The sequence below is a fragment of the Melozone crissalis genome, unplaced genomic scaffold (genome assembly GCF_028551555.1).
Source record: "Melozone crissalis strain CALT ecotype California unplaced genomic scaffold, PUWL_Pcris_2 ptg000042l_1, whole genome shotgun sequence".
Taxonomy (NCBI): Eukaryota; Metazoa; Chordata; class Aves; order Passeriformes; family Passerellidae; genus Melozone; species Melozone crissalis.
Window position 1 is genome coordinate 2,103,351 of NW_026535820.1, and position 103,034 is coordinate 2,206,384.

Genomic DNA, 103,034 nt, shown 5'->3' on the forward strand with positions numbered 1-103,034 from the left:
AGGCTGGAATCTTTGTCTCCCCAAAGTTGCAGCTCTGTAGAGAAGATATCTGGAGCAGCATGTTTCATATGGCTCAAGCATTAAGTTTCTGATCCAGGCTCCTGTGATTATCAAATCCAGTCTCCATACTGTAGGGTAGTCAGTTTGTACTGTGGTCTGAACTTTTTTCTCTGAAAATTCAAGAACACCTGCATAAGTTAATATTTCTGCTTTCAAATATGACGTGTGTACCGCAATATTACAGTATTGTGCAGTATTCAAGATGAGGGAAAGTAACCCAAATTGTACAATAGGAAAAATTGCAATTACAATTTTAAAAATGACAACAAATCTCCATTAAGATTAGTTGCGCTACTCCCTTTAACCTTCATTTAAATTTCAGTTTTAAAATGGCAATAAAATTATTGCAGTTATAAAACCATCTTCCTCCTCGCCAAAAAAAACCAGGAGGTTTTTTCCAAGGTTGGCTGTGACCTACCCTAAAAAGAGATTTTCACCATCAACCCCAGAGTGGACATTTGACTCCTACGAAAAGCTGGGAAAGTATAATCAGAGCAGCTTTGCTGGGCATAGGTGCAGGATGCCACACATCAGATGTTTACTCAGTTAATCTGCAGTGTGAAACTAGAAAGAGAGGGAGGAAGAGAGAGGAGCCATGACACAGCATTGTCAGCTCCCGTATCTGCAATCCCTTCCCTCTCTCATTCCCTCAGAAACTGAGACACCTAAGCCAACAACTTGCATGTGTGCAATCCTGCTTCAAATTAATTACTGGCTCAACCCAAAGTGATATAAGTCAGTCTTAAAACCTGCAGAAAGCTCTTCCTGTCTTAATTGACACATGATTACAGCATTACTTAAACAGCAAAAATATTTCAAGACCTCAATCCTGCTATCTCCAAAGGCAAAAAGCACAGGTGGGAGGGTTCAAAGAAGTTGGATGTACTAAGCCAGTGGACCTGGTACAGCAGATGTTTATTTATAGCACAGTAGTAGTGCACATGCATTCCCTGAAATACAAATCCAGCTTGCATGAAGCAGGCATGTTTCCAAAGGTCTTTGGGAGAACGACAGATATGCTGCAGTTGGAATTCAGCTGCTATTCAGCTATTTGTCCTTTTCCATAACATATTTCCTAGTTTCATATTCATTTTTTTCTTACTAACTAGCTTCCTACTTATTTGATATTATTTGGAAAGGGAGAGGGCCTGGGGGAAAAAGGTTTTCCTGGTGGCTAAAGGTTTGTGCAGAGTACACAACCATTTTCCCAGGATGATGAAAATAACTGTACAGTGTGAACCGGTACAGAGGTACTAGCATGGAAGCTGCTTTCCTTAATTAAGAATGTAGCAATGTAGATCAAATTTAAATTGGGGTAGGTGGCCTCAGACAGGCTGGCTTTGGCTTGCCAGTGTCAGCTGCTGCCTCCAGGCTGGGATCAGCCTGCATATTGCCCATGGCAGGAGGTCACAGCCCCTGCTGCAACCATGGCTGCTTTTCTGTCTGTGTCTCTTCTCTGTCTGTATCTCTTGTCTGCATATTGAGACATGGTTATACCCAATGGCACCGGCTCTGTGAGATACTGGAGCAGGACAAACAGTGTGAACGCCGTGCAAAACTGCAGCAGACTGTGGGTGGGTGCTAGCCAAGGAGTGAGGATGGCAAGGGTACAAGTTCCCAATGATTAGCTGTGTCATTTGGACACACAGGGAACTGGCTGCTGGTCCCACAGACCAAAGTTTATGTCCTAATTTTCCACCTGCCTTTTGTCTTCATCTGGGCTATTTATGTACTTGAGGCGGCAGACGCTGTCACCCTGCACCCCCAGCTCTCCCACACTGTCCCACAAACAAAGCTCTCAGAAGGATGGGTGATCTTGCCAAAAGCCTTGAAGCAGAAAACTGTGTGGGACAGCCCTGGAGATTTATACAGACCAGCAGGTGCCTAAAGAGAGCATGGCAGTGGCTGAAATCAGTGCTGGAAGGGTAGCAGGCACTTCCCTGCCACTGGGTCCTGCCAGCCCCAGACAAGGGATCATCAGTAACTCACCTGAAATCCATTTAGCATTTCCTTCCCTCGCCTTTTAGGAGGCAGACAGTGATTTCACAAGACATCATCTCAATAAATAATTTTCTGATTAATGCTTAGGCACCCTTTAGATGCAAAATAAAATGAATGTAAAAGATCAATGGGTGAATTATTGATCCTGTCAAAACTCTTTATAGCTAATTATAGCACTGAATGCTAACTGAAGTGGCTATTGGCTACCTACCAGTCAAAATAAGGTCACTAGTATGTTTACAAAAAACTCCCAAACAACTTTAAATCTGGCACTGTTATAGTATTCCACCTCATTTATTCCAAAGACAACTCACACCACCTGGATTGCTTGGGGCAAGACAATGATTAAATACAAGGTCCTGCACATGGGTTGGGAGGATCCCAAGCACAAGTACAAGCTGGGTGGAGAAAGGATTGAGAGCAGCCCTGAGAAGAACGATTTGGGAGTGTTGGTTGATGAGAAGCTCAACATGTCCCAACAATGTGTTCTGGCAGCCCAGAAAGCCAACCAAAAACAGAGTGGCCAGCAGGTCTAGAGAGGTTATTCTGCCTCTCTACTCTGCCCTCATGAGATCCCACCTGGAATGCTGCATCTGGGGTCCTCAATGAAAAAAGGATGTGGGCCTGCTGGAGGGAGTCCAGAGAAGGCCACAAAAATGATCAGAGGGCTGAGACACTTCTCCTATGAAGACAGACTGGGAAACTTGATGTTCATCAGCCTGGAGAGGACTCCAGGGAAATCTTACAGAAGCCTTCCATTACCAATGGGGGCCTACAAGAAAGCCAGAGAGGGGCTATGGACAAGGGCATATGGACAGGAGAAGGGGGAATGGATCCAAAATAAAAGAGAGTAGGTTTAGATTAGGAAGAAAGTCTTCCCTATGAGGTGGTGGGGCACTGGAACAGGCTGTCCAGAAAAGTTGTAGATGCCCCATCCCTGGAAGTGCTCAAGGCCAGGCTGGGTGGAACTCTGAGCAAAATGGTCCAGTATAAAGTGTCCCCACCGATGGAAGGGGTGTTGGAACCAGATGATCTTGAAGATCTCTTCCAACCCAAACCATTCTATGATTTTATGAATTACAAACTGTTGTTCCTGTCCTCCCTTGCAACAGAAAGCGTTGCCAGCATTTTTGTGCATCTCCAGCTAGGCAGGATCTCACTGCAAAGCACTGTGTGTGTTAGAAACAGAACATATTCCCACCATGAAAAACAAAAAAAGCTTTGAAATAATTTCAGAGTGTCTCCTTTACTTTTTCAAGGTAATTTATCTTACATTCAGTAAGAGTTTCTGAGAAATAACAGAGCAACATGGGTGTTCTGCAGCAAAAAAAAAAAAATCACAGTGGAAACTCTGATTTCACTTATAACTGAACCTATCTCAACCCTATAATAATTTTTACTAACTATCTGGATTTTTTTAAAGCAATTAGTTTATATAAGTCAAAGTTGAAACCCTACTATTTATCTCTCTTGCATTAACAAGCATGAAGGGCATGTAGATTTGTTAATCTCCTAACAAACCTCAGGAAGCCTTAGGAGACTTCTCCTGAGGTGTCCTGGAGAGGAACAGTTTTCTCTTTCATATTTTTACAGGGAACAGTTGTACTCATTTAAGCTACAAATTATGCAGACACCTCCCAAAGTTTTACATAAGACGTTTCCCTTTTCTACTCTCAATAGAGTGGATTCTTCTTGCATGGGAGAGCTAAATTCAGCCTCCAGATCTAACTAGAGGTCTCTCAGGACATGAACCAGGGCTATTCCTAGTAGCTGATCAAGCTCACTCTCTCTCTCAATATCACAAACCAAAAGGCTCCACTGGGAAAATTTCTTTGGAAACCACTATGCTCCCACTAATCCTTTTTACTTCTGTGAACTGTCATTTTCTAATAAAAAGCATTAATCCAAAAATCCCAATCAGCTGCTCTGTCATGCCATTTATCAACACCCAGTATGCTGAGATTTACTACAGAACTCACTTTGTGGCTGTTGGACACACTCAGTTTAGGAGGCTGCTGTACTGCTGGGTGCTATTCAAAGGGTATTCTGCTGTCTGCACCTGCAGGTAGGATGAGAGAAAAAATTAAGAAAATATGATGGTACTTTGGGGAAAAGGAGGAATTTCAGTAGAAAACTGAGAATCTGTCACAGACAACATAAAAAGAAAAGCTGAGAATGCAGGATTTGGATGCCTTGTGGCCATCCAGACTACCTGAGCTAACCTTTATAAAATGATGTGTACTTTCATGCTGGGATTCATTTCCCCTAACTTTACGGTAGATGTCTAAAGGCATCTCTACTGCCAAAAGAAGGAAGATGGCAGTCCTCAGGCACAAATCACCTTTGATTGCATGGATATCCAAAACACTTCAGTTGTGTAGTTGTTTGTTTTTCTGCATTGATTATTGCAGGGTGGGCTGAGAGATAGCTCAGATGAAGACATTGCAGAAATCTGCAGTTTCACAAGAGGAACCTCATTCTGCTTGTGGCTGAATCACACACCATGTACCCATGAAAGAGTCTTTCAAATATAGGACAATCCAGACAGCTCTATTTCAAAGATACTTCATGAGTGAATATGATTTTGGCTTCCTTACACGTTCTCTCCACTGAATTGGTCAGCAATCCAAAAGAGGACAAAAAAGTACTTCTGAAGAATCAGAGCCTTGATATGAAAAGCAAGCATTCTGGAAGGACACAGAGTGCCTAATATTAATGAACTGCTTTTTTTCCCCCCCTTTTTATTTAAAGAGATTTCCTTGTAACTTGCTCAGATGGCATGCTCAATGCCTCAGGCAAGACTGTGCAGCTGCCTCTACAGCTTGCTAAGGACTTGGCTACATTACAAGTGTCATATTTTCTCACAGATAAATTGTTCTTGAATAACATTGCCTAAGTAATAGGGTTTCCATCAGTATCGGCTTTGCACACCTCCTTCCTTCTTTTCACCCTACTTTTATCATACAGACATGTTAACTGTGACCACTGCAAAGAAGCTGTTTTTATGCTTTAGTTCCCCCTGAGTCCCTTTTGCCATCTCCAAGGGAATGGATGGCATATGGGATCATGTTCCACATGCCACCCTGGTGCCTTCTTTTTAGCACCTGCTTTAAAAACCCAGGGCCATGGTGCAATGGACAAAGTTTAGTTAGAGCCCAGAGCAGTTGTTATACAGTAGGTTAGTGACTGAAAGGAGCTGTCCTCACCCAGCTTTGCCACTTCCAGGAGCCATTCTTGCAGCTCCCAGGTCTTGTGAGGACTCGCTGAAAGCAAGGGGGTGGATTTTGCGCATGTGTGAGTTAGAGGAGTGTGGGTTTGCAGATTCTAGGAAAGGAACTGATTTCAATGTACCAACAGAAATGCACCTGTTTTTGTTTATCTAAAATTTCTTACTTCACATTAAATATTTAATTTATATCCTCTCTTTTGCAGCGTTGAGAAGAGACGATATACACCCATTTTTGTCCTGAAGGAATTCTGTTCTCCTAATTAAACATATTTCCTCTGTCCAAACAATTCCCCTGATGACACAAATTGCACAGGTCGTGAATGGCAGGAGATCAGACTGTGCAACCTCTGAAGGCCATGGGAGTGGCACAGATCCACAGGGTAGGTGGGTGCATGGTCTGTAAGTGCAGTAACAGGTTGTTACTCCCCTTACTGACCATGCTTCTTGTCCCTGAAACTGGCTAAACAAAAGATTTCAAACTGGCATTACGTACAAGGACTTAAAATCCACCACATCCTTGTCCCCAGGTTGGCAGCCCCTCTCTGGCTCTGCAGCTGTTCCTCACCCCACGTGCACCCAGGCTGAGCTACCCTGCTCAGAGCTGGGCCAGCAAAAGCTGCAGCTTCTGTGAAACCAGAAACATGACAGTCTTCCTCACTGGCTCTAAAAATCAAGCACCGAAAATCCTAAGGAACCCAGACACTGTGTTTGATCTCTTTTTAAAGTTAAATTTTGAATAAATGGAGTTGTCTGCTGCTGAATGGTAGCAGAAGGGTTTGTTGTCTTACCCACCCCTACAAAAAAAAATTAACCAAATCTTTGCTAGAAGAACGAACAGGGAGAACATCACAAGCATAGGCTAATATTTACAGTATTTGCAGCACCATGCCATCCAGCTGAAGACAGCAAGACGACAGAGTGGATAAAATGCCAGCATTTTCTGCAGATTTTTCTGTGTTACTGCCCTTAACATTGCTCCCACTGATGGGGGATAAAGTGAGGGCAACAAGCAGGGGAAATTTTAGCCAATGTTTAGTAACATGGCTGCAGCCCAAGTCACCATGCAGAATGTAATTCCACTCCTCTGAAGACTCAGCAGTGCTCATTGCAGCAGATAAACAAGTCGCTCTGTTACCCTGAGGCGTGACAAGCGCTGCTGTGGAGCTGCCTGGGTGGAGAAGAAGGGATCCAGTGCAAGATCCAAGCCCACATTCCTACCTGGGAAGGCTGAAGAAAGAAAAACTATCTCAGCTTTCTGCTAGATGCTGTCTTGTCACAGGCAGAGCACATCTCCCATATCTGACCCCTGGGCCCAAGGCAGGACTTGAAACTGAGTTCACTGTCACCAGTGATGTCTTTCTCTCTTCTTGCCTAGGCAGAATATGTTGAGGGTGCAAGAGGGGTGCTTTGGTGTCACTTCTCTGCAGTGCCATGGAAATTTTAGACAAATCATTTTGGGTATGTCTGTATTAAGAGGGTTGGGAAAACACCAACGCTCTTCACTTTCTCTGGGGCCCCTCAAGGCCAGGAAGGAAAATCAACAGAGAAGCAAAGCAAATACTATCTGCCCTGCTAAAGTCCACAAGCAGATATCCTTTGGACAAAACAACTCTGCACAGTTCTGCATCAATACTTTTGTATTTTTTCTAGCCCCAGGCTGTTATAAGTCATATACCTGCAGCACCATTCAAATTTTACTATTTGGAAAAAAAAACACCAAACCACATAAACAAACAAACAAGCAAACAAACAAACAAACAAACCCACATCCAGGCTTGTTAGAAGAAATAAACCTTTTGAAGTGCTTTAGGTGTTTTGGCAGGAAAGAATATTAAACCCCCAGAGAAATATCTTGTATGGCATAATAACCAGTGAACTTTGCCCAGGCCTGTGACCTTTGCCTCCCCTTAATGCTTTTAAAAAATCAATTAAACTTGTCCTCCTTAGCAACTTAAGATTTTTATTTTTTTCCACAAAGTAGAGAGACAAAACCCCCAAATAGTATCAGCAGCAACCCAGCACAGAAGAAATGTAATTTGTCAGACCACAGCATTGTGAAATACTTCACAGCTAAAACTATATGGACTTGACAGAAACTGCAGTCCAGTTAATGCCTCATGTTGGAATTTTACTCAAGAATAATTAATTGGCAGGATGTCCTTAGCCCAAAAAAAGCATATTTAACATTTCCTGAACCATCATAAATTTCACCATCTGCCATCCTGCCCTAACATGCTCCCTGCATCTTGAGAAGGCACAAAACCATGAGTGAAGATTTGAGTGTCTCTCTGACTACCAGAGTTCAAAGCATCTGTCAGCTACACCATGTACCAGAACACAGCACACATGGGCAACTAGAAATCATACACTCAGTAGTCAATGCTTCTCTCAGACTATAATTCCATCTCTTGGAGAAAGAAAACAACATGTAAATTAATGCAGGGTCAGATTCCAGCACAGAAATTCTTTGTCATGCCCCTAGTTTCGTCCTAAGTTAAGGCCCTACTTGATTAAAAGTGAAAAACATATAATGTAGAGAAAGCTGCATGTTACTTGTTAAAAGCTCATGAGCTGAAGAAGCAGCTAAATTCACAGCAAATCTCAACCTGTGTGAATCATTCATTCAGAATTAGAAGAATTTTAATGTCCATTAAATGTTCTCCTCAAACAGTTACTTGCTGAAAAATCAAGCCTGAATATTCAGTAAAGATACATTTAATTCATGTTTGTGGGCTTCTGTGCAGACTTTGATCAGCCAATTGGCCTCAGTGAGTGCTTTGTGGAGAAGATACTAAAGCTCACACCCAAATGTTTTCTCTCCTTACCAAGACCATCACAACAGGACCTGTGTGTCCTGAAGTCTGCTCCTGCCCAGGGTAAACACCACATGCACATGCACAGCACGTCCATCACCTCTGGGATGAAGGGACCTGCTGCCTCAGGACTGCTCACAGTCACACATGTCTGGGGAGCTCTAGCTGTGAAGTGGGAAGCAATACTCAATGACCTGTCCAGGATTTCTGTGTGTAAAACAGCCCAGGTGTAGTTACTCTTACAGGAGCTCTGAGCACACCAATGGAAATCTGGTCCTCCTGAGCTCTGGGATTGCCTCAAAATGATACTCTCTCTCTCCTGAGGATAATGAATTTCACTTTTGTACTTCCCACTTGCTCACTGATGATTATTATGCAAACAATTTGTGACACAAGCAACAGGACAAAACCCAAACCCCAAACCCCAAAAGTATTGTCACTTAAACCTGTGACAAACCACAGCCACAGTTCTGAACAGCCTCAGGTCACCCCAGCCCACAGGGAAGGCTGTGCAGGGATGACTTGCAGCAACACAAACCAGATGTCAGAACAGATATCCCCCACACTTTTTGTTCTTCCTTGTTGAGATCACAAGGAGTACTTCCCTTTTCTTCTCTGCAAGCAACTGAGAGCTCTTGCATCCACATATTCCTTTTCCATTGTCAGGCTGCTAATTGAAACTTAAAAACCTTCATTTGCCACTTCCCATGGACCTGCATACGGATTCATGCCATACAGCAAGGACATTGACTAATGAAACCTGACAAGTGTCCCTGAGAAATCCTACAGGAATTCTGAGCCCAGCAGCTTGCTCTGTCAGAGATGACCATCCCATGGCAGAGTCAACAAAAAGATGTGCTTCAGCTCTGCCGAGCTGTCAGGCCTCAGACAGACAGATCTTTAAGACCTCCACACAGCAAGAATATTCCTTTGCCACCTCTTTGCAGAATTCCTTTTTCATCTCTCTTGCTTTTACTTCTTTATGTATTTGTTTGCTCATAAAATTGCCATTTTCTCACTGGACTGTGTATTGCTGCTTCTTTTTTACGCTACTTGCTGATGGGCAAGCAAACAAAATATAATGGCCAACTTTCAGTTTATTGGTCTGGTTTTGCTACCAGGCTATCTGCCAAATGATTACTGAATTTCTAAAGGAACAGGCAATAAAACGTACAAGGAAAATGCAGGTGAATTCCATAATCACTTTCCCTCAACAGTGATGCTATTATGAGCGAGATAAAGGTGTCAGACACAGAAGTGTGGGCTCAACATGCCTTTGAATTAAACCTGCAGTCTTGTGTAACAGGGCTACTAATCCCTTTTGCAATTTAGGCTCCCTGAGTTCCCCCTCTCACCACACTTTAACACATTTTTGAGGCAGTTGTCACATAAACCCAGGCACGCTGGGGATGGAGTACATCCCAACACACTGAATTCCCAGAATTCCCAGAATGACTAGAATGGAAGAGACCTTCAAGATCATTAAGTCCAACCCAGCCCTAACACCTCTACTAAACCATGGCATCAAGTGCCATATCCAGTCTTTTTCAAAACACATCCAGGGATGGTGACTCCATCACCTCCCCAGGCAGGCCATTCATTTCAGAACTTTATCACTCTTTTCATAAAAAACTTTTTCCTAATATCCAACTGATATTTTCCTTGGTGCAGCTTGAGACTGTGCCCTCTGGTTCTGTCAGTTGGTGCTTGGAGAAAGAGACCAACCCCCACCAGGCTACAGCCGCCTTTCAGGGAGTTCTAGAGAGGGATAAGGTCACCCCTGAGTCTCCTTTTCTCCAGGCTGAACACCCCCAGCTCCCTCAGTCATTCCTCACAGGGTTTGTGTTCCCAGCCCCTCACCAGCCTCGTTGCCTCCTCTGGATGCTCTCAAGTGTCTCAATGTCCTTCCCAAACTGAGGGTCCAGAGCTGGACGCAGCACTCTGCAATACACAGTACACTGAAGTGAACCACTCTTCTTCTCCAGGAGTGCACTTGGCCCCACACACAGAGACAAGAGGCTGTCACAGCCAGATGCAATGTTTGGGTAATTGCTGTTTTTCCCTGGTGCATCAGGTGAAGGGAAGCATTTGTCGCTCCTTGGAGCAATCCCCAGCAATCAAAGGCGCTGACTGACAGCGCTCCAGGGACTGCGGCAGTCGCTGCTCGCCGGTGACTCCTACTAATGAGCAAGCACTGCCTGTGAGACTGCTGGGAAGCAGCTTCTCCAGACTTTCAGACAGTCTGCTTTCTTACCAAACACCAAATAATTGTAGAGCTTCTTTTTAAGAAAGGAAAGGAGGCTTTCCACTGAAATTTGCCAAGCGGCTTTAGAATTCGCGCATTGGCTCAGTAACTAGCTAGTGGTGTATCCTTTTCCTTTGAAAACCCAGCCCCTTTCATCCTCCCTTTTGCTCATATAAAGCAGGCAAAGTCAGGCAAGGCAGCCAGGACTCATGTTGTGATTGGTAATCGTAGGACTGAGAATCTATTTTCATTGACTGGACAACAGACAGCAATGGTGACTCTGCAGCTGACTCCCAGGACAGCATGTGAGATATGCATGGCATGCTGTAAGCTTTGTAGTCTCCTTTGCAGAGGAAAATTCCCTAGATAAGGACAATGGCAGGGAAGCAAAGGAGGACAGACTGACGAATTTTACAGCAGCACAAGTCCTCAGAGAACACTAAGATCTCTTTTATGGATAGAAATAATTTTCATAAGCTGAAAGAAGAAAAAGAGCAAATGTTTAAACATCTGAACTTGAATAATTTGTTTTAAGTAAACCCTCACAAAGCACAAATGCAAACAACCTTACTTCACCTCAGTCTTTCTGGATCAAGACATGTCTCAAAGTAGATCTCCTAACACCTACAGAAATAGTGACAGACAAAGAAATGGGAGAAACTTTAACTCTTACCTAGCTTAGGTGCCTTGGCAAAGATTTTTCTTATCCTCAAAGGCCAGAACAGAGATGCCTTCCTTTAAAAAGAAATATTTTACTAAACTGTTTACAGTGATTTACAGGTAACTTATGATGCATTGATCTCATATCTAAACTGAATAATCCTTAGTAATCAGAGAGACTCATAAGTTGAAGGAAAGAATAGGACAGTTTTCCTTTTCCAGTTTTTTATTTCTACCACATACCAAAATGTCATGTACTGTTTGGATATCTCAGTTTACATGATGACATAATCAACAAGTTAAACTTTATATCAGGACCTCATTAAATATAAAAGATAAATAAATGGGGCTCAATGCTCTTTATTCAGAAAACATGAATTCTCTAATTCGTCACTTTATTAATTCACAAATTCTCCAGCTCACAAACTCTCCAACTTACATGCTGCTCTCTCTGTGCCTCAGTGATGTCACACCACATGTTGGGGTGTGACATCAGCTGTACTCAAAGCCAGAGTAGAATGGACATTCACCCTTGCTTCTTGCCAAACACCTCTGAGAAAAAACAGAGCCTAGGTGAGGGGTAGAGCTGTTAGTCCTCTTGCCTTGCTCAGGGAAAGATTTGGGCCCTCACTTAAGCTCAAATCAGGTAACAACTGGTGATTCATTTTTCCAACAGGGAGATATGTGATAAACATAGACATAAAAATATATTACCAGCAAAACCAATAAAATGCAGCACAATAGTACAACAATCATAGGATGTAATATAAGATGCAATTTGCCATTTGCAGATGCTGCATATCTCATAAAAGCACCATACCAATGATGTTCAGAAGTTTGTTCTATTTCTGTTGCAATTCTGACAATGCAGCCAGTATCATGTTTGATAGCAGTGGTCACCTGTTTTGGACAAATAATAGCCATTTCACATTTGGTGATTAAAGTTTTCAGCTCATCAGTTTGAGAGCACACTGTGTCCTGTGCTGGCCCTAAGGGACCAGTGGGGCCCATGTTGTGTAGGCCAGTCTGACACCAGCACTGGGGGGAAGTTTGCATTATGGTGTCTGTTAAGCTGTCTGTGGGCTTTAATGACATGAGGTGCTTTAGGCTTAAATTTTTACCTCTCATTACCCAACTCCAATTCAATTGCCAGTGAATTAAATTAATTTTGCCCAAGTTGTCTGTTTCACCCATGTTTGTGATTGCTAAGTGATCTCCCCCTGTCCTTTTCTCAGCCCATGAGCATTTCATTATATTTTCTCTAGCTGAGGAGGGCAGTGATAAGAGTGCCTTTGGTGGACACTTTTGTCCAGCCAGGGTCAACCCACACAGCTGCATAGCAAGGAAATAATTTAATTCTGACACAGGATGGAACCAACCCTGGATGTGGTGTGTGTAGGGTAAGCATTACCCAAATTGTTCACTATTTCAACCCAAATCACAGGAAATTTGCCATGGGTTTAACAGAGTATGCTTTCTAAGTAGCACAAAGAACATTTCTTTCCCTAAGATCTCCTTGAATATGAACAATGCAGTCCTTTATTCTATCACAAATTCTGTGGGAGACCACTCTGTGTACTACTCCATGACAAATAAAGTCCTTAGAAAACCAATGATATTTCCTGCAGAAGAGGTAGTTTGGTGTCTCCTGAGTGAGCTGAAAAACTGTTCTAGCAGGTAATGTCTGGGCAGGGAAATCTGGATTTGAGTTTACCCTCAGGCTGTAAATTTCACTTCATTCTCCCTTTTCCTTAAGCTTTCCTTAGTCATCAAATACCCAACTAAAGTGAAAAATCTTCTCTCATCTGTGTATAAAACAAAACAAATGGTTTTATCCATATGTGATGACAGAATATTATTGTGCAGAACTTCATTCTTCAGGTTAGACTTAAATTCACATTTCATGGAGTGGCCAGAAAACAGCAAAACATTTCAGTAAAACATTTCAGTACAACATTTCAGTAAGATATAAAATCAGGAGTGTCATCACTGTCCGCTATAAAATAGATAGGACAATGTTATGTAAATGAAGTGCTAACCTGGTAAATCTAATAAACCACCTCTTTGTTTTATTTTGCTGGTATCAATACCTCCATCCTTAAACCCTTAAATTTTTGTCACTGATACCACTGTACCGTATATTCTGAACACAGTGCAAAAGCAGCTTTACATTTTGTAGACTATGGATTTCCTATTTGCTGAACAGTCTACAAATTTGAAGACACATACAACCCACAAACATAGAATTCTTTATTTCCTGGCACATAAGTTAGACTAAATATTGCACTCAGTATTTACACTGACCCATGGAGAGGTAAAAACTCTGTTAAAAGAAAGCTGCTCAGGGTTTCCTTTGGAGAAGACACACATGCAGAAGTCTGCTGAAGTTTCTACATTTAAATAAACAGCCAGTTCTGTTTGGTTACCTCACAGTCTGCTCTCATGAGGAGACTCAACCACACATCCTTTTATCTAATTATTCAGGGGCAGAATTCAGTTTCTGTGCCTGGTCCAGCATGCTCTCCCAGCTTTCTGGTCTGCCAACAATCCTTGAGGTTGGTGTCTCCCCAGTTCAGCCACCTGGGCAATGAAATTGGGATCTCCAGGCTCAGCATCTCTCTCCACAATGTAGCCAGATTTCCAGTGAAACCCCTTTCAGGACAACATGACTGGAGACTCAGCAGCATAATTCTGCATTAATGGACACTTCAGCTCCAGCAAGGGCATCACACTTCTGTTTTCCTGCCACCTCCTAAAGCAGGTTCACATGGGATAGCCCCGTTCCCCCAGCAGTGCAGGGTGCCTTTGTCTGCAAATCTGAGGGACCACTCACAGCCATGACTGACAGTAGCAGCAGAAAGTCATCACCCTTAGAAACCTGAAAATTACTGTTTGAGTCTCATGGATCTTCTTTTTTCAGATTCTTTGAATGAAAGTCTAGCTATTCTTGGAATTTAAGTGAAAATATGGGAATGGTTCCTTATCATTGCATGAAGAATAACAGACATTCTACAGCTGTAAATGGAATATCCTTGAGGTTGTCCTTGAGGTCTCACAAGTGCTCATTAACAATTACTTAGTTTATTAGAAAGCAGGTGAGTGTCACTTTTCAAAGCTAGGAAATGAAAAGTCTCAATGCCATGGAGCTGCTGTTGGAATAATTTCTTCAGAAACATAAATTTAGATTAATTTTCAATACTTATAAAAACCTGTCCAAACTGTATTTTGTCACACAGTTTCACCATAACCATTGCAAAGACTTTCTGGCAAAATTAATGTGTTTGTATCAACTTTCTCCATGTGAAATTTGTCCAGTAGTTGCAAAATAATACAAAAAGGTTTTCTTTCTTCAGTTTTGAACAGTCCATGACTGATAAAACCAGAAATAGGAGCCAATACTGAGAACATTGAGCACTTAGGTTTAAATGAACTGTCTCCTATTATCACTGGATTTTTCAGCGCTCTGAATGTTTTAATTCTGTAAGCTGTGGCTTCTTAACACCTCTTAAGTTGTTAAGAGGTAAGAGCTTGCAAGGTGGAGCTTGCAAGCAGAAACAACTTGGATAGATTTTCCACTGGTCATTTTGTTGGTCATTTGGTTTGTGTGTTTTTTATTTTTTTGTTAATTTATGGAAGGGTTTAGGGTCTGCTTTTTATGATGTTCAAAAAAGATTCAAATGACCATCTATCTTTATGGAGGAAATTTGTATCTGCACAGAAAGAACATGGAAAGACCTAATGAGGACCTTTAGCACAGAAATGGCTTCCACCCCCATAAACCAAACATATTCATGCTGCAACAGTACTTGCAGCCCTGACCCACATGGGGAGAGTGAAGGGAACACTCAGGCTAAGCAGGAGCTTGGACTGCATCAGCCAGTGCTAGAAGAAGCTCCAAACCCTTTGCTGTGTCTGCTGTATGATGGATGTACTCATACATACATTCATTATTTGTTTAATCCCCTATTATCTTTGTTTCTGTGGTTCATAATGAATAAACACTTTCAGCATCTACTGATTAAAAAAATGACTGTCATTTCGTGGCCATATGTATCATACAGAAAAGCTGCATGAAGAACAAGCTTAGTTTAGTAGTCAAATAATTTTTTTAAAATATATTTATATACAATAGCTGGAACTTGTCTTGAAAAGAAAACTGAAAGAATGCAGAAGAGCATGGGGCTGATATGGGGGTGGTAACTGAAGATAACAACAGAAGCAAGAAGAAACGGTTTTGAATTAATACCATGCCTGTAAAAAAGAATGGCCAAGCTGCATCTAAAAATAATATTCATGAACACGTCATATCATTGCAGGATGTAGTCACAGTAGTATTCTGGACTTCAACAACACTACCAGCAAAAAAAACCACAACACAATTAAAAAAAAAAAAAAAAAGAAAACGTGCAAAATACTTGTTTTCTGTTTTCACCAGAACAGTAGCTTTCTGCCAAACGCCAACATAGGAGTTACTTTGCACTATAAAATATATTTGTTGCAGCAGCCACCATACAACTTAATGAACTTGTTCACTTTGGCAAGACAGGCTTTGGATTGTTTTCTATTATCCCTTGCTATCCCACAGAGTAAGCACACTAGGCAGGTTCACAACATTAATCACAGTTTTTAATTTGGATCCCTATTAGTTTCTTTAATATTCAAAGCAGCCCTGCTAGAGACAAAAGCAATAGCTCCAAGGCAACGGCAGCTGTTCACTACTCTGGTTAATAATATTTCCCAGCCTCCCTTCCAGGCTGATGCTGGATTACAGAGGTGCTTGCTGGATCCAGGTGCCTCTCCATTGCTCTTCTTCCTCCCACAGGGACATGGGGACAAGGAGAGAGGTGAAGCCAAGGCTGGAGTTGGTGGCTGCAGGGACCCCAGCACAGGAGGTCTCTGGGCTGGCGCCAGGACACACCACTGCAGCCTGTCCTCCTCCAGGATGTCAGCCAAAATGACCATACAAACCAGGGAGCCCTCAGTGCACCAGGGATCCTTGACTGCACTCTGCTGCGCGCTTCCTCAGTGGCTCAGCATTTCTTACAGCTCTGCTTGAGTGATGTCAGTCACTCTCCAAGTTAATTAGTCTGATTTCAATTACTAGGATAATTAACACCTCATTTAAAGCAGAAAATAGTTCTCTTAATTTCAGTACTCTATGACTAAATTTGAGTTTGCCTCCAGCCCAACAGCTCCCAAAAGCCTTGACCTGATAGTGCTGATTGGGATGATTAGCCCAAACAAATTACAATATTACAAAGACTTTCCAGCTCTGTCTATTCCAACCTTTGCAGGATTTTTCAGGACTCTCAATGCGTATTTTCCTCAAAGAATACTCAGGGCATTGCAGAAGATTCCCTATAAAACCATACAGAGAAAAACTCTGCTGGCTGCATCAGTAGCAGTACAAGTGACCACCACACAAGAAATCATCTTCATTTAGTTAGTTTTTATTTTCACAGGGAGCATAGAAAGGTGCTGGTTCAGCCAGCAATCAACCCTTCAACAAAACCATCTTCAAAACTGAGCCTGTACTTGGAGAGGGGTGAACCTGAGCCACTTGCCTAGACAAAAGCCCTCTGTTTTGGGGAGATTTTTGTGCTCCAGGTGTAAGGGAGTAGGGAAAGTAACGGAGGTGGAGAAGTTTGCTGATATGTAGAGAGATCTGCAGGAAACAGAAGACCTTCAACAGCATAATTTCTTCAAGAAATCAAGGTAACAGAACCTGTCTTTTGGAGAGATTCTTAAGTTTAAAGCTGAACAGATTTTCTTGTGGAAAGGCTAAACGAGCATTTAGATCTCTTGCATTTAATTTGATGAAAGCAAACACCCCAGGAGGCAAAAGCTATTTAACCTACAACTAGCTTTTTATTTCTGATTATGTAAGGGATCCATTTTTCACGTAGTTAAAACAAGTATTTCTCCTTTCTGCTTTGGTGTTTTAATTCAATAGATTTTCAGGAAAGACATTTTCAATACGACTAAACTTTCATCATGACAGTGACTGTGATGTACAGTGTCATTCAAGTATGTGCTTACTTTTGAGTTCCTTCACTTAGACTGGGATAAGCTTACCCAGAAGCTCAGAAACTGAATAAAGATTTCTGTTCATCAAAGCAAAGATTTCTGCAGATTTGGGGGAAATGCCTGTCCCACACTGCTTGAAGGGTGCTATGTGATTGAATTATTAAAGATGGAATCACCATGCTGTAGCCGAAAGGGGGATGTTAAAAATGAATGACGGTCCTGCCTGAAATGAGAATACAACTACACATGCAGCCTTAATATTCTTCTAGCATTGCTTGGAGTTTTTTGCATAAAATTTCTTGCAGCAGGAACTTCTGGTTGCTTGACAGATTCAAACTGACAGTCTACAGGTGAAAATCTTTCTGCCACATTACAAGTTGTTTGAGTCATTCGGGACCATGGCGACAAGGGCACATTATGTGCAGGCACTCACCTTATCAGGGCCAAGCTGCAAAAATCCTCCTAAAAATGGCTTTGTTGGCTTAAAAAGTTTGTGCCATGCTTAAGAATGTGTAGAATTTGATTCTATGCAGAGGGCTCCCTTCCATGTTTGACTGCTCATTTTTTATTCAGCAGGAAAATATCCTGTCAGTTGTCAGCAAGGATCAGCTCTCCAGTGCTGTAATTCTGAGAGCAGTTGTTGATTTTACAAAAAGAGGAGCTAACTTGCAGCCAATCTCCTCCTTTTATTCTGGGCTTGATGCAACTTTGGAAGTGTTATTAAGAATTTAAATCGTAAACAGAGTGTATTCCATTTCTTTGCTGAAATTTTAGGTGTTTATCTTACCTGTTTGAAGTCACAGATTATCTTCCCCCCCCCACCAACAGAAATGAATATGGCAAAACTAATATAAAGCATGCAGGTAATATTGTGCAGTTTCCTTTTATGTGCATCAAGGAAAATCACCCAGGCCCAGCAAGAGACACCAGACAGAAAGATTTCCATCTGACTACAGTGCACACTAGGACAACGTACCTCAAAATATATTGCTTTTTTCTTAGGTTCTCGGCCTTCTGATAGAATCTAAAAATAGAGAATATCACTGAAAGACTCAGTGATTTGGTCTAAAGATTGCACCAATGTACTTCTTGTGTTAGGACCTTTTTGATAACACAGCCACATTCTTCATTATGGTGAAAAATGAGGTAGTTTAATTTGCCTATCGTCTTATATTTCCCAGAAATGTGATCATTGTGATATCCCTTAGAAACATGCTAGACCATTGCAAAAAAACAGCTGAATTTTATGGCAAACACACGTGGCATCAAATTAAACATCCAAACAAGGCATATGGTCAAGACCAATCAGAGTTAGGAATCTGGCTTTGTTTCTACCTCAGCAGTCCAGCAAAATCCTTAGGTTATGGCACATGCTCTGCTGTGTGCTTTTCGAACTGTTAATTCCTTAAAATACAAATTACAATGGAAATTGCATTGGAAAACAAGAATTGTTTCAGTCTGCCATGCTCTGCAGAAAGTTATCTTGCATGGCACAGAACCAGTCCCCCATTGTGCAGGATTTGTGGGCTGCTCTTCGGAGAGGCCAAACAATCTTCATTGCAGAATTAAGGGATTCCAGGTCACTCTCTTGGTGCTCTGGATCTGGCTATGATTCACATTTCAAAGAACCCTTAAATATTATTTTACTAATTTCATAAATATTTATATGGTATGCAGCAGGGAAGCAACAGTCCTGATTACAAGCTACTCACAGGAGGCACCACTGCAATCCAAGTGCTAAAAGACCAGATTGTTATAATTGTAATTGATTAGTACCTCGAGCTTATGGAGAATATTAGCACTTGTCACAGAATTATGGTGTCTTAGTCATCCTTGTATTGACAGAATATTTGAAACAAGTCATCTCCTTCAAATAAACCTAATATCAATGCTTGACTTATGGATATTGTGGTGTTTGTGGATCAATATTTCAAACACTTTGCATTTGAATGTATATTTTAGGTAACTGTTTATACCATGTATACTCTTTTCCTTATTTACTTATGTGTTTCCAACACTGAAATTATATTTATAATCTTATTCTGTATTTCCTCACAGAACATTGTGGGTTTTGGGTGAAGAACTAGGGCTATCACAGCAGCTGATGGTACCTGTTAAAGAAGAGACAGCAAGACAGTGAGCAGCCGTGATTCCACTCCCATCACAGCAGTGACAGTGGCTGTGGACTCTGCACAGGGCTGTCCCTCCAGCAGGCCAGGAGAAGACACTTCCTTCCGTGTTCCTCCCCATTCTGCTCCCAGACATCCCATCTTAGCATCTTGAACAAAGTAATTTTTGTATAAAATATTTGCTGTAGAACCAATCCCAATCTGGAAGGAAACACCACTTCTTTACTTTATCACAGACCTCTCACCTACACTTAAATAAAATAGTTTGCACTGTGACTGCACTAAGGTTGGGATATATAAAATGGTACCTTGCTGAATATGTCCAACTCGCAGCTTCAAGAAGATTGGAGATACTCAACACCTCCAGCAGAGTTTATCAGAAGTTGGCATATCAAGTCCAGAATGGCAGTAAAACATGCTTTAGCTTTGGATCCACACTTAAGTAGTCAGATAGTTGGATGAGGTGATCATTGAGGTCCTTTCCAACTGAAACATTTTATTTTAGTCAAATTTTGGTTACTCTATCCATATACTCCTAAAGGTGCCTATGGAGGAGGCATATCAGTCTGTCTAGTTCTTCTATTTTCTGGAGCATTTACTTTTTATAAAACCAGAAGTACTAAAAGAAAATTATAATTTACAAAGTCGAAATACATGGTTTGATCTACTCCCCCGACAACTTGCTTCCTGTTGTACTCTTTGCAAAATTGTAATGTTGCCATCAATTCCAGAAAAAGGCATATAAAGTCATTAGAAGTGGGGTGTACATCTGTGCCCGAAAGGACAACTCAGGCTGTCAAGTAGGTGCTAACATGAGTACAACCATCACAGCTCAAGTCCTGGCTTATCAGCAAAACCACAGTGATTTTGTGACACAATAATCTTTGCTTGAATAATAACTATTTGTCAAACAACAAAAGCAGAAAAATATTTCTTATTTGCTGAAGCATTTCAGATTTAAAGGAATTGAAACCTCCTTTTTTAAAAATTATTTGGTCAAAATAAATACACAACATTCTGCAGTAATTAAATTATTTCTTTCCTTCAACCACTTTTTTCCCCTACTATTCATCTGACAATACTGTTTCTTTGTTTTAATATTTTAGGTTGCTCTAGATAAAATATTACTTTAGTTGTTTTTTTTTTTTAGGATCTCTTTTCCTCCTTAATTAGAGTATCAAAATCACAAAAACTTTCACAGGTTAGAGAAACTGTACAATTAGCAGTCAGAATCACTGGAATGTAGCTTGGGGAATCAGAAAGGAATACTCCTGCTGACTGTGTGTTTTCTGACAGCCATCTGTGAAACTTTCATCAATGATGTTCATTGTTCTGTCTACATTACATCTGTGTCATAAAAGTGTCTTTAATACTTTAAAGATACTGGGAAAATTCCACTACATGCAATACCCACTGACATTGAGCACACCACTTCAGTGTGATACATTATTAGAAAAGATAACTACCAGTCTGTTCAGCTGATATTCAGACATGAAATGAAGTCATATCATTCTAAAACAGGGTCAAATGAATTCACAGTCATAGTGAACAATTGTTCACTCTCATATGCACGATGTTTTTTATTATTTCCTCCTTTAGGCATCTTGTAAATGAAGGACTGAAATTTCAACTCAATTGCTTTCAGAGGACTAAAGCTATTATTTTGTCTTTTGTGTTTATTTATTGTATGACATTTCTTTTGGGTTTTTGGTGGTTTTGGGGTTTTTTTTAGTTTATATTACTGAAATTGTAAAACTGCGCTGGTATGCCAAAAATATAAAAACTGTGGGCAATACAGTGAAAAGTCTAAATGGAATATGACTGAACAGAATGTATTTAAGAACTAAACCAACTTCATAATCAGCATGGAGGTACTTCAGTAATGATGCAAACTTCTCAGAGAACCAAACACTCAGTGGATGCATGCAGTTGGCAGAAGTTACAAGAAAAAAATACAATCTACTCTGTAGTTCCCAAAGGTTTTGTGCAGCATAGGGAAATGGACAGACAGAAATCTTTGTACTTAGTACAGAAATACTTAGTACAGTGACTGTTCCCTCCTGCGAGCAAACAGCCAGTCTCACTGTTAAAAGTTTTGCTTTTAGTTACGTGAGCAAGAAATTATTTTAGCAAGAACTTAGAATTTGAAAACACAATACTCATAGCTAAGACAGCCATTTAAGCTAAAGCTCGAGGAAAAAATATGTTGTGGGTTTTTGTTTTGTTTGTTTTTTCCCATACAGAATCTTTGGGAAGTTGTTATACCTGACCAAATATATGCATATATATATATATGTATATATATTAAATACATGTATTATATATATATATATATATATATATATCTTTTTGCTAGTAGTAAAATGTATCTTGAAGAAAAGAGGTTATGGACATACCCAACTACTGCAGCCAAGGGATCTACAGGGGTGCCTGGGATCCACAACACAAGTACGTGTGCACAGTACCTATTATCCAAGATTTCCAAAGTCCAGTAATTTCTACTGACATTCTACTGACAAAGAAGACTTTCCAAATTTCCTTTCTCCTGTCCTCTCTCCCCTAAGCTCTGCAGGCAGGAAGTCCCTCCCTTCCTCCCTCCTTTCTCTCTCTCCCCATTAGAAATGTCACTACCCCATCTGCTGCCCTGAACCCACTCGTGCTGGCAGGGACTCGCGGGCAGAACGAAGGAGCTGAAGTCATTCAGCAAAATGTGCTACACAGACCCTTCCAAGGCAATTGCTAGCACTTTCCACCAAGGAAAAATGTTGTGCAGAAGGGATTTATGCTGCTATGGTTCTCCTTTGATGCCTGTAAGACAGATCAAGACACATCTGTTGCATCATTAAATCCAACTCCTCCTTGCTGCAGGGACCATGTAGTTTATTTGTTCCAAGTGTCTGTGCTTTGTGTCATCCAAGTTAAGTGGTGACCTGCTTGCCTCCCGGAACACAAGAGATGCTGCTGAAATACCTGAATAACATGGAATTATCTTTGTGCATCTATCTCAAATGATGTTACAAATTCAGCCAGCAAATGTACATGTTATTGTGGTCAGCAGACTTTCATAATTTCATAAAGACTCACTTGAAATTATGAATACTTTATGGCTTTTATCAAATAAAACTGTAATAACACATCTCAAAATGTGCAGTCTTTTTGGAAGCCACATTGTACAGGAACTGCTTCTTCTCATAATTACATATTTGGCAACAGAGGGTGAGGGGGTGAAGAAAAGCTCTTTTCCCATCTGCAGAAAATCCTGACAGCCTCTTGAAAACAACAGTAATGAGGGAGAGAAAAAGAGGTATTTGTGAAGGCTTTAGATATTAATTTCACACAAATATGCCCAACACAAAACCTTCCTTGATTTACTTTTGTTTGCACGGGAGGAGGCTTTGCACATTTCACTGGAACTCCTGGCAAAATACAAGGATCTCAGGGCATGTAGTTCTCACAGAATATTTTGAGAAAGAAAATCTTAGTTGGTGTTTTATTTCACAGTATTCACACCATTCCAACTCTAGACAGAGGCAGAAAATGAAGAAGCAAAAAATGGATCTAAGTTTACTGGACCAATAAAGTGAAGAAAAGGGAAATATTCTGATTAGTCTTCATAGAGCCCAAGTGGCTCACTTCATCCTAAAGAAACTCCTCTTTGCCATGGAGCCCTGAATATGGGCTCAGGGAAGTTTGGAAAGGAAATAAGTGATAACTGTTGTCAGCTCTGGACAGCAGCAGAAGGAAGGAAAGAAAATCTTTTAAGAACTCTGTCCCAGGAACCAGACATGAAGAGCAAAGCTTTGCCTTCAGCTCAGCCCTTCACCCTACAGTATCACAGCAATTTCAGGGTAAGCTGTTTGCATGATCCGATGCTTTACAAAATCCGATCTTTACAAAATCTGTATCCTCTTGTCCAGGGGAGAATGTCGTGTGGCAGTCACCAGCATTGGAATAAGTGGAAATTTCCAGTCATAGAAGGAGAAAACTTGAGGCCTTTGAAAAGTCTTTGCTTTATAAAGTGTGGCTCCTGCACTCTGCCTTGCTGTCCTATCTGCCGTCATGTACAATTATAACCTTTCAGCTGAAGATCTACATTAAAAAAGTCTGCAAGGCAAGATACTGAGTGCCTATGCTTATCTGTAAAGATCTCTATTCAGAGACAGAATTTCTATTTATACCTTTACATGTACTGTAAATTTTCTGTAATATCCATAAAGCATTAGAACATGCTTATGTAAAATAGAGCACATGAATGTCTTTGATCTCCAGAAGTGTTAATCTCTCTTGTGTTACTTGCTGCTTAATAAATAAAATATTTCTTTTAACACCCCAAATAATTCAGGCCAAAAAAAACCTCAGGACACCTTGTCACTGAAGATGATTTTGAGACTTTTGGTTGCTGGATGCCATGAAATGTATACACAGGGACATGATAAGGTAAGACTGTTCCTTAGGTCAATACTTTGAAACAGACACTATTTGAAATAAAAGTAAGTATTGCTTGTCATGCTCTCAGGCTGTGTTTTGATTGGTATTTCAGGTTAGGAATAAATTGATCACAACTGTAGTAAATCAGCTCAAACACAAGCAGAACATGCTGCAATACTCCATCTTGGACTACTCCTGGAATGGTCTGTGGACCAAGTGAAAGCACAGATGCTTTGCCATCATCACTTATATGTAATCATGGCTTCTTATATTCTGTCATTATGCAGTTCTACTTCTGTTTTTATTGACTCTTAATCATTTTGCTTTATTTAGCCAAACTACCTATGATTAAAACCAAGTTTTAAATGGAATATCTACAAACTTGGGTGTGGAGTTTTTCCTTGAGTTTTCTGATACCAAGTTTGAAAAACATCTTTCTTTCTGCATAAAGTGAGATTAAAAGCTTCACTTCTTCTAATTTGCATGCTTGGTATTTAACAGTCTGAAAGAGGTTGGTTTGTTCTGGCTTTTAATTTTTTCCAGGCATTTGGAAGCGATCTGCTAGACAGCATGAACTGGTAGCCAGCACAATGTGCAGCTTCAACAGTGTCCAGCTAGTTGGGGAAAAGTCTGAACTCACTAAATTCACCAGCCCTGCTGTCTGGGGGCTGAGGATGGAAACAGAACAGCCCTTTTCCTAAGGACCAGATCTCATACTCCACCAAAGCCTGACTGAAGGTCTGGGGTGCAGAGGAGCAACAGAGAGGGCAGGGGGGTACTCAGTGTCAGCTGCCCAAGAGGTAAAAGCTACAGGAAAACTTTGGAAATACCTTAGAGGAATAACTGAGGAATAGATCAACCTGTTGTGTGACACCACCTCCTGCTTCTGAAGGACACAGTTTGTGTAGCCTCTGCCTCTTGGACTCTGAGCAAGAGCTAAAAACATTCTAAGGGATTGCAGCTGCAGCTCTGGATGACAAAATTCAGCTGTACCGTATCAGTGTAACTGGAAAAAAAATGGGTTCCACTTTGGATTTTATCCACATCAGCTACTACCACATAACAAATTATTACTCCTCTGTTTCAGCTTGGTGTAAACAGTGCAGAACAATATGAAACATCTGAAGAAACATCAGAAAATAACAGGAGAAAAAAAATCTCTTAAATTGATTGTACTAACAAGTTTTATTGTTACAAGAAAAGAAAAAAACTCAAACAAACCAAAAAAACATCCCCCACCACCTCACAGCAGGGTTCCCAAATTCAATTGCTGTGTTGTTTTAAATTGAATACTGATGAACTTTTGATTCTGGCACTTCAAAATTTCAAAACTTCTTGATTACTTTAGCTCAGCCTGAAGCACTCAACTTTATTGTAACTCAAGGCACAGCACCAAAATGCAGGACCAGCCTGCCATCCAGTCAGGGTAATTCCATGGATTAATCAGGATGCCTGATTCCCAGAAATTTTGGGCACATTGGCTGAGCAACTGATTATGACTGTGCTACAAATGAGAAAGACTATATTTTATAGCTTCCCAGACAGCACATGATGTGTTCTGCCTCAGGAAGTTCAGTGTGCATATTACTTCACAGCTTGGATCCCAGTCGCTCACAGAAGTGACCTCCATATTCTGGAATTATTTGAGAAGTTTGTTGCACTCAGAAAGCATCTTATTTCACTATCATGGTAAAATTCAAGCATATGAGCATATTATTCTCAGAATCATCAGAGAATCCTTGCACAACAATACTATAATCGCCCTAAAACAAGGAAGAAAAAAAAAAAAAGAAAATTAGTCCACAATACTGCCTGCTCTTGTCTAAGTGGCTTCTTGGAATGATTCTGGTGATTTCTGTTAGAACTGAAAAAGACACATTCCCATCAGGGACTGTCCTCATAGGTATAGTCAGGTAAATGAGTGCATAAAAATAAAACAGTGTTCACCTTCCTTCTCATGGCCAGCCTGCTCAGGAACAGCATTTCCTGGTCCAGCAGAGTCCCACCAGGAAGTGTCAGGTCTACCATGAGTTCCTCAAGGATAGGAGGAAGCTCATGGCAGAGGATGTTCCTGTCTGTTACAAGCTCTGGGGCTACAAGGTCTCTTGGACTGTTGAAGGCCCATGAGGTAAGGAGGATGGTGGAGATTTTGGACCAGTAGGAGTTCCCTAGTGACATAAACCTGAGGACTGGTGCTGCCCCTGGTTTAACAGTAGAGAGCTGCTTTTACTTTTTGGATACTGTTATCCCATTTCAAATCTTTGAAAATGGTTTCATGGAGTAAAAGAGCAGCATGTGAAGAAAATGTAAAATAAAGAATGAAACGGGGAGAAGGAATATGAATGAATTTACTCAAACAGGTAAAAGGAAAGAGAATAATTTACCAAACAAAATTAAGTCATTAAGGTGACATTAACTGATTACTTTGGTCTTTTCTTTTATAAAATAAAGGAAGAAAGAGGAATAATAACCTTAGAACATCTAGCATTTCAGAGATGCTACCATTTTATTGTCATCAATTCTATTATAAGAAAGTTTTCTGACATTTCCTCTTCTGTTTTCTACAGTTTGGCTGAACATCTTTCTTCAGAAAAAAGTATACCTGTAAGCATGTGATTTTACTATTATATAAAACATTGCAAAGTACCTTTGGAAATTCTAATCTTGAGCCTTTAATGTCAAATGCTGAGTCAAGTGTTTCTGAAAAACAGAGATAATTATAATACAAAGAGTTACTTAACCATAAAGCCATCAATCAGACAGCTTAAATAATTTCAAAGCAATATGGAATATCTCTGAGCAGCAGTTGCCAATGTCACTTACTTTTTCACTGATAAAGCCCTCATCTGGTTCTTCTCTCAGAGCTCTGACTTTTTGTTGAAACCACATCAGAAAATAGAAATTAACCACAGTGCTCCTGCAACATCTCCTCCAGACAAATCCTACTGTGATAACTCCAGTAATTTAACTTGTAATAGTAGTTCACTTGAATGGTAACTGAAGAGAGCTAATACTGATTCTTAAAGAAAGGAAAACAGACTCTATTTTGACATCCTTACAGGTCTTTTTGGCCTTTAGTCTGACATCCTGCCTGGATTCTCTGAATCTGAGCATGTATTGTGTTAATACTTGTTAGCCCCTACTGAAGGATTCACTCTTCTCTATTGGAAAAAAAAAAAATCATCATCCTACATAGGTGTATAAAATCTCTTAAAAAATCCATCCAAACACATATCTAAATAAACTTTGTTCTGGATATTAGTCGTGCCCACAGTGCCTGTCAAATTTCCTGTTCAGTCCAGTCAAATGCAATCTTTCCATGTCATTTTAGAGATGTTCAGAATAAGTGTCATCATCAGATGAAGGATATTAGTAATACTCATTTATGGAGATGGAAACTGCAGTACAAAGATGTTAAAATAAAGAATTTGGGTATTTCCTACTTCACTGGGATTCTGGCACTGGAGAATTGCCTGCTCTGAGGTCTGCTGCCTGCCAAGCAAGGTCTAGATTGTGGGGACAAAACTGTGTTTGCACGGGTTGATTGCACCATGTATTTTCACACCAACCTCCTTTCAGCGTTCCGCACAGTGAGTATTCATCGTCAGCTCCGCTGCAGAGGAGCTCCTTCCAGAGGAGTGCTTTGGCACCATCATACCAGACATTGAAGACAATCTTCAAAAAGTGAATGTCACTTCCTAATGAAAACATGGCAAGTAAGAAAATGGTAACTGATGGAGAGGAAAAGTGTATATGGAGACATGCTCTTTAGATAAAAACTAGATTTAGTCAAAATACTGTATTTTTGTAAGACTTCCCCAAAATTAAAAAGGTATGTGTCTTGAAAACTTCTACTTCCAGAAGAAAAAGGAAAAAATCTATTGTTGTTTTCAACAACAACAAAAAATTATTCTTAAAAAATATTTGGGAGAGAAATTTCAAAGTCTGTTTTAATTTCTTTAGTAAAGGAAGCAGAGTTCATTCAACTCCACAGCTACCCTAAACATGTGCTCAAATGAAGACCTTAGTTTTAAGCAGGTGTTGCAAATGTCACAGACATCTTTTCATTAAAATCCTTTTGTTAGGATTTTTCCTGCTGAAGCTGAGAGGTTTCAGCAACAAAGTGTAAACAACGGTTATCTGCTGCTGTGGAATGCAACAGGTGGATCCGTGACTGTCTCCTGTGGATGTTTGGATTTACTGACCACTCAAGGCAGAGCTGGGTCTCACTCTCTGCTGAGACACAGACCTTTGTTATTCATTCCTTTGCTATTCTTAGCTTAGCTAGCCTTCTGAGAACTTTTCCTTCTATTCCTTTTAGTATAGTCATAATGTTATGTATATATAATAAAATAATAAATCAAGCCTTCTGAACATGAGGTTAACATTCTCGCCTCTCTCTCACCCTGAAGACCCTTGTGACCACTGTCACATTGCAAAGAAACTATCATAAATGCATCATAAAAATGTCTTTCAAGGGAAGTAAACCTAATGCAGAAAGGGAAGTTTATGATACAACCAGATCCTAAACATTTCATTAGCTGAGCTTGCTGCCTTAAAGGTGGGTTTAAAGATCACAGTTAGGTTTGCACACAAAATGCAGTACCATTCCCAGCTTCTGGAACATACATATTCTTCATAGAAGTCCTGCCATATTTGGAGGGCCTGATGATACTCTCTCTCCTTTAAAAGACCTGGATCTTGTCCAGGCCACAAGACCAAAATACACATACACCTAAACTGCCACAGATTTGCATTTACAGTGACAGTCCTGCGTGCAGGGCTCTGGTAACTGCTCCAACTAAAACTCAAACACATTTCACAAATCATCATTTCTGTCCATCACTGTAGTTTATCTGTTCCATTTTTAACCCCAGAAATCAATTTCCTAAATCACATGGCATTTAGGATGAAGTGTCAGTCTTTCAGTTGTATTTCATTTTCAGCATTTCCAGAATATAATTGTCTGGTTAAGAGACACTCACTTGGAATCCAGGTAAGAGCAGCCTTCCAGACAGGTTTGTTCCTTGTGCTGCAAGGTGTCAGATTAAACTTGAAAGAATGAGCTGTAGAATCTACAGGGGAAAAAAAATCATTTCACATTGATAGTGCGAATAGGTTTCTCCATAAAATAATAAGAATATACAGTTATACAAAAACCACATACATATTTTTAAATGTATTTAAGTTATATGCCATAAAATTGCTCAATAGAATATGTGTGGTAAATATTAAACATGTTTTTAAAATTATGTTATTATTTTTTTTACATTTAAAGGGCAAAATCAGTATCATATTTCTTTAAGTAAAGAGAAGTAAATTTTTGGTTGATGATATTTTGCACACAAAAAAACAGAGACAAAAGTACCTTTACTTCTCTTTTGAAGATATAAAACCTCTTTATTAGCACTAAACCAGCATGGTCTTCTACTGAAAATATCCCTACTTATGCTAATCATGCTGACAAGAGCTAAAAATATTTTTAATGCATCAGCAAATTTTCCAGGTAATGTAAATGAACCTTTAAGTAGATTTGCTCTGTGACTTACCCACCTTGCATTTTTAAAACACACAAAATATCAGCCCATGACACAGACAGGGCAAGGAGGGACACACCATGCTGTCTCAGAACCTGATTGGTACTGCAGCCTGAGAGAATATGACATTCCCTCTTTTTTTTTTCACATACTTCAAGCTTTTCATTGTAACATACTGGTTAACTCAATAGGTATAATTTATACAACAGAGTACTTGCAAAACTAGTTTAAATCCATTATCTTCTAATATTTTCTGAACAAAAACATGCCTACTTGACTTGAGAATAAAATTCTCTCTCTCCTGGCTGCTGGAACCAGCCTTGTGGTAAGATTTGCCTATGCCTATGAAGTAAAATTCTTATAACAGAGGGATTAATAATAGAAATATACTTCTTGTTCTTTTTCTGTATTTCTCAAAGAAACAGAGAAAGAAAAGAAACAAATTTAAAAGAAAACTCACAATCCCTCAGACTACAGTAATTATTCCAGAAATTTAACAAAAGGATTACCTATTTTTTTACTTACCACAAAAAGTATACGACATTTCAAGATCTGATGATGTACAAATTAATTCACTGACTCCAGGGGTAAATAAAATGAAAAAGAGGAGTCCAAACATAGTTACTTTTTTTTGCTCAGTATTTGATGGTATAAAACTTCACTTGGGAGAAAGAGGAAGAAAATTCAGCACAGTCATCATCAGTCACATGTCTTCGGGGAAAGTTCTGCTATTTATCAAATTCTCTGCAACCTTTGTTAATTCTGCTGCAGCACTGTCATTTATCATCACAATAAATTTTGTTAAGAAAAAGAATTCCTGCTTTTGTTGTTACATTTTCCCCAGACAGTGCAGCTGAAACCAAGAGTGAAAAACTAAAGAGAAAACTGTGTGAAATGGGGAAGTGGAATGACATTATGACTACCAGAAGCACGTAATGAGCAAGTTTAGTTGAGTCATCAGGGGTAAGATTTTTAAAGGCATAATTTCAAACACAGAGTTTCCTGCACATATTAAAGAAGAGAAAAATCCACAGCTGATGAAAACCAAGTCCATTCTTTTATTTTTATGGTTAGCCAGTACCTCTCACTGGTTTTCATGTGAGCTTCTTACAAAGCTCACTATGCTTTAAGAATACACCAGACATCTGAAGGAATGTAATTAGATCAAATGGAGCTGAATGCAACCATCTGATGCTATGATGTGCACAAAAACCATGACTGATTGTGCCCAGAAATGGGGGAAATTCCTAGATTAATTAAGGAAAGGGGAAATTGAATTCAAGGTGCCTGAAAGTACCAAATAAGTAACTACTACATGAAATAATTTACAAAATAAGACAAAAATTTGAAAATTTAATGCAGCTAGAGAATTCCCTTCAGTATTTCCAAATCTTTCTATAGACCACAAGAAGAGTCCCACTGGCCTGACAGAGTCCAAAATTTTAAGAAATTCTCAGTATTTGGCTTTTAAGTGGGAATTCAAAATTATATCACTTTCCTGACAGGTCTCCAGAGTACATACATCACACACAGATTTTTGCTGTTGTTTAACAGGATGCTATAAAACATCCTTGTGATCATAGCAATAACACAGTTCTGTTTCAAGATGGACAAATTTTGCTTAAAAATAGTAAGACACACAGTGAAATTGAAATAAATCAGGAAGGCTGTAATAGTTGGGAAAAAGAAATGCAGTAGTGAGACAGTCACAAAGGAGCTGTGAAACAGCTACGAAAGAAGAGCTACCTTTTGCACATACAGCCAAAAAATATTCCTTTCAGCCACGAAGCCATGACCAGTGGTGTGAAGGAGTTTAACCTGTGAGAAGCCAAGCCAGGCTGTCTGCCGAGTCTTCATCAGTCCAACAGGTTTAGCACAAGTCCCAGGTCAGTCTGAAGTAGGCAGGGGGTGGCAGTGACCATATCCCACTGATACACAAGATTTCCCAGCTGAACTCGGGTCCCTCTGTGGCCAGACTTGGTCTGGCTTTGCTGCTCAATGCGTTGGGCGGCTGACGCACTCATGGGCAGAGTGGAAAGAGCACTGCAGATTGACAAGATTTTGCATAAAGCTCTCTTAATATGAAAGAAGACAAACTCTCTGCTGAATTGACTTTCTAGACCTGGTTCGGGCATGGGTGTTTCTTTCAGATACTTGCTGCAGAAAAGTTATAGATGAGGAATGAGTCCCCCCTGGTGGCTCAGACAGACAGACACATGCAGAAACCTCCTGCTCCTTCCTTATTGCACTTTTATTGCACAAGACTACTCAAATGCTTTAAAAAGCCAGTGTAAGAAAGCTCAGATTTAAAGTATCTGGCTGGCTAAATGGGAAAATAGGAACAATAAGTACTACTGGTATCATAGATAAAATATCCCTTATGACCATGATTATAAAGCCTACAACCTTGACCGCTGTGTTTGGTCAAACTGTCATTAAATCAAAATAACCTTAATTATTTTTAAATGCTTTCAGCAAATTCTGTTTTAGATGCTTGTGGCGTTTCATGCCAATATCAATGCTGTTCATAGAAGTGACAACTTGTGATGATTACTAAAGTCCCAAACCAGTGCACTAATAGTGTGAAGAGTCTGTTCTGTTCCTTTCAAGCCAGTATGAGGATCACTGCAGATTATAAAGTTCTATACACTTTAATTTTACTAAATCTTTTTTCTTTACTATAATCTTTTTCTTATGTATTCCAACCCAGAAAGAAGGCAAAAAGGAAGTGGAAAGAGCTACACAATAATGTTACTTCACTGAGGTTTTGTCAGTGAAATATTTCATTTATTTCGAAATCCTCTGCAAGTAAATTCTGTAGGAACCAGCTCTCATGTCCAATTAACAGTACATAAATTCAAGTCTAAAGAATTTAGAACTTCATACCTATGACTTTTAATTTTGCTACATCTGAGATATTGGGAACAGAAGTTTATTCCAAGGTTCCTCTCTGATTTGTGGTTAAAATCCTTAAAATAATTCATGATATTTTTATCTTCTTTCCCAATGCATCCAAGAAGTGCTTAACTTCCTTTATGATTGCTTTTCAAAATAATCACTTTGTATTTGGATTGTTGGCTGCAGATCAGTACATTGACCAGATGAGCACTTATAAGACATTAAAATTCCCTCTGGAAAGATTTATAATATGCATGATCGTAATATCCCATCACAGAAAAATAAATAATAGTACACCAATACACCAAGGGAAAGTACTCAATTTCAGAGTGTTAGACAGAATTAAAGATTATATCCTATCCTTTGCCATGTAACAAAATTTCACTTTAATGGAAAACTCTTTTAAGACATTAACCACATTTATTAAATAAAGAAAGAGGCAATAATAATTTTCTTTGTAGGACCATTTGTGAGTTTTTGAAGTAAATAGTTTTTCACCTGGAAGCAGACATTTATTCCTACTGATTCTAGGTTTAGGGTTGATGCTGGAGGCACCATAACGTAAAAGGGACCTATATAAGGCATAAGACTGCATTCACAAAATAAAAATACACTCAGCTATCAGCATGAAGAATAGAAAACTGTGGACTCTTCTCAAATCCCCTCACCCTATCTTTGACAATTTTTATAGTGAAAGTAGCAAGTCATACCCAGGGACACAATAAAGATGTAGAGGATTAATTTCCTCTACAGGCAACTAATTAAATGTTTGAGAGTGCCATAGGAGTCCAAACCAAGAACAGGGCACTGGAACATATCCAGTGGAGCATTGGTTGCATTTGAGTAAGAAACAAGAGTTTTTGAAATAGAGAAAAAGTGCTGTGCATTATGTTGAATAATGTTAAATGCTGTATGAACTTTGGCTTAGTGTTTTGATTTAAATATATCCCATTAAACCACTGGAGACTATTAAAATGTAGCAAACACATACCAGGTGGTATGGCTTTCCTGTGCAAACTATTATGTTGGAAATAACTCCCTGTCTCTTGCCAGTAGCCTTATGGTTTATTCTCTGCAGGCCAAGTTTAGGACTAAAACTTACAGTTGTACCCTGAAGTATTCATTAAACTATTAAAATTGCCAAAAAAGAAGAGAGATAAGAGGATGAAGGGATAAGAAAGGGAGATATCCTACCTGAGGCTCACAGTATGCACACCACAGCAACACTTTCCATCCTGGAATTCTAGAAAGGGAGACAGCTGGACATATTTTGCGGCTGTTTGCTCTTGTTCTCTGCTATTCCCTGCTTAAAATAGCTGCTTGCTGAGGTCTGTGTAGCTCTGGGATAATCTTATTATAGTGGATCCAACCCACAGCTACGCACACTTGTCCCATTTCTCATGCAGGCTGCAGCAGGCTATGCTCTACACTGGGGAATGAAGAAATCCATGGTATGAGACGTGAAGAAATCTGTGGTATGGCCACAGAACTCCAGAGCAACCAAATTACAGCAGTTTACCAAGTTTCCACCCTATTAAGTTATGTTGAGCAGTTGTAATAATTCATGTCTGCTCTTAATTTTTACAGCACAAAGAGACTTTCATGAAGTTTCCATCACCTAAATCAAACCCTCATGGTTCCATGAAAAAATTTACAGATTTTCTTCATCTTTCCCAATATGATGACTTTGGTATGTAATAAAGCAAGGTCCAGTCAAATTAGTTAACTTTTAATACTACAGTGTGGTTAAGAGCATGAAGTACTTTACAGCTTTAAACATTCAACATTAAACATTTAAACATTAAACTTTGAAGTACCAAAAAGGGATAATTTCCTCATCAAGAACTTTTACATTTGCACCAAAAAAAAAAAAAAAAGAGAGGGTTGTAGGATAATTTCATTTAAAAAATAACTTTAAAACATGAAAAGGAACTTTGTACTTTAGAATTAAGAAGGATAGGGACTAATGAATAATAATGTGAACAAGGCCAAAAATTTGAGAAAGGGAGAGGGCCACCAGCAACAAAATAGCATGTAGCAAAAGTCTGAAAAGAAAAATTTGCATATATCCTGACTATTATTCAAAGGCGGAAGATAAAAATGACCTTTGACCTTTTCTGGAAGCTTTTAAGGCTGGAAAGGGATAGGAAGAATGTGTCTAGAAAGGAGTCTCAAGTAATTTCATACCGAATAACAGAATTAGCTAGGTTGGAAAAGACCAGTGAAATCACAAAGTTCAACATATAGAGGGTGTTTCCTTGAACAACTCCTTTAGGAAAAGGAAAATAAATCTTACCATTTCAATGGGGATCAATTTTGGCAAGCTTTGGTCCAAGCCCTTGCACTTCATGGCATCCCATGCCTTTTGATGACTTTCACTTTGGCGAAATTTTTTTTTTCAGTATCCATGCCATGTCTCTCATATCTTCCCCTCAAAGTTCTGTCTTCCTCCTTGATTTTTTTTACCCTGCTTTTGCAGCATCTGTGAGGTTAGTTTTGGCATGTTTTGGTCCTTTGCACTGCACCTCATTAATCTCGGTCCATTTGCTTGTAGTCACAAAATGTCCCAATTTTCTGATTTTTTTGGTTTTACTTAGATTGCATTTCATTTGATCCTATCTCCTTTCCAAAGTGTTTGTAAGTCCTTTTTTTCTGTTTCTCAAGATTTTGTTTCCCTTCCCAAAAGGCAATGGAATTTCGGGAAGGGAAACGAAATTTTGCTAAACACAAAAGACTTACAAACACTTTGGAAAGGAGATAGGATCAAATGAAATGCAATTGAAGAAAAAAAAAGAAAGAAAATGGGGAGATTTAGTGACTACAAGAAAATTGTCTGGGATGAAGTGAGGTGCAGTGCAAAGGACCAAAACATGCCAAAATTAACCTCACAGATGGAGGTGTTCAAGGCAAGACTGGATATGGCACTCAGTGCCCTGGTGTAGCTGGCACAGTGGTGTTCAGTCAAAAGTTTGACCTATGACCTTGGCAGCCTTTTCCAAAGTCTAATCACCCTTTCTATGAAGAAATTTCACCTGATGTCCAACCTGAACCTCCCCTGGCACAGCTTGAGGACATTTCCTCTCATCCTGTTGCTGGTTGCCTGGGAGATCACTCCAGGCAACCAGCCCCATCTGGCCACAACCTCCTCTAAGAAAAGTTCCCCCCGAGCCTCCTTTTCTCCAGGCTAAACAATCACAGCTCTTTCAGCTGCTCCTCTCAGGACTTACCCTCTAGACCCTTCACCATCTTCATTGCTCTTCTCTGGACACACTCCAGCACCTTCATGTCCTCCCTGAATTAAGGGCCCCAAAACTGGACACAGTACATGAGGTGAGGCCTCACCAGTGCCGGGTAATGGGGGGCAATCACTACCCTAGTCCTGCTGGCCACACTATTGCTGATACACATTGATATATTCCTGCTCTTCATACCAGATTGAGTGAAACTGGGACCAGGGTAAGACATGTCCAGCTGCTATGCACAACTGATTGGTTGGTCCTGAAAAGGCTGCTGGAGCTGTCAGCATTCACGGTACGCATTTCCTTGCAAATAAAGAGTTTGTAAATCATTTATTTCAGAAAACTGGGCTCCTACATCAGTATTTCCTTCAGAACCTCCACACGTACAAGCATATTCTTTAGATCTCATAAATAGTTTCTTCCATATCATGTACAAGTTACCTATACCCAAAGAAATATCAACAACTTCCAGGGATGAAAATGTTAGCAGGCAGTAATAGTTCTGCACTTAGTACTGGTTTTCACCAAATGTGTGAAACTGAAGAAAAATACACTAGAAAAAATAGTCATTCACGTAATTAATAGGGTTGTTAAACAGACATGGAGCTAACAGACTTTGGGAATTACCTGGTAGTAATTTGTTTATGGAAACACTCACACCACAGTTGATTTCCTTGCACGATTTGTTAGTAGCAAAGGGGCCTGTTCTGATTTATGCACATTTTCTACCATAGAAAGACACAAAGCATTTCAGAGCTTCCCACCTGGAAATGCAGACAATGCACTAAAAAATATCTTAAGATGACTGCTCAGAACCCAGAGCAGAGAAGAAACACATCTTGGAAGTCTTTTTGGATTACAATCCCCTTCCTTTATTTTGATTCTAATGTGAATAACTGCTCTCAACAATATAAACCAGTCAAATATGTGCAAGTATACTCAAGTTCTGTGTTCATGTTTGGGCCCCTTACAACACAAAGGACATTGAGGTGTTGAGTGTGACCAGAGAAGGGCAGTGAAGCTGGTGAAGGGTCTGGAGCACAAGTCTTATGAAGAACAAAGAGATGGGGGAACTGGGGTTGTTCACTCTGGAGAAAAGGAGGCTCAGGAGTGATCTTATCAGTCTCTACAACCTGAAAGCAGGTTGTACCAAGGCAGGGATCTGTCTCTTCTCCCAAGAAACAAGCAATATAGGACAAGAGGAAACAGTCTCAAGCTGCACCAGGGGATGTTTAGCCAGGATATTAGGAAAGATTTCTTCACTGAAAGGGCTGTCAAGCACTGGCATGGCTCCCTGGGGAAGTGGTTGAGTCACCATGCCAGAAGGTATCCAAAAGATACATAAATGTGGTACTTAAGGATGTCGTTTAGTGGTGGAATTGGCAGTGCTGGTTGGAGTTAATGATCTTGGAGGTCCTTTCCAACCTAAATGGTCCTACAATTCCAATCTAAGTGTAGCAGCAAACAAAGCAAAAGCAAGTAGAATATTGAGTAGGTCTGGTCTTCTTTTTCCTAGTATAAAAGTACTACCCTATTATTTTCAAGTTGCACATTGGAAGTATTAAGTATTTTTTCTGAGACTACATCCCAGCCAGAATCATCACCTATCTTCTGGTAGAATTCTGGATTCATTAATATTATTTTTAATCATCTGTGTGTCAGAAAGCCACCTACTAGCTTCAGTAGCTTTTCACTACCAGAACATGAGCAGAATAATATTTATCTTCCATAGATAGAAATTTAGCCACTGGCATGGAGATGTCTTACTCTTGCTGCTTCATTCTGAATTGGCCAAATCTCAAATTTAGAAATGAAAACTTTTTGCAGTCAGAAGGAAAAGATGAGGATTTTGATATTGTTTATGGAGTACATATATATAATTTTGGGGCCTTTCCTTTACCTTCTCCAGCAAACTCTACTTCCTGTTCTCCCCATATTTGTCATTGGAAGATCAAGCCAATCTCATCTTTCAATGCAAGCACCAAAAGAAGTGAGTGAATGCATCAGACAAAGATTACTTTTAACTAAGTGTAAAACACCATTTCAATGAGGACAACTAGTACAACCAGGTGATCAGAATTGCTTGTTCAATATAACTTGAATCTCACATGTTCAATATTATTTTATGAAAATTTTATTTATATATTATTGCTACCCATGGAATGATACTAGCTTAACAAGACATTATCACCCTTTTAGAATTACAGTTGTGCCAACCCAAAAAAACTGCCTCAAAAATATTGGGATGGGACGATTTGCTTTTTAATTATTAAGCAAGTGCATTGAGGGCAGTCAGAAAAGCAACATTCAAAACCCTTGTTAATTATCATGTGTGGTGTCATCCTGCAAAAGGAAATTGAAATAATAGTATTGGAAGACATTTAGACTTTTAAATACAGTTTTTCAGCTACAACTTAGGAAACAGCTTGAAGGTTAGCTATAATTTTTTTATTTGCAGGATCAGGATGACTAGTAGCAAGTATCAGATTTTCTTATTACAAAGGGCACTGTTAATACAAAAGGATTAATTCTAATTTTGTTTTTTTTTCAATTCAGTAATTTTTATGTCTCAAAATATTAAGGCCCTTCATTCTTTGAAAACAAGTATCTGTCAGTTTATGTGCCTTCAGCTAAAAAATTTAAATCCAACTTCTACACACTCAAGGGAGAAGAACCAGTCTAAGACCAGATTCCCCTTTTTAAGTTGAGTAAAAGGTGGCTTTCTTCACCTGAAAATCAAGAGGTGTGTTCTTCAAAGGCACAATTGCTTCCCCACCTTACATAAATGCTGACAGAATGCATTTTAACCACTACTGCTAAATTTTCTTTGTTGATTCAAATACAGTACCTCTTGTCAGGGGGATGCTCACAGAGCCAATCTTATGTCACAGTGCTTTCCCATGCCCAAGAAGAGAAGCTTCTTGCTCTCCACCTTTGGGGACAGGGTTGCTTGGAGTGGGACTTTAGTTTACCAGAGTACCTTTGAGTAGCTAGAACTTACTGCTCTATACATACACAGCCATTGTCCCCATGCTCTTCTCTCCTCTGGCAGGGAGTTGTAGCAGGAATTCACAAGAATACCTGTTTGCTTTCCAGAGACTCCTCCTGGCTACCGATGGTCTCACAAAGGGAAAGCAAAGCCACGATCACTCCCTTTATACCACCATCAGCAGCAACAAAATGCCTGGTATTTTTAGATTAAGTACAATTAATGTTTAAAGCTTAACATCTAAACTACATACTTGATAGGAAATTAGTGTCTCCTGACACAGAGGTGGTGGGACTGCCACACAGCTCAAGCATTTTACAGTTCTCTGGAGAGCTAAAACCAACAATCAAACCAAGAATAAACAAGCAAAAGACAGGGCTAAGCATCTCCTTTTTTTACTGTATTTTATGTGTCATTAACTCTAAAGAAATCCTCACATTGTTTGCAATATTTTTTAATAAATGTCTCTCTTTATACATTCCAAAATGCATATGGAAAACTCCAGCTACCTGATACTTAAGCAAGTGTAATAGATTTTTACATTCTTTCACATATATACTACTGCATTATGGACAATAACACTGACATTATCTTCAAATTATTTCCTTTCATCAGCTTCCTTTACCGCCTCTAAATCCTCAAATTTAAAAATTGAGGATTTGTCATAGCCCATGAGATGGTTATAATCCTGAGGATTTGGGAAAAGCGTAGGATTAACAAGCATTGACTTCGTTTTAGCATAAAATGTTGTAAACATCTTGGAGATATCTGGAATCTTTACATCCTTCTGATGGAAAACAGTTGCTTTTTCTGCCAAGATGGCATTGTAGGTAATGGCTGTATAGGTGTCCACTTCATCTTTATAATAGAGCCGGATCACGTAACCTTTTGTAAGGAGATGCAAAGTAACTGGAGTTACAAACGTAAAAATCCCAATCAACCCATAAAAGGCACCTTGGACAAGCAAACTTTCCACTCCAATACCACTTTTGAGCATGATGTAGGGCATCATGAACAGGTTGAATATGCTGGTGGAGTAAGAGAAAAACTTCACACCTATATAAAAGAAATCAAAGAAAATAAAGGTTAACACTTGTGAGCAAAATTTTCCCTACAATTACCTGTATTTTCCTACCACATAACAAGGCCTTGAACTGATGAAGTTACTGAAAACCCCTTTCCCTATTTTTTTAAGCTTATGGAGAAATCATTGAAAGCCCAATCTGTCTCATTGCCACTCTTCTGATTTGTTTGCACCGTCATGCTGGGTTTATCAAAGCTAGCTCTATTTCTGTGATGCAGTCAGCTATTAGCTGTTATGCTCACATATGAAATTCTTTTCTGTCTTCACAGGCAGAAGAACTGATTTCTAATAAAACTCGACTCCAGAAGATCTGATTTCTAATGATACTTGACTTCTTTCATGGACACATCTAATAGTGCTCATTGAAGAGATGGCAGACAGGGAATTTCTCCCCTCATCAACAACTAATCTTGACATTCAGCGTATTACAAAAAAGCCAGCTTGGCTTATACTGCCATGCATAAACCCTGTGTTACTAAATATTAGCAAGTACTCCCCATCCATTTTCCATGTCTCTTGAAAGACAGTAACCAGTGCTGTGGACTACCCACAGTCCTTAAATCACCCTGAAAACCAGGAGCCCAAGATGCTGTGACAAATAAGTATGTCAGGACACATTTCAAAGATGTGTATCAGAAAACATCCAATGGCTTTGCCTTTCACTAGGTCTTTGCAACATTCACTGGCCAAAGAAAGATTTGCAGTCTCATTAGAGATGGAGCTCTTCATCATAATACCTGCCTGCCTGGGAAAGTGTTCCAGGAACACTTCCAAGCACACAGAATGTAAGCAACAGTTATAACTCATCTTTGTTGCTTACTGGGCTGGATAAGCCACCCCAAGGGCCTCAAAAGAAGCCAAAGAAGGCTACGGGGTTACAGAGATGAACAGAGCTCCCTGCACACACAAGCAGAGAAGCAGAAACCAAGCACCACCACCACCCTGTTTTGTACATATGATCCAGATTCTGGCAAACTTGGAAAGGAGAACACTCACTTTTAATGTTTCATTTTAAAGTTACTAAATATTGTTAAAATCACAAAAACGAAAAAGGCAATATAAACCACTTTGAGTCACATACCCAACACTGTCTTTGCCAAATTTCCTTTATAAACTAATCTTCCATGTTCTGGGTGATCATGAGGGGAGGATGTGCTGAGGCTGCGAACAGCCACTCCTTGAAAAGATGCAACCTGAAAGATGAAACCAGTACAGGGCTAAAAACATCAGTATTATACCTTATATCTACCTATCCATGCATATACACACATACATGTATGCACTCAGACAAAGTTTATCCTTGCCCTGAACCCAGCATTTCAGCCTCACCACTTCAAACTAAGGATTAAAGTTAGGTTACACTCCAAAGCATGCCCAAAAGCTCCAACTAATACGCTGCCTGATTGTTTTAATAACTTACATACAAATATCCCAAATTAGCATGAAATATTTGCAACTCCATTACTGGTAACTTTGGCAGCAATCGATTTACACACAGCTTTGCAGAGAGACATTCATGGCATCTGTGCTCATCATATCTTTGATCATAAAACAATACAATGGCCTGGGTTGAACTGGGCCTTAAAGATCATCCAGGTCCAACAGCCCTGGGACACCTTCCACTATACCAGTTTGCTCCAAGCTCCATCCAGGCCAGCCTTAAGCACCTTGAGGGTTGGGGCATCCACAGCTTCTCTAGGCAACCTATTCCAGTGCCTCACCGCCTTCACAGAAAAAGATTTTTTTTCCTAATATGTTAGATTAGCTAAACTTACTCTCAGTTTTAATTCATTTCCCATTGTCCTGGCACTTCATGCCCTTGTAAAAAGACCCTTTTCCCTACAGGACTTTCCTGTAGGCTCCCTTCAGGTACTGGAAGGACACAACTAGGTCATCCCGAAGGGGTCTCTTCCCCAGGCTGAACAAGCTCAATTGCCCCAATCATTCACCGTAGGAGAGGTGCTGCCTGCCCCCAGTCATTTTGGTGCCCTCCTCTGGACTCGCCTGCGCAGGTCAGTGGGGCGGCCCCAGAGCTGGACAAAGTACTGCAGGTGCGGTTTCACCTGAGCGTACGCCCCGAGGAGCACCTCGCTTTCCTCCTCAACATCCCCTAAGGGCAAAACCGCCAATCCCAGGGCCGCCCCCCCTTCCCCGGGGGGGCGGGAACGCTCCCCCCGCTCCCACATAGTCCCCACACAGAACCTGTTGGGACTTCGCAGCGGCAGCGGCCCGGTGGCGGCAGGCGGGGTGCGCGGCGCCCCGCAGCCATGCGGAGGCGATGGGGCGGCAGGCGGCGGGGGCGGCCCGGAGCAGCAGCAGCGGGAGCATGGCGGGGCCGCGGCCGCACCGGGGACACGGCGGGCGGTGCTACTCCCACAGCCCCCGGTGCGCCGCCGCCGCGCCGCGCTTTGGTTCCGGCAGGAGGAGGCTCCGGCCGGCTCCGGCTCCGCGGCGCCCCCGTCAGCATCTCCCGCCCAGCCGCGCAATGCCAGAATCGGCTGGGCCGGAAAACACTTCTGAGGACATCGAGTCCAACCATGTCAATTAGACCATGGCATTAACCGCCACATCAAATTATCCTTTAAACACCCCCGAGATGGTGACTCCACCACCTCTCTGGGCAGTTCATTCCAAGTCTAACATTCTTTCTGTGAAGAAATTCCTCCTGATGCCCAACCTGAACCTCCCCTGACACAGCTTGAGGCCATTGCTTTGTGTCCTCTCGCCAGCTGCCCGGGCTGACCCCACCTAAGAATCTCCTTTCAGAGAGCTGTAGAGAGCCATAAGGTTTTCACTGAGCCTTCTCTTCTCCAGGCTAAATTACTCCAGCTCTCTCAGGCGCTCCTCACAAGGCTCATGCGCCAGAACCTTTACCCAGCTTCGTTACCCTCCTCTGGACAGCGTCCAGCACCTCGATGCTGTGCATTAATTGAGAGGCCCAGAACTTAACACAGGACTCGAGGTGCGGCCTCATCAGCGCTGAGCGCATCACTGCCCTGTTTCTGCTGGCCACACCATTCTGCACACAAGCCAAGACGCCACTGGCCTTCCTGGCCAGCCGGGCACGCGTTCGCTCGTGTTCGGCTGCCGTCGGCCGACACCGCCAAACCCTGACATGGCGGGTCTGCAGATGACCCCGGGAACTACGCGCCCCAGCATGCACCGCTCGGCGCGCACAGCATGCCGGGAGCACGGGCGCCGCACGGGCTGGGCGCGGGGGAGCGGAAGCGGCCCGTGACCCGGGCGGAAGCGCTCGGAGGCAGCTGGGCCGACACCGCGGCCCTGCGAGCGGGGCGGAGGGAGCGGCGCCCACGGGTGAGGGGCGGCCGCGGGAGCGAGACCCCGCCGGGGACACCGCGGGGCCGGGGCGCCCCGTCGGGCGGGGAGCGGGCGGCCCCGGCAGCGGCCCCGCGGCGGGCAGCGGGCCTCGCCCCGCGCCCGGCGCGGGGGGGGGGGCAGAACGGGGGCGGGTGGAGGGGCCGGAGCGGCGCCGGAGCGGCGCCGGGGTGCGCGGGGCGCGGTGCCAGGCCGGGGTTCTCCCACCGAGGCGGTGGCCAAAGGCGCGTTCCTCCCCCAGAACGCTCTCTGTGGAACCCCGGCGCCGCCGGACAAGGGGCTCTGGGGCAGTGCCGGGTTTGAGCATCGCTCCCGAACTCCTGCCGTAAGCGACGCTCGCCCCTTCCCTACGCCAGGCCGTAGGGAGAGGGGAAAAGTTCAGGCCGAAAGAATTTCGGATGCGCCCCCAGGGGTTGTTTTGCCAAGGTGAGACGCGCTGGTTAAAGTGATTCGGCTGTCTGGTCGGCGGATGTAAGCAAAGAAAAGGGTGATACCCCTACTTGTATAGACAGAAACGAGCTTTTGAATGCCCTGTGTTCCTCAGAGGGAGGTTCTGCTTTAATACAAGGTAACCTGAGCATTGGTAAGTTATTGAGGGCTTCACATTTGTGTGTGAAAAGGTGCTGGTGCTGCTGGCAGTTCGCTTTGACAGTCAATTTGATCTTCCACCAGTTAACTTTTATGAATTATTTCTAATTGCGTTTGGTAAGTTAAGCTTTGCATTCTGAGGAGACCTAGATAGTCACAGGCCGTTTGTTTACTTGGCTTCGATGGTTTTTGGAAGCAAACCAGAAAAACATAGATAAACAGGCACGTCAGAGGTCTTTAGGGTAAGAACCACTTTGTGCACTTATTTCTGAGTAATCCCCTACATGCTCCCGATTTTCTCCCTTTGCTCTAGTAAGGGCCAAAATAATTGTTGGGGGAGGGATCATGTTCAGTTAACTGAAGAGTTACTTTGAACGGCAGTAGGTGTGAATTAGTTTTCCTGTAGTACATTGGCCACATCTTTGCACAGGTGGCACACACCTTATGCCTTGAGATCAGCCTTGTAATGAGCTTAAGTTATATCAGTAAAATGTTTACGTCAGGAAAGTTTTTGCTAATGCTTTCACTTGGAACGTTGAGATAATTTTTAGACAGTTCTAGCACTACAGCATTTATTTTTTCCTTGTTATGTCAGAGAAAAGCCATTTGAGATCTTCTCTTTTTTTTTTCCCCTGTGCCAGAGTGGGCAATGAACAGATTTAGATAGTTTCACATAGTCTTAATGTGAAGAATTTTAATATTGTTAGTTGTTCTAATATTGTTATTGAGAGACAAATGAGTATCACACTCAAGGATTCTCAGCCTCAAGTGGTGTACTGTGTTTTTACAATTCTCCTGTATGTTACAATAAATCCTCAAGTTATGCCATGAAGGTATGGGGTTTGTCAGATTATTTTAAGGAACTTCAATGTATTTTGACAAGTCCCGCAGCACCTAGAAAGGCTCAGGATTTAGTTGGCTTTGTTGTGGGGTAGTTTGCATAACAGCAGTTTTTGGTGAATGCCTATAACAAAAGGGCAGAAATCCATGCCCTGTAAAATTTTTCCTCTTTCCCCCCAATGGCAAGAGCTGTACGGTACAGCGTGGAAGTTTCTTTGGAAGAAAATAGTGACACTCCCTTGCCCATGTTTTTGAGGTTTTTTTTGCTTGAAGCTTTCTGGGGAATTACTGAAAAGGAAAGTTTCTTTAAACAGGAAGATAAATCTTAAGATCTTTTGTTGTCTGTACATGCAATCCTACCCCATCTCCTGTTTATCTCAGCTAGCCTTCAGGTGCAGTATGCCTTCCTCTCACACTCCTGTGTGTCCCAGGAAATTTGAATTTTGGAGTCTGAGAGTACTGGAGTAGTGAATCAGCTGATTTGGAAATCCTGCTCTCCCAGTTTCTCCTCATGTTTTTTCTAAATATGCTTCAATCCCTTAACTATTATTACCTGAATTATTTTTTGATGTGTGCTGAGCAGTGAATGCTAAACTGAAGAGCAGTGTATTTAAACAAGTTATTATACAGGATAGAGTAGAATTTAGGATTGAACAGTTGTAACATGCAGCAGCCTTTGGTAATTGATAAACTCTTACTGATATATCAATGACCCAAAAAATTGTCACATTTGGCTTTTAAACAAGCATAGGAGTTGGTGAAGGACAATTTGCCATGTTTTCCAGAAATGGATAGTGTAGGATAGAAATGTCAGCAGCTGAAGTGTACAAAAGTCATGTGTCTGTCGTGCAGCTAATGAGTTGGAAGCTATTTGAATTTCCTTAAACCAGAAGCTGAGTTTTTAAAGGATTTTCCTGTGGGATCAAAGAATCTGAATGCTTGAAATGTTTGCATAGATTCAATGTTCTTGTGCAAATGAGAACAGAGCAGTGAAGGTTGGAAGCTGTGCAGTGTTCCAGCGTGTTCAGCCTATGTCCTTCAGGTCTGTCCCACTCAATGGCTTACAAGGCATACAAAGAAATGATATTCTGGAAATTCTGGCAAGCTTGGGAGGCCAGCATGCAGCTTTGGGAGTGAGCTGGGATGATTGTGAACATCCCACTTTCAGTTTTGTTCTTGCATTTGGTGGTCAAGAGAAGCAGGAAGAAGATTAGAGTAAACAGACTAAAGTTCCTATTTCTTCTTAGGGGTGTAAGAAGATGTTGAGGTAGGGAAACAAGAACACTTGCCTTGTGTGGCTTAATTGCCATGGTTTAGGGGTTTGTGATATTTTACACTATTTTACCTTGTAGATGAAAATATTCTGGCAGCTTGTGGCAATTTTCAGTTCTCTAATATCCAGACAATTCTGTGTTTTCTGCAGCAGGAAGTAATTTTTAGACTGGTTGGAAAGTTTCTGTGCCAAATACACTGGGTTTAGTTGTTGTATGTGCTCCTTCTGATTAAAAAGTGGCATATCCCTTTTATGTAAACTTTCTCTTAATAAATGCAGGTTTTTGCCTTTTTTTTTTTTTTAAGGAGGCAAAGCAGGAGAACAGTAATATCTAATATATGTGGTTTTTTGACATTTAAGTCAGGGAGCTGAGCTACATTGTGGTAATGCCACATAAGCTTCTTGAAGGGCAAATGGAATTGTGAACATACTTCAACATAAATTAGTAGTTCTTTGCAGGAGTCTGAAATAGACAAGTCAATATATGTAAAAAGTGCACATTAACAAAACTTGTATTGTTCTTCTCCTGACTGCTGCATTGGTGTAGCCTTGTTGAAGTCAAACAGGGCAACTATAAAATGTGGGAAAGTAATTAAAATGTAGGTAGTTACCAAGCATGTTCAGAAATCTGTCTCTTTATTCCCATTGTCTTGTCATTTATGCTGCTTTCATTATACAGAAGGAAAATATAGTGATATGTTTTGTAATAAACAGTACACTGGAAATACAGTGAGAGAAAATAATTTCTTAGAAGACAACATACAAGGTTGCTTGACTTTCCTGGATCTATTATTTAAAACTTAAGGCCATGCCATTGTCAATTAAAAAAAAAGGTACAGAAAATTTCCTTCCATGTTCTTTTTGTACTCCCTGTATGCTGAAGTGAGAATTTGTGGGAGGTATTTCTATATTCTTTTGCTTTATTTTCTATGTGCACTTTTTTCTGCCTTTGAAAGTGTTCTGATCTTCATACAATATCATGACAGACTGAGCACTTCTTTATCCAGAAGAGCAAACATTACTGGTTATTTAGGTTTTTCAGAGTTCCTGAGTTTCTTGTTTTTCTTTTCTCCTCATTTGTTGCATTGGCTCTCTGATTTTTCAGAGAGCTGTTGGCTATTTTATCAGGAATAAATTTGTACTGCTAATGATGTTAATGATTTTTTTTAATGACACATCATTGCATCAGAATGGAAATTGAGTGAAACTCAGTGTGTCCCTTGCTAACATGTCAGATGCATCATATATTGGAAATATTATGTCTTTTTCTTGAAAGCAGGTTGGCTTTTCTTCGTCTTTTACTTTTGGCAGTTGAATGTTTGGAGTTTTCTGTATCCAGAACCAAACTTGGATTCTGGAACAGCGCTATAAATTGTACTTTTATTTTTGCTCATTTTCATTAGTTGAACTTAAACTGAGATATTATGTTGGCATCATTTTTCTGCCGATGTTTATCCTTTTAATGAATTTTTATATTTATCTCCATCCCAGTTTTGCTAAGCTGAATAAGGAGGATTAATTTTTCTTTTATAAACAGGCTTTTTAGTCATATCAGTAGGTTCCCTCTGTAGTTCTTCTAATTCAAACTTCTTTTACTTGAAAAAAGGAATTCAGAATTACGTGTGGTATTCCAGACAAGCTGTTGCTCATCTGCAACATTGCTCATATTCCCTATCTTTATTGAAAAGGAATCCTCAATGTGCATTTGCCTCTTTGTGCGTCACCCTTTTATTTTTCTTTTGCTCCCACAGACCTCCATCGGTTTGTAGTTTACCACAGAAAGACTATAGTCCCAAATAACATGCCCTGACTACATGAAAGAAGACTGTATTGGTCCCTTCATGCAGGAGTCTTGATTTCATATGACTTAATTTCATGTGGCTTCTTCAGGACTGGTCACTTGTCTGTGTTACATTTTGTCCCACTTTTGTGGCAATGCTTTCCACTTCTGTCTCATCCAAATCTGCCTATTCTTTTCTGGCAGCATTGCTTTAAAAAAATCAACATATTTCTTTGGGGGAACTAGTAGTTCTTTCCTATGTTTGCAACACCATACTGTGCTCTTGTATTCTTGTAGAAAGATTCTTTCTCATTTTAAGATTACCTCTCATCACATTTATTTAACCCCAGATGATATATGAAGATTGCATCTTGTTTGAGTTTCCTTTTTCCCAAAGAAAATGACTGATTAATTTTTTAGAAACTAGATTAGTTCAGCATGCCCTAGAACTATGAAGGCTTACTGCATTTTTATCCTGCTTTAGTACCATTGAATTCAGCCCACTGAGCCTGATAATTTTTTCTTCTTTGTTAATTACTGTGGTTTTTCCTCTCTAATCATATGATAGCGCATTTGATTTATTAAAATGCTCTTTGTGTATTTTTGCAACATCTGCTGTTTTTGTGTAGACTTTTTCAGTTCTCCATTTTCAATCTTTCAATGTATGTTTCCTCAACTTAGGCTTTTACCTTGCAAGGTGCTAATATGTCTGCATTTCCATTAACTAGCCTTTACTCCTGTGTTTAGTGGCATTATTTGTATTGTAAACCAAGGCATATTTTATCATCACCAACACTTCCAAAGAATGGTTTCACTTCCGTGTTGGTTTTCTTTTTTTTTTCCAAGTATTATTATTTATAAATCAAGGATGGTTTCACTACTCGTTTGCAATGTAGGAAATGGCTTTGTGGCTAGAAAAAAATGTAGTACAAGTGATCGTCTTTTGCAAAGTAGAAGTAGCAATGTGAGGTATTTCTTCAGTTCCTGAGCAACAGATACTCTCCAATAAGATGACTGATTTCCATTTGCAAAAAAATGTTGAAATAGGGTGCAAGATCCCATCAGTTTTGGGCCCTAGCTGTCCCAGCACCCAAATATAAGTTCCTTAGATGAGTTCCTAGAATTAGCTAAAGTGATGAGGGCATTTAACACACCATGTTAGGGAATTTCTATTATATCATACACAAATTAACTCTCAAAGAACATTCTTAAGTGTGCCTTATATTCAGGAACTTTTCCCATGCCAAGAGTACAGGTTAAAATGTTGCTTATATTAGTGGTAAAGAAAATATTTTTTAGAGATAGTTCTGTAAAGTCAGGATAACTTTCAAAGAAAGCAGCAGTGTAAGTGGAGGATTATTTTTGCTCATTTCCCTTCAGACAACTAAAAACTATTGGTTATGCGTGTGTAGTTTCATTAGGTGAGCATAACAAAGTGCCTTCTTATGAAAGCATGAGGAGACATTTGCACTACTTCATATTTGTAAAAAGACAGATAGAATAAAGCAGCATCAAAGTGACATTTTGAAAAAAGACAGATGGAATAAACCAGCATCAAAGTGCTGGGCAGAAGTGAAGTGTTCAACAATAGCAAAGAGGTGTCTGTAGTACTTCTTTCAAATTGTGCAGCTTCCTCAGCTTGCTTACATTTTTTTAATAAATGTTTACCAGAAACATAGGAGGGAGCAAATGTGGGATGTGGTCTCTATGCTGATCTCTTTACTGCCCTCAACCCTGCATATCAGCTGGGAGACCATCTGGAATCACTTGTGCTATTTTCCTAGATGTGTGGACATACAGCAGTGTCATTGATTTGTACTGGGCTAATGTTTGCGGAGTGGCTGTTGTTATGAAAGGAATTTTAGGACAGCAGGTGGGTGGGTAGAATTTCTCTTCCAAAGTTTTCTTTTAGACAGAAGAGATGCAGCTTGGGGTAAAGAAATAGAAGTTGTATGTGAAAATACCAGATTTGTTTTGCAAATAAGTACTTCCATTTCTCTAACTCTTTAATTTCCTTTCCATAGAGAAAAACACATGCAGCAAGCTGGATATCAGTATACCAGCTATGGGTGCTCCTGGTTAACTGTACCTACAATACATGTCTGAAGTAGATTATCTAGGTGATATTGATGGTGATATTGGGAACTGTCAATCTTCTGTGAAGGACAGGTTGAAGGCCAGGTATTTAGTGCATACTGATTAGACTGATCCCTGAGCCTTCTCTCCTCTGGCCTAAACAACCCTAGTTCTCTCAGCCTGTCCTTGTGTGACAAGTGCTTCAATCCCTCAGTCATCTTTGTGACCCTTTGCAGGACTCACTTCAGTCTGTCATACTGACCCCAGCACTCCAGATGTGTCCCAGCAGTGCCGAGTGGAGGGGCAGGATCACCTGCCTCAGCCTGCTGGGAATGCTCTTAAATAAAGTCCAGGGTGCTGTTGGCACCTGCAAGGGCACACTGCTGGCTCATGCCCAGCTTGTCCACCAGCACCCTCAGGGCCATTTGTGCAAAGCTGCTTTCCAGCAGGTCGGCCTCCACATAGTACTGGAGGTGCTGAGGTGCAGGGTTTGCATTTCCCATGGGTGAACTTCTTAGGTTTCCTGTTGTCAAAACATACTGCTCATCAACACTGCGTGTTGTCTGTCGTCATGTTCTCTTTGGAAGAGTGTTTATGGTAACATAAAGACTAGTAAGTAAAGGGGAATTTAAAAATTGTGCTGCTGACTCAAAATATTGCCACTTGTGTTTTTTCAGACGCTCCTATTGCAAAATCTGCAGTTGAAAAGAAACATTTTTTTATAAGAAGAGAATGGGTAAGTTCACAACTTCAAGAGTGTTTCTTGGTTTTGTATTATTTGAAGCATTTTCTCACGTCAGTAGAGGAGGTGGATTCTAATTCTTTAAATGTTGATCTTGTCACTTCTTGTAGCCTCAAACTTCCTATAGATGCTTTAAACAACTTCCCATAGATGTTTTGTAGGAGAATTTTCTCAAATGACTGTTTACTGGAAGATTTGTTCAGAGTGCATCTGTTCTAACAAAAAATTTCACTTGCCTAACATGCATAGTCCTGAAAATGTACATGCTAAAATAGGAATGCCTCTAGGCTTTTATAGCACTAAATGTTTATATAGTGGCCAAGAAAATTTCACTATGTACTTATTTTAAAATAATTCTTTGTTTCTTAACTAAAGTCAGCCTGTTGAATTCTGGCTCAGAGATCATAATACAGGCTGATTTCTGATAAATTACATTGTGTGTGAAATGACTACATTTCTGAAACTGTTGTTTCTGCCTTAACAAATGACTGGTTAATGAAACAGGATTGGATGGATTCTGGTTTTGTCTATACTTTCTCTGACTGTGTTATAGCATGTTTGGCACTTGTAGAACTTTATTAAACTTGGTAATAGCTACATAATGCAATTTTAACTCCAAGTTCACAAAGCAACTTGACTGGGGGAATGTTTTATTTGCTACACAGGCAACAGTAATTCAGCTTTTAAAAGTAGCACTGTCAGGATACAATAAAAGAAGGCACAAAAAGGGAAGAGGGATAAAGCCTTCAGAAGAAACAAAGTAGAGAGCAGGTATTCAGCAAAACAGAAGGGATAAGGGAAGCTGGAAACACTGTCCAACTGCTGTGGGGAGAATTTTTCAAATCTCCCTAGGTTTAGTGCTTTGGCACTTTCCATGCTTTCTGCCAAAGGCCACAGCACTGGTATGCACTGATGCTGTATGTTTCTGGGTCTGGTTGGGCAGTCAGGGAGAATGAGTCTTACTTCATATCATTTCTTCAGTGCAGGAATATTGACTGCTTTTGTTCTTATCAGTGCTTCAGAAGGCATTTTTTCCTTGCTGTCTGTATTTTTCAGTATCAAATATGTGTTTGGTTAATTTTTAGCAAGTATTAGTATGATAAACATGACTATAGATTTAATGGAGGGAAGCAGTAGCATGTTCAATTGACTTGAGAATGTCTAAAGGAAAATTTCATTCCTATGTAGATTTTTAAAAATCATGTCAGAATTTGATGATGGAGGGATGTTAATTAAAAAATTCCAAGTTTTGCAAAATTACTTTAAAACAGATTGCTAGTTACTTCAGAAAAATAATCTTCAAACATGTAAAATGCTTCTTTCTCATTTCTGGTTGTATTGGGCTCTTCAGTCTGCAAACATAGTCATAGAAAAAACTGCAACTTGCATTTTTAGTAATGTGAATCAGTATATTGTGTTCTGAAACCATTGTCTTTTTTTCCATTACAGATGGAGAAGAGAAGACATACGGTGGGTGTGAGGGCCCAGATGCTATGTATGTGAAGTTAATATCCTCTGATGGCCATGAGTTCATTGTAAAAAGAGAGCATGCATTAACATCAGGAACAATAAAAGCTATGTTGAGTGGACCAGGTAGGTACAGAAGACTTAGTACCTTTACCTTCTTTGTTTTCACTTTTGGACAGTTTGAATTTTTATCATGCTGTAAGTGAAAGTTAGAAAAAATGCTAACTTTTCCACATCCTGTCTAGTTTCCAGCAGAACAGTCCATTTCTGTTGGGGTATTGTGGTACCAGACTTAAAATTGACTCTGCTATTTGGACAGTTAGGAGTCTTACTCTGTCCTGCATTGCTACTAGTTTCCCATGGTATGACAACTTGAGGGTATTATATGAAACATGGAGCTGCCAAGTTCAGAATGAATGAAAGCGGGTAGTTCTTTATTTCCACATCCTTAGCAGAACTTCTGATATTCCATATGGAGTTAATTTTCTTCATAGCAGGTCACATGGTTCTGTGCTTTATATTTGTGACTAAAACAGAGCCAACAACACACCTGCTTTAGCTGTTACTGAAAGATACACACTGTTCAAGCCTCCTCTGTTTCTCACTCTTTCCCCACTCAATAACCAGACAGGAGGGTGTGCAAGAGGCTGGGAGGGAACACAGCCAACATGACCTGAGCAAACTACTGAAGGAGATATTATTCCATATGTCCTGCTCCAAAGTACAAAAGGGAGAGGTGTAAAAAAGGGAAGTGAGCCATCTTTTGCTTGAGAGCTGTCTGGTCATCAGTCTGCCCATGGGAGGTGGTGATAACCATTGCATCACTTGTTTTGTTTCCTTTCTCTTCTCTCAGCCTACAAGTTTTCTTACTTTTACTGTTCCTTTCCTCTTCCCTTGTCCACCCACAGCAGGGGTAAATGAGCAAGAGGCTGTGTGGTGCTTTGCTGCCTACTGGGGTTAAGGCCACATGTTAACTGCATCCTATGACAAAGAGTTCCTGAACTTAATGGTGAAAGTTAGCTTGAGGTGAGGGGAGATAAACTTACAGGAGGGAAGGACCTCACGTGTTGCTGAATATATGAGACTATATCTGGTTTAAGAAGTGTCTGAACTAATTTTTGAAGACCAAAAGGGTGGGGGAGAGAACAGGGAGAAATTAACACAAGTGCTTTCTCTCTTCTATACTTTCATCCTGTATGTTTTCCTTTGGCCACTTCGGTGGTGGGGCAGTAGGCTACATGAAGCTTGGAGCTGAATATGGTCTTTCTTATGTTCTCATTTAGATTCTGGTGAGACTGGAAAGACCTATTGGTTTAATATATTTTTTAATTACTTAGTAATACTTGGGCAAACTGAGCAATTAAAATTCTCAGTGTCATTTTAATAGTTGCATTTGAAAATATGTAATAAGTGTTTTGTGTCCATGTCAGCCTCCCAGACATCTAAGAGGAAGAATAGTTACAAGACTTGCTCTGAATTCATTCAGTGTGAAGGAATAAAAGACAAAGTCGCCTGCTTAGAGGGCTAGAAACTGATTCTATAGGTCTCAGCAGTCCAGAATATTTTATATAAGACTAACAAGACAAATGGGTCACAAGGAAAAGTACTGTTGCTGTCTAGTTCAGTAGGTCATAGTTTCACTGATGTGTAAGTCTTTTGTTTCAGTGCTGTAGCTTGGCCAATATGCTAACATTTCTTCTTTTGCTTCCAATTGTTCCTGTACTAAAATTCAAGCCATATTGGCTTCAGTGCATGCAGATATTTCTACACAAATCTGTGTAGACATTAGTAAATAGCTCTGCTTTGTAGCTAGAAGGAGATGCCCACAGAAATAGTGGGAACTAAGCATTGCTAGTCTCCCATAAACATGGAGTTAATGTTAGTATTTTTTTATTGCCTTCCAGTTTAATGAGTTGAAAGTCCAAGGATGTGAGAGGATGAGAGACAAAAATAATAGAAATCCTGTGTGATTTCTATTATAGGATCCTAACTTTTGTATCATCCAGGTTTCATGGTTATAGGCACTATAGAAAGCAAATTTCAAATGTACTTGTGTTTTGAGATTTGAATTCTGAATAAATTCTTTTGTATCTAATAGGGATAAAGTTGCACTGCATGTAAACTTCCCTCCAGTGCAACTAGAATTTCCCTGTCCCTGCTGTCTATCTGTTTTCGCTGTTTATCAAGTTAATGTATCTTTGAGGTCTCAACTCTCTTGTCAAATCTACCTGAAACTGAGGAATTCAAAGCTACTGGGTCATAGAAGAGACTACTGATATACACATATATGTGTGCAGATATGAAACATCTAGAAGCCTTTTTTTTTCCCTTTGATAAGACAGCCAGAAATTGGGATTGATGCCTTTTAGAGCTTAGCATACAGCTAAATACCTATCAGCTGTATTGGAGTAAATCTAAATTTCTGGTGTAGTTGTTCAGAATAATGTTGATAGGCTGCAGCCTAAATAAACATTTCATAATGCTGGGTGTCTTAATATTCCTGAGGGCTCTGAATGTGGCACATGCTGCTTTACAATGGAGAACCTAATACCTGGGAAGATGAGACTTAGGCAGGTCTATTTAGAATGCATTGTATTAATATGGTAAGTTGTTTCATTTTGCAGTGAATTGAGATTTTGACTTCTGGTTTGGTGTTCTTGTGTGTTGTTTTTTTCTTTCTACAGGTCAGTTTGCAGAAAATGAAACAAATGAGGTCAATTTTAGAGAGATCCCATCCCATGTCCTATCCAAAGTATGCATGTATTTCACCTACAAGGTCCGCTATACTAACAGCTCTACGGAGATTCCTGAATTCCCAATTGCACCTGAAATTGCACTGGAACTTCTGATGGCTGCAAACTTCTTAGATTGTTAAATAAAATAAATTATAATAAAAAATGTAAAACTTTTTTCAGTATTTAATACATGTAGTTCAGTTAGTAACTTTTTTCAGATAGCATGTTGCGTGTGTGCTGTTGAGAACTGTAAAGTTCACTGCAGAGGCAATTGCCTTCAGTTCTTTTGCATATAGCAATCATTCAGTTGGAGTTTGTTTTGCTGCTTACACAAATAAGGACCTTTTCACAAACTGAGACAAATAAACAAATATGCCAATTAGTAGATGGCTATGCCTTATCCTTTAGGTGTGGTAGAACTTTCTTTTAATACAATGGCTGTAGCAAATACTGGAGTTTAGTCTAATACTCTCTAAAAGATAATTATAGTTACATTTGAGTAGCTGTTAAAGGTTTCTAGCTTTCTCTTATTTTTAAAGTTTCTAAACATCTGAACTTAATCTCCTTTGTAAGATAGCTGTCCTGTAGCATAGTTACACTAACTAGATTAGAAGTGCCCTCTTTATATACTATCAGTGATATTCCATTTAGGTTTAAAGTGGAGTATGTAGGAGAATGCTTAAAGCTTTTAATTTAAGTCATAGTTTAGACATGTGCAAAGGTGTACTTGATAACATTTTGCTTCTATAACCTCAATTTACCCCATTAGTAATTTCAAATATTCCAGTTACTTGTCTGTACAGTAAGACTGTGATCCTACTGACAGTGACTTTTAAGGGGCAAAGTAACTCTTAAAATCTGTGTATATTATCTTCTATATAACATATGTGCTTTTTCTTAATATACTGTCACTTGACTTGATAAGGATTTTATATAGCTTCAGTTATGGTTTATTTCCATTGTTCTGATTGTTTATGTAAAGTCTGTATTTAATCTCTAGAGTAGTAGAGTCATTTAGTAGTCATTTAAATTTTGTAACATAACAACTGAAAAAATAGAAGTTGTCCTACCTTTTACCTCTTCCTCAACCTCTCCCTTGTAACCCATAGCAAAAGACCCTGAAATGTGGAGGTCTTTTATATTTGAAGGAAAGGACATTAAGCAGATGTTTTAGGAGCTGTTTTATAAATTTCATAGGTATTTCCAGTGTTTTTAAAAATGTTTTAGGGGAAAAAGATTGGCAAGCCACTGACATAATACTAGAGTGGAATATGTTATGTCTTGGTAGATCCTGCTGACAGTGGCCTGTAGTATCAGTTCTTTGTTCAAAACAAGTTTCCATAAAGAAAACAAACAACTTAAGACAAAAACTTGCTTATTGTTCAGCTGCAGCCTGAAGAACCCTTCTGCTAAAATCATCTGTAAATGAGAATGCAACCAATGCATCATGAGAAATGATGCAAGAACAATGTAATTAGAATTTCCATCAGCTGCCACTGCTTCAGCTTTGTTTTGATCAAGAAGTGATTGTGGTCTATCATGGAAAAATCCCATCAACTGATGGTGGAACCTCTTTCTAGATGTTTTAACTCACAGTTAATTTAGAGGGCTGAAACTCTCCTCTAAACCTGTTTGTCAACATGAATGCAACTTGGAAGAGATTTTCCTGGGTGAAAACTAGTAGCTTAGATAGACTATGCAGTCTGCCCATGGAGGAGGTCAGTTATGACAAGTGAAATTTTATTCTGGGCTTAAACAATGCTGACGTTTGTCAGTGTGTTGGTAGATTAGCTGACATTTATTCACGTCACATACTTTAGCACAATTTAATGTGTTTAATGTGGGGATGTTTGTGACTAGATTGGCTTTGCACGGTAAAGCTGAAGTGCATTGTAGGGTGATTGTCTGAAATTCCATGTGTAAGCACTCTGGTCAGTGCTGTTAGTAACTCATTTTCAAGAGCACTAGAATGATAAACCAGAGATACCCTGTTATGCTGCTTTTGTTAGAGCCGCTAGGAATACCCTAAAAGGTCAAGGAATACCAACATGGATATTTTAGTCACAACTACATATCAGTCTGAGTGAGTCTTAAGTTCACTAGCCATTTTTAACAGTCTTGAGGCTAATGACTTCAGGCTAAACATTATTTCGTTTTAAACTAAGGCAAAAAGGATGCCATTTTTTAAAACAGTGGGCTTTTTCTTCTTTTCTTTTTTCTCTTCCCCTTTTTAAGCATTCTAGAACAATTTCCTTGATTTTGTTAAAATACATTTGCATTTGAAGATTCTGTACTTTAGCAGTAAGGTAAAATAGCTGGTTTAGCTCTGAATAATAATTTTGTTGGTTTTCTTTAAGCTTAATGTATTATACAGTAGCTTTGAACACTCAGGAATTGCAGTAGTGTCCTAGAGTGCACTATTTGCAAAACCACCGGCTGTTAAAATGAACCAGATTTCTAAGGGGGAGGGGGGCAGGGAGAATTAGTGCAATTTCCATGGTAGTTAAATGGGTATGCTATTATCAGACAATTGGAAACTTACCACGCTTAACCCCTGAGTTCTAAATAAATTTCAAAGTTGAAAATTTTTAAACCTGTGTTTCTGTTGATTTATGACATCTTAGAGGAAGTGTTCATATGCAGAATCATCATTTTCCTGGCTCTACTGTATGGTGAGCAAAATGCTAATGTCATTAGTATTTGGATAATAGGTTGTGAAGCTGCATGTGAAAAATAAAAGGTGATGAGTTTTTTCATTGTTCTGAAGAGTTTCACAGAGTTGAAGTGTTAAGATATCTTTGTGCTGCTCTGAATTACAAGCATCCAGAACTCTCAGCACCAAGTACTAAAAAGGCATGGTATTCCTGAACAGGCTTGAAGAGGATACTTTCAAGGATACTTCAAGGATATCCTGCTGGGGATATTTTGAAATCTTCAACTGCCCTGGGTTTCCACATTGTGGTACTTCTTTTGTTTGAAAGATAGCCCTGCATTTGAGGTTCAGATTTTAAGCTGAACTGCTGATTTAGTCAGAAAAACTCTCAGATTCTTTGTAAACAATGAGAAGAGTCATGCTGGGTTTGTCATCATTTGAGTGCGTATAAGCTGCTGAAGAAGTCTCTGATGGTCTCCAACATGAAATAGTCTGTGCATCTAGAATGATCAGAACTCCCTCCCACAAGATAGGAAATTCCTGTTTGGTTTTGAACTCGAAGAAAGGAGGCTTCACCATCAGGATTCTCTGTGCCATTATATTCAACAGATGTTGAACACGGTATCCTAAAGGCATTTCTCAATTAATGGTAGGAAGTTTGGAAAATCAGTTGCTTCTGTCTGTGTTTTATTACTGTCTATTTTATTTCACAGGCCTAAATTGCAGTAGTGACTGTTTGGTTTTTTATCCCTTTCTTCTTTTTACTTTGCCCATTGAAAGGGTGCTCCCGAAACTTGCCTAAATCTGTTGGTTTGTGTGATGAAGTGGACAAGGAATGTTGTGGGGCAGGAAAGTTCACTTCTCAGTCCATGTTTTGTATTCCTAGTTTATTTTGCCAGGTCTCAAATATTGCAATGTAATTTAAGGGAGTAGTAGTTACTGCAGAGTAAACAAAAGCACAAGGAGAAGTAGCACTGTTCCTACCTAAAAACTAAGGCTGGAAGCTGTGGTATAAACTTAATTTCAACACCTGAGTAAGACAAAAAGAGCAGGAGTAAGAGAAAAATAGCAAGAACTTATTAAAGACTGAGTGGATTTGGAAAATAAACTATGATGCTTGTTTTTAAAGACAGACTAAAGCTTTAGGAAAAAAAAGGCTTTAGGGATTTTTTGCCATAGAAACGAGTTCAACTTTTGAAGGCTTTTGACAAATAATGAACTGCATTGGAGTTGAATTTGTTTTTAAATGTAGCTTATTAGATGGCAATTTTATGGGAAGATAACCAATGCTGTGAACTGCAGGTGCAGCTCAGTGTTTGGATGAGCTAGCAAAGAGGACAAAGTAGATTCTGTGATTATTATTAGTCACCTGTGAAACTTGAGTGTCATCACTAAGGCAGCACAGAGAAAAGAGGGAGTTTTTATCGAGTTTTAACAAGTGTTATGTGTCATGAAATAAAGCTTTGCATATGCTGCATCTGGAATGTAGGTTGTGCAATTTCTCCTGTATGGGAGAAAGGTCACTGAGATTTAAAAAAAAACCCTACAAAACAACAACCAAAAAATCTGTCTCTCTGTCATTACCATGTTACTGTTTTATGTTTACAGAATACAGGATTTTCTTCTCATGCTAAATGGGAGGAGATCAGAATTGCGAGATCATGATTGTTCTTTGACAAATGGAGTACTTCAACATTTTATCCTTTTGAACTTTTGTCATCAGTTTTCAAGATGTGAGTCATGTAATGTTTTGTTGTCTCACATATTGAGTGTAGAATTGGAAAGTTAAATTAAAAGTGCCCCTTAAATATGTACTGCCTTTTAGATCAGAGAAAGTAACCACATGAGAGCTTCTAAATAAATTAAAATTTACAGTTTAGTGATAAAGTTGCTAGTTTTCAGGATAGTTTTGTGGGATTAGTTTGTGAATACACGAATGGATTAATGCAATTCTGTATTTATTTGTAGTTAATTTCTTCAACCAGAAGTTACTTTGAAGTTAAAAAAACAAATAATTTTAATTCCATTGATTCATGTTGAAAACTGCCTTTTCAGGTGAGAATTCATAGCTAAGGCTTTTCTTCCCATGGAAAAAAATACTACTGGTATCCTATTTACACTAATAAAAATGTATCTACCAAATCACCACTGCACAAAACTATAAATAATACATAATCTGTATCTTATGTTGCTTTGAATTCTTATTACTCTGTCTAGCAAAACAATGGGATGCCTGTTATGCAGATTAAAAAGCTGTCAATTTTAGCTGGTATCACCAAGTTTAAAAAATATCTAGAATTTGAATGCATTTGGCACAAAGGATTTATTTTCTCTTTCTATACAGGGAAAAGCTTCCCGCATTACCATACTAAGCTGACATATAATGTTTTTCAGAAGTGACACTCCATTTGAGTCAGAATTATTTGTAGTTTGCTACAAATGAAACATGAAAATGATATATCAATATTTAACATTTAAGCTGCTTTCACAGTTGTCATAGATATTTGACTTGTAATAAACAACTGTGACTTAAGGAGAGAACATCTGAAAATACTCAGCTGAAATAGTCAACTGCTCACCCATTCTGTTTTTATATCATGGCTCTGGTTCATGGTAGTTGTATCCCATATGAAGTCTTGTCTTTCCCGAGGGACATTAAATAAACTGACAGGCTGGACCAGTGTCACCTTGGTGTACAGGCCTGAGAAATTAAATTCTTCAGGCTCTGTAAGTAGTGTGCAGGGTCCAGTAAGGACAGTATGCAGTCTGATGTACACAGTTTCTTCTCAGCCCTTGGGAGCTGTGGTGGTTTATCACACATCTGTATCTGTAGAGGTTACCCAAGATGCCTCTTCAGTAGTTTTACCTTGCTTCTAGGCTGGCAAAACCAAACAGCTCCTTCATTTTGAAAATTCTTTATCTTCTTTGTTGGTTATGAAGTCAGACTCACTTCTGTGCATTCCTAATAATAACACCACGAACAAGGTATTGATGTAACTCTTGGAGTCACCTGAGGAGCCTCCAGATCACAGGTTTTGGAGACAAAATAAAATTACTAAATTATAATTAGGTTCAAATCTTGGGGGTATTATCACTGAGCAGCTCCCGAACACTTGGATTTGACAGACACAGTAATCAACCTGCTCACATGGGCTATGGATGCTTTTGATGTGGAAGAACTTTTAATAATTACACAACATTACACTTTTAAATGCATTCATCTACCTAATTAAGTATATGTCCTACTCAGTCCTTATTAAATTTTTACAGCTTTGTGTCTTTATAAGTTTTTATCTTTACATTTAAAGATAAAAAGAGCATTTAAAAGAGTTAGAGGACTCCTGCTGCCTAAAAACATGGTTTGACAATTACTACAAGTTGGTAATTACAGCACATGGTGCCAAACAATAGGGCAAGAGGCAATGGGCAGAAACTGATGCACAGAAAGTTCCACCTGAATATGAGGAAGAACTTCTTTACAGGTGACTGAGCACTGGAACAGGCTGCCTGGAGAGGTTGTGGAGCCTCCCTCACTGGGGAGGATATTCAAGAACCTCCTGGATGTAACCCTGAGCATTGTGCTCTGGGATGCCCCTGCTTCAGCAGGGAGGTTGGACCAGGTGACCCACTGTGGTCCCTTCCAACCTGACTCATTCTGTGATTCTGCATATTACTAAAGCAGACAATTCCACCCCTTTCCCTAGCCCCATGTCCTCCTTCTTGCACTGCAGTAATTAAAACTGTAATTATAACTGTATCTCCACATAATATGAAATATTACAAATATCAGAAAATTCTTTTCTGATCTGATGGAAATCACATTGGTAGTTTAGTCTTCCTGGGGATAAGATGAAAGGCCCAGATCACCCAGTGGCTTCAAAATGGTCAAATCCTAAACAGGAGAAGAAATGGAGGTATATATCATCTTAGAATAACATTACCCTCTCCTACCCTTGTAGCAGATTAGGAATAAGGTGAGACTTTTCTTTTCTTCAGCATCTTTTCATCCCTTTGAAAGCCCTGGGATGGAAATGACATTTTGCCTGTTACTATTAAGAACTAAGATGAAAATTAAATACACTGTTGATGAAAAACCTACATAATCCCTAAGGAATAAATCAACAATAAAATCTCAACAACTCAAAGTTATCTTGCAATTTTAACTTAGTTTTAATAGGCTATTTTCATTTTTAGCTATATGTGCAATTTATTACTTTTATATTCTTGATATAATATTGCATTTCTTTGATTCTGCATCTTTAGTTGATGGTTTCTGCAGATGCACCAAGCTTGTTTATAAGATGATCTTCATTCCACAGAGCTTTTAAACTCAGTGTCCTTCCTAAATTGGCAGGTAGGAGCGGAAGAAGCAGTTGGCACAATTCCTCTGAGGGGCAGGGAGTCCTCCATGCTCAGGAGATGCAGTCTCCTGACACTGCAGATTACAGGTGTGATGCCACTCCAGTAATGAGGGGAGTTACATGAATGTACAATTGACTTCTGTGCAAGGAGACAAGATGAAAAGCTAAAAAGTGCAGCGGGCACAGGCAAAAGAAATTGAGCTCTTGTGTCATTTTAGCACCTGGAATCATAATAGTAGTAACAGTTCAGTGTGTAGAAAAATTATACAGAAAAAAAAAGGGTGAGAACAGAGGAAAAAATGTTTGGTGACGTTTGAAAACATGGACAAGATGGGAATAGAATGTAAAATTATAGGGATCATTATCAAGAATTATATTTTACCTTTGTGAAACTGTCTTGGTATATCAATTATCTAATAAATGCAGTTTGAACATTACTTGCATTTTTCCTGTAAGTATAAGGTTTTGCAAACTCTGAAGAAAAGTGGATTTTTAGGTCAACTTCAAGAATATTTACCAAAAAAAAAATTAGTAGGAGGTACAATTTCATTATTTGCTCCATATGTTTTCGATATGCGAGTCATAAACATGTAGTTGATCAGATCAGTGTAAGATAGCCTCTGAAATAATGAAGATAACAGATTAAATTAAATCTTACCTCATAAGCTTTGAATATTTGGGACCCAGGTCTCTGATCCTTGAAATCTCTGGCAGAACTTAGGTTGACTGGTGAAAGATCAGGCTGCATTAGCGAAATACTAAAGCAGTCATTTTAAGGAACCAGTTATTATGTCATCCCTCTTTATACCTGCAACAGATTAGGAAGGGTTAAATGCAGAAGTGTTTTCTTACATGTTTTGCATAGTAAAGGTCAAAACTGAAATGAAAACCAAATTACAATAACTTACTCCGAGTGAAATTTAACCTCTCTGGGAATTAGGGCCTTTCCTTAGTGGGATTACTGGATAACTTAAGAAGGTACTGATGTTCATATATTCTTTCTGGGAGTCTGATAATAGTGTTTATTTTCTTACTGTGCTTATGGGACTGATTCCCTAATCCCTATAGTGTTATGCACTGTACAAAAACATCTCTGCAAGCCAGGTTACCAAGAAATGAGGAAAGGAAAAAAAAAAACCAATAAAACACAGGGATAATTCTCCAGATTCCCCTATTCCCATGAGGACAAGGAGCTAAAAACATGTTTCACGTATATATTAGGCATTGCATAACACTTTAAAAAACAAGATGTGACAACAGTCATAAAAGACACCTTTGGTAGTCCTGCAAGAATAAACTCAAAGTGTATTCAGGAACGGGGGATTCTGCCCACGAGTTTCAGCTGTAGTGTAATGCTTTAATTACTTACATACCCAGTTAAGATTGAGTAGGTAGTAATTAACTCATGCTCTATTTATATGTAGGGCAAACTATCCCTTCCTTTTCATGCCTGCTATCCTCAGGAGTAGGATTTGCAGCATGGATGATGTTATCTCAGTAAACAATACTTCAGTTAAAAAACATAGTAGGTAACTTGTTTTTAATATTGAAAAGTTCTGTGTGATAGATAAAAAAGACTTATTGAGCATAAGGGCAGTTAAAAGCTATGATTTTTTTGCAAAAGTGACTTTTCATCCAGAGATAATTTTCCTTTATTACAGAGTAGAAGTCATATTTGTACTGAATACAATTTGCCTAAGACCACAAAGCTGATCTTTCTACGCAAAACCAGCTTGCAGTCTGTGAAGTGTTCTGGCATTCACAAGCTTATGCTGCTTTATATCTTCTGACCTTCAACAGGGTTTTCTGGAAGAGGTTTAAGAAACTGAGTATAATGGTTTGAAATCAGTTGTATCTCGCTGTGATTACATCAACACAGATAGTCAATATGTCCATGTTTATAACTGAACACATGTCCATTGCTTAAACTTGATGTTCTTGCTGTCTTTGTGGCATATGGCATTAAGAGATGCATTTTAGGATAAACATATGTTTGGATCATGCAAAACAACGACAACAAGTAAAACAGAAATGTTCCACTTAGTGCTGTAACAGCCTAAGTTCATTCTGAAGAGCTGCAGCAAAGAGAAATCTTTACCAGCTCTATGCATCTGCTCAATGCAACAAATCCTCTGCAACCTAAATGGTCTTGCAAAAATCATATAGTAATAAATACTGACTTCCAGGGAAAACGTGGTTGAGCAATGTCAGGTTGCATGGCATCAGGAGGCCATAGTCTGTGAATGAGAATTGAATTTAGAAGACAAATGTATAGGATGCAACTTACATGAGGATACTTTTCCCATCCTTACTTTTGGCAGGCTAATTTCCTTTCCTACACAAAAATCAACAAATATTGATTCTGTCTTCAGCAAACTCCTGCAAAGCCAAGAGGCTTGTTTACTTCTGCAGCTACCTCACAGGGCAAGGATACTCCTGCTGTCTTCTGCTTAAAGGGTTCTGCCTTTTAAGCAAACCCCAAGTTTGTGTGCTTGCTTTAACATCGATGGCAGTGTTGATACTGGATAAAAGTTGGAAACTGATGCTATGTTGTGCTGAGGTTTTGTGTTTCCTCCAGTTAACTGTTTTTAAACAGTTAAACATTGCTGTATATTAAAAACATACCAGAAGGTGAAACTTGTACATAAAGATAGTACTTGCATCACACTAAATAATATGGTCGAACTAGGTAGACAGGATTTTGGCTGCAGAACCCTTCTAGAGGTCTAAAAGTAAAGATTTCAAAGGTAATACAAACTGCAAACGATTATTCAATAATTTAGTTTTTGCTTATAAGGCCATCTCTGAAGAAAAAATCAGGGCTACCACTGGAGCAGAGGTGACAAGGATTTTTTAATATCATCAGAAAGGAGAGGGGTGAAGGGACAGAGGAAGGGGCTTCAGTGTTTTTGGAATGTGCAGCATAAACTGTGGGAAGATGAGGATTATAATGACCTATAAAATCAGTTCCTCTGTTAAATCCTTAGTTTTACATAACCACTGGGATTATAAATTTTATAGGTTGTCTTTGGATAAACATTTTGTAGATTTGTCTTGAGGATCCGTTAAGTCTGAAATACTACAGCAGAAATACCAGCTTTATGAAGCGTGTTTCCGCAAGTTGTTTAATTTATTGACCGCACACAGTCACTCTACCGAGTGCTGCCTGTTTATTTTCACCTACACAGATATGGCAAGATCATCTGGTGCAAAGGACAGGGATTAGTCCAGTCGGAAAGGAAAACGTAGAATCCAGAAATGCTCCGACTTAAAATACACCCACGTTCATTTGGACTCAGACACCGGTGCAGGAAAATCAGATGACCCGTGGCCGAGCAGCACCCAGGGACGGGGAGAGAAGGAGAAGGACAAGGACAGGGCGCACAGCAGGAGAGCCGCTCACCGGGAGGCCTGCGCTTCGGGCCTGGGCCCACCCGGCCCGGGCCGACCTGCGGCGGGATCTAGTGACAGAACGTGGAGTAATGGGACACACCGAGAGAAGAGGGATTTGGGTTAGATATCAGGAAGAAACTCTTTACTGTGAGGGTGGTGAGGCACTGGAGGAGGAGGTTTATGGATGCCTCATCCCTGGCACTGTTCGAAGCCAGGTTTGTGGGTGCCGCACCCCTGGCAGTGCTGGAAGCCAGGTTTGTGGATGCCGCACCCCTGGCAGTGCTGGAAGCCAGGTTTGTGGATGCCCCATCCCTGGCAGCGTTCGAAGCCAGGTTTGTGGATGCCGCACCCCTGGCAGTGCTGGAAGCCAGGTTTGTGGGTGCCGCACCCCTGGCAGTGCTGGAAGCCAGGTTTGTGGGTGCCGCACCCCTGGCAGTGCTGGAAGCCAGGTTGGAAGGGGCTCTGGGCCGCCTGGTCTGGTGGGAGATGTCCCTGCCCATGGCGGGGGTGTCGGATCTGGATGATCTTCAAAGTCCCTTCCCACTCCTTAACATTCTGTGGTTCTATGATTGTATGGAGTGAGGGGAGCCAGGAGAAACCCACAAACCGAAGGGGCGCAGTCCGCATTAACTGAGTCACTTAAACACTCTGCAGGTACAGCTCTAAAAACCTTCACAAGCTGAAGCCGGCAGGGGACCAACCCCATCCCGGGTAGCGGTGACGGACACCGCGCCGTTCCCGCCCGGCCCGCAGGGCGAGCAGGGTGCGGGCAGCGCCGGGGGAGCCTCCCTGGCCGCGAGGGCTGCGGCTCACACACAAACACCGCCCGCCCGCGCCGCCCGCGCTCCTCGGGCCCGCCCGCAGCGCCCTCGCCTCGCCCAAGCCCCGCGCACGCGCAGCCGCTCAACGGGCGGGCACGGGCACGTGACCGGGGAGCTCGCGGGGCGGGGCCGCCCCGGCGGCGGCGCAGAGGGGAGGGGGAGGAGGCGGATCCATCATGGCGTCGATGCAGGTGAGGCGTCTGCGGCGGAGCCCGGGGGGCAGCGCTGGGGCCGGGCGGCGGCGGCGGTGACGGCGGCGGTGACGGCGGCGGGGGGAGCCGGGGGGAGCCGGGAGCAGCCGTTCCTCCGGGCGCGTGCGTGCGTGGCGCGAAGAGCGGCTCGGAGGGAGGAACCGCCCGGGCAGAAGTTGAGGGCGTCGAGGTCCCGGGTGGCGGGGCTGGGGAGGGCAGGTGGCGGCAGGGAAGGTCCGGGATGGAGGTGAGACGCGCAGAGGTGTGAGGGGCGAGGCTGGGACCCGGACGGCGGCGGGCGGGGCGGGCGCGGGGGAAGAGGCGCCTCAGGGAGGCGTCTGGCAGCGATGCCGCCGCTTCCTGGGCAGACGAGGGAAGGGCGAAGGGATCCCTGCCCCCGGGAGCGGGGGGCCGCAGCCCCGCTGGGCGCCATGGCCGTGTGTCTGTGTATGTCAGTGTGTGTGTGTGTGTGTGTGTGTATGTATGTATGTGTCTGTGTGTCTCTATGTGTGTGTATGTATGTAGGTGTCTGTATCTGTGTGTCTGTGTGTGTCACACCGTGCGGGCAGCGGGACCCTCCCCGTGCCATCGCGGGGACCGTGACCAGAGCTCCCGTTCCCTGGGGTTCCGGCGCTGTAATTCCCCCGCACAAGGGGGACTGGGTCAGGCGTGTCCTGCTCCAAGCCGCGTGTTCCCCGTGGGGTTTTCTTTCTCTCCGTAAAACAAGGTTGCACTGCGGTGTCAGCTGTGTGGACAGGTAACGTCTGGCTTTCTGGGCCGGATGGTATTGCTGTAGGTAGAGTAGGATGGAACATCCCGCTGCCTGAAAGGTATTTCCAGCTGAATTATTCATTCATACCGACTCTGAAGGGGTTCTTAAATAGGGGCTGCAGAAATTGCTCTGGTGGAATGGATCACTTTCACTGTGTGCTGCTCTGAGTGGGTGGTGCTTTATTACGACTGGGGCAGGAGAAAAGAGCCCTAGGTTTTGTTGCAGTGGCCCCTGTCTCTTCTTATTTAACCAGCACCTTCTCTATTTTTCCTTGGATATTTATAGTTTTCCGTTTTGTTTTTATATTTGGATCATCTAGATCTCTCTCATTTTGGTCCAGTATAGCTTACATTTTTTCTCACTAGTAATAGAACAGCACAGAAAGAGTGTACAAAATGAGTGAAATTTGTTTAATTTTCCTAATAACCTGGATTTAGTATATCCAAAAAGAGTTAAAATGTTAAACTGAACTGTCTGGGATAAAAATTATTCTCCTGAAGTTTAGAAGCATAACTCCCCCTCCCCCCACCATTCCATAGTGTGTTTCAGAGTTAGTGAAATGAAACGAGATCAAGAAATTGAACACACTGTACAGAATGTTCTTCTAGCAGTAGCTTAGGCAGGTAGTCTGATGTGCCTTGGTTTTATTACCTCTATCTGGCAAATGCATTTTTGCAATGCTCTTCTTCTAATAGGCAGACTTTTACAAGCTCAGCTGCAAAGCAGAGGCTATAGTTTATTAAGTGTCTTTTATAAAACTGTGAAAAGTAGGGAAGTGGCAGGAGAGAGGCACTTTGTAAAAGGGCTTGGTAAAGCTGTACTGTGTCTCTGGCCTAGTAAATGACCTTCTGCAGCGTGCCTCACCCTAATTCCTGTTGCTCCTTCTGTAAAGGGGAAAAAATGGTTATATATTAAATGAGGCTGTTCAGGATACATGAATGACCAATGTTGCCTAAATGTCAGATGTGTGCAGGGTAATACTTGCTTCCTGAAATTACAGCCATGGTAAGCCTGATGTTGTAATTGCTTTCATTTTAGAAATACCAGCTGTAAGATGACCCTTTTTGTTTTCTTATGTGATGTTCTGTTGTCTTTTGATAAGAGATTCAAGGACATTTATGGAGGTTTTTTGTCTATATATGGCTAATTGCATGATGCTCTAATTACTCTTTCCTATGTTTAGTAAACTACTAATTTAATAATGTCGTTTAGCATGTTGGAAAGGACTTGTAAACAGGAAGCATAAATGAAAATTTAGTGAGTGAACTAGTAAGTTTATCATGGACATGCTCCCAGATGAGCAAGATTTCAAGCCTCTGAATTCTATCAATTAACATTTAAGTGTTCAGTGTGAAAAAATCTTTTACAAAGGAAATGGATATCTCTAATTTTAAGTGGGGTTTTTTTTTGGTTCAGAATAATATATTATAATTATTGCTCTCTTCTAAGTTGCCTGACACAACAAAAAGATGCCCTTTTTCTGATAAAGTATAGTGTTTTTAAACACACGTTGTTACACATTGAAATATTTGTGTAACTCATTGCCATCTCTGACTGTACCAGTGGTCTGACACTGTACCATTGTGACAATATTATGGATTTTATTGATAAAAATGGTACATTGCACAGAGTAAGTTCTAGTTACTTCTTAAACTGCTGTAATTTTATACAACAGTCTATGATGCACCAGGTTAATTGCATTTTATTTTTACAGATCCACTGAAAAGTCTCAGATTAAGTTACAAGAGTTATCTGATTAGCCTGTTCTTAGTCTACTGTGAAGTTTTGAAACCTGTAACAAATTGCCCCTTTTTGCTGATGGCTCTGAGCATCGACCTGGACAGTTACTGCAGTTCAGTGGATGCACAGTAACTTGTGACTTTGAGCCTTTGTGTGTATCATTGAAATTACAGTGATTTTTGTCTGTGTGGACAGTCTTTAATGGGAGTTCTCTGTAACCCTTTTTCTCTGTGATAATAGAAGCTAATGCTTATGAGATCTTGTGTTTATTTTCTAACCACAGTGTTGTTGCTAATTTGCCATTGCTGAACTTGTTTAAACCTGGTTTGCATAACTTTTTTGCAAATCATATTTTTTCTTAAAAAAAGCTAACATACCCCAGACAAGCCTTTGAAGGAAAGAGCACTTATTTTCAAGAATTTTCCCAGAAAAAGCCCAAGCTTGTGCAATGTTCTCCTGGATAAAAACACATAAATATTCTGAAAAGGTACAAGTAATGTAGAACAAGGGAAGAGGATGGATTTGCTTTAGAAAATTGTGATACAGCATCTTTAGTAGTCTGAAGCCTTTAAAGGCAAATACTGGAGAAACAGTAAACAGTTGTTCTCAGAACAGCTGGAAACACAGGACTTGCCTTATGAATGGAAGAGCAGGTAAAAATACAGTAAGGAAGTTCAGTTCAAAATGCACAGAAAATACATCATTGCTGTACCAAGTGTTAAATTATTAAAGCCTTTCCCTCAGTGTCCAGAGATTAACTATTTGCATCGTAAACTTGAAAGATTTGACTTTATTAATAATACTGACGTCTTAATTACTATGATTTACCCTTCAGTTCTTTTTAGTTTAAATACTACAAACCCTGGATTTATTTGTGAATCCGTGAGAATATTTAGAGAGATGGTTTTAGGTTTTTTTATCACCAGAGTAGCTTCTCATGTATTCTGCAAAGTTAGGCACATAAGATTTGTACTTGTAGGTATTTACATCTGATGGAATGCAGAGCTAATGCAATGAATGACACAAACAACTTCAGTAAAGGATGTTGGCTTCCACTGTGCTTCTCTGTCGTGCCTCAAAAACTGCTGTGGTGGGCTACCATCAAATTGCCTGCACACAACAACATAAAATGCTACTTGAAAATTCTTGTTCCATCAAAGGAATTTTTTTTAAAAGGTGTATCTAAGCAACTGTTTAATAAAATAACTGTGTGAGATGGTGATGCAGAATTCATGGCCAGTTTGAGATCCCAGTGAACTTGAATCACAGAATGCAAGCTAGTAACAACATGAAAACGTCCTGCAAGTTTCACCCCAATATTTTCAGTCAGTGGGGTGGGGGTTGAGGAAAATAGTTACAGGCCACTGAAATCTCCAGAAAAAAACACATACACTCTTAGTTACACTTCCTTCTATTCTTTACCTGTGCTTCTAGTGTTAGTGGAAGTTCTGTGTTTCCAGCTGTTCTCAGAACAATTACTTATTGCACAATCTTTGCTCAACCCTGGCAGTGTTTTTATTTAATGATTTGGCAATAATTTGTTCTTATTTAAAAGCTTTGTCCAGAAAAAAGTATTAAACTATTTTTAAAAAAGCCAAAGCCCCAACGCTAAATGAGGAAAGCTTTCGGTGAATTGGAACTTGGATGGTTGTGCACATTGGTTCTGTGCTGTTAAATGTCACAGTATGGGATGCTATTTGTGTTGTTTCGAAAAAGAAAATTAGTGGGTACTGTAGCTATATAATCAATTCTGGGATATAAACAGAATAAAATTATTGGTAGTTAATAAAGTATTTAGTGGTTCCATTGGGGAAATGCTGTTGAAGATAAAAATTTCAGTAATTATTTAAACTGAGAAATGTGAGTACCATAACTGAAACCGGAATGAGTAGACAGTAAAAATAATTTCCTCTGTCTGCTAAGAGATTGCCAGTCCTTTACATAACTTTTGGTAATCAGTCTGTACTGATGTGTGCTGTATCAGCTTTGGTATATAACCATGCTAGAGTGAAGTAAGATAAATACAAAATTCTTAGTAATTTTACCAAGATGAGTTAATTTAATCTTGGGAGTTTATTAATAAAATTTTGTCTTGAATATCAACTGAAAATTATTAAAATTAATAGTCTTCATTCAGTAAAGATAAATAAAATAGAAGTTATGGCTTTTGGCCCTAAGGAGTCACATTTGCTTGTTTTTATGTCTGCCTGTGTAAATAGAATTTTGGGAAATACTTTGTTGTGTAGCAGCTGCAGAATTTTTGAGCTAGGATGGAAGAATTCACTTCAGAGAAAGAAAGCAGTAATGGAAAAACTTATTGAAACAAGTGTCCCCTGAGTACTGTCAGCAGCTCTTCCTTACAAATAGACCAACTATACAGCTAAAATGTGAAAAACCATGGATGCTTTCAACCTTTCACGTTGAACACTTGTGAATATGTGTATGATTTCAATCAGGAAAATAGACAGGTGTTTGTTGTAAAGAAGAGTAATTCTGGTTGATTAAAATTATTTTTTTGCTCTGAGTTTTATAGTATCTTATGCTTGTGTTTAGACCTAGCTATTCAAGTTCTGAGAAGAGAAAAATATAACACAGTACATTTGCAAGAGCCAGGGAATGTTGTCTTGTTAAGCTGCTCCCTTGGAAGGCTCTGTGGGTTTGTCATTAATAAGCTAAAGCAGCTTAGCTCAAACAATGTGTGAAACTCAGTGCTCGAGTACTTTCTCTGATTGTTTGCTGCAGTCCTGCCAAGCGCAGTTTCAGACTAAAGCATGTTCACTGTGTTGTACAGGTCTGGGCCGTGCTGGCGGCTACGCCCAGAGGCTGAGGTTAAGCTGCCCCTGCTCACGTGGAGGAGAGAAGGCACAGCTGCCCCGAATTCACCCAGTCACAGCTCTGTGCAGCCAGCGCAAATGCCTTCACAGCATTAGATCCTGTCTCTCACAACTTGGTGTACAGCTGAGACATGAGCGTTCAAGCAGATTCCAGGCTAAAATTTCCACTAGGGCACAGGGGAAGAGGATGACGAAAGTTCTTGGAGCAGAAATTTTGTGTGTCTTGCATGGCTTTGAAGTAGTCAAGGACTGTGACAGAACTGTCAGCTGGATTTATAGTTTTTGTCTTTTGGAGGGAGGAAGAGCTAGTATTATCTATTCACTGAAACCTATTACAAGTTCATTTACTGAAAGCAAATGAAAATAAATAGGTTAAATGCTTTAAATAAAAAGAGCCAGTAGGCAGCATTTTGTGATCAATGAAGGTCACGTAACGTGCCTTCTGCCTGCCTTTGATAGTTGAAGGCTTTCAAAAGGTATTCTGGAATCTGATCGAGCCTCTGCGGTTGTTTGGCTTGTTTGTTTTGTTGGTTTTTTTTACTTTGCTTTGTTCAAAAATAGGTTCTGGAATCTGTGCAAGCCTTTGCAGTTCAGTTTTTTGTTTGCTTATTTTTCCTCAGGTGACCTTAATTACTGGTATGAAAAACAGGTATCAGTCAGGGATGGCAGGGAAAGAAGGGAGAAAACCTTATAATTTACCTTCCTGAAAGCAATATTAATGTGTTAATAAAGGAAAGACAGAAGTTAGTGGTGGTAAGTCAGGAATTGTGAGTTGCCTCATTTTTGCTAATTAATGATCTCATTGAGGATACCAGCTATTCATCCTTTCATACACAGTACTAAAAAATAATTGTTTCTCCTTGGGTGATTACAAATACAAAGTTGTTTGTAATCTTTTTTTATTCAACTTAATTAAAAGTACTGCTTAATCAGCTTCAAGAAGAAAATCTGTATATGTGTCAGTAAATAATGATAATAGTTTAGTAGAGCATAGCAAATATCATCCCTGAAAGTCTGCTGTAATAAAATGCTTCATAGAATTTGATGCTACTTGTTCATATTGATTTATTTATTTCTTCTTCATTAGGAATTGGTGGCCACTAATAAGAAACCTAAATCCAATCCGTTTCCTTGACCCTTCTTAAGTGAAAATCTCTCCCCCTGTCATATTTAGGGGTATGAATTGAATGAGTGTTTAAATCTTGTTGCTATTTGCTACTTCCAACATTTTACCTCTTTTTCTGTCTAAAATGCTTTTTGTCAGAATAGAACACTTTATCTTGGTTACCAACTATGTTTCTATAAGGTTGAGAAATTCCCTGGTAAACATATGGTTGACCTCATTGTGCCAGCCTTCACTGTTTTCTTAAATTAATTTTTGTAACTGAAGCAATTCAAGTAGTGCCAGACTCTTGTCTTTAAAAGATAAAATGATCTGCGGTTGACTTTTTATTACTGCGTGAGGCTTGTGCTGGGCGTTGGTACATTTAAAGGCTCCATTTACAAAGCAGGTGACTCGCTGTCAGTTTCATCTTATCCTGTAATAGTGGATTCCACTTAATTTTCTTTCAAATGACAGGTTCATTGTGAAAAATTTGATTATCTGGCAAAAAGCTTTTCAGACTGTGAAGTACAGAATGTTTCCTTTGTGTGTGTATAGTTACTGTGATTTATCTTTAATTATACTGTAGTTACGATTTCAGGTTGATCTTGTCTCTTAGTGAGTTTAGTCAAGTGCATTATTCTCTTTTAAAGAGGATTGTTGCTTTGACCTTTCAGTCAAATATTTTAGAATATCTTGGAGCATATGAAGATAATATTCTGTTATCAAACTGACAAATCAACAATCCTTCCTCCCATCACCTTTAATCCATAACTGGATTTTTGAAATTTTTGAATGCTCAGAAGAACAAAAGATGAGTGATAGGAACCTCAATAAACAAGGTTTATGCATTGCCATTTGGTTCCTTTAAAATGAGAGAAATGTGCAAAATGCTCGAGGTTCGGATCTTGAAGTCAGGATTGGTCTGAGGAAATAACATTAGAACTCAGTTGCCAGATGTTAACATGTTTTATTAGAAATGAGGAGCAGACTAATCTGCTTCTGCATTCTCAGTATAGATTGAAAACCTGCTATTCAGCCAAAAATAGATAAAACTGAAAAACAATTCTTTGAGCTAAAATCCCAGTGTTACTTTTTAACAAGGACAGAGTATTTTGTGGAGCTGTTTGGTTTTGCATCTTGCTGAAGCTTTAATTGACCACATCCAGACAATTATCGATCTTTCCTCCTCTATGCCTTGACTAAAGCTTACTAGAACAACTTTGACAGGAAGAGTTCAGGCAGGATTGTGATAATCAAGTATCTGGATGGTTTGTGTGTTTGAGAGTCTGGAGTGAATGATCTCACCTGAATTATGGGACATAATCTGCAAGGACTTTCTTGAATGACCTGGTTGACTGGGAAATAAAGGGGTTTTTATTTGAAGCAACTGTCATTCTCTAGATTTCTTTAGTAGTGAGATGGAGTGTAGCAGGTAACTTTTTCTTAAATGTCACCACTGTTAGTCTTTATGTTGTTTCTCTTCTGTTTGACAGCTTTTTGGTATTTTAATTAGAGAGTAATGTGCAATGAGTTTCTGGAATACTTCAATACTGTTTCAAATATGTTGGATTTTTTCTTCTGTAGATGAGTTTAGTTTGAAAAGCATAATTATCTACTTGGTGTTTAGAGCTTCATATTCTGGATTTAAGGCACTTTTCAGTAAGAAACATGTGAATGGAAGAATCTGAAATACTGAAAATAGAGTTCTAGTGGTCATATGCTCTCAGGCTGGTGGCTGGTACTAACAGTCAGGCTTTGCTTATGGATCAACATGGTGGTGTTGTACAACACTGTCATTGCAGCCTGCTTGCAGCTCCTCTTCTGCCACAAGCTTGCTGTTTGTCTCTGCACAGTGACTGTCTCCTGCATGTAAGAACTTCTCCAAAACAGAAAGGATGTTTTTTGTGAAACATTTCATAACTTGCATGTGGGAGGAGGTGACAGGCTGTAGCTCATAAGCAAAATGTAAATTCTTTGCCAGGATGTTATCATATTACTGTCAGTGTTTTGGTGCTAGCAGAGTTTGGGCCCATTTAAATTTTTGGATGTGGAAGAGTGTTTTTGTAGTTATGGAAGAAATAGTGTTAGGTCTCCCTAGGGTGCAGCAGCTTTACCTTAATATAAATATATATACACCAACATAGAAGAATGGAGCCCCTATGGGATTATTGTTTAGTTTCTAACTATTTATGAGTTAGTTTTCTTCCTCTTTGAGCCAGATTAAGATTTGAGTTTACAGTGCCCAGGAAGGCTTGGCCTTGGAAGATCACTCCTTTCTTGCATTCACAGTTTTTTACAACAAAGAGAAGGGAATTTGAGTGCATAGAAATAGAAGGTTTGTAACACAATTCAAGTGCAGATGTTTTGGTCCTGCATGCTTCCTAGTCTGTGAAGTTGCTATTCCATCATTGTTTCTTCATAACATCATGATACTACCTTACTGGATGTGGCTAGTTGAGTTTCTGCCAGTCCAGGTGAAATGGCCACCACATTTCAGTTCAATTGCCCACATCTTGTTTTAATGGTGAAATAAGGTGTGGCAATGAAACATTTCCTCCAGCAGAAGTGAAAGGAATCTGCTTGTCCATTTGCCACTTTTTGCTCTGCTTGTATGTTTCTGCTCTACTGATAGTTTTGCTTTTCCCCTAGCTATTTTCTACCAAATTCTTACCACTTCCTTTAATATGTCATGTCTTTCGGGAATCTGCTTTGGGCTCCTTCTTGCTTTTTTCTCTATGAAAAAGAAGATCACTGAAATAGGTTGTTTGTAGGTAAGGTATTAGACTAAGATAGCTCATAATTTAGTTTACTCATTTAAGGTATTGCTGATTTATTGCTGATTGCTGATTTAAATGCAACATTTTGTGTTGCATTTCTTGAAACATCAAAAAGTGAAGTATTCAAGAATTGCTATTTTATTTTCTTTGTATTATTTTTCTTCTCAAAGTTTGTAATTTCATCTCATAGGAAATAATAATGCAGGACTGTGGGCATACATTCAAACTTGATTGGATTAATGTGTTAATATTTTACTGCTAACCAGCAGCCAGTATACCTCTGTAAGTACACTTTTCCCACTGCAGTTATGAAGAATAAAATGTTACCTGAAGCAGCACTTACTGGTTGGCCTGGGTGCTGTCAGCTGTATGTACCTGAGTTGTACTTGGTAGTGACCCCTCTAACTTCACTGTACACACGTTTTTGTTTGCCCTTAGCTCTGTTAAAGTTTAACTCTCCGTGCTCCACTTTTCCAAGGGAGGGGCAAAGCTGTTGTAAGAGTTCTGGCAATGGGCTTAGGGCTGACATTGTGATACTCCTTTTTAAAGGCCTTGAGAAAGGTAATTTTCACATGCCTCCAAGAGCTAGGGAAGTTTTTGTGGTGGGTAAAGAAGATTTACCCACCATGAAAAAAAGAAGCTTTGCATTACTTCATTGTGAGGGATTGTGGTTAAACTCTGTTGTTCTGTCTGTCCTTGGGTGCCCCTTGTTTATGGTAGAATCAGAAAAAAAAAAACCCCTGTTTTTGAGCAATGTGATGGTGATGATTCCATGTATGCTTTAGGAATATAGGTTATTGACACTTGTGATAGCTAACAGGGACACAGAGACCAGTGAAATTATTTTGTATCTGTTAATAAGCATTTATGTGCTATAATATTCAGCTCAGTTGTACACAGTGAACAAACTACCTGCTTCTAGGGCTGATTTGGAAATAGTAATATTGAAAACCTCTAAATTTCTTCCTATCCTGTATTGCTGCCCCCTCTCTCTTTTCATGAGTTGCATCTTTTTTATGTGCAGGCCCTGCCTGCTTCTTTGTGTGACTCGCCAAGAATCAACTCAAGTGGGAATTCAGCTGTGGCATTTGAGATGTTACCTCTGCAGTTCCAGAGGTGACAAGTAAGATATGTGCCACTTTAGAGAAAGAGGAGTGTGTATTTTTGCTAGAAGCTGTTGGCTTCAGACATACATTTAACTTGAACCATGGCAGACAGTGGGTGCTGTCTATCAGGATAGAAATGATAGAGGTAGATGGGAGCTGTCTGGGGAGCTGTCAGGAGTTTTACTCCACTGGTGCCAGCTGATTTTGTGTTCTTTTTTCCATATGCTGTAAGAAGTCTTAAGAGTTTGATACCTTAGAAAATCTGTGGAGGATCACTGAAGGAGTTGCACAAATCCTGTTTGACAGAATTAGCAACAGGATACAAACCATTGCTATGTCAGTCATGTCTCAAGTACTTGAATAAACTTCTTTTGGAAGTGATGCTTGGATCAGTGTTAAGCTGTGTTCTTTGATTTCATCCCTGATTGATCCTTTCCTGTAGATATAGCTATAAGTAAGGAAAAAGTAATTTTGGTTTCAAAGACTTCCACTTGAAAATACTTCTATAAACTACTGGTTATGTCACTTCTTTGCATTTTGCATGTTATTATTCCTTTAGTAGAAGAACTGTGCTGTTAAGCAGTCTTGGGTTTCTGATATTCTTACTCAGCTGTTCTGTTTCCTTCTAGGTTGTGAAAGTTTTTATTAATTTAATACATTTTAGTTCTGGCTTACTTAAAAGTTGTATTACCAGAATGTTGAAGCATAAGATTCTCTATCAAAAATAAGGAAAATGTCAAAGTTAGATTGCTTGTGCATCCTTCATGTATTCCCCTATATGTCTGCAGCCTGCTTTCTTCCAGTCCCTCCTAATAGAAAGTGGACAAGCAGGAAGGTGCTTCTATATGAAATCCTTTGATGGGTTAGCAGCAACATTGAAGAGAGTGTCTTGTGATGTGAAAAGGACAGTAAAGCAAGCACAGCTCCCCAGAGAATATCAATGTATGGAAAACATCTGTTTGGGGGTTGTTTTAGGCATCAATAGCTGCATTAGCTTCTATTTTGACTTGAAGGAGCTGGTTGAGAGGCTGAAAGCAACTTGAGTGTGATTAAAAAAGTATTCCTCATTCATGGTAAGGAAGAAGCTGAAAGCAGTTGCACTATTGACTTTAGTTAGACATGTCTTAATATAGCTGGAGTGTTGAAGGGCTACAGGTTTTTAGACAAAAATACTAATGTCTGATATCAAGCTGTCTCAATATGGAAAAAATAAGAATAAGTAAAAGTCAATGTGACACCATGAGGGCCTGTTCAGTGACATCGAGATTGAGGAGCCTTTGTACAAAAAAGTGAAATGAAGTAATTCCTGTTAAAAGGATAAGCATATAAGGGTCAAATCTACTCACAATTCATTGTTTTGAATTGATGTGTTTGAAAAGCATTAAAAGATGTTCTTATCAATCATTAGAAAGATGAGGAGAGGGATGAGCCTGTAAATAGCAAAGGAAAGCAAAGCAAAGAATTGGTGACAAATACTTGAATTGATGACAAAGCATGCCAAACAAAAAGGGCAGATTCAATGTCTTTTAGACAATGGATATTATGTCAGTAATTAAAATGTAGCTATGTGAGTTGGTTTGCTTTTAAAAAGTGTTTAAGCAACTGAATCTTTGATTTTTTGACAATTCTTTTGAGTGAGTTTCCAGATGATAAATATCACTTTTGTTTTTCTACTATTATGTGAAAGTTTGACTTCTGGAAATCACTGGACCAAATAGTCTTTGATACCTATAGCAAACAGTCGACAATTAGCAAAGACTATTAGCCAAATGTATTTAAGAAAAAAAAAATCACATTGAATTAACATGATTTTCTCCTTGTATTGGGCTGTAACTGTTGTGAAGGAGGAGCAGTAGCTATATTTTGACTGTGCAAAAATTTTCCACATATGTTGATGTGGCATTTGAATAAGCACACAAGAAAAATGTTGTATCAATCATGTGGACTGTTTTTTCTGAAACCATAAAGACCATAAGTTATCAAAGTTGTAGTTGGTTGTTTAGACTGGGTGTCTGATTGAGGGGGGTGTTTGGTTCTGTGGAACAGAGCGAACCTGCCAAAGGGTATTTTGGGGGCAGTCTGCTGTGGCTTGGAAGTGTTTGCTTGAGTAAAGACTGGGAAAGGTGAGATGTGACTTGAAGTAAATAAAAGAAATTTTCACATCCATGAAGCCTAAGAGAAGTAATTTGACCCTAATTCGTTCAACCCACCTAGATCTCTTACTGTAAAGAAAATTCTTCCAGTTGTAAAGGCAAGAGATAAAGTAATGTGAAAAAATGTTAAAGGCTTTTAGCACAACTTCCTTTTATGTTAGGAAGATGGAGAGGTATCTTTAAATCCTAACTTTGTAAGATTCTACAAATGAGAGTTAAAATTGTCTTACAAGTGTTAATCTGTTATATTTTGTCCTCCTATGTGTATTGCTGCTACTAGAATGTTTGTGAGAACAAAAACAATAATTCTGCACTCATGGCTGTCAAATATAAGAAAGGCTTTCCCATTGCTGAAACATTTCTTTTCAAATGCTTGATTTGAGAACCTTGCAGTTGCAGTGTGTCTGTTGTAGCTATTGTGTATGGGCTTGATATACCAGAGTAACGTTTTTTTGAAGTACATTTGAGTCTTGAAGCTAACAGTGGGTGTTTAGACTGTGTTGCTGTAAGAAAATCATTGTCCTTTGTAACCTTTTTGGTCAGCAAATACTATTCAACGCTGAAGAGAAATTAATTTCAAGTTTTTAAATTCAAACTTTAGATGTTTTCTGAATTACTGTGGCAACGAGGAGCTCAGTTTCCTAATTAAACTGTATGAATCGTGGGTCTTTAAGGGCTTCATTTAAGAGGTTTTTTTATAACTAGATTAGTCTCCTGATAATTCAGTTTCTGTATTAATGAGACAGAGCAAAAGACAAATTATTTTAAGAAAGAGAGAAAGAAAAAAATAGTCCTTCATAATATATGTGGAAAACATCTTCAAGTTTTCTGACTATCCCTAGCTGCAGGTTAGGCTGGCTGTGCAAGCATGAAGCCAGCAGCTCGAGGAAGGTGATTCTTCTCCTCCCTCTGGTGCTTGAGAGCACATCTGGAGTGCTGTGTTCAGGGAGAGCACATCTGGAGTGCTGTGTTCAGGGAGAGCACATCTGGAGTGCTGTGTTCAGGGAGCTGCAGTGCAGGACAGGCTTTGGGCTTCTGGGGTGAATCCAGGACATGATGGGCTGGGGCAGAACTGTGTGACCTCCAAGGAGACTCGGTTTCTTCTGCTGTAAGAAGAGATGGCAAATGAGAGATCTTGCTGATGCCTGCAACAACATAATAGGAAGATATGGAGGGAAAACAGAGCTACTATGGGAAGCCAAAGGACAAGAGATACAAATTGGAACATGAGGTATTTTGGTAAGATACAAAAGAAACATTTTATACCATGGGTAGTGAAGCACTGGAATGCGTTGACCAGAGAAGGTGATTTTAAGATTATTTTCTAAATGTTACTTATTCTCTCTCTTAAATTTTATTTTTTTTCCTTACTGTTTAAATGAATTCTGGTTTGTGCAGAGGGTTTGTGCCCTCTGCAGTTTTGTTCCAGTGTCTATGGAGTGCTCTCATGTTCTGGAAGGGTCTATAGGCAGCTCTTTGTTATTCTGTACAGAAATAATTGAGTTGATGTTTGATTAAAAAAAACCCCAAATTTTGAAGATGTCTGGTGAAGGCCTTTTAAAGATACCCAGATATGTTCATCAGATTAGGAAAGATTAACTTCTATGGTGTGGAATAGTAGAGTGTTTTGAAATATAGAGTATATTTTATTATTACAGCTGGGGAAAAAAACCCCAACAAATAATGGGCTTAATCACATCTTAAATGTGTGTCTGTCGGTCCAATAGAAGTAATTATCTTCATGTATAAACTAACTTACTTCTGTCTCTAGTGGCAAGATTAATACTTAGGAAATCTTTAATAGCATTTTTTCCACTTGAATTTAACAGTTTGACGGTTTCAGACTTCCTGTCATTGAGGACTGTAGAAATCTAGGAGTTTATTACAAAATACTTCTCTTGGTCTTCAATATCACAGCAAATTATCCAGATAGTCAGTATAGCTGGAGATAAGAAAAATGAAGAAGTTCTCTGCCATTTCTAGTAGCAATTGTCGCTCTTCTGTTTTGAATAATTCTAGGGTGAGAGCTTCTTTATTTGGGAGGGAGCAGTGCTAAGATACATAAAATCCATCAAGGTATAGTATAATGGAATACAGTTCTTTAGGCAGACGTAGGGTTAGAGAGGTTCCTGCAAGGCAGAAGGAAATAATGCCTTTTGCTGAAACTTGCTTTTGTTTGGGATATTGCTCTGAATCAAGAACATTTCCAGAGGAGTTTTATGTTTCTTCACCTCTAAATCCCTTCCTTCCCTGTCCGGTGAGGAGCTGTGTCTAGGAATTTAACATTAATCAGAATTGCACTGGAGTTTCCTATGCTTAATAGATAATCATAGTCAGAGTTTTTTGTGGAGTCCCTTATTTAAATGTGATAAATTTATTTGCTATAAACTGTTTTCATTGTAACACTGAGAGTGTTAGTCTTGCTTTTCTGGGTTATTGAGTTTCTGTGACTTAATAGATAACACATTCATTTTCTACTGAACATGCTCTTTTCAGCTTTATATGGGAATGGTATAGATTTTTTTTTTTTCTTGTATTGATATTTCCACTGAGAGCTGCAAATAGAGGTCAGATGGAGCTGATTATAGAATGGTTTGGATTTGAAGGGACTGTAAAGATCATTTCATTGCAATGCCCCTGGATGTGACTCTTTAACAAGTTCCTTATCCACTGAACAGTCCACTCATCAAATCCATCTCTCTCCAACCTAGAGAGAAAGAGCTTGTAGGGGACCATGCCAAAGTGTTACCAGAGGTGCAGATAAATGGCCTCTGTAGCCCTTCCTTTGTCCACTGATGAATGACTCCATTGTAGAGGGTCACTAGGTTGGTCAGGCAGGACTTGGCCTCAGTGAAGCCGTGGTGGCTGTCCTGAATCCCTTCTGTCCTGCCTGTGTCATTGTACAGCAGGGTCTTCCCCTGACTGCCATGACTTTTCAAATATGGAAAGTGGCTTGGCAACTGAATCTCCCAATTCCTCTCAGGAGTCTGGGATGCAGCTTGTTGGGTCCCAGAGATTTGTTTATATTCAGGTTCCTGAAGTAGCCATGAACCTGACCTTTACTTAGCGTGGGAGGGACTTCATTCCCTCCTGCTGTCCATCCACTGGAGTGGTGTGGGAAGAGAGGTTGCCATTGGAGCCTGAGGCAAAAAACCCCACTCCTGTTGTTGAGTGCTGTGGCCTTCTGCTCATCAGCTTTTCCAGTTGTCCAGGATTTTTTATGGATGGGAGGAGTTATACCTTCTTTGACTTTCTTTTTCTGGCTTACGTTGGTACTTATTTGAATTGGCTAACTGGGAAATAGTAACCTCTTTAAAAATATCATTTATTTGATATGTTACATTTCACCCCAAGTGTAAATAGAGTTTCTTGCTATTTCTCTGGGATATGTTTTGTGAATTTTGTTTGAATTGCAAACAATGAGAAATAGCATGTTGTCTGTATTATTCATGCTGAATGGACAGGCCCTCATGCCAGTGTCAGCAAATATTTTAGGATCAGAGGAACAGAGCACTTCTGTGGTACTCTGTTGTTCAAGTATATATTTTAATTTTTTTTTTCTTTTTGCTACTGGCTTTTTTATTTAGAAAGGACCATAAACATAGTATGTGAGAACCAAAAACCTATGAAACAGAGGATATTTTTGTGCTAGTGATATGGACAAAAGCATGACTGAGTCTGTGTTAGACAGAAAAGGTGGTTGCTGGAGAAAGGGCCAAAGGTGCAAACTTGAAATTAGATAATATTTAAAGTGTTGGTAATTTGAAATTTTTTTTAGGATACAGACAGACAAAATTTTGTCTCTTCAAATTACTGTCAGACACTGATAGCTTAATGTTTCTGATTTTAATTAAAGTCTAAAATGTGTCTTAGGCTCCTTTTTATAAGACAAAGTTGTATAGTTGGTCTCCATGTAGAAGTAAATGGATCTACCGAATGATTTGCTGTTCTTATATGCATATGTTCTTTGCTATTTTGTAACCAATGTTTCCAAATCTCCTCTTTAGGGGAGTTTGAATTTCCATTGTCAAATGTTCTCATCTCTGAACTTTTACAATATTTCTCTAGGTGATAAAGTACACACAGGTTGATTGCATTTGAGGCTTGTTTGATGCTGGTCTGGGGAAGTGCCAGAAAAAGAATTGACTTCGAAACATCTCTGCCATTCAAATTAAGGATTTATAAAATGGTTTTGCAACTTTGCTCCTTTGCATTTTAATTCATAATAATGGTGTTGGAAACACTATTAGTGTTTTCTTAATCTGAGGAGAAAGGAAAAGGTAAACACCAGGATTCTAACCTGTTTTTTTAATGTGTGAGCAATGTAGACAGCTTATGAAAATGTTAGCATTGGATTTTCAGTTTGTATATGTTATATCTCAGTGCCAGGTAGGAACTTTCAATATAGAACCCCAAGGAAGTTTTTAGGGCTGCTTGATAGAGACAGAAAGTTATTTCATTACTTTCAGAATATAAGTTGTGAATGTATAAGGGCCTTTTCTTTGTGAGTTGTGTGATTGAATTTATTGTAGTCTGATTTAAAATATATTTGATGGGATACTGAATCATTTCTGTGTTGACAAATCAACACTTTATTTTCCCCTGGGAACTTTTTAAAGTTCTGCTAGGCACTAGAAGGCAGCTACAAGTGTGTGATAAACTTGTGTTTTAAAAAAATTTGGATATTGAATGGAAATGAGGTACTAAATCCCCAAACCATATATTTTTATTCCTTTGGAGTATAAAATAATTTTGACTTGTAGTGAGGCTGAAGTGAACTTGTAGATGGTAACCTTAAAATAGTTGGCAGGAAAAAAGGACAGTAGAAATGAGAAAGCCCTGAACTTTTTATCATCTAGATGGCTTGCAAATGACAAAACATATCGTGTAACTTTATATGGAGAAAATTGACTCTGAGAGCAGTGCCAGTGACAGCACAGAGGCTGCATTTCCCTTGCTCAGTAGATTGTAAGAAACGGTTCTGGTACTTGTTACAGAAACACCTTCTTGCAGTGACTGATTTCTCTCTGTCAGAATAGGCAAGAATTGCCTGAGCTGCTGCCATAACACTTTAGTAAGTGCTGTGACTCTGTAGGTTCTAAGATGCAGTTAGTGTAAAGTTTTTAGTTTGTGTTGTGCAATCCAAATAGTCTTGGTTTAGTTTTCTGTTCTGTCCTCTGGGATGACTTAGAACAAGGCAAAGGCTTGCACAGATGCCAAATGGAAATGTCTTAGGTTACTTAGAGGAGGGAGTTGTGCTGTTAAAGTCTTGTAGATTTAATTATAAATCTAATGATGTTGTGTAAATATGAAGTGTTTGCTGCTAGGGGTAGAGGTCTTACAGATGTTCTTGTTATACAACAAATTCATTTATATCTCCATGTATTTTGTAACAACAGCTCTTCCCTTTGCAGTGTTGCAAAGGTAAGTGCCACTGTATTTTACCCAAAAAGTAAGTTTAAAGCTTGTAACTTATTTTGCCTATGTCTTTTCAGTTGAATTTCTAGGAGCGAAGTCATCCTTCTTTCTCACCTTTCAATTTCACTTTGTTTTTAAATTGTCAAGTAAAACTCCTTTTACCTTTCAAACATTGAAATGTACTTAAGTGTGCATGCTTATTGTTGAACTTTAATTAGTATTTCAAATATTCCATACAATTTCTTTATAGAAACGATTACAAAAAGAACTATTGGCATTTCAAAATGATCCACCTCCGGGAATGACTCTAGATGAAAAGAGTGTACAAAATTCAATTACACAGTAAGTATATATGCTGTTTTATTTCTGCTATCATGCTGAAAAGACTAAATAATGAGCAGTTCTTTTCATACTTCCATGACTTACTCCAAGTAACATTGGAGTTGCTTTTAGTCTAGGCAATGAAACATTGTTCTCCTTAGTAAGCATATTGCCAGACTGTGTTGGACACCTTCAGGAAAATGGCAGTGAATTTACTAAATTTTATTAGGCATTTTCTGTCTAACAAACTGTCAATTAGTAAAAGCTTCTACGTATTTTATAATAAAATAATTTTATTATCTTTCATAGCTACTAACCTCCAAAACTCTTCTAGATTTATTGAAACAATGGAGTAGCTGTTTTACAGTTCTGTGACATTTGAATAGAATGTATGTCATAGCCTTTAATTTTCATTACCTTCTTTTTCTAAGGCAAGTGGAGAAAACTTCTTAAAAAGCAAAGTTGTCTGGGTTTGCACTTCTTAAAAAGCAAAGTTGTACTTGTTTGCACTTTTTTCCCTGGCTTTCTCGGTGATTTCTGAAATGGGAAGAGAAACATGGTAAAATATTCTGTGTCTGTTGAAATGGACAGGGGTTGTTCTTGGTATTAATCTATTTTTTTAATTGACAGAAATTCAAAAGTTTCAGGCTGTGTTGACATTTTTTTCTCATAACTTTCTTAGTTTCATTTTAGAGAAATGTTACATTGAGCCCATGTAAACATTGATGAGAGTATGATCTCAGACTACAAGTTCTGGACTATGCTATTGATTGATGGAGCAGCTTAAACATAGAGCTGAATGTTGATGTTTTCACATCTGCATTTTGGGAGGTGGCATTCAGACCATGTTACATGAGGCTTTTCTGAGACTCATGTATGCTGCTATATACATATAGCATGAGTTAAACACTCACTGCTTTTTAAATTATGCTGGCCTTTGTGATAATTCAGATGGATGTGACTAAAACTGAAAGAGCAGTTTTTAGCTTTCTGCAAAAATGAGTCAGTCTAATATTGTAAATGGTATCCACTTATTTCCACAAAAGAGTATTAAATCAATGTTTAGAGCAGATTGCAAAGGATGTCTCTGTTTCCAGAGTACTACCTTGTTATGATTTCTGCCCTGTACAACTTTTATACCTTTCAATGCCTTGCATTTAAAATCTTCCTATTTACTGTCATGCTAGATTTTGAAACTATCGCTGTTTTAGAAGCTTCTTGTCAAAAGTAAAATGATATTTTTTTCTCTTTGAGGGTTTTTGGTATCAGGTACCATATTTTGAGTTCATTAATCAAGTTACAGTTTGCATTGGTTGTGTTAAAAATTTGTGTAGCAATGCTTGCTTGGGTTTGAAAGATGTTGAATAAAATAATTGGATCCCATGATGTAACTGGGTCACTTAAAACATTGAGCAATCTTTTATTTTAAATATACCAAGGATTAGAAATTTGAGAAGGCTAAACTGTAAAGCACACAGGAAATATGGGTTCTTCTGATTCCTTGACCATAAAAGGAGCAATGTCTAGGCAAAGTTATCTTGTACTTAGTAAAGTAAACTATTTAAAAAACTTGAAAGTAGAAGTTCTGGATCACAAGAACCAATAAATCTAAAGAGTATTGCTGCACTGTGTGTATAAATGTAAAAGCAGAAAGCATAAGAAGAGATAAGTGATCTGGAGTGCAGATAGATTAAATCAAAGGCATCTTCACAAAGTTAAAATATGAAACCTACTTCATCAGCCTTCACTGTATTGCCACTGTGCTACTGTTGAAGATGCATTCCTCTTGAAAGGTGTGAGAGCTAGCAGTTTTTCTCAAAAAATGCCAAAACCCAAAGCACAACAACAGTAATAAAACCAGCAGAAAAAAAAGCCAAAGAGTGACAGAGGGGAAAATGAAAAATGTGCATGGCTTAAATACAGAGGGAGAGTGTCTTACAGGAGGATCATCAGAGCTGCCAGCTGGAGATGTCAACTTTTCTGAGTACACTGCTGTTCTGCAAAATGTCAGCTGCCTTCCTTGAGTTGATGTAAACCATATCTGAATATTTTTGTAGTCTCTTTACCTTATTGTGTTGCTTAGCTCTGTAAAACTCAATCAAAGGTAAAAAACCAAAAATGGGAAATAGCTGTTGCAAAGGATGGTATTAAGTGGTCAACAGAACTGCAAAATCATGGAAGTTAAATAGCAGAATGTTGCTGTATGTGTCAGACAATATGCAAAGCATCTGCTTTTAGCTGTACTAGAAAAATCACAATAGAAACCCAACAACAATAAAACCCCCACATGCAACATCACCAGCCTCTTCCCCAGCAACTCCAACTAACTCCAGTCAGTTACTTTAATGGTATTATGGTGGAAGGAGAAGAAGCAGAGGGAAAAGAATACTGGTATGTTGAGTTATCTTCATTACAGATTCAAATTACCCTGGTTTTGGACTTTGTTTTAATTTGCTAGGACCTTTTAATTCTTATACTATCAACTTTTCCATTTTTGGTTCCATTACCTGCAAGATACCATTTAATTTCTGAGTTTTTCACAAATATAAATACAAGATGAGCTTTGCCCTTTCCCCTTTGTTACAGATTTTATTTTAATAAACTGTATTGAATTTTCATTGACAGAGAAGTAAACCAACCCAAAAGAGAATGTATACTAATTTCTTTCCAAACCTTTTATAGTTTTCAAGTAGGGATTTTTTTTCAGCTTTGTTTTCTCACATTAGCAGCCATTTCTTGGGAACTGACAAGTCTGTGTATAGTTCAAGTCATAATTATATTTACAATTTGCATCACTGTCAGTGCCTGTATGCAAAACACCAAGCTTGTTTCTTGTAAATACAGGCTTGATGTATTATTCACCTTTGTGATTGTTGCAGTGTTAGAAGAGAAGTTAGATGGTCTGGCTGTGACTGATATTTGATTTGATTAGTCCAGTGCTCCAGGAGTACAAGTATTAATTTGTCAGTCCACAATGCTAACTGCTTTTTCCCCTGTTCCTTAGGTGGATTGTAGACATGGAAGGTGCTCCAGGAACACTCTATGAAGGGGAAAAATTTCAGCTTTTATTTAAGTTTAGTAGTCGGTATCCTTTTGATTCGCCTCAGGTAACTGCTGCCTTCTTTCTCCCTGCTACCTTCAGCTTACAGCTGTGTGACTTGTGCTGAGTACTGTATTATCCACATAGCCTAATGCCAGCTTTGCTTACTTTAATTTGTGTTAAACACATTGTGCAGGTGCCTTTTCTTTACACATGATTCTGCAGTGATGTATAGGAGTCTGATGTCTGCTTGAACAGATGAAATTAGTGTAACCTGAAGGCTTCTTTGGTGTTGATATTCATGTCTTGAAATACAGGGTAAAGTAGGAAGATCCCCTTTACTGTGATGCAGGAGCCAAGTAAACCATAAACTGCTGCTTCATCCCTTCTTACTTTGAACATATATTTTCTGGTTGATTTTTAAGACTCTTGCATCTTCTGTGCTGCCATTGTTAATAGAGCTGAAGAAATACTGTGCTTCTGATAGGGATTCTCGTAGATACATGACGTGCTTGAGACACCTGCAAATAGCGTTATAACTGAGGTACGTGATGCCGTGTTGCTTTCAAACAGCCTAGAGAGCTGAAGGAACAGCAGAACTTTAAAGACTGCCGAATGTGCTGTGTACCTCCATTACCTGAGGGAAACACTTCAAAATATGGCTGATAAGAGTAGTGGCCAGTTATCAGCCCTGCTTTTCTGAAAAAGGAAATAGAAAAGCAAGAGTGTCTTAGTTCTTGTATTGTCTGTTTCAGCTCAGAGTTCTAGAAATTATCTCTGCAACTTCTCTCCTTGGTGTTAAAACTGAAGCATGGAGCTGTGAGAGACACTTAAGCCATAAAAATTAACATATTTTTAGCTATCATGATAAACACTAGAATGCTGACTTTCAGTCTTTTACAGAATAAACTGGCTGTTGTACTTCTGCACCTCATCAGGTTTGCAAGGTACTAATTATAGGTGATCCACAAGAGATCACCAGTTTAATTTGGTTCCAGGTTGTTTGTCTTCATTACCCAACCTCTGTGTGTCTCTCTGTGCAATTTATTGTTAAGCAGCAAATTAGATCCATACATTTACACTGAGTTTTATCACAGAAAGCAATTAAAAATTTAAGTACTGGATTGTTTTAAATGGCTAGAATTTCAATTTTTCAAACGTTGCGGTGGAGTAGGGTCTGCACTACAATTTCTTGGTCATAATTACCTCTCTGCAAAGCTAGTTACTGTGAATTGACAGTTTTCATTTGTACTGCTTTAATCACTTGGATGTTTTCTGCCTTTAAATGTATGTTGTCTGTCATAGAGTGCATTCTTTTACTTACCTAGTCTGCCTAGTTCAGGTTGTCATTTAAAAAACAGGATATTAGTTACAAGTGAAATACATTACAGGATTATGAAGGTAAGCCCTTCAATGCTTAAGAAATACCAGTTTGAAGACCTCTGGAAGATCATTCTGCATCCAGTTTCTTTTATGCCTTAGAAACCTGTCTGCCATTTTGCAGATGAATTAAGCTCTCTAATTTCAGTTTCCTATATGATGATGGTGTTGCTTGTCATCAGTGAGGAGGTGGGTGTGTGTGTACATGTTTACATATTTTTATGCATACCTATATAGCTTGAGAAACTGCTGGGTATTATAGTTGTGAGTGGTAGAGATTTATGGTTTTATTGCATAAAAGGAGTTGGAAAAGGAGTTCAGGAGTATAATACTGCTATAAAGATTTCACTTTTACTCTCTTTCTGTTCGTCCTGAGCCAATGATATATGTTGACAAAAACTTGATGTAAGAGCAGGAATTGTCAAAATTGCTTTTCTAGCTTTTTTTTGACTGTAGTAGTATCTTTTAATAGAGAGGAGTTCAGGTTCTAAATGCTTTTCTTTCATATTCTCCATGTCAAACAAAATTTTTTTTATTTGAAGTAATGTTTAAAAAGTATTTCCTATTTGGTAAACTTTGGTTTCACAAAGTTTATTATAGTTTATTATAGTTAATAAGATATTTATTTATAGTTAATAAGATTGATGAATTTTAATTTTATTCTTCATGCTGGAACCTGGATGAGTTGTCCAGAATTTTATTTCTGTTATGTCCAAGTTTATAGAAATACTCATTTATGAATCTTGTTGTGCTTCTTGGAGTATAACATTGTGGCTTATAAAGTCATTAAATCCAGTGGTTTGGCTAGACAGCTGTATTCCTTAGGATGTGGAAGACTGAGGCTGCAAGATTTTGCAGTCTTTACATTGTTACCTTTGCATTTTTTTAGACTGTATAAATATTAATAGAAAATCCTGTATATTTAACCATATATTTAACTCCATCTTCACTAGCTATTTAGACTTCCATTGATTTTACATTTCACTTAATAGTTTCCAAAACTGAATTAACCCAGCGGGGTGAAGTGTCTTAGTATAAGTGAAAATGGCAAACCTGCTTTGTAAATAAGATGATATTGTTTCCCCAAACCAACACAGTTTTATATAAAACAGGGACTATAAATTAGTTATTTTTGTTCTTTTTTTTAGGTCATGTTTACTGGAGACAATATCCCTGTTCATCCTCATGTTTATAGCAATGGTCATATCTGTTTATCCATTCTAACGGAAGACTGGTCTCCAGCCCTCTCAGTGCAATCTGTTTGTCTTAGCATTATTAGCATGCTTTCCAGCTGCAAAGAAAAGGTATGGGCTTTTTTAGCACTGTTGAAGTAGAATAAGTAAAAGTTAGTAATTTTCTACTTTACAAAGTAAAATTTTCATTTCTCAAATTCTGAAATAGGCAAAACTACTGTATTTCTACTACTGACTAAACTAGAACTGCAAAATAAACAGTGCAGTGAGTACTTTGCCACTGTTTTCATGGTAACCTGCTTATATATCATTACTGGAAAAGAGCAGTGGATGGAACCCTTCCAGTTGTACTGACTGCAAAGTTCAATCATGCTTTAGGACAATTCTTGGTAAAATTATCCTTCCTGTAAAAGGAGCGTGGAATGACTAGTGAAACGTCTTTAGTGCAGATGTTTCTAACTTTGCATCTGTACTATTTCAGTGAACTTGATAATTGTCATTTCAGGGAAGTAAATGGTGCTAAGCTGCTTTTTTGGCACTGATACCTTAGAGACCTTTTAGTAAAGCGATTGCCCTTTCACTTTTGACCGTTTCTTTGGCAGAGGGCTGTCTGTGGAAGTTAGATGTGGTCAGAGCTTGTCCCATATGTGCTATCCAAGCATGCCTTTTTATTTTGCATTCCAATCAGTCCTAGTCATATATGTAGTCAAAAAACCACCCCAAAATGGCTTTGCATTGTATTCTATCTTATGTATTTTGTAAATGATGGCACTTATGAAGAAAGCCGAAGAATATGTAATAATGATCAGCTACACTTACTGAAATTAATTTTTTCACCCACTCTAAGCTGAGCCTTAGAATGGGAATTGGATGTAATGCATCAGAATTAGATTCCAAGCTGCAAAGGAATTTAATTTTGGGGGGTTTTTTGAACAACAGCTGTTTCTTGTGAATTAGTATCTTTTGTTTGTTTGTTGGTTTGGGTTTTTTTTCATTTTTTTCTCCCCTATTTATCATCAAACTGTATGATGTTTTTTACTGTTTTATTTTCTTGGAGTATCTCAAGTAAGAATTTGTTACCTGGATTTTTGAGAGATTTTTCTTCACCAAAAAGGTCTAGTCTGCCTGTTGCCTCATTTTCACTGCATTCACATGGTAATCTGCCATAATCTTATTAAATAGCGCATGTATTACAATGTGAGGATTGTTTGATTATTTGTAGGTCTTTTCTTCTGTTGCAGAGGCGACCTCCAGATAACTCATTTTATGTAAGAACATGTAACAAGAATCCAAAGAAAACGAAATGGTGGTATCATGGTAAGTATCTAACTAGGACCAGAAATTTTTAACTTCTTTTAAGGCTGAAGACAATTAAATTGTAGGAAAGTAGGATAATTGTGTTCAAAGCATTAAACTCTGTTTTTTCAAGTGAAAACATTATTTAAATCCTGTTTCTGAGATACTCTGCTGTGATTTTTTTTTTTCTATATCACATTTGACTAATTCCTGGTGGAAATTTAAACATGTTTTAAATTGTAGGATTGACTTTCAGTGAAAGTTCTTGTAATGTTTATCAATCCATGACAAGTACAAAGTTTGGGATTGGGGAAAGTCCATGGTGAAACTAGTTTTGCTCTAAACATTTTTTCTTATTTTTATTAACACTTTAAAAACTTTTATGTTGTTGAAAAGATACCTATGTATTTGTAAACAGCTATGTGTTTTGATAGATTTCCTCAATCAGAATTTCCAGTATCGGACAGTTGACTGATGTTAAAGGCTCCTAAAAACTAATACTCAATAATATAGTAATAACATTCTCCATGGACAAGATCAAGAAGAAAAAAGCGTATTAAAACTTCTAGCATCTGCAGTGCTAGTGTTGTGTTGGGTTTTTTTTCTTTGTTTGGTTTTGGTTTGGGGTTTGCTTTGCTTTTGCTTTTGTGCTTTTTTCTTTTGTTTCCATGTGTTGTGTGTCTTGCTTTATACTTTGTGGTTTCTTTCTTCTGCCTCAGCATTTGTCATCCTCCACCCAGAGCTGCAGTTGGCTGTATGTGCTTGTCTTATCCACTCCGTTGGTGAGGAAAGAGAGAAGAAGGGGATAGAGATGGGCCATTCTTTGTTTCTCTCCTCTTGTTAGCAATGCTTTCCTTGCTTTCCCTAAGAAAATTCTGTACAAATGGTAGTCCTTCGAAGCACGAGTACTTTGGGAAGGGATATGTCAGAGAAGGTAACACTCCATGCTAGTGTAGTGCAGAACAGTTGATTCCATCACTGCAGAGTCAGGTGAAGGTTCCACCATAAGACATCCTCTGTTTTTCATGGCCTCTTATTCCAGCATAGGTTCTGTCCTGATGTGAAAACTAGAGCAAGTATTTTGAGGCAGTGAGAGTTCCTAACTGGACAGCCAAATTCCAAAGTCTTCACCCTGAAAATTCTTAAGATTCCTAAAAGCCCATGGATGGCCTAACAAGAAAAACTTGATAGTTTCATAAAACTTGCTGAGACCCATGGGATTTTGACATATGGTAATGTAACAAAGAAATTCTGTTTCTCATAATATAGTAATTGTAACCCCAAAACAAGGTGGTTTCAGGTACACTGTGAGAATTGCTGTATGCCATGAGATTAAAGTATATCTAAGAAATTTGGGACCATCATGTGATTGTTTTTAAAGTTGACTCCAAGAATAATAATGATATTGCACACAAGGATAGATTTTTCATCCTCACCAGATTATTCAACAGTCACTTTCTTTTCTCTCTCTGTTTTCATGCTCTCGTAATGTGTTTGGTGCTTCTCCATTTCTAGTTTTTGTTTCTCTTAAATGTCAGTTTTGGGAGTTTTTGTTAACTTGCTATTTTCACTTGCTAATTATTTTTAAAGACAAAACAGGTAAAGTTCCATTTATTGGCTTTATCTTGTGATTAAAATGTTCTGTTTGCTTTTAATTTGTACCAGTCTCATTTTGATTTAGAGAAGAAATCTTTAAAAGCAGAACAGTCTGCAGATACTACTTTTATTTCTTAATAATGAAATTCAATTTGTGTTAAACAAGCAAAACAGAAACTTAGTATGAAAAGAAATCTGAGTTACTGATTTTGAAGGTTGCTGTATTATGGCTCAAAACCACAGCTTACAGTTCATTGAATGGGTATTTTAGTTACTATGAAGTAACTATGCAGTGTTTTCTTTTTCTGGAAGTCAGTAAACCTTACCCGTCCTCAAATTCAGAGCAACCTAAAATCCAACCTGAGCAAGAAAAAGAAAGTCAGTTCATTTAAATAGCTCATACTGTCTTGATTAAAAATTCATTGGGCTCCCCAGCACCTTGAATTCTTACATGAAAAAACAAAATATTCCTGATGTCCACAAGAGAAAAAATTCATAAATTATTAGTGTGTTTTCCCTTCCATTTTTGCGTGTGTCATTTGCTTCTTTTCTCATTTAATTTTGTTTCTCCTATGTGGACATAGAACCAGACTGCCAAGGCATGATCTTTAAATTGTCAGTGTTTTCTAAACAGGTGTAAAGAAATACTGTTTGTTACAGTAAAATGGGAAGTGTGAAAAGATGTTTATTTTCTGCTCATGCTTCAGCTGAAGTGTCATATATATCTAATCTTGTGGTTGAACCACATTTGGCTGGATAAGTGAGGGAAGAAAAATCCCACCCAGGAAAGAAAACCAGCTGTCCAGGGTTAACTGCTGTGAGAAATTAAATGCCAGTGCTAATACAACAACCTGTGCAGGGAGATGCAGAGTGGTTCTGTCACTTCTGCTGTCTGCTGCCCATTGGACTGGTTTAGCTTTATGTGACATAGTAGCTCTGTGTTTTGAGGAGTTAGGAAGAAGTCTGCCCTAGGTATTAATACATGCATTGAAGGAAATTTTTTTTCCAGTATGTGCCTGGAATTTATTTATCTGGGAGTGAAAATAGTCCCTGGTTGGGAGCTGATGTAAAGAAAACCCAGATGAGCACAGAGTGATAAAGTGGCACTTAGAGACATATTCTGACATGTAAATATGTGTCTGCATTCATCTTAATACAGTGTTTTTGATCTGTCATATCACACCCCCCTCCCCCCCCCCCCCAACACAGCAACTTATTCCTCGAGCAGAGTTATGGAGCTTTATTTGCTACAAAATGATGTCCTCACAAGCCCTGTTTTAAAGCTCCTGATCTTTGAGAACTGAAAATATTTCTAGATTGTCTACCCTACCCAATGTCTGTTTCAACTGTACATTGACTTTCCTGCTGAATTTCCATCTGAGTTGCTCATGTTGTCTTAAAGACAGAGGAGGATCTTCCAGATACGGTTTACTTGGGCATCCAGACTGAAATCTGTTTCATTAAGCTGTTGACTTCCTTTGTTGTTCTCAGGAGGTAGATTTTTTTTTTCCTGGGGGAAGGGTGTGGTGTGGAAGAAGGGAAAGGTAATGGTGTTTGTTTTCAACAGCACTTGTTAATTTTGGGTTTTGAGGTTGGTTTGGTTTTGGTTTTTTCTTAAGTAGAAAGTGTTTTCTCTGATATTTGGTCTAAAATTTTAGTATACCATTTAAATGTCCCTTCTCTCTCTCTTTTGCATCCTAGTCCATTTTTTTTACATGTGCAGTAGCCTACTGAAAAATTAAAGAGTTTTTTTACAAGTAATAGCTTTGATATAACATTTTCCCATGAGAATGTAGAATGTTTATGAGGCTACATTTTTTAGGTGTGGGAGGTTACAAGTAAGTCCTTTAAAAATAAGCAGACAGTAACCTTGCTTTCTGTTAACAACTCAATATTTACTGCTAGCAGGTGCAAATATACTGCAGGTTGATGTGTGAAGGAGAATGTTTAAAAGGGAGAGCATTAGTATGGAGCATAATGCAGAAAAGATAGGTGTAGAATGTGCATTTTTATAGTATGTTCTGTCTAATCACAGTATCTGAAATTTAGTGTATGTAATTTACTTCCAGGTTTAAGATTTTAGGCATATAATAGTAACCTATTATTTTTGCATAAATCTGTCAGCTATTGTTTTGAATCTTGATAAATAAACTAATATACCTACATACATATATATATATATATATATATATATATACACACACACACACACACATATAAAGGATTGAGAATGCATCAAAGCAGCCCACTCTGCTGAGTCTTATCCCTATATATTCCTTCTAAAAGGATGTCTTAATTAGATAACTGTTGTGGATCTGCTGTACTTCAAGGGTGCAAAATGTTAAGCATTTGATTTTTCATTTTCCTGGCAAGTGGTTTCTAAACATCAAATATGGAAATGACTGTCATTTTTATGGAGTATTTGCTAATACTGATGTCTTTGGGGGTGTATATGTATTTTGGAAGTTTAATTTTTGATACTCTCTTTTCTCCCCGAGTCGTTATTGAACAAAATGAACATTCAATCAGGGTATTTCCTCTGCATGTTACTGTCTGTGCTAGGAATTGTTTCTGCCTATAGCACCTTGCTGATTTGGAATTAGAATGTTTATATGTTTTCCATAAATGCTCTTCTTTTATTTTAAAGATGACACATGTTGATGCCACCATTTTGTGATCCTCGTAGCAGAAGATAGTCCTACTGAGAAAATGAGCACTTTGATCATTCAGTCTTTGAACTTTAACCTTTGACTGGAAGTGACCTATAGGCAATGAAGACTACTTCCTTTGACTGCATTTTTACTAGTGTGCATTCTGGGCGCATGTTGATCGCTGGTTCAGTCCATGCAACTGACATGCTTTTATTAGTCATACAGTATTAATGCAGGTGTCCAGAAATGTCAGAATAATTCCATTATTTTTATTTTAAGCTTTTGGAAGAATTCCAGGTCTTCATATATTGTGCAATAACACTGAGCTCCTTGGCGGTTTTGGTGCATCCATTGCCGGCAATGGACATTGTACCAGGGAAAGGTTTTGCTCCTGCCACAAAAAAGATTGACACGTGACTGAGCTTATGAAAGTTCTGGGTATATATGGAATATAAGCAAGGGATTGACAATTACCTGAAATCCAGCCCATTCTTTTATATTTGGATTCTATGCACTGTGACCACAAAACTAGCAGCATGAGTTAACATGCCTACCTGAAGGACTGTAATAAGATCATTACGTATTTATTAAATTGTTTATCTGCTGTCAAATTGTTTTGACATGGGCGGTTTTTCAAGTGACATTGGCAGAGAGGTACAATGTTATCCCTATGGTGAAATAAAACTACTTTTTGTATATAGTTATTCATATCTCTGAAGCAAAGGTATGAGTAATTTAGGGTATGAGTGATTTAAACAAGAATTTATTTTGGAGATAGAGGATGGCAGTGATATAACTGAACTTGCTGCAGTCCGTAATTGGGCTTGTAATTTGTACTTTAGAGCTTTTTCCAAATAGATTGCACACTGTTATTTCCTGCTAGCCATCAGCATGAGCCCTACTGCCTACACCAATATTTCATTTATTTATGTGTTCGAAAGCAATCCATATAACATTTTTTGTTTGCATTCACTGTTTCTTTTGTGTTGTATGTCATGTTTGAATGTTACAAAACAATATTTTGATTGAAAAGCTTTGTCAGAAGATATTTTCATGTAAATTATTTCTTTATCTTGTAAGCATCATCTTGTCTTTTAATCCTGTATTATAAAAAGAAAAAAAAAATACATTTTTGACAGAGGCTTAAAGTTTTCACAAAAAAGTGTGGACCTTCTTATTTAAGTTTAGACTAAAGTATATTTTCTTAACTTGTTTGTCCCACGTAGCCATGCCAATTTTTCCAGGCTTTTCTTCACGAAAAAAAGGGGGAAAAGCCTAAAATCAGACATTTTTCTCTGGAGCAACATTTACTGAAATAGCAGTTGTTCTCAGCACTCTGTAATCTTTTGATACTGCAATTAGGTTGTCTTTTTAGGAAGCACTTTTATAAACTAAATACCTTTACACATATGCAAAATTTCTATAATTTTTTTTACTGTTGCCTTATTGTTGCACTCAAAAAAAATTCAAGCAATTAATGCATGAATGTCTAAATGAAGTAATAGCTTGATGTAAAAACAAACAAAAGCAAAAAAAATCCATAAACCAAATCCACAATGACTAACTATAATAAAAACCAGAAAATTGGCTGAAAGGACTGATTTTTATTTTGTTTTTGAATCTGCTGTATGATAATTAATGTTTTATAGCCTTGTACATACTTCTGTTACCTATTGTTTAAAACACTTTAAAAAAAGTATAGATGCTTAACTCAGGGTGGATAGAGTTTAGATGGATTTGCTTCAGAGAAGTATTTTGTACAGCATCAGAACTGTAGATACTGGCAGTAAAGTGAGGCTACAATATACTTTAGGAACTGCTTTTTTTTTCCTACTGTACTGAAAATATCTCTTGGCCTTTAAAACTCAATGGTAAAAATCTAGCTTTGGATACAAATTTGATGTGTGTATATATTTTCACAATGAGCCTTGGAAACAGGGAATTAATTTTCTTTTAAGAGCCAAAAAAAGGTAGTTTTAAACAAAAGAAATATTTATGCTCTAAACTTTCTGTTTAGCAAAATTTTATTGTTGTGAGATCATCAAACTGGCTAGTTTTGGAAATGGTTCATATGAACGAGCAGTAATCTGATACTTAATCTGTGTAGTCTTGTTCACTGCTCTGTATGAATTGAAACAGTTGAGAAATTAATGTATGAGTGGTTCATATAGTAGATCCTATCAAAATAGTCCACAGGAAAGGGACCTTAATGTGACCAGGTCATGTCTGAAGAAATGGCTTAAGTACATCTCAAATTCAGTTCCCTTTTCATATAGTGGCTTGGGAAACAACAATATGTGGTTTCAGAGAAGCTTCATGACACACCACATGTATTTTGTTGAAGATGGGTGTTGTAGTACAAAGCATTATGCATTTTATTGACCTGTGCCGTCATATGGACTATAGTGAAGTTAAATAACCAAATTTATGCTGCTCTTTAATAAACCCCCACCCCCTATAATATATCTTTATTTAGATCCAGAAAATGCAAGGTAGATTAGAAGAGAATGTACCTCAGGTCTTATAGTTTACAGTAGAAATGCCTCATTGGTCCTCTTGTAGATCTGTGGGTAAGCTCACCTATATAGAGAGGGCCAAGACAAAGCTTATATACCACTCAAGCACTCAAGATAATGCAACTATTCTGACAATGCTATGATGTCCTGAAAAAGGGCTTGAATTAGATGGAGGTGGTGCCATCCTTTCTCAAGGGTGACCCTGTGTATGTAACTTTCTTTCACTTGGAATTTCTCACATGGAATAGTTACAGAATTGGCTTGAAATTATCTTGCTTTTATTTTGTGTCAATATTCATGTTGTTAAACACTTTGTTTTGTGTTTAGTGTCATTATACTATAACACAATAAATTCTTGTTTTAAAATAGATTACTACCCTTGAATGGAAATACGTGTGGACCTTTTCATGGTACAGTGCAGAAGCACAGTTCCTAACATTCAGCCACTCTTAAGACAAAGCTGCCAGTGATTCTGAAATGGTTTGATGCATCTCAGAGGAAGAATTTGTATAACAGCAAGGTGTTTCCTCATCCTCCAGAGGGTGTCTGTTGTTCAGCTGGAAGAAATAGTTAATTTAAAAAAAACCCACTTAGATGCTTTCATTTGAAATGCTTTCATTTCTCTCAGATGAGCATATAGTTATCTTTTTTTGGGGATTTTGTTTTGTTTTGTTTTTGGGTTTTTTTTGGGTTTGGTTTTCTTTTGCCATTTGACAACCACTTAAAATACTTGATAAGAAGTTTCAGATGCAGGATTATTGTTTGTCTGCAGTGGTGGGAAGAGAATTTCTATTATTTTGTCAGCATCTATCAGAACTGTTTAATCAAATCTCTGCCTCATACCAATAACTGCTTTCAGTTTTGTAGATTTTTTTCAAAAGATGATGTCTTCTGCTTTGTAAAAGGCAAGGCACTGCATACTTAAAACATGTATTTTTATGAAAAATTAAGTTTTTAAACTTCATATGTTTTCTATCATTAGTATTATTCTGAATGTTTGATTTTTTTAATTTAATACTTTTTTTTTTTTTAAGTCTGAAAAAAACCTAAGATGTGAACTGTATTGAAAGGTATGATTTAAGGAGACCATACCATTTCCAGGTCAGTAATTAATGGTGTTTTAAAGAGAGAGAGGAAAACCAAGAGAGAGGAAAACCCCCCTAATTAAACCCTAATTAAATGAAAAGATTTGTAAAAGTCAGCTATAGAGTTTGAAGGTTTGGAGGAAGTCAATACGGTTTTTGCCTCCTCTGATAGAGCAATTGAGCATTATGTTGTGTTTGTATGCCCACAAATCCTGATCGTTCTAAAGAACAGGTTTGAATGAATTTTCTTTTAAAACTAGTTACTTTTAATCCACATCACCCAGTCCAGTTTGGATTTACACAGTGGTACCTGAATAGTTGGGTGTTGAACTGAATGAGGGGAATTAAGTTGTCTTAGTGATATTCCATCTTCAGCTGCAATCACACAGTAGCATGGGAAGAGAGACTTTGCATTTGGTTCGTGTGCCAGGGACTTGTTAGCTGTTGTTTCTAAGACTAATAATAAATTTCCAAACCTCCTGGCTTTAAAGTACCTTTATAAACTTGGAAGAGTAGAAATATCATGAGCCACCTTTTACTAGAAAATGTAATTCTGAAATACAGATCTGAACATACTTAGTCTCTGTTTTTATTTCATTTTACTGATATAGCAGTGCAGGAAAATTTATTCACTCTTCATTACTTTTTCTTGCTAATTTTATGTAGTTTTAAAAATAGTGTTAAAGAGATTTTGACCAGCTAATTCAATGTAGCAAATTCTCTCTCCAGCTACTTAAAGTGATTTTAAAATCAAATTACAAATTAAGAGTATTTTAGTAGCATTGAAGTTTGAAAGTAATTTCTGTCCTGAAGTATGTAGGCAAAACCACATAGGTTTCATTCAGATAATTATTTTGTATTTAAAAACAAAAAATTAAGTGCAAAATCAATTGACCGTGCAGTGTATATAAGTCTAGAGATTGGATTTAAAAGCCTGTGCCCATTGTCTCTAATATAATACTTCACAGGAGCTTTAATATGTGAGTCAGTGGTAGTAGGTTAGATTGTATTTAATTCCCTCTACTTTGCATACATGCTGTATGCAGTGTAACTTTGTCTTTTGAAGTGACATTTTTCTCTTGACCTCTGCTGGTGAAGGAGCAGCTTACAAGAGACTCTTCTGAATAGGAGTCCAGTGAAGAGTTGAAAACCACAATGTTGGCCTCAAAGAAAGATGTTACAATCTGAATTCCTGTAACACTGACCACAGTTCTTCCCTCATGCTGGCCTGTTTTTTGTTATTTAAAATCTCCATGGTAAGACCTTAAAACTTTTGTCCTGACTTCAGCAGTTGGGGAACCTGTTTTCTTCAAGCCCTTTGAAGTGCTTTGTGCCAAGTAGGTCACGGTTAAGTCTGTTCAGATGAACATTCTGGGCCCTTTCTCTTCCCAGGACTACAGTACTCTCTGGATGCTGCTAATGCAGTTCTCCAGGGCATTTAATCCTTAAAGATAAAATCAAGCATGGTTTCTGCTATTACCAGAGAAAGAGGAATTTGTACTCCTTCCTTTCCAGTCTAATGGTTTACATTCCTACCTTGCATCTAACTTTCTTCTTGAGTCTGCACTGAGATGATTTAACATGGTAAACCAGTAGGAAACAGACTTGAAAAAGTGAAAATCCATCTTCTCAATTAGCAAATTAGATCAGCTTGCAGCATAAGCAATAGTTTCAGAGCTAGTGCAAAAAACTGAAAGCTTTGTGTAGCTGGGGTTTGGAAGGTGGGGACTAAAACAGGATTTATATCTTTAGAATTTTTTGCATAATGAAATATTATGTAAAATATTGGCAACCTTATGTTATGCAGAAGCTGAGTAATGTGGTATGAGAAGCCTGAGAGCTGGAGCTCTGAACTGCCTATAACAGTGTAAGGAAAAGGACTCTCCTATATTTTTAAATTCTGTTTTCCAGTAAAAAAATCTGAAGTTGTTCCAAAATGTTCAAAGCATCTGTTACCTCTCCATTTAGATGCCTTGAGTTTTAGTGCTCAGGAACAGGGTGGCTTTTTGTGTTTTGGTGGGTGGTTTGCTGTTGTTTTGTTTGTTTGTTTTGTTTGTTTTGGGGTTTTTTAAATGTAGCAAGTCTGTAGTTATTGTTCTGTGAGGATATTTTTAGTTAACTTTTTATCAGATCACTGTTGTCAAACCTTAATCAAATATAGTTGTATATACTATCAAATATAGTTGTATCCATAACAAGTATAGTTATGGATGTGGTGAAACTGTTTAGAAAATGCCAGTGATTTTCCAGAAAAAAGGCAATAATGTTACAAATAAAATGTTCTTGAGATTAGATAAAAAGCCAGGTGTATTTACACTCATCTAACACAGAAAACACTTGTGTCCCAAGTCTCAGAGGTCTCGTTTGTCTATTGTATACTTCAAGAATGGGACTCTTGCACTCTGGTAGGAGGTTTTCAAGACAAAACCACGCTGGTTACCACTTCATCCCTTTCTCTGAAGGTCTTGTTCGAGGAATGGATGAAACCTGGTGATTTTTATCTGTATTTATTTGTGCTGGGTCAGTGAAGAGTGTGTGACAGCTGCTACTCTGGTGAAGAAGTGTGAATATCTCTTGATTCTCTCATTCTCTAAACTGTCCATATGTCTGCACTAAACATTGTTAGCTGTGTTTCACATGCACAGAAAAAAGTACATTTTGCTTACATGGTGTAGACAATTTATTGAAGATCAGAACTTTGGAAGATGCAGTATAAGGCTGTATACATAACTTAAGTAAACAAGTGACAAAGATAACTCGTCAAATCTCCAGATGACTTACAGTATATCAAGCCTAAAGTCTTGATTTGCATAAGGTTTTACATTTGTGGGGCTTGAGGTGAGGGGAGGCTTTGGGGACATCATCTTGCACTGATATCTTCTGTATCACACTTTGGACTATTAACTCTTAATCTCTTTGGTGTCTGTGTGTTGCCATCTGCCCCAGGCAGTAGCTACTATTTTAAGTGTTATGCTGGAGTAAAAGGTGACTTAGGGTTCCTAAAATAATAATAACACAGACAGTCCTGTATTGGGAATGATTTTTCAAATTCTCCTTCAAACTGTTGACCAACAATGAGGATACCACATGGAGATAGGCTATGCTCACTAAGTAGGACAGGAGGGAGAGCAGTCAGTCCTTGAAATTTTAAGTTTGTTATCACCCTGAAGATTCTCTAAAAAATCAGTGGCTGGTGGCATGGTGTTTTGGGTTTCTGTGTTTTTGAGATTTTGGGTTTGGGTTTATATTTTGGTGGTGTTTTTTGTGTTTTGTTTTGTTTGTTGTTGGGTTTTTTTTTGTTTGCTTGCTTTTAAGAGGACATCAGTAATTGCACCATTCTATAATTCTTATGACACGAAGTTCTCCAAAGCTGCAAAAGGGCAAATGCAACACAACCATGGTCATGATGCAGCTGAAGGATCAAGGTGTCCTGTATGACAATCAGTAGCAGTTTGTTGAGATGTGCTATATTAAGGAAAAGAGAATGGGTAGCTCTCTCTATGAATTGAGGTAATAGGTTTCTTTTTTCCATTGCAATAGTTTTACCTGAAACCTTAATAAGCAGCAAAGCAGATTTCATACTGTGCCTGACAAGAGATTTTGAAGTCTTGCAGGTGGAAAATAGACTGAATACAGTAGTTTGTTATGTGTTTTGTAATTCTGAAAATTTCTTCTGTTAGCTTAGTTTCTTTAGTCTGTAAGAATAGACTAAATAATACCTAGGCACAACTCATGTCTTCCTGGTATCTTGGGTACTGTTGGGGAATGCTGTACAGAAAAGCCTGTAATTCTTTTCCCCAGAAGCTTCTCTGGGTTGTTGTTACACTCAATTAAATAAATCATCTACTTCTTTATGTTTCCCATGAGCTACCTTGTAGACTTTTTAAACTCATTTCTGTGCAACACTTTTTGAAAGTCAACATTATAAAGGCTTACCATTTGGATATTGGTATAAATATCCAGAAGGCAAGTTTCCTTACATTAGTACTGTAGCATGCAATATAGTAAGGCTTAGGTGTTTTTGAATGATTTCTAAAATGTAAATCCATCTGATACTTTTTATTGGATATACCTGGGTAAGTATAAAAAGAATTGTCTTGTGCCAGCCAGCTCAGTCTGGAGCATCCCTGCACACCAAGTTTAATGTCTCAGGATTTTCTTAGCAGTAAACCAAAGATCTGATTGGAAAATTTGTGGTGATCTCTGCATAAGGTGATTCCATACTGTTTTGTGGTGAGATTTTTTTTTTGTGTATTTCAAGGCAGCTATTAATGCGCCAGTGCTTGATTTTGAGAAATGGATCCTGTCAATATTGAGAGTTTGTCACATGGTAAAGCATTTGCTTAATTCTTCCATTCTTATATTTGCAAAGTATTATGGCAGAACTTCACCTCTGGAAAGGAATCTTCCTGCATGGTCTGCACCAGAATACAGTTTCTCTCTGTCATAGAGTTTA

At 38.9% G+C, this 103,034-nt stretch overlaps 4 protein-coding genes across 5 annotated transcripts; 2 read left to right on the forward strand and 2 right to left on the reverse strand.

The window, feature by feature from the left end:
- Positions 1-24,811: 24,811 nt before the first annotated feature.
- On the reverse strand, positions 24,812-30,280 carry LY96 (lymphocyte antigen 96). Its single transcript, XM_054285178.1, has 5 exons — positions 29,655-30,280; positions 28,578-28,667; positions 27,162-27,290; positions 26,240-26,292; positions 24,812-25,355 (listed from the first exon to the last, which is right to left on the reverse strand). Exons 1-5 carry the CDS (start codon positions 29,746-29,748, stop codon positions 25,266-25,268), a joined length of 456 nt encoding a protein of 151 aa, XP_054141153.1. The 5' UTR covers positions 29,749-30,280; the 3' UTR covers positions 24,812-25,265.
- Positions 30,281-38,778: 8,498 nt separating this feature from the next.
- On the reverse strand, positions 38,779-41,865 carry TMEM70 (transmembrane protein 70). Its single transcript, XM_054284870.1, is given in 3 exon segments — positions 38,779-39,311; positions 40,421-40,532; positions 41,542-41,865. Coding segments are annotated over 3 exon segments (894 nt in total). The 3' UTR covers positions 38,779-38,853.
- Positions 41,866-42,568: 703 nt separating this feature from the next.
- Positions 42,569-56,769, forward strand: ELOC (elongin C). 2 transcript variants are annotated; one of them, XM_054284717.1, is made up of 4 exons: positions 42,569-42,654; positions 49,910-49,968; positions 51,424-51,567; positions 54,126-56,769. In XM_054284717.1, exons 2-4 carry the CDS (start codon positions 49,965-49,967, stop codon positions 54,314-54,316), a joined length of 339 nt encoding a protein of 112 aa, XP_054140692.1. In that variant the 5' UTR covers positions 42,569-42,654; positions 49,910-49,964; the 3' UTR covers positions 54,317-56,769. The 2 variants fall into 2 exon arrangements, with proteins under 2 accessions (XP_054140692.1, XP_054140693.1); XM_054284718.1 differs by lacking the exon at positions 42,569-42,654 and adding an exon at positions 42,998-43,101.
- An 8,779-nt stretch (positions 56,770-65,548) lies between these two features.
- Positions 65,549-97,863, forward strand: UBE2W (ubiquitin conjugating enzyme E2 W). Its single transcript, XM_054284715.1, has 6 exons — positions 65,549-65,595; positions 83,751-83,842; positions 86,826-86,928; positions 89,390-89,545; positions 90,676-90,751; positions 94,974-97,863. Exons 1-6 carry the CDS (start codon positions 65,581-65,583, stop codon positions 94,985-94,987), a joined length of 456 nt encoding a protein of 151 aa, XP_054140690.1. The 5' UTR covers positions 65,549-65,580; the 3' UTR covers positions 94,988-97,863.
- The last annotated feature ends 5,171 nt before the right edge of the window (positions 97,864-103,034 follow it).

What these genes read in the sequence shown, in the direction of transcription:
- LY96 (XM_054285178.1), bottom strand. Translation starts at nt 29,748, where the DNA reads ATGTTTGGACTCCTCTTTTTCATTTTATTTACCCCTGGAGTCAGTGAA. An exon ending in AATGTCGTATACTTTTTGTG is followed by an intron (nt 28,668 to 29,654) that starts GTAAGTAAAAAA and finishes TTTCCCCTGTAG; the next exon opens with ATTCTACAGCTCATTCTTTC. An exon ending in TGCTCTTACCTGGATTCCAA is followed by an intron (nt 27,291 to 28,577) that starts GTGAGTGTCTCT and finishes TGTTTTCATTAG; the next exon opens with GAAGTGACATTCACTTTTTG.
- ELOC (XM_054284717.1), top strand. An exon ending in AGCTATGTTGAGTGGACCAG is followed by an intron (nt 51,568 to 54,125) that starts GTAGGTACAGAA and finishes TTCTTTCTACAG; the next exon opens with GTCAGTTTGCAGAAAATGAA.
- UBE2W (XM_054284715.1), top strand. An exon ending in GTACAAAATTCAATTACACA is followed by an intron (nt 83,843 to 86,825) that starts GTAAGTATATAT and finishes CCTGTTCCTTAG; the next exon opens with GTGGATTGTAGACATGGAAG. An exon ending in TTTCCAGCTGCAAAGAAAAG is followed by an intron (nt 89,546 to 90,675) that starts GTATGGGCTTTT and finishes CTTCTGTTGCAG; the next exon opens with AGGCGACCTCCAGATAACTC.